At 50.6% G+C, this 121898-nt stretch overlaps 11 protein-coding genes across 51 annotated transcripts; 7 read left to right on the forward strand and 4 right to left on the reverse strand.

Annotated features, from left to right (window-relative positions):
* The first annotated feature begins 7350 nt into the window (after nt 1-7350).
* On the forward strand, nt 7351-10891 carry LOC122384010 (methylmalonic aciduria type A homolog, mitochondrial-like). The gene is made up of 5 exons (XM_043370944.1): nt 7351-8017; nt 8415-8537; nt 8911-9081; nt 9435-9520; nt 9654-10891. Exons 1-5 carry the CDS (start codon nt 7729-7731, stop codon nt 10158-10160), a joined length of 1176 nt encoding a protein of 391 aa, XP_043226879.1. The 5' UTR covers nt 7351-7728; the 3' UTR covers nt 10161-10891.
* A 2556-nt stretch (nt 10892-13447) lies between these two features.
* Nucleotides 13448-24958, reverse strand: LOC122384007 (protein mothers against dpp-like). Of its 3 annotated transcripts, XM_043370940.1 has the most exons (8): nt 24944-24958; nt 24121-24126; nt 20687-20948; nt 20150-20321; nt 19430-19848; nt 15274-15472; nt 14788-15028; nt 13448-14407 (listed from the first exon to the last, which is right to left on the reverse strand). In XM_043370940.1, the coding sequence occupies exons 3-8, from the start codon at nt 20915-20917 to the stop codon at nt 14248-14250; spliced, it is 1422 nt and encodes a 473-aa protein (XP_043226875.1). In that variant the 5' UTR covers nt 20918-20948; nt 24121-24126; nt 24944-24958; the 3' UTR covers nt 13448-14247. The 3 variants fall into 3 exon arrangements, with proteins under 3 accessions (XP_043226875.1, XP_043226874.1, XP_043226873.1); XM_043370939.1 differs by lacking the exon at nt 24121-24126 and having other exon boundaries at nt 24872-24956; XM_043370938.1 differs by lacking the exons at nt 24121-24126; nt 24944-24958 and adding an exon at nt 24590-24854.
* On the forward strand, nt 16219-17840 carry LOC122384009 (tubulin alpha-1D chain-like). Its single transcript, XM_043370943.1, has one exon. The coding sequence runs from the start codon at nt 16475-16477 to the stop codon at nt 17822-17824; it is 1350 nt and encodes a 449-aa protein (XP_043226878.1). The 5' UTR covers nt 16219-16474; the 3' UTR covers nt 17825-17840.
* Nucleotides 24959-25835: 877 nt separating the features above from the next.
* LOC122384006 (mucin-19-like) lies at nt 25836-45832 on the reverse strand. Its single transcript, XM_043370937.1, has 13 exons — nt 45446-45832; nt 41249-41396; nt 39522-39611; nt 39012-39230; nt 38485-38669; nt 38157-38310; nt 37782-37930; nt 37246-37416; nt 36575-36777; nt 29836-35114; nt 29354-29533; nt 28763-28888; nt 25836-27125 (listed from the first exon to the last, which is right to left on the reverse strand). Exons 2-13 carry the CDS (start codon nt 41372-41374, stop codon nt 27048-27050), a joined length of 6960 nt encoding a protein of 2319 aa, XP_043226872.1. The 5' UTR covers nt 41375-41396; nt 45446-45832; the 3' UTR covers nt 25836-27047.
* Nucleotides 43588-48682, forward strand: LOC122384011 (proteasome activator complex subunit 3-like). 8 transcript variants are annotated; one of them, XM_043370953.1, is made up of 3 exons: nt 43588-43594; nt 47336-47698; nt 48117-48682. In XM_043370953.1, exons 2-3 carry the CDS (start codon nt 47339-47341, stop codon nt 48510-48512), a joined length of 756 nt encoding a protein of 251 aa, XP_043226888.1. In that variant the 5' UTR covers nt 43588-43594; nt 47336-47338; the 3' UTR covers nt 48513-48682. The 8 variants fall into 8 exon arrangements, with proteins under 8 accessions (XP_043226888.1, XP_043226886.1, XP_043226887.1 ...); XM_043370951.1 differs by lacking the exon at nt 43588-43594 and adding an exon at nt 44855-44875; XM_043370952.1 differs by lacking the exon at nt 43588-43594 and adding an exon at nt 45936-45965.
* An 804-nt stretch (nt 48683-49486) lies between these two features.
* LOC122384012 (guanine nucleotide exchange factor for Rab-3A-like) lies at nt 49487-58948 on the forward strand. 4 transcript variants are annotated; one of them, XM_043370955.1, is made up of 7 exons: nt 49487-49643; nt 50878-51270; nt 53778-53967; nt 54207-54340; nt 54796-55013; nt 55924-56038; nt 56506-58948. In XM_043370955.1, exons 2-7 carry the CDS (start codon nt 50884-50886, stop codon nt 56644-56646), a joined length of 1185 nt encoding a protein of 394 aa, XP_043226890.1. In that variant the 5' UTR covers nt 49487-49643; nt 50878-50883; the 3' UTR covers nt 56647-58948. The 4 variants fall into 4 exon arrangements, with proteins under 4 accessions (XP_043226890.1, XP_043226892.1, XP_043226889.1 ...); XM_043370957.1 differs by having other exon boundaries at nt 55927-56038; XM_043370954.1 differs by having other exon boundaries at nt 49503-49643; nt 50881-51270.
* Nucleotides 58949-59382: 434 nt separating this feature from the next.
* Nucleotides 59383-96765, forward strand: LOC122384014 (putative phosphatidate phosphatase). Of its 14 annotated transcripts, none has more exons than XM_043370962.1 (9): nt 59383-59393; nt 62296-62319; nt 78594-78707; nt 85394-85545; nt 89738-89894; nt 92281-92425; nt 93203-93260; nt 93909-94085; nt 94813-96765. In XM_043370962.1, exons 3-9 carry the CDS (start codon nt 78644-78646, stop codon nt 94918-94920), a joined length of 861 nt encoding a protein of 286 aa, XP_043226897.1. In that variant the 5' UTR covers nt 59383-59393; nt 62296-62319; nt 78594-78643; the 3' UTR covers nt 94921-96765. The 14 variants fall into 14 exon arrangements, with proteins under 14 accessions (XP_043226897.1, XP_043226904.1, XP_043226898.1 ...); XM_043370963.1 differs by lacking the exon at nt 59383-59393 and adding an exon at nt 61219-61525; XM_043370967.1 differs by lacking the exons at nt 59383-59393; nt 85394-85545 and adding exons at nt 61422-61525; nt 79949-80100.
* Nucleotides 64075-73792, reverse strand: LOC122384015 (transcriptional regulatory protein SIN3-like). 12 transcript variants are annotated; one of them, XM_043370974.1, is made up of 7 exons: nt 73701-73735; nt 73116-73181; nt 66963-67198; nt 66833-66858; nt 66202-66443; nt 65496-65692; nt 64075-65297 (listed from the first exon to the last, which is right to left on the reverse strand). In XM_043370974.1, exons 3-6 carry the CDS (start codon nt 67000-67002, stop codon nt 65674-65676), a joined length of 327 nt encoding a protein of 108 aa, XP_043226909.1. In that variant the 5' UTR covers nt 67003-67198; nt 73116-73181; nt 73701-73735; the 3' UTR covers nt 64075-65297; nt 65496-65673. The 12 variants fall into 12 exon arrangements, 1 of the variants encoding a protein (XP_043226909.1); XR_006256937.1 differs by having other exon boundaries at nt 66202-66374; nt 66833-67198; XR_006256935.1 differs by having other exon boundaries at nt 66202-66439; nt 66833-67198.
* A 763-nt stretch (nt 96766-97528) lies between the features above and the next one.
* On the forward strand, nt 97529-101797 carry LOC122384003 (dynamin-like). Its single transcript, XM_043370933.1, has one exon. The coding sequence runs from the start codon at nt 97928-97930 to the stop codon at nt 100415-100417; it is 2490 nt and encodes an 829-aa protein (XP_043226868.1). The 5' UTR covers nt 97529-97927; the 3' UTR covers nt 100418-101797.
* A 4965-nt stretch (nt 101798-106762) lies between these two features.
* Nucleotides 106763-112933, forward strand: LOC122383984 (probable dolichyl pyrophosphate Glc1Man9GlcNAc2 alpha-1,3-glucosyltransferase). Of its 5 annotated transcripts, none has more exons than XM_043370884.1 (8): nt 106763-106955; nt 108254-108320; nt 109432-109599; nt 110162-110266; nt 110568-110736; nt 111017-111253; nt 111694-111799; nt 112113-112933. In XM_043370884.1, exons 2-8 carry the CDS (start codon nt 108256-108258, stop codon nt 112781-112783), a joined length of 1521 nt encoding a protein of 506 aa, XP_043226819.1. In that variant the 5' UTR covers nt 106763-106955; nt 108254-108255; the 3' UTR covers nt 112784-112933. The 5 variants fall into 5 exon arrangements, with proteins under 5 accessions (XP_043226819.1, XP_043226823.1, XP_043226821.1 ...); XM_043370888.1 differs by lacking the exon at nt 106763-106955 and adding an exon at nt 107558-107819; XM_043370886.1 differs by lacking the exon at nt 106763-106955 and adding an exon at nt 107562-107588.
* LOC122383983 (major facilitator superfamily domain-containing protein 6-like) lies at nt 112917-121256 on the reverse strand. The gene is made up of 9 exons (XM_043370883.1): nt 118793-121256; nt 117787-117871; nt 116733-117473; nt 116082-116233; nt 115410-115582; nt 114991-115112; nt 114635-114826; nt 113759-113877; nt 112917-113478 (listed from the first exon to the last, which is right to left on the reverse strand). The coding sequence occupies exons 2-9, from the start codon at nt 117848-117850 to the stop codon at nt 113260-113262; spliced, it is 1782 nt and encodes a 593-aa protein (XP_043226818.1). The 5' UTR covers nt 117851-117871; nt 118793-121256; the 3' UTR covers nt 112917-113259.
* Between the last annotated feature and the right edge of the window lie 642 nt (nt 121257-121898).

Here is a 121898-nt window from a genome sequence, read left to right on the forward strand (position 1 = left end):
AAAGTCAATGGTAGAAAATTGAAAGGCGCCTCTTTTGGACCAGTGTCATTCCTAACACTGTGACATTCTTATTTACAAGTAAACATGACCGCTGAACCGGAAAATTGCACCCGTAACCCCACTGTATGTCCCTGAGGTCATTTCAGGTCATGAATGGTATGTAACAGCTATTCGCTAATAACTTTTGATAAAGGCATCCCAGAGCGATGAAAATGCCTTAGATGTGTTCAGCTCGACGATACGGATCGACTGATGTGCAACAAAACCTTCGATGCTTCTCGACGGGAGGATCACGATGCTGATACTAAAAGTGAGCTCTTGCAAGTTTTGAATGAAAAGTTATTTAAGAAAAACTATCAGCAAGCAACCTACATTTTGGCAGTTTTTGTCTCCCATGCAGGCTAAACCATCCTCGGTTGAATCTGAGGGCAGGCATCAGAAAAAAAAAACGTTAAGAGAGCTATCGAATGCGTTTTTCCGCAGCGCTGTAGCTCTATCCTTTCCTGAGCTATAGGCCAGTTTGTCGAAAATTGTCAAAGGTTGACCTAGAAATTGGCGAAATTTTACGTTCGATGACCTCTGGTGACCTGACCTTTGATTTGACCTAAAAGGTGACCATAGTTTTTTCTTCATCATTTCTTACACTCTTTCGATCGCCGACTACGGCGTTTCGCTAGTGACCCAGGACCAAGTTAATAGGGGGTGTTCTCTCCCTTGCGTTAGTGACTGTGAAAACGCCAATAGACGAGCGCCGGCTAGTACATGACAGTTACTTTCCACGACTGTACGGAATGGTGAGCAGCTACATGAAAATTGGCATGCGCCAGCTAACCAGTTCATGCTTTGTGCGTTTGACCTCGACTAATCTTTGAATCCTGGGGCACAACAGTTGCGATGTTTGTCCCATCAAGGGAGCCATTAATTCTAAAAAAGATGAGGCTTTCTCAGAGGCCCTCATTACCCCCCGCCGAAGGGCGCCATTACCCCCAAAGGGGGCATGCCCCACCATTTGCCGACCCCTGAACTAAGGGAAGGTGGGGCAATATGGGCACCTTAAAAAAATGAGTCTCCCGTTCCTCAAGGAATGAAGAAAAAAAATTGTGAGTAACCCTCGCCGGCACAGAGGGAGGGGGGGGGGGGGTTGTTGCAACCACCTCTAAGGTTTTTCGCGAATAACTCGCGTAAAAAGCGGCCGATCACAACGAAACTCTCAGTGATCTCGCATTGATCAATTTTACACCTACCCTGAAAATTTCATGACCCTGACCCAAATGACCTTTGACCTGTGAGTCTGTGACCTATTTTCCGAGATCAAGTTTGGCCGGAATCACGATTCGACGCATGTCGGCTCGCATTAGCCGGGCATTTGCAGGCTTTTCGTGGTTTCAACTTTCAAATGTTCAAACATGTTATTTGATGTTGCTCCCATGCATTAGAGTGGATGCCAAAGTCACCTGAAGGTCAGGTCAGGTCATTCACCTTTGATGACCTCGGTTCACTTTTTCGAGTTTTACATGTTTTTGGCCAGTTTTTTTTTTTAGCTGAATTCGAATTTAGCAGCCATATGAACATTTACGAAGTTGGTTTGGTGCCTTCGTAACATGTTACGAAGCTGTCAGAGGCGGTTGACACCTACGGCAGGACCCCTACTGGATGACCTTGCCTGACCTGACCCAACCTGGCCTAAATGCATGAAGACATCATCTGTGATCAAAACGAACATGATATTCGTGATTAGCACTCCGAAAAACCCCCATAATAGCCATACCTTACGACGTTCCAACAGGTCCCGATTTTCCCGCGACTTTTGGGTCATTGACCTGACCTGGAAGGTCAACCAATGACCTAGGACCTTCAAATTGGGTATCATCGGCTTTCTCTTGTCACGGGCAACACGCTCGTTTTTTTCCGCGAAGCTATAGCTCGATTCGGGGTGAAACGGCAGGGGGTCCAATGGACCCCCCTGCCGTTTACGACCCGCCCCCCCCCCGCTTATACGTTCCCGGCTGGAAAAACACCAATTCGGGCGAGCGTTAAGGTTGTTTTCTTTTTTGGGGGGGGGGGCACCCGGTATATTTAGCACATACACGTTACCTGTGATTTGTGAACCAATTATGAGTTACTGAAATGGGAACAAATTTTGTACCTCTTCTTTTTGTATTTTGCACGTGCAGTGGGGGTCACTCACATAGATCAAGAGTATCCGACCTTTGGTAGAAGGGATGCAGCTACCCTATAAAATTACCGCAAGACAATCGCTCAAGCCGCTCCTGAGATATGGGCCTCTCAAAATCATTGCTTTTGCAAAACTGCTTGAACACCCTTGACTTTTCACGTGGCACGTGCCACGACGGTCACTGAGATGTATCAAGAGTAGTCAATTACGGGGTAGAAGGGATGGGGCTACCCAGCAAAAAAGACCGCAGGCCAATCGGTCCAGCGGTTGCTGAGATATAAGCCTCTCAAAAGCGTTACAGGGCCGGGCCGGGCCGCTCATACTGAGATTTTTCCGTTATATTGAAAAGACTTCGCTTCGCTCGCAGTCGCTGCGCTCGCTCGCTCGTAATAAGTATATATCATAGTATGCTTATTACCTGGCTACAGGTCAATGGCGGCAAGGGATCCCTGAGGTAGGCTTGGGAGTTGGTAGTTACCTAGGTATATCCAGCCCATTACGGTCTAGTTCCTTTTCAGCGAAGGCCGAAGCTTTAGTTCAATGAGGAACAAATGAAGAAACGAAAACGCCACCCTCTCAGTCAGCCGGGACGCAAAAGCATAATTGACGCAGGAAGGTCAGGAAACACCTAGTGACAAAGGAGCATAGAGTATATCTATGCAAAGGAGCATCTCGATCGAAAGAAACGAGCCATGCGGTACAGTATATCTTCAGGCGCTTTTGCTGCTGCCATCTAGGGGCAAAATAATAAGCTGTAGTACAAGTATTCGGCATTGACCAATTCATGTTATTTGATTTTGTCGTCAGATAGTTACGCATACCTAATATTAACAGCAAATATATTTAAATGGTTGATTTTTAGACAACTTCTACTTAATGTGAAATATTTTGACTGATGGCTGCATAAACTTCACAAATTATTTCATTTTGGCGTCAAAAATGGCGCGATAGCTACAAAATATGGTAAATTGCAATCTGAGGTCAGGTCAAGTGATCTAAGGCACGGGTTCGGTTTTTGGTAAATAACTTCGCCAAAAATGGCCGTAGAGCCGCGATTTTGTTATCATCGTGTTCAGCTAGCTCAGGCGCATCGAGTGATATACTTTTTGTTCGGGTCAGGTCAACTTAGGGTGTTGACCTCAGGTCAAGGGCAGGTCAGCACCCCCAGGTCACGAAGTTGGTCGAAAGAGGTCATGTCGCATATCATTCGATTCGGCAGGTCTTCCTGAGTCCATTGGTGGCTTTCCCGACTCGCTAGCTCAATTTGATCGGGAGTTATTGAAGAAAAACTGTGACCCTTGTGACGTCACAAATGACGTCACCCAAGGGCAACAATGCAAATATGAAGCATAGAACCTTGCAAGGAGTGCATGAAATCATGATTTTATATGCTTGAGATAGTTTCAGATCATTCTCGACGCCAAAATAGCAATTTTCATATTTCCCCATTGACTTATAAAGGGCTTAACGTATTAGTTTCTTGTATCTGATATTTTTTAGGATTTGATCTTATTCTCCACTCAATTCTGCGTAAGATACCGGGTTCCGTGTCCACATAGCTTGAACGTAACGGATGCAGCGACCGCAAACGTAAATCGAGGTCCCGAATTCCCTATTCCCCAACACAGGCGGCGGCCGCTTCCTGGTCTGCGCAACATGGCGGCACCGTTGGACACCATCTGGCGGCCGATGCGCATTCCACACAGTGTTGCCAGGTCTAGAGGTAAACCTCTAGATCTAGAGGTTTTAGGGGAGCGTTTCGGGGCTCCTGGAGGTTTTTGAAAAATGCCGGATTCTAGAGGGTTTTCTAGAGGTAATCTGAAAATCCCAGAAAAGACAATTAGCATCAAGGTCTCTTGAGAACTATTTAGGTACTTAATTTCATGTTATTATCTTCAAGTATTGCATGCTTAAACACACTTTTTTACAGATTGATGGAAACGATAAGCCTACTTTTGGCTTGTTCACTTCAGTTGGGCAAACTAGACTTTTGGAATCAAAATATGGAGGCATCAATAATTTGATTCTGGTGGGAGGAGCCATGACCAAATATGGGCATAGAATCAATTTTTTGATTCATTTGGGTACACTTTTGACTTCAAATGTATCGTTACGGTTGAAAAAAGGCCCATGACGGTGAGATTTTTGTTTAAAAAGGTAGAAAAATGTGGTAGGTTTGCAAAAAGTGTTACCTCAAAACTGAGAAATTGGGCCTGTTCCAGCGCCTCCAGAAACCTCCAGAAAGCTCCAGAAAGCTCTAGAAACCTCCAGAGAGCGTTCCAGCGCCTCCAGAAAGCTCCAGAACGCTCTCGCCAAAGCTCCAGAAACCTCCAGTAGCCTCCAGAGAGTTGGGAGGTCCAAATTTCTCTGGAGGCTCTGGTCTACAATTATGGCGCACATGTGACAATCACGAATGTAAACAAAGGACTTTTGACTGACTATTTTACAACTTGAATGTAAAGAAAATTACATTGCTATAATTTTGTTAATCTTTTTTAATAAAATTGAAAACAAATTTTGCGTTTCAAGAGAGAACAATCGTCATTCTTTTGGAATATGTGATGCCAATCTCCAGAAATCTCCAGATTGCGTTCCAGCGCCTCCAGTAAAACCTCTGGTAGAGCCTCCAGTCAAGAATTTCTACTGGAGGCGCTGGAACAGGCCCATTGTCCCTTTGGCCTTGTGAATGGGGAAAAGACAGAGGCACTGTCCATCACGTAAAAGCTGTTTTGAGGAAATCACACTGTATGTTATTTTTGTAACATGAATCGCATACTAAACAATCAGTATTTGTGTAAAATGGCAAAATGAAATTTTCAAACCCCTAATTATCATTGTTGTAGTGCTTTTGTATTTATTTAATGGTTTTTACCAATTGCTTCAGTTTTTGTATTCTTGACGTTTAAAAATTGTGAATTGTTATCAAATGTAGTGAAGGTAAAGTACAACAATGCTATAGGTATCTGTTGTGGTGCTGAGGATACCACTTAATGAGAATAATAGCAAGATAAATGCTGTATTCTTGCAAGTCATTGTTGCCTATCTCTTAACATTACCTGTGAATCAAAATAATGATTAGCCAGCTGATGAGGAATCAATATTATGATTATCTGTTTAAAGTGAATCAATTCCTTGATTGCCTTTCACTACCTATAGAATTCAAATTGTTATGATAGGAGCAATATTATTTTGCTTAGGAGATACTTCCAGCATTTCTGTTCAAGCTCAGGCATGCTCCTTCTTGAAACACTCTCTTATTTTTAAGTGTTTGGCAAGTTAGAAATGGTCTGCATTTATGCCCAAATATGGTCATAAGGAATCAATCTTTTGATGCCTCCATATTTTGATTCCAAAGGTCTAGTTTGCCCAACTGACTTGAGGCTCTGGCCGCCGGCTGCAGCTAAAAGTTCTCGATATACCTCGGGCACCAAGGCTATGTAAACCTGGTGCCCACGGTGGGCACCAAGTCCACCAAGTTATGTTATGTGGACAAATGCAAAGGCATGCGAAGGATGAGTGAATTATCTTGATTGGGGATACAACCGGGTGTTTCCAATCCCACTGCCAGCTGCTGCCAGCGCGCTGACGTCACACTTTGAGTCTGTTCCAGTCCCACTTCCTAACATATCTAAACTCCTCCAAGGGCAAGATAGAGGAGGTTGGAGCAGGGCCCTCCTTTGATTTGTAGGGGCTAGAGCAGTAGCGGCGTAACACCTTCGATTAAGGGGGGCACTGCCGACTTTTGGTCCCATTCTTTCCATGCAACGCCCATAGGGCTTATGTTAAAATGCCAAAATCAAAGGGGGGCACGGTGCCCCGGTGCCCTCCCCGTTCCACGCCTATGGGCTAGAGCTGACACTGGAACAGGGAAGCAATCTTGGAAGAGTTTAGAGGTGTTAGGAAGTGCGACTGGAGCAGACCCTTTGGTAGTGTTGGAGCAATGGGCTTGATGATGTCATCACGCGCTAGCAGCGGATGGCAGCGTGCTTTGAAACGGCGCCACGGTTTGTGATACGGAGGTAGGTATGGAGGTAGGTATATATACTTTATAATCAGCGGCAATGGAACAGAGGTTTCTAGAGGTTTTTACAACATTTTCTGGAGGTATTGGCATCACTCGACCTGGCAACACTGATTCCACATTATAGAGTTCAGTGATTGCAATTTGCAGCTGCTGATTGCATACATGATTGCGGTGAGTGGCAAATGTTTTTACAGTCAAACCAATTAACATTTTTAATCATCACAAATGTTACCTAAATGTTAAATGAAAAACAGCATGGTGATTGTGCTGAACTGCTGGTTTTGTAGCATTGAAAATGCTTTTTGTATTGAGGAGAAAACATTCCCCATTAATCCCCCATGTTGATGTCTCTCTAGCTTAGCTGCTCATCAGTTCAACTGGCCGTGGCCGCTATGGCCGCTTACTGCCCGAACCATGTATACAGAAATGAAAGCTTGAACCGATGCATTAACGGAAGCAAGGTAGTCCAATGCAGTTTACAGGTATTAATAACATCTCAAAATAATTTAATTGAAAATATTGAAATTGATTTTATGAAATCGAAATATTTTCACAGCATGTAGACTGCAGGTATTTTGTTCAGATAGGCAGGTGCTCACTTAAAAGCAGGGTATTAGTATATATTAGGTCCGAGTGGACAATTGTGATGCTGTTGATACAAATATGTAACAGCAAAAAATTTAGCTTTTAGGTTAGGTTAGGTTAGGTTAGGTTGTAGGTTTGTAGGTTTTAGGTTGGTAGGTTTGTAGGTTAGGTTAGGTTGTAGGTTGGTAGGTTGTAGGTAAATAGGTAAGGTTAGGTCAGGTTTGATTATGTTTTTTCTTTTATTTCCAGGACATATAAGTATTATTTTTGGATTCAGGACGTCAAATAATGTAAGAATATGAAAACTTTATCCTTTAACAGTCACTCGAGCTCAATGTATACTTTTACCAAAAGCAGATTTCGAATAGACTAATTCAAATTAAAATGAAATGTAAAGTGAAATTGCTTTTACCAGCCTGATTAGTCTATCTCAAGGCTATACAAACCCATTTGACTATTTGTGAGCCACATTTTCCATGTTGATGCTTTAGGTGGATCCATTCCTTATGAATGTGGTGCCTTGTTTGTATATGCATTTACAAATTAAGGCTTGTTTTGGCCTTGATGCTTACCTATTTTTTATGTTGGTACCTTATTTAACACAATATTTTACAAGCTTCAAATAAGCACATTTATAAGTACCTAGTTGTCTTATGGAGCATCATTTATGATGATACCATCTGTCTTACTCCAGCTAACTTGATATATAACAATATCTATGCATTGGTTTGGATTTATCTGTCTTTTTAATTTGAACAACAGCTGATGAACTTGATTCATATTTTTCAATTTTCATTTTTTCTTGATGTATTAAGATTCAAATCTGTCAATTTATTTATAACTCCATGATGCATCCAGTTTTTTGTTTGATTCTTTGTTGTGCTTTGCATGACTACTAGTTTTTGTTTTCCAGGGAACTTCAAAGGTATAATTCTGACAAGTGATGCATTCCATTGTTAAATCATTATGCAACTTTCATAGATTATCCAAACCTACTGGTAGATACATATACAAACAAATACAGAGACCATATTCATCAGAAGCAGTAGTCCAACAGCTCTTTGAAGGATTATGTGCAAAAGACAGAACCAGTTTAGCCAGAGCGATTACTCTGGTAGAGACAAGCAATGCCAAGAAAAGAAAGCTTGCTCAAAATCTGGTCTCAATGGTATCAGCAGACTTGCAAAAGGAGCAAGATAGAAATAAAGGCATACCATCATCATTTAGAATTGGTAAGTAATGCTTGACAGTTTTTGGCTTATTTGTTATCCCTCACCAAGCTTATCTGTGTGCCTTCAATATTGATTATGTTTCTTTGATCAGTGTTAACTGTGTCATGAGTGACCATTAAAACTGAGAACTATGTTATAAAAGAAACACCATTGACTTCCTGCAGGTTCAAGCAGTTTTAGCCATTTGAACATGGCACTTCCCTGATGTGATTTTTCTATCTTTATTTTACTCTTATTTGGAATGATAAGCATAACTGGCATGTTAAATCTTAAGACTTTGATGTGACCACTGACCACATCAACTCTTTCACACAATGTTTCAATGTGTAATGTCCATGTGGTGTGTCGTACAATACAGTAAACGAATTATCCCTGAAGACGTCACTATCCCACCCAGGTTTGTCGGGCCCTCCTGGCGCCGGCAAGTCGACGTTCATCGAGACGCTGGGGAAGCAGCTGACGGGCGCCGGTCACCGGGTGGCCGTCCTGGCCGTGGACCCGTCCTCCAACACCACTGGAGGTAACTGGTGGCCTCTCAGAGTTACAGCAGGCTGTCCTGAATGAGTTGCATTAGTTACGTCCGGTCACTCTTGTCATTGTGATTGGTTGTCATTGGTTACTTTGGGAATCATGAGGTTCGGTGAAAGAGTGCAATTGTGTTTACGGGAACGTCGGCCATTAACCTTTGCACACAGGTCAGGGGTGTTCGGAGCATGACAGAGGTCTATGGTTGGCCCAATATTCGCCTTAGAACAAAATTTTACTGAGCATGATCGCATTATTTTGAAAACGTCCACTCTTCCTTACATGTCGCGTGTGCCAGAACCCTTTTCGGTCGAGTAGCGTAGCTCGTCTGTCTGCGCCGTGCTGTAACGCTCTCCGTTCCCCTGCAGGCTCGCTGCTGGGCGACAAGACGCGGATGCCGCGACTGACGGTGGACCCGGCCGCGTACATCCGCCCGTCGCCCACCGGCGGACACCTCGGCGGCGTCACCCGCGTCACAAACGACACCATCCTGCTCTGCGAGAGAGCGGCCTATGACGTCATCATTGTCGAAACGGTCGGTGAGTTCTGCGAGTGGGGAGGGAAGTGCTCTTCCGAAATGTGTCAGCACGCCCAACTTTGCCTTCTAAACTGAATTTTCCGATCGGACGGTGGATGTGGTGTGCGCACCAAGCTTTGCTCAGTATGGGGTCTGGCTCTATCGATCCCTCCATTCAAAATGTCCGAACTAGATTGATAAACAAGAACCATTTGTCAGCATATCTTTTCCAAAAACAGGAGCAAACGCTGATTTCTGCTCTAAGCTCTACGTCTGCCCGTTCGTTCTGAGCGTTTATCTGCCGTGCGCTGACGGCTGTTGTCTAACCATTGGCCTATGATGCTATGACTGCTGACCATATATCTCTTATGACAGGTGTGGGCCAATCGGAGATCAGCGTCTCTGAAATGGTGGACGTGTTCCTGCTGTTGATGCCGCCGGCCGGAGGGGACGAACTTCAGGTAACGCCCCTCTCTCCCCCTCTCTTCCCCCACAAAACACATTCTCTTCCATGATCCGATTCGCTCGTTTAGTTACTGGGCGATGTGTCTGTCGTATGTCCTGCTCAAACACCGTCTCCCTCCTCTGCTGCAGGGCTTGAAGCGCGGTATCGTCGAGCTGGCTGACGTGATCGCCATCAATAAGAGTGACGGCGACCTGGTGCCGGCGGCGCGGCGGATCCAGGCTGAGTACCTGTCGGCGCTCAAGTTCGTGCGTCCGCGGCTGGCCGGCTGGCGGGTGCCGGTGCTCCGCTGTTCGGCGCGCACCGGCGACGGCATGACCGAGCTGTGGCAGACTCTGACCGCCTTCCGGGAACGGATGACGGCCGACGGCCAGCTGGCGGCCCGGCGGCGCCGGCAGCGCGCCGTCTGGCTGTGGTCGCAGATCGAGCGCGCCGTGGTGGACGCGTTCCGACGCCACCCGGCCGTGCGCAGTCGGCTGCCCAGACTGGAGCGGGAGGTGGCCACCGGTCGACTGCCGCCCGGGGTAGCCGCCGACCGGCTAGTGCAGCTGTTCCTCGAGGGCAGTGGGAGGGGTGGGGAGAGGAGGGCAGAGGAGCGGAGTCGGACGGGACACAGCGGGGAGGGCGTTCCTAGGTGACGAGTCTGCCGGTGTGGATAGGTCAGTTCCGTTGGCTGTATGTAGTGACCTGGCAATCACGATCTTTATGAATGGGCAGTTGGGATTGGGCCGGTGCGCTAAGTGGTCTTCCTCAGGGATCAACCTGCGAGTATCCGGGAACGCTGCCGACTCGCCTGATCGCTGTAAAATAGCCGGTCCCCGCAGTCAGTCTTCACCAGTCGACAACGCACTATGTAGGACTGCAGCAGTGTACGACCTCCAACCAGCCATCTAGAATGATGTACTCTAGAGACCTCGTACGAAGTATTGTGTCCAGAGTCTAGCGAGGTCCGATTCTTTGCCTATTTATAGCCGATATATCGAATCTTCCTGTCCGTATTCTACAAGTATAATGGCTGGACAAAGACCGTGTGATGTTCAAAATATGGCCTACAGTGGTTTGCGACATTGTCAAGTGTCAACGTTACATAGACAATGCTCGCTCTCTGCCTTGTATAAGTTTTGGTATAGGCCATTGGTTGTGACTTGCGTGCATATTGTCAGGTCCGTGTGGCGACGTCACGTTCGTTGTTGTGCAATGCCTGCATTGGTTATTATTAACCAGAGCTGAGTGCTGAGTCGCTAATGAATGGTGCTTGAGATGGGTTCAGTGCAATATGACATCAGTCGAATGTTAGGTCCAAATGTGCGTGGTATATTTCATACCATTTTCTCGCAACCGTGAGAAGAGAATATATCTATATTAAATAGAATTATTGTATCGATTTGCTTCAATTGTCGAGCCGCACTCAACTGCACCGTATTATTTTGATTTCCCACGCGCCCCGGAGGATGCGCGAACAACCCTACTGTTAACGCCAGACCCCTTGAGACCCTAATTTTTCGCGATTACTTTTAAATGCGTGAAGGAATTTCAACCAAGCTCAGGACATGGCCGTTTCAAGACAGGCCGAAACTTTTACAATTTAGATATTTTATCGCCATTTCAATATTTCAGGCACTTGTCATTGACTCGTAATGTTAACTGTTTTTCCATCCTGGATAGAGGCTTTCTACGTCATATGACATTAGGCTCCGCCCACGACTGCGGCATTGACCCGTGCCCATCAGCGACCTCTGTACAAACGACACCCCTGCCATCTGTGAAGGACTATGAATTTCGCTGACGCTTCACGTGCTATGAGTCAATTGCAGCAGACGGTCAAGTAAATGTTAGGCTCTTGTTCAACTCTTGTTGACTCTTGTATATAGGACCAAGAGGACCATCACTCCTCAACCTACTACTCAGTCGTGCTTCGAACAAACGTTAACGATTCCTAACAAATACGATTTTCGATGTAGGGTATCTGTTTGAAATACGAGCGAGCCGTATGATGTGAAGCTCAGGCAATTAACTTATTATTGCGTTGTTCGATGGTTGCATAGCGATGTACAAATCGGCAGCTACTTGGTGACATCCGACATCCCATTATCGCATTATCTGCAACGCCATAGGCTTTAAATACAGGTGAATATTTCCTAACCTTATGTCAGTTATATGCCATCTGCCCGTCATTTGCAGCTTATAAAAAAAATATATATATCAGCGAACATATCAGCATTGTAGAAGCAATGCGCATTGAGCATTTATGGCTCCTTAGTCATCATGTCGCTCTCTGGGCACTGTCAGCCAAGACGCTACGCACAACTCCGCCGGCTTTCGGCACCCCTCGACCGTCGCCCGTCCCCGCTCCCCGCCACAGCGAGAGTGACCGCGCGCCGGCCCGAAACCGCCGCAGGCCAAGACCACAGAGGCGGGGCTTAGCTGTGACGTCATAACGTATCACAGACTGACTGGTGATAGCCTCTACACACCGGATGAAAATCTTGCTCGAAATTTAACATTACGAGTCAATGACAATTGACAAGTGCCTGAAATATTGAAATGGCGATAAAATATCTAAATTGTAAAAGTTTCGGCCTGTCTTGAAACGGCCATGTCCTGAGCTTGGTTGAAATTCCTTCACGCATTTAAAAGTAATCGCGAAAAATTAGGGTCTCAAGGGGTCTGGCGTTAACAGTAGTTCAGCTAATGCGACTCAGACGCCGTATAACATGTAGCGCCAAGTAACATTCAAACGTGTTGTGGTAATGTTGTGTTCGACCTGCTGGGGACTGACAGTGGGACGATACACCCCACAGTTCTGTCTGGGTGCACCGGTGCACCGCCCAGGGCGGTAGGTGACCCGGGACGGGGTCGGCCGCCGGACGGCTCCGGTCATTGCTCGGGGTTACATGAGCAGAGTTAATACGCATTACAAACGGACTACAATGGTGAGCGAATAGGAAAATCCGTTCCTGATACGCATTTACTTGCTCATGTAACCCCGGTAATAGACCTGTGACCTGCGCGGGGTTAGGACGGGAGGCTGTGCTGGATCTGTTACGGATCAGTGAGTGCGGTGCTCGCGGACGTGGTGGGTTGACTTTGGACGCGGCCTGATCGACTTCTGGGATCAACCGCATCGATCTGCTGCCGTTCACCACATCTGCAGGCAGTGTCCCAAAATATTTCTATTTGGGTGGGAAACGACATCCAAATCAAATATCATTTTCCACTCTCATCTCTAATATCTAAGAGCAATTTTCCACTCCCAGCCTTACCAATTACGAGAATAAGCATTTGCATTGGTCATTTTACATATTAGGTACATTTTACTTCATTATATAGAAATGTATGCCGTTGATCTGTTTTCCACGCATTTTGGGCCTTATCTGACTGGGGAATTTTCCACTCTTATCCCCCTTTTTGGAGAGGAATTTTCCCTCTGACACCCAAGCCAAAACACAATTTTGGGACACTGTCTGCAGGTAAGTCCAGGTACCCACCTCTGCTGAAAGACTCAATGCTGTTGGGGAAGTGCTTGCGGGGTCTTACTTTAGATATTAGAGGTATCTTTATCGATCAGGCATGTGGTAAGGATATTACCGTTCTTCCGCTACTAACGGACAGGGGGTCAATCAGTAACAAAGATTGAGCTCGCGCATTCCAGACCATCAACTTCGCATTCCACATGAGTTCACTGGCGTGGACTGAGAATATGAACTCATATCGAGTGGTTCATGCCTTTCTACTTAATTATTTCAACGGGGAAACAGTGCAAGGTCCAACGCAAAGATGTTTGATAATTGACAATTTTAGTCCTCAAATCTCAGGATTCAAACACCCCTTCCCACCAGATTGGGGCATGAACCAGATATCCAACCGGCAGCCTGTGTCACGAACCAGCGGGTTGAGTTGACGAGTTTCGGACAATCAGGCAGTCATTATTTGTCAAAGCGCCGACAGGTGTATTGATGAAATATGATAACACGCAAGGACAGCCGCGAAAATATCTCAAAACGCCGTCTTAGATGGATCAAACCCCTCAGGCACGAGCATCAGATGCAAAACATTGTACAGCGTGATCGGACGATCGGTTGAAAGCACCCCTGCTAATAGCGTCTCATGCAGAAAAGTAAAAACTTAACCACGCTAGCGCTTGGCCGCAGAAACCTGCCAGCCTTCAATGAATCGCTACGAGCAACTACGTTTGGACCTATCATGATTGTCTCTGTTGGCCTCTCTCGAACCGGCCGGCCTGCCGGGATATTATGCTGAGGCGGTGCAGACAGCCCGCCGGCAGGGACCAACACCGCCAGCCGCACTGGCGCCTGAGCGACCGTACCTCTGCCCTTCACTCCGGCCAGGCGAAACCATCGTGTCACATCAGGCACAGGGAAGAGATTTACACAAAGGCTCCGGCTCTGACGGATTCCCGGTCACGACACGGTGGTACAAAGCGAAAACAGTGTCCTCTGGCACTTGACCCGCTCAGTTGGCTGGGCCGGCGCGTCACCCTCAGACCCGGGTACGACCTCCGCACACCCGGTCCGCCCGGCTCCTTACGTCTAATATGGCATCAGCTTTGTCACTTGTTCCCCGACCTCTCCGGCGTCGCCGCTGAATCTGCATGGGCGGCTGTTTTCTCTCCGCCCTCTCATGCAGTCAGATTGTCCTCTTGCCGTACCGCAGCGGGCCGTCACTCGGCAGGTAGTCCGCCGATTACGAAAGGTCGGCCGGCACTCACGACACGCTCGAGATGGCGTTGTGCGGCGATCCCATCTGTGTAAGCACCTTGTCCAGCCACTGCAGCGGGCCGTGCAGGTGGATCTCGATCCAGCAGGGTGTCGAGGTGACGTCCTGACGGTGGTACTCGGCGCCCCAGCCCTTCACGAACGACATCCTGTCGGAACAACGGCGGAGAAGGTGTGATAGAGTACGCAGAATGTACGCAAAACGGAAACGCGCCTTAAAGAGGTTTTGAAAAGCCTCCGTTCGAAATATCTACCGCGGTGCAAAAGAGAAGCAAAATCGATACGTAAAATAATAAAGACCCGAACGTCGTCATCGACCAGAAACCTGGCATACAAGGCACAAGCAAACTGCGTTCTTCATCCAACTTGAGAACAAGTTACCAACTTCATCCAACTTGAGAACAACCAAAACACATCATTATCTCAAATATCCAAAACACATATTTGACACGGCATGCCCCTACCATGCATCATTCAAGCTGACAGAAAGTCAACCCCATATTACAACCATTACAGCTGCATGACCCACCTGATGGTGCACATTTTGGTGAGCTCAAAGATGGCCTCGTAGCCGTGGTTGACGCTCTGTGAGAGCAGCTGCGCGAACTCCTGGTTGTTGAAGATCTTGAGGCTGCAGCCGGCCGGTATTTTACAGACTGTGGAGGGGTGGAAGCCGTGGTGGTGGTTGCAGTTGCGCGACTGCACGAACACGGCCGAGTCCGAGAGACACTCGGCGTACACCTCGCCGCCCACGTAGTACAGGTGCACACCTGACGGCCCGCAGAGAAAAGGTGTCAGCGCACGTGCATTCCCGATGAAAAGGTGTGGGACGGGTACACGTCGTGCAGCCGGAGGAAGGTACTGGACTCCACCAACTGACACTAAAGATATTCTCCGATGTTGCACTTAGTTCAATTTCTGCCACCATTCATCCGCATCTAGTACAAGCTATAGAAGTATCTCATCATCGAAGCTCATCTTTCCCGATGCAATTACCAGTGCTCTCGAATCTCACCTTTTCCGATGTGTTTGCGGGTGCTCTCGATGGTCGAGTTGCGGTTAACGTTGGACAGCTGACCCAGGCAGAAGCGGTCCGACTTGTTGTTGGGGTCGGTGAAGCCGTCGACGATGACTGAAGTCACGGAGGAGTGGAATACCTCGCCCACGCGGTTGTTGAGCTCGTAGTAGGCGATGCTGGACCAAAACTTGGGCTCCTGAGGACCAAGAACAATGTCGAATAACAATAAGGACACGGTGTTGAGGGCGCGAGTACACTACCAGTGGAATGACAGCTGATGGTATATAATGTTTGTTGAGGTACCTATTTAAAGCTAGTTTCTTAGTGAAATGTGCAGAAATTGAGCCGCACGCTTTATCTTTTATCGTTTCTTGTGATTAGATTCGCAAAAGTGTTTGCTGGATCCAATGCGCTGTGGCCTGATTCGGAACCGTACCGTCAATGAACAATGGACTGAATGCAATACCGCCAACGCAGAACGATCGTCTCTTCACTTTCCGCGGCTCATGACGGTCCTAGAGAGAATGTAACATTCAAAGGACAAATATTTACAGGCCTTCCTCAAACTTGCCATCAATAAATTCTGGCGCGTTTCATGGAACAATAAGCCGGCATGCCTTCCACAAAATGGATCATGTTTATTAGATAACGCTAATGACTTCTCCTGGCATTGGTCAGCATTGAGCTGCCCTAGTGGCCCCATTTTGTTGCCCTGGGTCTGTTTTTCGCATCACCAAGGCGTCCGCCGGGCGTGGGAAGGTATTCCGACGGCTTCCCAATGCTGCCGACCACCTTCCAATGGCAATGCGGCCCACCCCACATTCAGAGCGCTGACTGATGCATCATGAATGGCTGACGCATGATCGGCCGCTCGGATAATTGACCTCCGGCGGTTCGGAAGCAATCAATGGCAGGTGAGGTCCTGACGACGGCCACCCACAACAGTGGCAAACACTACCCATCCAGCCTCTGGCATTTACCGTACAGGGAGTTCTGAACAACAAGTACATCTAGGACACCCAAGAAACCGTGTCAGAGACTGTATCGAGGTTCCTCAGGGAAGAACCATTGTGGGCACCTCAGAAGCAGACAGGGGCTCGGCTGGGTCACATTATCGGCCCTACGCGAGCTGTCCCTCCACACACATCCCTGCACACCTTGAAGAACTCCACTTCAACGTGTGCCCAAGACAGCTATAATGCGTGAAGTTATCTCCGTGCATGTCGGCCAGGCCGGTGTCCAGATGGGCAACGCCTGCTGGGAGCTCTACTGCCTCGAGCACGGCATCCAGCCCGACGGTCAGATGCCCTCAGACACCAGCGTTGGCGTCGCCGACGACAGTTTCAACACGTTCTTCTCGGAGACGGGCACGGGCAAGCACGTGCCGCGCGCCATGTTCGTGGACCTGGAGCCGACGGTGGTGGACGAGGTGCGCACGGGCACCTACCGGCAGCTGTTCCACCCGGCGCAGCTGCAGACCGGCAAGGAGGACGCCGCCAACAACTACGCGCGCGGCCACTACACCATCGGCAAGGAGATGATTGACGCCACCCTCGAGCAGATCCGCAGGATGACCGAACAGTGCACCGGCCTGCAGGGGTTCCTGGTGTTTCACTCGTTCGTTGGCGGCACCGGCTCCGGCTTCACGGCTCAGCTTATGGAGCGACTCAGCATCGACTACGGTAAGAAGTCCAAGCTGAGTTTCTCCATCTACCCGGCTCCAGAGGTGTCCACGGCCGTTGTCGAGCCGTACAACGCCGTGCTCTTCACCCACACGACGCTGGAGCACACTGACGTTGAGTTCATGGTCGACAACCAGGCCATCTACGACTTGTGCAAGAAGAACCTGGACATCGAGCGCCCGACGTACACCAACCTGAACCGGCTGATTGGCCAGATCGTCTCCTCCATCACGGCCTCGCTGCGCTTCGAAGGCGCCCTCAACGTCGACCTTAACGAGTTTGAGACCAACCTGGTACCGTACCCTCGGATTCACTTCCCACTGGTCACCTACGCTCCGGTCATCTCGGCCGAGAAGGCGATGCACGAAACCCTGTCAGTTGCCGAGATCACCAATGCCTGCTTCGAGCCAACCAACCAGATGGTCAAGTGCGACCCGCGCGAGGGCAAGTACATGGCCTGCTGCCTGCTCTACCGTGGCGACGTCGTCCCGAAAGACGTCAACGCCGCCATCGCCAGCCTGAAGGCCAAGCGAAGCATCGAATTCGTCGACTGGTGTCCGACTGGCTTCAAGGTAGGAGTCAACTACCAGCCGCCGACCGTGGTGCCCGGCGGCGACCTGGCCAAGGTGGAACGCGCCATTTGCATGCTGGCTAACACGACGGCCATCAGCTCCGCCTGGGGGCGACTCAACCACAAGTTCGACCTGATGTTCGCCAAGCGCGCCTTCGTGCACTGGTACGTCGGCGAAGGCATGGAGGAGGGTGAGTTCGCCGAGTCGCGCGAGGACCTGGCCGCCCTGGAGAAGGACTATGAGGAGGTGGAGGCCAGCGGAGAGGACGATGCCGAGGAAGAGGACGAGTATTAGACACTCCCGGTCTTTTGAACTCGAGCCACACATCATGAAGGGGAGACCGACTTCATCTTACCTCAATGTCTCGTTTCTTCACGCTACAGAGCACAAAACGCAAATTTACAAGTGCTTGGAAGAATTTATAGGCACATTGTCATGGTAGTCTTGGAGCGGGTGTACGGCACAACATAATCCAAGTATTGGTGCAAGAGGATTGTGGTACAAGAGGCCTCCGGTTGACGTTGGGACAGCTGACCAAGGAGAGAGTGGTTCGAATTGTTGGGGTCGGTGAAACCGTCGACGATAACTGAAGTCACAGGGGAGCGGAATACCTCGCCCACGCAGGTTTTCAGCTCGTAATAGGCGTTGCTGGACCAAAACTTGGGCTCCTGAGAAATAACGGAAAAACTCGATATTTGACATGCAATTACACTACCCGTTCCAGGCAGCTATTGAAACATAGCGTTTGCAGTTTTGTGAGACGATGTTTGAGCGTCGCACAGGAAGAGAAGCACCCCTTTGTATCTATCTCTTCTTGTTCTGGGCAGGACTGTGTTGGCTGGGCCCAATGTATCATGATCAGATTCGCCACCATCAATGAGCAATGTACTGAATACAATACCAACAGTGTAGAACAATTTTGTCCCTTCGTTTTCCGCGATTCTATGATGCTTCTAGAAAAAGGTGACATTTACAGGTCAATTGAACTGAATCCCTTTCCCCAAGGGTCATCAATAAATGCTGACCCGTTACATGGAACAATTAGCCGGCAAGTCTCCCACAAAATGGATCATGTTTATCATATAAAGCTAATGACTTCTCCTGGCATTGATCAGCATTGACTATGCCAGTCGCCTTGAGACCCTGGGCTCGTTTTCCGCATCACCATGGTGTCCATCCCGCGTGGAAAAGTAGTCCGGCGGTTTCCGAATGCTGCCGGGCACCGGCCCCCCTCCAATACCGCTGCCTATCCCCCCCCCACGCATAGCGCTGGTGGGCTCTGATGCATCATGCATCGCTGACGCATGATCAGCCGCTCGGATAATTGACGTCCGAAGGTTCGGAAGCAATCAATGACGGATGAGGTCCTGACAACGGCCGCCCACAACAGTGGTGAAGTCTCCATCCAGCCTCTGGCATTTACCGTGCAGGGAGTACTGGGCGACGAATACATCTAGAAGGCTCGAAACACCATGCCAGAGACTGTATCGGAGGTTCCATAGGGAGGAGCCACTTTGAGTACCTCAGAAGCTGATAGGGGCTCGGCTGGGTCACATTATCGGCCCTACGCGAGCTGTCCCTTCCCGTCTCAGCAGACCTTGAAGAAGTCTTCTTCAACATGTGCCCATACCACTTTTGATGATAATCATATAAACATTTTTCCGATTCATTTACCGCCTGCTTTACCGCGGAGACGTTGTACCGAACGCCAACAGTGCTATTCCGAGTGTTACAATAGTAGCACCCTTAATGAGACGAATACATACTACTCACGCATAACAGCATACAAATGAATTGTCACCAGCTCCAATATATCTATCATCAAATTAGATTGTACTCTACTCCATCACTGGATCCTCATAAGCCTACGGTCACCGGCCGTCCCTAGTGTCCACTGACCTGGAATGTGATGGCCTGCATGTCAGACGTATCCGCCATCGGCGGCGGCGGCGCCGAGGATGTGTCCATGCGACTGGAGGCGCCGTCCGCGCCGGCCCCGTTCTCGTCCAGCTGTGTGTAGGCCGGCGGCGGCGTGCCGGCGGGCGCCGTGTACGGCGGCGACTGCGGCCCGCCCGAGCTCACAGAGCCCGGCGAGGCCACAGAGGAGATGGACGACAGCGGCGAGGGCGCGCCGTGCGGCGGAGACGCCGAGCCCGGCCCGGGCCCGAAGCCGACGCCGCCGCCGGTCGGCCCGCCGGCGCCGAAGCTGACGTTGTGCGGCATGGAGGGCTCCTGCAGCTGCGACGGCGGCTGGAAGTGCAGCAGAGAGTGGCCCGGCGCGAACTCGTTGTGGCGCGGCACCAGCACCGGCGGCAGCACTGCGGCGACACGGGGGTTATCAGAAAAGGGGTCAGATGGTACGAGTGAGAGGAGACGACATGCAGGCTGTAGAAATTTTAGAAAGAAAACCTCAATTGCGCAGAATACAAATGTAATCAAACTACAGTTACTACAAACTACAGTGTAGTTAGAAATGTTGGAGTTAGGAAGAATTATAACATAAAGTCGCATTCCATTGGCATTAACTGCGGAACATGCCTCCTATAAGGAGTTTCAATCAGCTAGCACACCAAAACCACCTGTACCTCCAAAAAATCGCGAAGCACGAAATTGTCTCACCTGGACTTTCCACTCGCTTGTAGTGGTACGGATTGATGCAGACATCTTTCTGCTTGGCAGAGAAGGGGTAGTCGCAGTCCTCGACGGGTTTGAGCTCGTGGTGCGACTGGAGATCTGGCCAGCGCCACACGCGGCAGTAGATGACGTGCGGCAGGCCCTTGCGGTGCGAGACCTGGAGTGACACGCATGGAAAACCGTGAAACATGAGACACGCGGTGCTGGGCCATCATCAGTCATTGAATCTACTCTTTGCTAAATGTGCAGTGCAGGGAGTGCACCGTCATACATTCATGTCACAATAAAAATGTAAAAGTAAAATCTTGCAATCCCCACCTCTTGAGCCAGTGAATAGCCTAAAAAAACATTCCGATAATTGCATCTTCCTTCTATCATGCATTTGATGGGGGCAAATGAAGCTCACAGGTTCACATGAAAACATCCATAACTTTTAGACTTAACACATTTTAGACAGCTAACAGCATTTAGCAAGGTGGCAGATCACAGCAATATAAGAATCCATCGGAGGTGCGTCCCCACCTGAAGGCGGCCGTCCAGGCTGCGTGGAATGGTGACACACTTTGTACGTTGGCCTGGACAGCTGAGTGCATTCTCCAGATCTTCCAAGGCACCCTTGGTCTTCTTCAGCTTCTTGACAAGTGCATCCACTGCTTTTTCTGCCCACTTTTCCTCCTCATCACCCTGTTTCCAGCCCAGCAGCTTCTTCACTGCTGGGCTTGTAAATGTGAACAGGCTGTTGAGGCCGGACATGCTACGTCGGTGTTGCCCAGCTAGAATTCACCTGAAATAAAGTGGTTGCATAAGTGTTGAGACTAAGCATAAACATTGAGTTTCCTACTGTGCTGTGCCCAGCAGCAGCACACTTAGGTAACTTATAACTATGACTTCCGCCTCCCGCACAGTTGCATGTAAAATTCGCACAACATTAGGTACAGTAAAACGGGGTGTTAAGGGACAGTGGGGTGATAAGGGACAGTTGCGTGGGAAAAACTTTGAGTCATATCAAGTTCCTAATTTGAGAAAGTTAAATAAAAATTAAGTGTGGTAGTTGACACTATTTTGCTATTAACTATAGGACAAAATGACATGGTTTTTCATGCAAGTAATTTGGTTCAAAAATGGTTTTGAAAATCATGCTACATTTTCACAAAATTGAAACATCTCCAAAACTCTGTGTGTACCACATAAACTATAGGTGTACAGGGAAAATGAATGCATATGTGTATTGTCACATGTATTGAACATGTTTCCTGAAAAACTTATCCAAATCCATCCATTCATTCATCATCCTCTTCCTCTTTTCCGGACACACACATGCATATTTTGAGGTGGATGTGGGGTGCTAAGGGCAAGCGAAGAAAAAATAAAAAATAATATATAAATATAATTTCATAAAGTTTTCTTTCAGTGGGCATGGAAAACACCAAATTCCACATAAAATGCTGGCAAGTTCATGCTGTTATCTCTAACACATCTTAAGTTCAGACTGGTGTGTTTGATTCATCTGTGATTGAATCAATTGGATTGAATCAAACAAAATTTGTTGAATCAAAAAGGTTTGATTCACCGTCAGGATTGTTTGATTCACAAGCCATGATTGAATCAAACGCATTGGGAATCAGGGTTGATTGAATCCAAAAAAGTTAATATTGATTCATGAACTTGAAAAAAAATTGAAGTGAACGAACATAGTTCATTATCAACAAATATTAACACTACTGCCATTACATGACAACAAAAAGAACACAACAAATACAATACTATCCCTGATATTTTGTATATTTTATTTTTAAATTGAATAAAAAAAGAATCATTCAATAAAAAATGGCTGAATCAAACGTGAATCATTCCTTTCATTGTTTTTTGATTCTCTGAATCAAAAGTAATCGATTCATCAATTTTTTTAAGGAATCAAACGGTGATTGAATCAAACAAAAATCAAATGAATCAATGATTGAATCGATCCCAAAAAAGGTGAATCAAAAACTAGTCTGCTTAAGTTATAACAAAACACCTCAAAACTCCCTAACCACTCTCTTTTACAATGATGGGTCAATGAAGACTGATGTAGGACTGGTGATGTCATCATAAAAAGACCAAAACAAAGAGGGCAACATAATAGCAAGTGACTAGCTTCAAAATGGGTTTTGTTGATGACAGGAGGGTACTTTTTGGTTCTGTGTACCTTATAACTAGCATATTTTCTAGAAGCGTAAACTGCATTGCATGTAATTGGCTAAAAGGGCCATTAGTGTTGAATGAACCCGACTTGTTTTCTGACAGAATATGAAAAACATTTCAATAAATAAATTGTGTGCCCTTTCACACCCCAATTGTGGGCATTTGACACTGGCGGATCCAGGGGGGGGGGCATTTAGGGCCATGGCCCCCCCCCCCAAAGGCCTAAAGTGGCCTGTTTGCCCCCCCCCCAAAAAAAAAACGTCAGAAAAATTGCTAAGAAAATATAAAAAGCTGCGCGAGTGGAGTCGACCTTCAAAAAAAGACTGTTGTTGGCACGTGTTTATGGCGCGGCAGCTGGCAGTTGGCGGTGTTTCGCGTGGTGTGGCATCACTGGCGGATCCAGGGGGGGGGGCACGGGAGCCTGAGGTGCCGCTGACAGGCCCGTGGTGCCCTTGCTAGGTCTGTGGTGCCCCTGGACCCTGGCAGGCCTGTGGTGCCTCTGGCGGGCCTAGGGTGCCCCTGCTAGGCTGCTGATGCCCCTGGGACCTGACAGGACTGTGGTGCCCCTGACAAGCCTAAAGTGCCCTCAACAGGCCCGTGATGCCCCCGACAGGCCCTAGGTGCCCCTGCGTGATGCCGTGATGCCTCCGAGGCCGGTGGTGCCCCTGCGAGGCCGGTGGGGCCCCTGACGGGCCCATGGTGCCCCTGCTAGGCCGCTGGTGCCCCTGGGCCCTGACAGGACTGTGGTGCCCCTGACAGGCCCAAGGTGCCCCTGCAAGGCCGGTGGTGCCCCTGTAAGGCCTGTGGTACCCCTGCTAGGCCTCTGGTGCCCCTGACAGTTCCATGGTGCCCCTGCGAGGCCGGTGGTGCCCCTGGCAGGTCTCTAGTGTCCCTGACAGACCTGGGGTGCCCCTGACAAGCCTGTGGGCCCCTCACAGGCCCGTGGTGCCCTTGCTAGGCCTGTAGTGCCCCTGGCGGGCTGGTGGTGCCCCTGCTAGGCCGGTGGTGCCCCTGACAGGCCTGTGGTGCCCCCGGGCACCAAGGGGGGTCATGACCCATGTGGCCCCCCTTGGATCTGCCACTGATACATAATATATTGATTTGTAAAGGCGTTATGGCTTATGCAATATGTAATTGCAGGCACTTGGTATCCCTCACTTATCCCTCATTGGGGGCTCTGGCGGGCTCCTGAGGGCCCATGTCTATCTCCGGGAGCCCTAGACATAGTCACCGTGCCCTAGACGGGCTCCTTTTGGTCCTTTCAGTCCACTATAGCATAAGAGGTCTCCACGCGAGTCCTATACATCTGAGGGCGTACCCTGACGTCTGAGGTACCCAACTGCAGCTCCAATGGTCTCTTACACTGGCGGATCCAGGGAGGGGGCATTTAGGGCCATGCCCCCTTCCCAGAGGCCTAAAGTGGCCCATTTGCCCCCTCCCCCAAACGATAATGAATCATAGTTCAATCAGTGCGTGGCCCAGGAGCCGAGTTAGACAGGGGGTGTTTTACCACCTCCCGGCCTGCAAAGGGACCCAAGCACTGACTCGAAGCGGGTTAACTGGTCGACAAAAGCAATGGTAAGTGTTTACAAAGTAATATAAAGGCATGGGTCGGGTGGGCTACCATTTATATCTTTTTCTTTTTAGTTAAAAAAAAAATATTCATAGTGTCAGGGCTGTGAAGAAAAATAAGTGGCCTAAATCCAATGAGAAAACAGGATTTGGGGGTACCCTAGGTTTGGCTCCTGCATGAGTTGGCCCCCCCCCAAAACGCAAGCCTGGATCCGCCAGTGGCATTTGATGACCATTTCTTGGAATAATATAGGTGTCCCTTAACACCCCACATTGGGGTGCTAAGGGACAGTAATGAAAGATAATAAAAAGTAATATGCAGGTATATATTTTTAAAACTTTAATGTATCAGGCATGTAAAGCACCAAATTACACATAAAATGAGGACAATTTGATGCTTCTACCTCCAACTCTTCTTGAGTTATATAACAAAACACCTCAAAGGCTCAAAACTGTCCCTTAACACCCCATTTTACGGTACCTACTCATCCATTGATTGCATCCAATCCAAGATGAGATTGCCATGCAAGTCACCGAAAATGTGCCTTTTCTGACCGAGACAGATCCTGAGTGACGTCACCCCTGATGCTCGCCAGGGGTACTCCATTCCTTTACAACGTAAAAATGACGAACTTCATTTGAAGATTATTGATGGCACTCTACACATACCTCTCCATCAATGTCCAATGATGTCAATGGAAAGCCCCACTCATTTTCTAGCAACAAAAAAGAGAAGCAACATGCTAAGAAATGGCCGGTTTTGGATACTATACTAACATCTACTTAGAATTTGCTTGGAATTGGAATGGGACGATTGTATGTAACCCCAAATCTTTTCATTTTCATGATCGATTCTTGCAATAGATGTTTTAACATGCTTGTGCTTTAAACAGTATTCGTTACAACGAAACCGAAAGTTGAACTAAATCGTATGAAATCAAGCGCACCTACCTATATTTTTTAATCCATAACAATAAACGCTTTGCCCATAGTATAAACGCTAAGCGCACGCAAAGCAAACACACAGGAACAAATAACTTAGGCGTAAATTGCGCAGCTGAGCCTATCTTGGCTGAGCCAAGGTTCATAGAGATGCTTTCACTAAATAAAAAAACTAGCGCTGCATATAACTACGAGCAGACTACGAGTGCCTTCACTCATAATTCATACCAACAATTCGAATTGGAATGTACTGATATCGGCAAAACCTTTCTGACCTTAACCAAGACCATCTCCTGACATTTGAATTTTGAAATTCATGTCTTAAGTTTCAGTTTTCTGTGCCATTATGGCCAGTCTCCGTTCTCGGTGGTACTGAGTTTACGGCCGGAGAGCTACCCAAATGCTGAAAATTTTCCGTATACTCCGGCGCTAAACACGGGAGACCACGCTGTCATCTGCCAGCGGCACGTCAAACTGTCGATTGGATGATGTCAAAATCATCACCTAGCTACCGGTGAACCGGGAGCAGGCAAAGTCGGGTAGTGAGACCGTGGCGTCAATCCAAGTGTCAACCATTGGCCCATTTGTAATAGGCGTTGCGTAGCGACGTAACCCGGAGCCACGGTATAGAGAACTCCCGGAGCCACGGCCACCAATTTCACCCATCAAACAAAATTTCTTTTTAAAAAATCTTGCGTGAACTGAACTAACCAGTAACCGGATCCGACTGCAATGACTGGTGCCCAGGTACCGGGATTTGTAATTCTTGTTTATGCTCAAGACCCAAGGACCCTGCATTCGAAATATGGAAGGACTTGCAAGATTCATACTTTCAAGTTTCAAGTCATGAAACCGGATTCAATTGCCCACCCAGATACATTGCACGATAACGTTTCTTGGATTCTCTTATCTCAGATTCTTTTATTCTCGAATCCTTTTTAATCACCGTAGAGCCAGTTTTCACGTAAGTCACTCTACTCACACCACGTATATTCAACGCCTCCGAATGGGCCCAGCTCTCACAGGAAACCATAAATAAAAGCATACACAACGAATGAGTGGCTGGTGAGAAAAATGTCCAAGTGCGATAGCGTGTTAGAGACACCTCACATGTGACCAAAAGTCACAAGCCCAAGAGCGTTTGTACAAAGAAAATCGTAAGGAGCGTCACGTACGAAAGATGATATCTCCTAAGCCGAAGTAGGATTTGATCGGGGTGGGTAGACACGCGGAGTATGCTGCGGCTGGCAAGAGGCAGCTGGCAAGACCAAACATCCTTCAGCAGTCGTCAGCCACCAACACAACACACAGGCACTAATTACCAAAGCTCGGGCTTGCACTCAACGCCGAAATTATGTCAGGAATTATAGATGGCAACCACACTTTCTTGAAGCTCAGGTTAACGCCGAAATTGTCAGGAATAGAATGCAGCCGCACTTTGTTGGAAATATGCTCTAAGCACTTACGCTGTGCTCTACAGAAAGACAACGGAACGATAAATTCGTGAAAAATTAAATACGCAATAGGAAAGCCGATGATAGACACACGTTCTAGCAATATGGCGCAACATAATATCTTCAGGTAGTCTACTGTCTTTGGAACACTGAGATTGGCCTGATAGCCTACGATTATATAACTACAACATGGAATTTGTACTGACCGCCATCTTTCTCTCAAAAGCAGCATTATGCAACAATTTAGAACTAGTCTTGCTAGGTAAACTACCAATGAACCAAAAATAAAACACAGATCCCCGCTGCAAATCACTAACCAAATTATCAAAAATGCAGTGCAGTTTACCGCAAACGTAGACACCTAACTTCGCGCAGAGCCCCCATAAACACGTATTTGTAAAGTCTGCCTGTTCGCGCGTGTGCCGACAGTCGGCCGGTAGTTCACTGGCAGTCCGGGCAGGTCAGTTCGCGATGGTGCGTCGGACCGCGGTGCACTATCGAGACCTGGGACGGCGCGGCACTGACCACACACACCGCCCGGCAGCCTGGCCCGGGCGGCCATCACTTGTCTCTACAGTGCGCTCTAGAGACGTCTCGTCCCCCAGTGCTAGGTCCGAACTCCCGCACACTCTCCAATATTGTACTTCTGCTGCGGCGGCGCTGGGCCGCTCCGGGGTAGACCCGCCGCCCGTCCGGCGTCCCCCGCGGAACCGGGTGACGAGCCCTGACGGCTAGTTGAGCAGGGTGCGCTGGCGAATCACCTTGCCGCTGGGCACCAAGACGCTAGGGTTGCCGTCACGGAACGACACCTGTCGAACGGACGGGCAGTCAATGGTACAGCTCCCTGGCGCAGAGTGGATGGTGCAGTTACGAGGGTGCGAGTAGATTGGTTATGTGAATCGGAAAAGTACATGACGTGAGCAGTTCAATTCAGATTTCAGTTTCAAAGCTGAGTAGGGGAGAGTGGGGTAATTTGGCCGGTGGTGTAAATTGGCCGCCCCCACCTGTACGAAAGCTGATAAAAGTGAATGAAATAACTTTAGTCTCTATTCATTTGTCATCGGCAGAACTAACTCGAGAACAAATGTCAAAACTTTCCCCCTCCTAGTTTTATTCAAAATTAATAAAACGTGAATTTCGTTAGAAAATGGTAACTTTTACTTCCGTTTAAAAATTTGTATAACAAGTAGTATCTGGGCTGTATACGAATTCCAACATTATAGCGCCATTTTTGAGGGTGTTCAGCGATTCCAAGAGCAATTTCATCTAGTTCTGTACAGCCATGACGACTTTATAGACAACAATTTTCAGAATGGCAATGTGGGGTTATTTGGCCGGGACTAGCGGGGCAACTTGGCCGGTGCGCTCAGAGTCACTATGCTGGGACGGCCGAGTTGTCGTGGTCAATTATACCATAAAGGACATAATTCATGACCAACTTTGACTACCTTGATGCCATATTTCCTATTGGACAGCTGTAAGGGCATGTGACGTCATCAAAGGTTACCTAACGCTTTTTTGCTAAAAAAAATACTTACAGAAAAAGATACAGCCGCGCAAATGGTCTCATTGTGTTCAGCTCGTCAAGGCGCATCGAATGATATACATGATGACCTTGAACTCACGTAACCTTGAGGTCAAGCGACCTGAGGTAACGTGACCTGAAGCCAACCTTTGACCTTGACCTCTTGAGGTCAACACATACATGTTTCGATGCGGAATGATGAGAGAATTACGATGGTACTTTTAGTTTTGGCCTAGCTTGATTACTTCAAAAGCTATTCGTAAAAAACTGTCATCGCATCTAGAGCCGCTATTTTGACTATTTTCGACCCCTGTGACGGCTGAGTCAACCTCAAAAATGCTTCAAAGGCGTCGTAGGACACGCGTCATTGCTGAATGTGAAGCTGACTCGCCTATAACAAAAATCATGGCCTCAAACTAACACCGGCCAAATTGCCCCACACCCCCGGCCAAATAACCCTGCTAGTGGGGCAATTTGGTCGCTTTGCAGACCTTTGTAATACGCCACAATTTCAATATAAGTAGTTTCTCTATCATTTCAAGTTTACTGTCAAAGAAAGTAAAATGTATGCCACACTTGTCAGCGTTGAGAAAATGCAGAAATGTGTTGTCGATTTTTAGTTACATCGTTTTCTAAAAAAGCGGCCAAATTACCCCACTCTCCCCTACTCATTGTGAGTTCTGAGAGACGTACTATGCCACTAGATCGACATGTTCTTGATAATGCCAAACACTTTTTTTTCGATAAATCACAGGACGAAGAAAAAAACAAATTGTAAACGCCCTCGCCCCTCCACCGCAACAGTAATAATCGTAGCACGATCAGCCCATCCCTTGGACATCTTTTCATTACCGAACGCTGCTGTTTCTCATCCCGAACATAAGCAGCCACCCGCCCACCAGCTCGCCCCTTTCTACCTACCTGGTACTCGACGAAGCAGCGCCGTGTCACGTAAGTCACCGGCACGGGCTCGCTGTCTGCGGGGGCACGGAGCAGCAACGGCGCGCCCACCTCCGGTAACTGACACAAGATATTCCCCGACATCTCCTGAGGAGACACACACAGATCACGGTCGGCGTTAGCTGTTAGCAAGTCGGACGGGAAAGCCAGTGACATGCCGGCTTGTCGATTGTTTATTGGTCGCACATGTAACCAGGGCAGATATGGGGTACCCGACCAACGGAGGTCTCAAAGAAAAAAAAAATACAAAAGAGAACGCGACCAAAAACAAAAGTAGACTTCACCACTGATAGCTCATGAGCCAATTTGCCCTCTTAACAAAAGGGCAAGTTGGTTCAGGAGCTTGCAAAACTACCAAGTTTTAGTGAACGTAGAGTTTTTATGATATTAGTAGCTTACCCTGAATTCCATAACAAAGGAAGTCGAGTCGTTTCTACACTGGAATATCTCAAAGTCAGCCATTCGCCATTAATTGAAACAGCACACAAGCTATGGCACTCTCTCTCTCTCTTCTCTCCGCCACACATTAATATCCGTTGACCCGAGCCTTACCGTGAGCTGTTTGGGCGATATATCACTGCGCTGTGATCCGTCCGGCAGGGAGACTGTGAACGTGGACCGTTCTATGCGCCGCTCCACGATCCCTCGCCGGTACGTGCCGTCCGGGTGGAGCGCAGTCACCGACTCGCCCTTCTTGGGCACACGAGAGTCCCCGGGTCGAATGGGGCCGGGCTGCAGGGAAGTGATACGATTGCGTTAGATGGAAAATAGTATGGGGCATAGTGTAGTCATGATTTAAATAATTGATGGAGAAGGCAACAGAATGGAAGGCGTACACGACTAAGCATGGAGCATTATTTGAAGCGGTATGCCTTTGTACCTCAAGATATACATAGCATGTGAAGCTAATACGCCATCACCATCAGGTACAGCGAGAGTTCACGATAAGACTAATAGATATCATGAGATCAATGCAACAACGCAGTACGCCGCAATTAAAAATACAGATGTTTTGGCTAGTTCTGCCCACTTACCGGTCTGCTTCGGCGGTGCGGCGCCTGGGGCGTGGTCGAGGTGGCCGCGGAGGCCGGCTGCTGAGCGGTTACACCAGACTGCTGAGCGGGTACACCAGACTGCTGAGCGGGTACTCCAGGCTGCTGAGCGGGCACACTCGTCTGCTGACTGGGCACTTCAGTTTGCTGAGCGGGCATCTCAGGCTCCTCATCGAGCACAACCACCTGGTGCTGCTGGGTCGGCACGGCGTCCTTCTGAAGCGGCGCGGTCCTCTGCTGTGGCCTGCCGTAGTGTGCCCTGGCCGCCGGCCGGGCTGCCGGTGCCGCCTGTCCCTGTAGCGCCGCCTGTAGAACGCTGTTGGCCGCCTTATGCTGCGCCCAGCCCTCGTGCTGCGGCCGGGACGGGGCGCGCGATCGGTATCCGATCGGTTCGTCGGTGTAGTAGTGACCGACCGGCGTGGGGGTCTGGTAGTTGGCCGACGTGGTTCTCTGATAGTTGGCTGGTTCAGCAGGCCGGTAGTATACTGGCGCGGAGTTCTGGTAGTTCGAGGCCGCCGACGACGCTGTCCCCACTTGCAGAACAGTTACTGAAGACAGCTGAGCCAGCTGGGTGGCGGTGAGCTTCTGGACTATTCCGTCCTTCAGTGTCTGTATGGACGGGAGCTGCGGCCGCTGAGCGGTGGGCGGACGTGGGACAGGGCGGGGAGCAGTGGGGACCTGCTGCGGCCTGGTAGCCGCCGCCGACGGCTGGTTCTCCTGGTACCGATAGGTGACGCAGCGTGAACCACGGATCATCTGCTGCGGCCGCGGCGGGATCGGCTGCGGTGGCGTCTGCTGAGTTAGCGTCGGCCGCGGCTGCTGGCCAACAGCGGAGTACGTCTTAGACGATTTATTGGGAGCTGTACCGTACCCCACAGCCGTAGCAGCGCAGAGTTGTCGGATGGCAGCCACGTTATCATCCGGCAGCGCACCGAGGGGCAGAACGTCGGAGGATGAGCCGCCTGCTGCAGTTTGTGGGACGGTCTCACTCATCGGTAGCGAACTACCCGTGGACTGAGAGACGGTGACGGTAACTGAGCGCGCAGCCGACTGAGGGGAGCTCGTGGAGGAAGTGGTGACCACTTGGTAGATAGTCTGCTGAGCAGGGACGGAGCTGGGTTGTGTGACGCCTGAGATAGTAGGCGACTTCTGAGCTGTCGCGGTGATGGATGGAGAACTCTGCGCTGGTAGAGGGGAGGCCAGTGGATCCGCCTGATACTGAGAGTCTCCAGACGCACTCCTGCTCGGCTGTGGCGAGGAGAAAGTAGCCGTCCGGGAAGAAGGCTCAGACGCAACTGGTAATGTACTCTGCAGGCCTGGGGTGGATACCGGCACAGCGGTCTCCCCCGAAGGGACGGCAGCACTGTTCGATCCGGTCTCGGGAGGCGTTAAAACCGTCGCGGTCGGTGAGGAAAAGATGGCGTCCAGCAGCGCTTTCATGGCGGAAGCATCATCACTGTTTAACGTAGGTGATTCAGTAGCAGAGGTTGCTACAGTCGAAGGAGACGTGACCACCGAAGAGACAGGGGTAGGGGAAGCGGTCATCGTCTGAGGAGACGAGCGAGGCGATGCTACCGTTTGTGGTAGACCGCCCGTCTTCAGGTTTTTCTGAGACTGAGCAGTCGAGTGGACGCTCTGACACGGCGAGTTGGGCGTGACGGCGATCTTCAGAAGACTAGTTCTTGATGACAGTAGAGACACGTTCTGACTTGTTCCGTTAGCTGGCGTCGTCGGAACGGTAAGCTGCGAGGCTGCGCCCCGATAATCCCCGCCGGCTCCTGCCGTCACTAGGGGGTACTGAATGGTGACGCCCTTCACCCTCACGAACCCTGGCCGGGTGGCGGCGGCCCGCGGTTGGGGGCGTGCTCCGCCGGGAGTCGCTGTTCCGTATGCACCGGGTTGGGCGCGGCCCGTCCCCACCGGCCTGGTCGAAAACCGAGGTGTGCCTCTGCCGGGGCGCACAGTACCTACGCCGGCAGCGTTCCAAGGCTGGATGGTAGTACGGACGGCTAATGACTGTCGAGCAGAGTTAGCGCCACAAGGCTGCGTCGCTTCTGCTTTGATGATCGGAGACGGAGTCAGGGTCGCTTCTGCTTTGATGATCGGAGACGGAGCCAGGGCCCGGTACCGCTTCATTGAATCTGCCACAGAGGCTCGAATATTGAATACGCCAGGGCTCTTCTGCGGTGACGATTTCTGCGGCTGGTTGCTGGCGGCAGGTGCCGAGGAGACGGCATGGGCGGCTGAGGCGGGGCTGGAGGCGGTAGCGGCCGCGGCGGCGAGGCTGGAGGCGGTGGAGGCAGCGGCGGCGGGGCTGGAGGCGGTAGAGGCAGCGGCGGCGGGGCTGGAGGCGGTGGAGGCAGCGGCGGCGGGGGTGGAGGCGGTGGAGGCAGCGGCGGCGGGGCTGGAGGCGGTGGAGGCAGCGGCGGCGGGGCTGGAGGCGGTGGAGGCAGTGGAGGTAACAGTGGCGGCGGCGGAGACAGAGGAGGCAGAAGAGGCGGGGGCAGTGGCGGCGCAGGCGGCCGCGGCCTGCGGTGTCTTACGCAGAATGGAGGGTCGTCGAGCCGGCTGCCGCTGCTTACTGGGGACCCTGGTCGGCCCTCCTGTGTTCGACTTCAGCTGCTTCAAATGGCACAGCAGTCTTGCCTGGGATGGGGTGATTACCGTCAATCTCGTCGCCTCTGACGGCATGTTCTTCGCCACCAGCTTCAGCTTTCCAGTGGTCTGTGTCACCCCTGCTGGTTTGGGCGCCAACAAGGGCTGGGTGGCTGACCCCGCACCACTCACAGCCGCTGATTTTTGCGGCGCCGGAGTCGGTCGGCCCTGTTCGCCAGCCATCCTCGCCTTGACCAGCTGCAAGTAACGGCGCGCCTCCTGCACGGAGAGCGCCCGCGGCGGCTGCGGGGTGGCGTTGGCCTTCCTCCCAGCCGGCGCCTGGCCGCGCTGTGGCGAGGCCGCCACACCGTCCGTCCGGCCTACGATCACGATTGTCTTGCCGTTGAGGGACGTCTGTTGGCCCTTGGCACCTCCAGGTACCGCCGCGGCGCGCTTATTGAGAAGTTTAGTCGCCAGGGCCTTCTTGGCGTTTCCGAGTGAGGCACTAACGCCACTCACTGCTCCGTTACCAGTCTTACCAGCTCCCAGGGAGGCAGCTGGCTGAGGGGTATCATTAGCGCTGTCCGGAGCAACACTGCTCCCATTGTTATCGGCGCCTGCACTGTCCTGCAACGACGCCTCAGATGCAGCTTTGGCGGCCTCCAATCTGGCGGCTTCTGCTCTGGCGGCTTCGGCCATGAGTTCCTCAATCCTGGCGGCCTCCGCCTTACGTGCCTCCTCCATCCTGGCCGCCTCTTCGGCCTGCTTCTTAGCCCGCCGCTCAGCGCGAAGTTCTGATATCCCGGGCGCGTTGCAGCGCAGACACTCCTTCTGAAGCAGTTTGATAAGGCGTATGTTGAAGGCCGACAGCTTCACCTCTTTCATCAGCTTCTCCAAGAAACGGAAGCGGCCCAATGGGTCCCTGCGGTGGCCGACCGTAGTTCGAAGATCCCGCATCGCGTAATATACGAGGGTAAGACGATCCGCATTTTTCAGCTTTTGAGTAACTGCTACGGAGGGCTTCTTATCTGCGGTGATGACTTCAGGAGGCGTCTGATTCGGGGTAACTGGCGAGGGCTCCAGGACTGGGGTGGACGGGGGAGCGCTCGGCTCCTTCTCAGTCTGAGGCTGGGAAAGAGGCTGGTTTTCGCACACGGTTGGCTGGGGAGGACTAGTGGATGGATCACCCGTGAGAGCCGGCGGCGACGCCTGTTCCGATGGCGCTGCAGCTCCCGGCGAGGGAGGCTTGTCCTGTGCTGATTGTCCTTCATCTGCCAGTGTGTCGGCCACCTCGGGGCCTTCCGATACCGCCGGCTGCGGCGACAGGGCGGGCGGGGGTGTGACCGACACCGCACCCGACGGCGACGTGCCCTCCTCTGGCGCCAGCGAGACCTCTGGGGGCTGTGTCTGCTCCGGGTTGCTCTCTAACACAGACGGTCCGTCGGGCACACCGGCCGGGGGCGCAGCAAGCTGTGGCGATAGCTTGGGCGGCGGTGGCGTTAGTAGCCCTGGGTCCGCGTTTGAGTTGGGAACGGTCAGCGTGGTTATGACTTCCAAAGCGGACATTTGTTCGAGCGGCGCTGGTTTTTGAGATTTGGTCTCTTCAGTCGCAGGTACGTCCGGCACCTTCACGTCTTCAGACACGTTCGACTTTGTCGCTGCAGGCTCTGTGGGCTGTTTTGCGGAGGAATCCGGCAGGATCGCTTTGGAGGGATCAGGAGACCCGGAGGGATCAGGAGACCCTCCAGCATTGATATCCGAGACCGACGGCGTTTTTGAATCATCAGCGGGCGTCTCCGGATGTTCAGAACCAGATCCAGACTTCTGTGGCAGTTGTTCTTCAACCGTCTTCGAGGCCTCTGGATCAGTTGGCTTCGCGACGTTCGCCGTCTGCGTCTGGGACGTCGCGGCATCCTTTTCAGGAGTTTCATTGGTGGCAGAGGGCAGCTGGTGAGCCTTCCAGCGCTCCAGACTGTCGTTCTCCCGCAGCCAGCCGACCACCGACACAAACAGATTCTCCAAGAACTTACGCTGCCACTCCTCAAATACATGGTCTGGGATGAGTGTGTCATCTGTGTGCTGAGCTTTGGGAGCAGGCTGGTGGCGCAAGTTTATCGTCCGCTTCCCACCTCCTACGCCTGTCTTCACAGCACAGGACGGACGGTACTCCTCGCCACTGTCACCTTCTGATGCAGACTCGGACTTGACGTCTGCCTCACTGTCTTCCTCCACTTTCAGTTTCGCCTCCTTCTTAATTCCTTGCTTAACTTTCTGTCTTGCTCTCTTAGACGTGTTTATTCCAGATGGTCCAGGCTCGCTTTTAATAGCCGCCGAGTCAATCTCTATTGATGGATCCCCTTCAGCGTTCACCTCCGTTTTGACTATGCTCTTCCGCCTGCGTTTTCCGACTTGCGGTACCATAGGCTCCGATTTGACAGCGTCCGCCAGCATCTCCTCCTCTGATGACGTGTACTCCGCGCCCACGGGCTTATTGGCCTTGCGCCTCTTGCACTGCCTCTCTCTGAGCAGGCGTTTCTCCTCCGCCTTCCTGCGTTTGCGGTGTTTACGCTCCACGCAGGCCATGTAGTCGTCGTCAGAGTCGGACACTGGCCGTCTCCGACCGCGTCCGGGACCCAGAGGCGGCAGATCCAGCTCGTCCTCGTCATCTGCGAACGGACAGCGCCGTCAATGTCACTTAATATGTTTACATGTGACACTAGACATTTAATGTAAAGAGCTAAGAGAAACTTCACTTCAATCTCCGGGCTACAAGGTCGAAAAGCGACAGCCGATGGAAGGAAATAATATAAAACACACCGTTGATCTTAACCCTGATATTATTTGACCTTGTGCATGATCATTGAGCAATGAAGCGAGTGAACATGTTGTTGCAGTCAGACACTTGACCTTCACGTCGTCTTACATATCCTGGACTATATTACACAAAATAAATTATCATCTCTGATCAAATCTAACACGATATTCGTGACCAGCACCCCGGAAAACCCCATAGCAGCCCTTGTGCCGTCGAAGGACGCAAAATGGCCTGTGCCGGCGAGGGTTAAGTACCTACCAACAATCTGGTACGAATTTCTTCTCATTAACCCTCGCCCATGTAGGGGGGGGGGTTGGTGCAACCCCCCCCCCCTGAGGTTTTTCGGAAATAGTGCAAAAACGGCGGCGCGCAGCGCCGCCAAATTTTGGGTACCTTATGGGGCAAACCTTGCGCATCTTTTGATAAAAAAATTGACCGGGTCATGTCAGGTCACGGAGTTATGACGTCACAAAGGGAACAGCCTCCGGCCGGATTTTCACAAACTGAGTGCCAACGCCCGAGGTTTCCTGCCGGTGGTACGGACATCGGTTGATGGATCGTGATGAAACTTCCCATGCATGTTGGGGCAAGTATTGGCTATCATATGGTATAAGAAACTTGACCGGGTCAGGTCAGGTCACGGAGCTATGACGTCACAAGAGGAACAGCGTCCGGTACTATTTTTGAAAAGCGCCCGAACCACTATTTTGCTAATTCTTGTCACCTCAATGGGAATATGCAGCAATATTAGCTTCTATAGGGAGCAAATGGACCTCCCAAATCCAAAAATACAATCAGATTTCAAAAATTTAAATTTTGATTTTTCGAATTTTTGCCGCCGACTGTGACCTTGCCGACTTCAGGCGCTCCCAACGCGCCATTTTTAGAGCTAGGGAAACGAAATACATACCAAACGATAGAGAATTGATCAAGGAACACGATAGTGAAGGTTTCAAGTCGATATCTCCCACCGTTTTGCCGCAATCGCCGCGGAAAGTTGAACAAGTCTATTTTCCGAAAATTTGACCTTTGACCGGTCAAAAGTAGGTCAAATGTTGATCTAGGACCAAAAAATATACCACCAATCGCGAGATCTCGGCGAGAGCAATCCGTTGGTCTTTTCCGCTAAGCTCTACGACGCTCCGTTTTCAAACGCCAAGGGGGGGGGTCGCACCAACCCCCCCCCCTGCATGGGCGAAGGTGGCAGATCGCCGTTTACGGGCGAGGGTTAAAACTTCCAACTAGATTCCCTCATCCGTCCATCTCCCTCCCCATCCCGGCTTCATCTCACTGGTCCCATTCAGCGCTCACCGGTCACCCCGGCCTTCAGGTAGACATCCTGCAGCGCTAGTAGTTGGTCGTAGTCCATGGGCACATCGGCCACGTCGGCCGGCGGCGGAGAGCACGTCGATCCGGCGTCGTCGTTCAGGTCGCCGCCCGTCCGCTCGTGGATCGGGTGACGCTTGTGCAGGCCGGCAGAGGCGTCCAGCGGCGCCTCGGCACCCTCCTCCACCCTGAAGCCACGCACAAAGGGTCGTCAAGAGCCGAGGAATGCAAGGTGAGGTACGGGGTGGGTCGATTCCGCGCCGGTGGGGTCGGGCGTGTTTAGGAGGGTTCTGCGCACAGCGAGCACGGTATGTTCACTCGTGTGCAATTACACAATCGGTGTCAAACTAACTCCCGTTACGAATTACGAGCACAGGCATTCGTTCGAACAAGAGAAGTCGAGTCATGCGCTCCTAAATGACAAATCTTGATGAAACGTGGATGAAGGCAATAAAATGGCGAGCAGGAAACCCTGGACGTAATTTTGTAATCATTCATCCCGCCATCTCGATCCTCTCAGTTTGTACCAGCAGAAGCAATAACATCAGACACTTGATCACTGATAAACCCCGACTCAAATCAATCCCCAGACATATTATGCACACCCGAAACTGCCGGCATGAGAGCTACAAGCAGATCCCCGTTCATCCTCTCACCCTGGCTCGAGGATCGCCGGCGGCCGGTCGGCGATGCCCGGGTGGGACGGCACCATGATGTCGGGCCTCTCCGGGTGGGGTCCAATGTCCTCACCCTTCAGCCATTGTTCGTACCGCTCCGGCTGCAGACGCTTCACGAACGTGTCCATGTTGATACGCACCATGTCGTCCCTGACACGGACGGGAAGGAAGAAGAGAGGTCAATGACTACCTCAGACCTCCTTTTGTCTTCCGTCCCGTAAAATGACCGGGATAAAATATGACCGACTGCCAAGCTAACTGTAATAAGTTAGGCAGCTCGCACGAATTTTAATAATTTTTGTTCCATGTTTCCATAACAATTTCTTGACCACCTAGATGTTACATCAAAGTTCATTTATATGTCATAAAACAATGACCAAGAAATGTCCCTCGTTGCAAAATGTCGATACATTACTCCCGTTGAACAGTGAAAAACATCGGTAACCATTTAACAGCAGCGGCCACTCATGACACTGATCGAACTGCCAGTCTGTCTCGTCCCACTCCCAACTCACTTGCAGTAGCAGAGAGTGGCCCGCTTGCCGTACTCGACCCAGCGCGGCGAGGCGAAGTTGGTCGACTCGGCGCAGTTGAAGCCGTGGTTGTACCCCGAGTGGTAGCCGTAGGGGAACGTGATCATAATGTCACCAGCCTCCTGAGTGATCTGCGAACGGCACATGGAACATAGCGAAGCGGTAAAATTTGGCATTATCGATGTTACATACACATTATAATAAAGAAACGAATTTAAGTCGTATGACTTACGTTAGTCACCTATTTAAAACTGAGGCAGCATGAGTAACTCACTTCTAAAGACAAAGACACGGCTAGCGTGGCGCCAACTGCAAGCATCATCAACTTCCAACACCACAGTCAGCGCCGCCACTCACCCGGTTGAAGGGCACGCCGTGCTTCTTGAGAAGCTGCGGACTGAGCAGGATAGACTTGTGTCTCAGGAAGGCGGGACACTGGCGCGACTCTGTGGGGAACATGGCGGCGGCCAGCTGCTCCAGTCGCCAGCCGTGCGCCGGCGGCACGGCGTACCTGGGAAACGGAGATGGCAGAGTGAGAACACACCACTCAGTGATCACACATACAGAAAGACGAGAATGGCATACTGTACCACCTGACGAGGTGAAATGAGACCAAAAAGGTAGCTTTTTTGTAGCACTGCTATCCTAGCACTCTACAATTGTACTAAACATGCGATCAACTCACCAGGATTTGGGCGCTCCGTAGTGAAGGTAGTTGATGCTGTACAGATCCATGTCCTCCGTGTGCCAGGCGAACGTGGTCTTCCACATGCCGAAGTACAGGTAGGCTGTGTTGACGCCGGCAATACTCAGGCCGTAGTCCTCATCGACGTAATCGAGAATGGTGCCCAGACGATTTATGTTCCAGACCTGAGGAAGCGAAACAACGAAGAATCTCATGCAACGAGCTAAATCAATATTGATCAGTGCAATCCGATCACAAATATCAGGAATAAAGGCTTGGGAAAGTCAATACTACATAATGAGACGGCAAAATTGATCCATCAATTGCCTATCTTGTGGAATAAATAGCAGCAGCTGACTACGCACCGAGAGTGAACAGGGATATTCACACAAATTAGGGATATTACCGCAAAATGAAGTCGACTCTCGAAAAATGTACAGTCGCTAAAATAGCGCACCAAAGAGCCTCTACCAGCAAAATCTCTTCCTACACCACCCCCGCCGCCGCGGTGCCCCGCCGCCACTCACGTCACAGTCAGGGTCGGTGAGCGAGCCGCACACGTCAGCGCCGTAGATGGGCGACACATAGGTGACGTTCTTCCAGTAGCGGCGCTCCAGGTCGGCAAAGTCGTCGTGCGGCGGAGCGCGGTAGTGGCGGCCGTCGGCCAGCGCGCGGAACTCTGTAACGCTGAGCCGCGAGCGGAGCACATTCACCTGGCTGTAGGCTCCCAGTCGGCCCGTCACAACCTGTGAGAGACCGGGACAGGGTGTGAACAGTCAGATGGCACTGTTTTGAAGATGGGGTGTATAAGAAATGATGGAGAGGTGTACCGAGCCAACCCAGGCTTATAACACATCGCAATGCTACGAGCAGTCAAGAATGATGACTTATGGCGGTTTGTAAGTAGGATCTCAACATGATGGTGTCGTACTCGTTTTCTTTTTACACGAACGTTACAACCTTATTGTGTAGAAAGAATGAACCTAGCAAAAGCAACAATGAAGAGATAATAATTGATACTGATGTCTAGTGGTTACCTGTGCAATGGGATGTTTGATGGCCATTTCGCCAACATCTTCCATTTTGAAGCCTGCTTTGCGGGGAACCCATTCTTTCGGTGGAATAATCTGCAAAGAACAATAACACAACACACGTTAGCATACCAAGTAACGGAACATTTTCAGAGCCTGGTTCTACGGTATTTCCTGTACAAGAGCATTACTTATTAATTGTATGTCTTTAGGCACATATCTTGCATAAAAACCAGAAATTCACATAACAGCTTGAAATGCCCTTTAACCCTCGCCCATGTAGGGGGGGGGGGGCTGGTGCAACCCCCCCCCTGAGGTTTTTCGGAAATAGTGCAAAAACGGCGGCGCGCAGCGCCGCCAAATTTTGGGTACCTTATGGGGCAAACCTTGCGCATCTTTTGATAAAAAAAATTTGACCGGGTCATGTCAGGTCACGGAGTTATGACGTCACAAAGGGAACAGCCTCCGGCCGGATTTTCACAAACTGAGTGCCAACGCCCGAGGTTTCCTGCCGGTGGTACGGACATCGGTTGATGGATCGTGATGAAACTTCCCATGCATGTTGGGGCAAGTATTGGCTATCATATGGTATAAGAAACTTGACCGGGTCAGGTCAGGTCACGGAGCTATGACGTCACAAGAGGAACAGCGTCCGGTACTATTTTTGAAAAGCGCCCGAACCACTATTTTGCTAATTCTTGTCACCTCAATGGGAATATGCAGCAATATTAGCTTCTATAGGGAGCAAATGGACCTTCCAAATCCAAAAATACAATCAGATTTCAAAAATTTAAATTTTGATTTTTCGAATTTCTGCCGCCGACTGTGACCTTGCCGACTTCCGGCGCTCCCAACGCGCCATTTTTAGAGCTAGGGAAACGAAATACATACCAAACGATAGAGAATTGATCAAGGAACACGATAGTGAAGGTTTCAAGTCGATATCTCCCACCGTTTTGCCGCAATCGCCGCGGAAAGTTGAAAAAAAGTCTATTTTTCCGAAAATTTGACCTTTGACCGGTCAAAAGTAGGTCAAATGTTGACCTAGGACCAAAAAATATACCACCAATCGCGAGATCTCGGCGAGAGCAATCCGTTGGTCTTTTCCGCTAAGCTCTACGACGCTCCGTTTTCAAACGCCAAGGGGGGGGGGTCGCACCAACCCCCCCCCCCCCTGCATGGGCGAAGGTGGCAGATCGCCGTTTACGGGCGAGGGTTAAAGGGACCCTCCCACCTTCAAAAAAGTTAATGAATTGGCATGAAAGTGATGTCGCTCGGTTCAGAAAGAGCAAAAACGCATATCTACCAAATTTCATCGAAAAATATTCACCGGTTTTCAAGATATTAGACTTATACTTTTGTTTACTTTTTGGGATCTCCGCTGTTCCTAGCGACTTTATTTGAAAGTGCGGCATTTGTTGCGCGCAAAGCAGCATATACCACCGCGTGCTACAAAACGTTTTAGTCAAACATTTAACGGACGTTCGAAAGCCTGATGACGTCATCAGATTCCCGTAATGGTTAAGAGATAGGGACCACGCTGGTCCCACCCTGCAAGTAAAGGGAAGAAATTTCTTGAACACCATAAAGCTGCGGGGGTTGCGACCAGGATAAATGGTGGTTTCTGAGCCTGGCCGCAAACTTGGCTATCTCAACTCAAAACTAATGTTAAGGTGGGAGGGTCCCTTTAAGTCTTCTTATCAGTACATATTGAATATCATCAAAGTGCATACCTTCGCCACACCAGCCTTGTGCGCTCCTTGAGACTCGATGTACTCAATATACTTAGAAAAGTCCTTGAACTCTTCATAGGTGGGTCTAAACACCATTATCTCTGGAATAGCTTCGCTAAAAGCCATGGTGTTTGCCGTGATCCTCACCCTGAAAAAACGATTCCATGATAAAGGTCAATCCAATGAATCATAACAGGACAGTTTTCAGTCTAAAATAAAACATGACAAACAAGTGTAACCTAACCTAGGCTTACATTCACGCAAGAATCGATTGGTGTTTCTGTGCCAGTGTTGCAACTTGCAAGCAGAACAGCATCATAGCCAAATGAACCCAGCAAGAAGTTATGCTGCGCCAACAGTAGGAGCTTAGGTAGGTTCTTCTCCAGTCTGGAGCACCAGCACGTAAGCCAGACAAGAAAAAAAAAAATACATACACTACGCCGAACGCCTCGGGGACTCTCGTGCGCCGAAATTGGGCGCAATCGAAACTTTGCGCTGAATATTTAGCACAAGTTGCGCCGAAAGTTGATGCTTATTTGTGCCAAATTGTGTCCTTTTGACCTTAAGCCCATCTAAATGCCTACCTATGCCATAAACATTAAACCATTCGATAACAAATATCAAGAAGACTGGATGAAAAACCGGCAAGAATATTTTTCCGTCATGAGTTCATAGTTTTTCCAAATTTAAATGAGGGAGGACACGAGGTTGGCGTATAAATATGGTACCTACGAAAATGTCACCTCTTCCCTTTTACCACTACTACCAACTGACAGGCCCACGGCAGGCTTCCTTGTGCGTGCGCGTGACGCTGCGCACATCAGCTGCGGGGGGGGGGGGGGGTAAGCGCGTTCCCCTTCACCGCGGCCTTGTGCAGCGGTCGTTTTTAATGAACAGTGCGATATGTCAGTTCCAGTAATTCCACTTTCAGGACATACCAATATCGGAACATGTCGTTCGACATACCACCAGCACAGGATAATAATAGACAATCATCCGGAGTACAGAACGTTGATCATCATATTGCACTGTACGCAAAACGTCTGTGTTTCTCTTAAGACGACTCAGCGAGCAAAATATCTCCCAAACATAATCACGCGCTACATTACATACAGGGCAGGGCATGGGTAGGTTCCTTCCCAGTTCCCGGCCAAGCAATCCGATCACAGACCAGTCTTCTTGAGCCCCGGGAAACCTCACTTAACCCTTGCCCTGCTGGGGGATGGGGAAGGGGGGTGTTTGAACACTCTCCAGTTTCTCCTGCCCCCTCTCCCCAGCACTGTGGTTTTTGGCACACCTTATCATACATCTTTTTTACACATCGACTTCTTTATCAGTCGATCGACGTTAGTGATCGACTGATATGCAGCACGACCATCTGCCGTCAACTTTTCAAGTTGGCCTTTCCTTGTCAAGGTATAATTCATTTAATGTGTTTCGATGAGAGGAACACGATGCTGGTAGAAGTAAGCTCATGCAAGATTCGAGTGAAAAGTTATTGCAGAAAGACCGTTACCACAAAATATCCATTTGGGCAGTTTTTGCCCCCTTGCAGGCTAACCTGTTCGCCTTAGGCCAAACCTGAGGACATTTTAACGAAAGACCGTTATAAGAACTATCGAATGCGTTTTTTCGTTGTTGATGTTGATGTTGATGGTAACATGGATTTTTTACGGTCTGGCAGCCGGCAAGTAGGCAAGGGACTGTTTTGACAATTTTTTAGGGTCAATTTATTGTTCCCGTACATATGGATTGGTATTTTGTCCAATTATCAGTCTGGTGTGCTTGGGGCGATTTTCACTGTTATGGGTTTTTGAACTCTGCAAGGAAAAATCAGGAGATAGTAAGTTGAAATCTCACTGATTGCGATGTAGACAGCCAGACTGGAAAACAACCATACACTACGCCGGACGCCCGTGAGACCCTTTTGCGCCGAAATTCGGTGCAAAAGATTTTGCACTGAAATTTATGCATGATTTGCACCGAAGCTTGGGTGCCTATTTGTGCCCAAATTAAGCCACTTTTATATATAGCACATGTGCGCATCTACCGATCAAGGCTACATCAACCAGACAGAGCGTTCCAGGGCCTTGGACAATGGACGCTTTCCCATGCTTCAGCGTCCGAATAAGTTTTTTTTGGAAATTCAATACCTCAAATCTCAATACGCTTAGTGCACTGTAGCGTCGCACCGTGAAACAAGGCCGGAGCCGGAAGTTCCGGAGCCACAAAAATCGGCGGAGCGGTGTGATCGAGGCTGCCGGGGCCCGGGAGCCGGCGAGGGCCGGGCAGCGGAACAGCCCGTGCTCCAGCACATTAGCCTCTTCTCGGCACGGGGCGCCGCTTGTCTGGGCACTGCTGGTGCTGGTGGCACGCCGCGGAGTGGAAACAGCCGATTCAGTACACGTACTGGGGCGAGCGGCTCCAGTGGCCCGCCCTCATCTGTGATCTGGTGCACCGAAATGGGGTCCTCGCGGTCCTCTCCGGGGATAGGGAGCGGCGGCGTGCCCCCGAGGAGTGACTTGAATAGTGACTCGGACGAGCTGTCCCGCCATTAATGCGAGGCCGGACAACGAACCGCCCTGGTCAGCAAGCGGGCGTTTGAAGGCAGGGCGGCAGCTTGCTTCGCCAGGTCGTCCGCGCTCTCATTCCCCTCAATATTGCAGTGGGCAAGAACCCGCTGCTGACTGCAGAGGGGTGTTCACAAGCACCGCAAACTGCTGAGTGCAGTGTGTACGATGTGGGCAGCAGCCGTGGGGGTAGAGGATGGGTAGGCAGTTCTGATGTCATGGCTGTGTGAGCCGTTAGGTGGATGGTCCAGTCTCAGCCGGTCCCAACTGACCACAGCAGTCACTGCGTGCGGTGATGGCAGGATGACATAGGCATGAAGTGGGCAGAGCTTACAGCCTGTATATGGTCCGACCTCACACAGGGCCCGTGAACAGCCCTCAGGATTACTTAATGACCCTTGGCGATGTTCAACAAGGTCTTCCATACCTATCTCCTGAGAGGGTTGAGGCCTCACCTGGGCTGCCGCTCCTCAGCTTGGTAGAATCAGGGCGGCTCGGCTCGCCAATTCAAGCACATGATGACCAGGACATAATGTCTCATCCTGAGACCTTTCCAGAGCCGCCCGCAGGGCAAATCTGCTGCTAGATTGACCAGCGTGTCGACTAAATTCAGTGACTGTCATCGGCAAAAAATTATGAGTCCGCCCTGCCCAAAAAATAAGCTGCCGCCATGCACTGAGTTTAGCCGCATGTTAAGTTACGCCACAAATGCGCTGAAATTTACAGCGGATCTAGCCACTATGCCGAACATATTTGGCATGCTGTGTACTGTGTAGGTATTTTTACAGTCTGGGCACAGAGGAGGGATGACAGTGAAGAATAGGTAGGTACCAGTACCAAGTTTGAACCCAATGGCGGTGTAGTTGGTTTGACTGTGATAAATGCTGGGTTCATTGCCACAAGCTTCAGGATAAGTAACTTGAACTTCTCTTTAGAGTTAAGCTCAGGCTACTTTATCAGTGTTTTTCGGTTTCTGCGGGATTTCGGTTTCCGCGTTTTTACGGTTTCAGCGTTTTTTCGTTCCGGGCGGCCGCCGCGTGAACGTGGATAGTGATGGGTATGTGATCAAATTAATAAGTTATTCATGTTAAACATAGTCGTATTTTTACACAATTATAATTAAAAAATTGTTTTTAAGATTTTACAACTAACAAGAATATATTTTCAATCATATTTTTTGTCAGCTTAATTACAATTATCATATTTGAAGTAGAATGATGAGTTTTGAAACACATCTTGTCTTCTTTAATCATGAATTACACCATTTTCATTATTTTCATTTGAAACTGCTCCATCGTCACAATATCATTAGCAAAAATCACTTCTAATCATTCATCACTAAAACGAAATCCCGCAGAAACCGAAAAAAGTTCACAGCTCTGAACTTTTTTTCGGTTCCGACTCGTCTATTTTTGCGGGTTTTCGTTCCACGGGACGCCAGACTGGCAGTGTAGCTTGCACAATGCATTCGCTATGAGGCAAACTTGACGACGCGAACCGAAATCCCGCAGAGACCGAAAAAACGTCGGAATTCATGCTAGTGTAGCTTAGGCTTTAGAGTTTAGAGTTCTCATTAGAGTAAACCATGATATGAAGAGCACAAACAATAAAATGAAAAGGCACTTACCCAGCTAAAAGTTGCAGACAATCCTATTTTCCATTTTGAAGATCAAATGAAAGAACAACCAACAGGTTGTCACAAAAATGATATTCTGTGGTACTTTCTTGAAACACCAAAAATACGGACCCCTCTCAACACAATAACACAGAAGAAAACACACAAATTCACTTTGCGTCAAGGTTACGATTTTGGAAAACCCAAGGAAAACCATTAGAAGTTCAAAGACGGCAGGAATCTTGAAAATGACGTCAAAATTATCGCTGCATATTGCATGTTGTAGGAATCTTATTCTTGACAAGATTAATTTACATGAAAAAAATACAGCAGTTATGATATGCACGACTGGCATGACGGGCACGAACAAAGAAAAAAAGACTACATTTTTATGTGAACGACGCTGTAGAAATGTCCCTCCATATCATTGGTAGAAATTAATGACGTAACAAGATCGATCTAGGCAAAAATAACGTAGTGGTACTAGAACACGCATGTTGTAGGCTTGAAAGTCTCCCATTCATTCAATATAGTCCAATTCGTCCAATTCAAATTGCAACCCGCAACAAGCCAAGGCAACAACCCACAACAATCTGCTTGTGTGAAAAACAGAATCAGAATATTTCAATTTTCTGTCAGACTTTTCAAATATTGGGATCTAGGATTTGTGGAAAAGGATAGTAAAAGAGGTGCTGGTACTGTAAGGTGAAGGGAGGCTATTATTTGAGACAGCAGGTTTTCAATATAAAATGAAAACCATTTGATATTTTTTGTCATTTTTACTCAGGTGATTAACCGCTCTATTACGCATCAACCCTAGCAAAAGTGACAAAAAATATTGAACTGTAATCATTTTATAATGATTTTTAGATGTTCTTAAATAGCCCGACCTTGCAGTATCGGTTTGATTGACCTAAGGTTCTGTGTTGCATTGAACATGATGGTAATGAAAATTTGAATTTCTGAGGCCACATTGACATGGCCACCCATGTGGTCTACATTGCATTCATGTGGTCTGTTTGGTTGACCAATGAGATGCCAAGAAATGTTAGCAATGATTTATTTGGGAAAACAGCAGCATGCTGATAAAAACATTGACTGAGCAATGTCCTGGTTAAGGGATGCAGCATCAATAACATCCTGTGGAAACTGGAAGACAGTTCCAGCTACAGCCAATGATATCTGGTGCACTTGACCACTGTCATTCTTCTCAGTTCAGCCTCAACTTGGTTGTGGATCTCAGGAGTATCAAATGCTGGTTCTTGGCTATAACAGTAACTGGAGGTGTTTACCAACACAGCTCTATGCAAAATCTGCATTTCAACTTGTGAATTGTGATCTGTGGACTGTGCCACACCACAAGAAATCTCCACTGATTGATGCCAGCACAGATTGATGTCTCAACTTGCCATGTTCTGCAGTCTGCAGCCTTGCTGCTGCCATGAGCACAGACATGATGAAACTTCAAGTTACAAATGAGCTGAGCCAGCAGTGTTTGATGTGGCTGAAATTCAAATAACTCACTTAGGTATATGACTGCCTAGTACTCTGGTAAAAGCAAACTTTTATTTGACAAATCCTGCCTTTTGATTTAACACTTGCACTGGCAAAATGAGTCTTTGTAGCCACACTGCAGAAAGAAGGCAACATTTCTTAGCCCCAAGGAGGAAGCAGACTTCTCATCACATTTCACCTTGTCACAACCAAACAATATTGCCAATCCCCTGCTCAAGCATGATGTGAGCTTGCAGAACCTGATTGGTTTGTAGCCTTTGATTAATACAGATTTGCTGGTGTTGACCAAAGTGTGTTATGTCTTTGGCACTCTTTGTCACCATTTTATGGCGATATACCTACCGCTAACCGCACCACTGTAATTTATCCAATGTACTATGCCACCAGGAGATGCCCAACAGCAAGGTTTCGGCGGAGGAAGCACGGGAAAAGGTATCTAAGTACAAGGATGACATCAAGGTGGAGGGCGAGCGTGTCGTCAATGACGTGCTGCCGCAGCGGATCCTTGAGATGAACGAGCTGCTGGAGCAGGCGCCGTTCACCACCACCGACCTGCGCCAGTTCCACAGCGCTCTGCAGGTGGGCGTGCCGCCGCCGCTGCACGCCGATGGACAGCCGCCGCCCGGCAAACGGCGCAAGCGCAGCGAGGACGCCGGCGACGGCGAGTCTCCCCCGGCCTCCTGCCTCCTCCCGCACGGCTCTGTGCCGTGCAACAAACCCATCACCGACATCATAGAGATACTCAAACCGGTGAGAGGGGACGACTATGATGGATTAATGGTAATGTCACTGCTGGTGGCTGAATTCGACTCGTTTTCATATTTTGTTACGCTTCTTCTTTTTTACCGGCTAACGATCCCTGCGGCCGTTGAAATATTTTCATTAATTTTTGTTGGTGTGTACAATTGGCAACGGAGAAAAACAGTCCAATGGCTTACCATGAGTAAATCCATGTACGACCGATAATTTCACACTTACCGTCTGCATGGACTGGCCATCCACATATGTAAGCGAATGGCACCGGCGCATCAAACGATGAAAAGAATGAAAACGTAACTAACTGGTCAGGCTGTAGATGGCGTTGGCAAACAAGACATGCGCAGGTGGCGGTGCCTTTGCGGATTTCTCTCACTTTGTCGACTGCTGACGTTTTCCCCTTATGTCGCAGATTATCCGGCGAATCATGGAGGAGACGAATTTGCTGAAGATGTGGGTGACCTACATGATTCCGAAGATCGAGGACGGCAACAACTTTGGCGTCTCGATCCAGGAGGACGCGCTCGGTGAGGTAGCTTCGGCTGAAACCGAGTCGGCCACTCACTTCTACGAAATCTCGCGCTACTTCAGCTTCCGAGCCAAGCTGGTCTCCAAGGTGGTCAAGTACCCGCACATAGACGACTACCGACGCGCCGTGGAGGAGCTCGACGAAAAGCAGTTTGTCTCGCTGCGGCTGACGCTGGTCGAAATCCGCAACCGGTACGCCACCCTGCACGACGTCATCAGCAAGAACCTGGTCAAGATCAAGAAGCCTCGGTCGGTGGACTCAGCCGAGTCGATGTACTGAGCGTTACCGTGCGCGTGCGCAGTGACGCGGAGACTCTGCCGGGCGGGCGCCCTCGGGTCGGCCCCGCCCACGTTCCAGTGCTGGGGCGGCTCGGGTCGCACAGCCAACAGTCATACTTTCATGGATCATAATCGTGCCTCACTAGAATAAATACACCTCGGAAGGTGCAAGGTGTGAGCTATTCGCTCCGGTCATGGTTGGATGGAGAGTAGACTACTCTGGACGCGTGGTCGATGTTGTGGAGTTGCATTCGCTCGAGTTTTGGTACGGCGGCAGATGAACCCGGCCGAATACGCCCATCTAGTTGACATTCTTTCTTCTGAGAACTGTTGATCTAAAACGGACCTAAACGGGCCTAAACATCATTCATTTATTTAAGTGTGGACTGTGGTACCTAAGTAGCATTTTTGCTGGGAAAGTTACGTTTACGCTAAAGGTCGCTGTCTGAAAAATCGCTGTCTGAAACATTGTCATATTTCAAGCATTTAACTGACGGTTCCATGACATTTTACGGAAGGACGAGTGGATAGGAACAATTGTGGGATGGGTGGGATGGAACCTGGCCAAGGAACTGTTAGTGAAATGACTCCTCCCCGTCCCCGACGCTCTCGATCGTATATGCGCGACTTCAGTTTCTTTTCTTATAGGTATCTTGTGATGTCCAAACACATCATTTTTTACTGTAGCCATCATTTATTACTTTTATGATCATTTGTTACTGGAAACATTTATTACATTTAATACTGGTAAGTACTAGGGCCCTGCCACGGTCATAGAATACTAGGCCGGTTTACATAGCCCAAGGCCCTATACATAGCCTTGACTAGGCCCTGCCTGAAACTGACAGGTCCTGAGATTTACGGGAAGAAATGTAGACTTTTGCAATACTTCTCAACGCTGCGCTGCCAGATGCAGTGTCTGGCATCATTTTTTGGGGCGAAAGTGGCGCAGTAATTACAGCGCGCTGTGAACAGCCGACCAAAACAAATGCGTTGTGGTCAGCCCTCCGACTTGAGATCCCACGGTTCGATGCGCTCGCTTGGGTTGACGACGGTTCTAGTTCAAGTTTGATTTTCCGTGGCTTGGGGTGGACGGCGTGTTATAATATTCACTTAAGTTACCCACCTTAAGGTAAGCTTTTTGTTTCAATTTGTTGTTTCTGCGTCTGTCAAAGGTTCTTTGTTCATGCCAGCAATCATGTTGCCAATCTAAGACCAACTTTCCAATCTGAATTGGCACTTTCTCCCCTGACCTGACTCCTTGTCCTAAGTTTGTGGGAACCTTCTGTCATAGCAATATGGGCCTGCTATCTTGACCTACTACTTGCCTTTTGAGCTCCAGACTAACTAAGTGCGCACGTAAATTTCCAGGTTTCCCAATTATCCATGGGGTCTCAATTGCCAGCATTTTTATCAATGCTCCTAAATCTTGACCTTTCTCATCCTCAAGCCCATCAAAGTGCTATAAGAATAAACAGCTGTGCATCCTGATCCAGATGTACAGATTTCTATTGCAACAAGCAATAAGCTTTGATAATTGATTTCATGTCAATGTGGGATGAAAACAATTAGAATTTTTCAATTTGATATATTTCACTTCAAATTTAAGTACCTAGAAGAAATTTACTGCTTGAAATGCAAGCTATTTCATACATTAACTTGAACTGGTATGGCAAATTGCTTTAATCAAAGCTTGTACCTAGTTTTCTTATATGGGGTGTAGGCAGCGCCACAGCTGGTGTATAGTCCTTTCCTTACTACACAGAACAGAGGAGGGATTATCCCCTCCAGTTTTGTGCATTGCAACTGATGATTTAAAACAGGTAGGTTTAAATAAACCTGCTACCCTAATTATTTAAGTTTCCTGTAGTGATTCAGATATTTTTATGTAAAATGGTAATGAAGATGGTATTCATTTTTAAAATTGTGAAACTTGTGTGTTTTCTTTTGCACCAGTAAGTGAGCAAATTGCCATTATTAATTGCATACACTTAGAGTTTATGAACATGTCATTATCATCATTGCATGCATTGTCAATTTGGCTGATGCACAATTTAGTTAGTTTTTTTTTTGTGCTGGAATTTGGTTTGAAAGTTACAGTAATATTCTCTCAGTTTGTATATTCATTCATGCAAATTTGAGCAGATTAGCAAGTAGCCAAGCAGAGAGTGATTGAAGATAATTAGGTTCTTAGGTCTGGGCTCATGTCTTCATTCAAGTTTCTCAATGAATGGATCTGGATGTTACATAATGCCTATGTATTACATGTTTTCCTTCACCAAACACTGGTCTCCTCACAGAGCATTCTTTCATTACATCAATCATGGTATTAATCCCAGTGCTTGTGACACTTCTCCACCTTGCAGCAGAACATGTTGGGCTCTGAGGAGGCGTCAGCGCCGTCGGAGCCGGAGCCGCCGCCAGAGGCCGTCAAACCCGCCGCCGCCGCTGCTGACGCGCCGGAGGACGCCCCGGACGGCCGGCACAGCCGCGTGGCGCCGCTGGCTCCGTCTCCGGCCGTCAGCCACGTCTCGCTGGTGGAGCTGAGCCTGGAGGAGGACGGACCGGCCGCCGGCGGCGACTGGACGGCCGGCGCCGCGCCGCGCGTCCGCGGCCTCGACAAACTGCAGGAGCTGGAGCGCGAGCTCGGAGCCGCCCAGCAGGAGCTCAAACTCAAGGACGAGGAGGTGGCCAAGCTGAATCGGATCCGCAACGAGATCGAGGCAGAAATGGAGGAGCTGACCGCCAGTCTGTTCCAGGTAAGTGGCGGAGTGCGGGGTGAAGGGATCTTGCGTTGTTATAGCATAATATTCAGCATTGCTAATACCTCAAAATATTATCTGGGTATCCCATAACTCAGATGGTGTTTGGCTCAAAGTGTTGATGCGGTCGAGGCGCTCAACTAATCCACAGCACTCAGGAAGAGAAATTTGTGTCGGACTCTGACTCCAGCGCTCGATACAGGAAACTACTGACGTGAGTGATCCACTGTTGTTAGGAGAGTAGCTGCAGCCAGTGAGTGGGACAGACTGGTCTGTTAGCCCTCGATGAACTCCGGCGTGATATTCGATATCGGCATTTTATGCCTCGTCAAAGTAAATACAACGATTGCTTCCTACACGAGATAGGACCGTGCATGTTTGGCTAAGCTTATGACAAGAACGGATTATGTTATGATCAGTGTAGTTCGATAAGTTTCCGGCTGTTTGCTACTCAACACACCGTTTCTCTCAATCAAACCCTTTCGCCCTCATGTGTCCACGTTTCTAAATGGGCGGTAGTGGAATGCTGTGTATCGTGGTTCCGATGAATGGGATTACGTTTTTATCCCGATTATATCTGGCGTTATGCCTCTCGAGATATTTCCTCTGTGTGGACTGAAGTCCGAAGGTCGCGCGTGGGTCGGAGGAACGGGAGTGTCCGCCGTCGAGCGCGCTCCGCCGGTGGGCGGCATTCTCGTTCCTGCACCGAGACAGGGTCGCTAGCCGAGCGCACTGTTCCTCACGGAAACTGGATGCCGTGAATCATACCTGATAATCTGCATGCCATCGCCCATTTCCGTGAATTCACCATTTATGTACCTACTGCACCGTAAGTTCTGAATATCCAGGTAAAACTTTGGATAAACAAACACGCCACCAGGCTAGCGTAAAAGAAAGGTCTCTGGCTGTTCCAGTTTGCGAAACTGATCAACTGTCGAGTGCTATTATATAGCATCTACAACCGAAGGCTCGTACGATGACAGTGAAAATCTAACTCGTATCGTTTTGCACCTTTAATTGAGTTTCAATGTATATTGGGATAATCAATTAACGATTTAAATACGCTTTTTATAAGGCTGTGCCATGAAGCCCAATAATGCAATTAAATATGAACAAAACATAACGACATTTTAGTCTCGCTAAGCGCGAAAATAGGCAGGCAAAGATGGCAAGCCAGGCGACAAGCTCATCTAAAACACAAACAGGATCGCCATATTCGTTTCTTATATGTTCCAATAGTTCTGATGCGTTTTTTTTTTTATAAACGTTCTCCCTTGGCCAGCAGTTTGTACGTCATCAGACGATTCATACCGTGTTTGCAATGCTGGCCTATGTATACATTTAACACATTCTTTAAATCGCCAACGTCATATTATTTCAACATCAAGGTCTGGTTTATTCTTTCACAGTCGTCATGTAACACCCGGGGCCTGACACCTCCCCGTGAACATTAACGCCGAGGATCCGGATTTTTGCCGGCTGCGTCACGTTGTTTATTTGTTTCGGCGAGCCTCATTCCTGAGCTTCAGCACGCTGTCCTCGTGCCTGGCACCGTCGATGTCGCGTCTGTTTTCCTGTCGGGGGAGGGGAAGGGCAATTTTCGATCGCTGACCCGGTCTCCTTGGAAGCCCTACGCTCTGGCGCTACAAGGTTTTTCTCCCGGACAGCCGGGGTAGCTTCGGCGGCTGCCATGACCTTCGCTGCACGGGCTGTAGGCTTCCTGTCATTGTGCTGACAGATCGGTACGCAGGGGTGGCGCCGGCAGCGTGCCAGTGTGACGCTCGCCGTTATTAACCGTCACGCACGCCAGCAAGATGGGTTTGGCGTCCCGGGACATGGGCGTGGCTGGCCGGACTGGGCACTCATCGGGTGGCCTGTAGGGGCTAGGGGGTTTCGGTTACATTATTATTCCACGCTGCTTTGTCGTGCTCAATATGTTAAATAACTCATAACAACGATGACGACTGACGAGGTGTCTTATGTGCTTAGACAACATATTTTTTTTTAGTTCACATTGTTTAGATGGAATCGCAAGGCTGTCACAATTCTCCATGGTAGCGAGCTTGACTGTAGGACGGGAATCTAGTGAATCCGTGGAAGTGTGTGAAAGCCTTGGCGTGTCATCACTACCATTTGGTAACCAGTCGGAGTGCTGTTTGTGGTAAAATTGATTCACATGCTCACACACGATCGTGACAAGGAACATGAAGCTATTCTTTCATGAGCATAAATAATTTATATACATTCCGTGACCATCAATAATAGATGTTACGTAATTTAGTTGGGTGCTCGCAGTGGGTGCACACAAGTGTTGTTAATGCATTAGTATCAAATACCATTGGTTTACCTCCCGGCCCTTCTCCGTGTGTTCAATGAGGGTCAGAATATATAAAACCAACCGATGGACGACTCAGTTCTAAGTCGCCAACAAAGATTACTGCATGGACCATACCGTGCCGACGTCATCGTGTCTGGTGTCTGACCTGCGAACTACCGTTTCCCAGGAGGCCCACAAGATGGTGCTGGCGGCCAACGAGAAGCAGGCCGCCGCCGAGAAGGCTCTGCAGGAGGCCACGATGAAGATTGACGTGTTGCAGGCGGAGGTGGCTGCGCTTAAGACGCTGGTCATCACGTCCACACCGAGCCGACCGAACGCCCACCTGCACCCCCAGATCGACCTGGGAAAGTCCAACGGTGAGCGGCCGGACGGGTAACCGCCGCTCCGGAAAGGGTGGCGAGTGCAGCCCGAAGCGGCTTACCGAGATCGATGTGTACCTATGGCTACAGATAACATTGAATACGCACGACGAATGAATGAACGGATGAATGAATGGATGTATGTATGCACTTTTGCCAGTCTGTTAATAAGATCATTACGAAGTTTATGCATCCCTGTTTTCTGCCTTAACTACTCTCGCCCTCCCTGTCCTCAGGTATCAAGATCTGGAAGAAGGGTCACCACCGGTCTCCGTCGAACCAGGAGCTGACGCGTCCGGACGCGTCTCCTCCCTCGTCACCGGCCCGCTCGCCGCCGCAGCATCTGGCCGCCCCGGAGCACATAGACGAGGTCAGTGATATGTGTCCACGAGGGCAGGAGGATACGGGACCTTAAAAATAAGGGTTGTCTAAGGTTAGTTGTACGATGTACGAATAAAGGTACCTTTGAGGTCCGTAACGTATTTTAAACCGGTGGACGGAAACTAAGTTCGGAAGTCCGTACTATTGTGTCCAGATTGATAGAAAAGCAGCTATGTAGCCGTCATGAATTCTCATTACACTCTACAATCGATATTTTTGGGTAGCTCATGTTTTCTATCACGGCAGGTGGCCTTTTCTCCTTGTTTACCGCCGCGCCGCACACAATCACTTGTCACCGTGTCAGTAAGACCGAAGGCTCAGTACTGAGCACAGTGTGCTCGCCCGCCACAGGTGGACCCGCGACTGCTGCACAGTACACACTATGACAGACCGTGTAACATTTACCACGTGGTCAATTCGGCACTCAGTTTTCTCCCGCCACAGGTGGACCCGCGGCTGCTGTCGGAGGTGTCCGCCTGGCGCGAGTCGCCCTCCGTGGAGCTGACGGCGCCGTTCGTGCGGGACGTCTACCGCGAGGACATCGAGCCGTGTCTGCGATTCGCCACGCCGCAGCTGACCGAGAAGGTGACGTCGGCGGTGCTGCAGAACTCTGTCTGCATAGAGGAGGTGTCCTCCGGCCTGCGCGGCCCCAACTTCCCCAGGTAGGGGCGCCGGACGGGGCGCTGCGTAATGGGGTGGGTGCGGCAACATGTTGGACTGAGGAGAGAGAAGGCAAGGTGAAGGATACCTGTCTTGACAAAAGGACCATTCAAAGCGTTCACACTCGGATTGTGGGTTTAGGCGACATAACTTTTATAGCAAACTCGGTGCTTTTTAATTAATTGTTGCCTAACTTTATATCGAGTGTTTCCAAAACCTAGCCTTCATTCGGAAGACATCTATGAAAATAATAGTTTTTGCTAATGACTCCGAAACAAATCCTACGAAATAATTTCAGAAATATTTTTATCGGGGAACATGGTGCTGGCTGTCCTAATGATTTCATAGCTAGCGTAGCACTGATGCCGTGCAATGTGCATTTTATTATCTGTGTTTTGATGTTTTTTTGCTATCACTGTCATTTTGTTTTCTTTTTGTGTATCATTGAGAGAATATTTTTGTTTTCAATTGATCAATGAATGCATTATCTTCTTGACATTCGCCTGCAACATGTTTATTGACTTCATTGATGGCAGCTTATCATTGATATCATTTGAATTTGTAGAACTCTATGGCCTTCCATTTGCATTTATCTATAGAAATTGCAACTGTGTTTTTGCTCGTTTGGCTGTAATTGTTCATTTTTGCATCGTGATCCTCACATGAGCTGCTCCAAGCATTGCGCACATTAGTTTCATGAATTATCTGTTTGGTCTGCCCGCGAGGATGTGTAATGTTCAATTGACGCTGATTTATTCACGCTGCCTGTCGCCAATTCGCTGTATATATGTGTGTACGTATGTACCTCTGTGCGTTGTGTACCGTTGGCGACCGCCTGCCCCGTGCCGCCGGGTCCCCGTGCCTCGCCGCCCCCCGCCAGTGACGGCTGTACCGGCCTCTGTGCGCTGTTAGCAGTGACGATTCCAGACGGTGTGCGCTGCTCAACGTCCACCGCACGTGCCGGTACCGGATGAAACTGCCCGGCGAGACGGGATGGATGGACATCTCGCAGATCTGCCGAAACCGGGTGCGTATTACTGACAATCTAGCCGGGGGGGGGGGGGGGGGGTCGTCTTGAAATAACAGAGTCGATTTGGCTGCCGGAGCAAGTCTGGGGTGGAAGTGGGTGGAATGAAGGTGGTAAACGCCGTCTGAAGATGGCGGCTCTCCCTGTTCTGCAGTCGTTTTGTGAGAGACTTGGATGTGGGCTCAATTGTCAAACAGCGTGACCTCGGCTTTTTTAACACCGTTTCTGAGTCAGTTCTAACCAATCCGTACTTTCGGATGTAGGACCATCCATTATCTGTCACATTGAAAGATGATAAGTCGTAATTACGAATCTGGTTTTGACGTTGTTTAGTTGTAACTGAGGTGCATTTCTCTCAAAGATTTTCTATTCGAAAGCATCTTTTGGTACCTACAAACTGCCGAATACCATTGAATTGTCAATTTGCTAACCCTATAGTGACACATTTCCGTCGTTTTTCCGCTCAGATAACAGCCGTTTGCGACTTCCTCAACTACCTGCGCTACATCGAGCGCGGCATGGTCAAAGGCTCCGTGATCGACATCTACCGGGAGATCATGCGACTGAGGCGCAACATGGCCGTGGCGCGGCTCGGCTTCACCACCTGAGTGTCCAGCGGCGTTCTACCGAAGGCTGGCAGTCGTTCTACCGGCTGCTGGATGTTCTACCGACTGGTAGTGGTCGCTCTACCAATGGCAGGTGGACGTTCTACCGACTTTGAGCGGACGCAATGTTGGAGTCTTGACAGACATCACTCGACCAAGCTTAGCCAAGTTCTCGTGACTGCTATTGAAGCTGAGGTATGGTCTGAGCGGGTTCACGGCGGTCGTAGGCTACGTTCGCTGTACGACAAACAGCTGTAGGTCCCCAGGTGAAGTCTTGCCGTGCCTGTGGCATACTTTGGTCAGTGACTAGCAACACTGATCCGGCCGGAAACGAGATGTCATTTGAACAGAACAGGGTTTCATAGACAACACTCGCCACATCGGATTTACAACAGTTTTGGCCTTTTTACTTCAGTTTTATATTCGGACTTGACCCTATTGTGATGCATGAAAAGACTCCTCGCGTTATTGGTGCGTTCAGATACTCCACAGCTGAGGTATGGTGCTTGCTTAGCAAGCTGCGCTGGGTTTGGGTGATGTTCACGGTCCATGACATGAGCCCGGCGGGGGCGACTCAGGCTGAGGGTCTAACCCTGTGATGTCGGTCTCTGGGGCGGTGTGTGTCCTCTCGGGACGGTGGTTGAGAGTCACTGAGAGAGGGCGGTAGGCTGATCGGGAGGGGCGCGCCGCGCGGCTGTGGACGCGCTGGTATCTGGAGAATCTCTTTGGTCAGGGCTGGTGATTCCGTGGGCCGCGCGGGCCCGGGCGGCTGTATATTTATGCACATCGGGAGAGCTCAGTGTTGGCGGGTGCCGCTCTCGCCTCCGGAGAAGGCTGTCGTTGTTGAAGACGGTGTCTGTATCGGTGGTTCGTTGTGTATCTGTGGCGCATCTGTGTTATTTCTGTGGTACGATTCCGACGGAGCCAGGACGTGGAGGCAGTTGGTGTTGTTAGGTGTAGTGACGCTGTTGGTGGGTTCCGAGAGCGCCAGAGAACAGCGACTCGGTTCGGGTGATTCGTTTATGCATGATTTAGGTTGTGATGGATTTAGTGATGGTCACATATTCTCAGCCGAGATTGGCCCGCGGGGTCGCCGTGTGGGACCGGCCCGGGCGCGGTCGGCGCGTTCTGTTCCAGTTCCGCGGCAGCAGCTCACTGATGTCGGATGCTGCCAGTGGTGCGGACCGAACTTCTTGTGGCTTTAATCTGGGCCCAATCGACTCGTTATCTGTGTTGTACTCTGCACACTGAGCACTAAATGTATTTATTGCTTACTCCCCTGCACTGTGCGTGTTATACTACGCGCTATGTATCGTTATGCATCGCCGTCTTCCCTTGACAACTCTGGGAGTTTGATCCTTTGTTTCTTTCCCGGACACAAGCTCAGCTAGTCTCATGACAACATCCAGACAAACGTTTACAATTTTAGGCACGATATTTTCCTGTCGTGTTGATGCTAAACTACACATATGTTGGATTTTTTCGTTCGCCCGATCGTCTACAAACATATTCTTTAACCCGTGTTCGGTCTTAATTTCATTGAGCTAGTCTTTGCTTATATGTAATGCTGTCCGTTCGTTCTCCCTCCCGGATAGCTACTTAATCGTTATAGACAGTCTTTTTTCATTGTGGAGGTCGTTCGAATGTTGTTAGGTTTGGAGACGTCATGCCGTGTCCTTCGAAGTTGTTCCGTAATGAGTTACAAATCTTCATTTTGTTGACATTCGTATGTACCTATATGGCACATTTGTTCGTATGTGTGTGTAGTTCACGATGAACTCCATTTATAAGCCGTGAAATTGCCAGGCTAACTGAAGTTAGTTGTGACATGGACAGCGGTTGCTTGTGACTTGAGGCTCGCGACCGGAGATATGTCGTTCTCAATGTGTGGTTGTCTCCGTTTTATCGATATATTTTGTTACAGCTGATTTTTGTCCGGTTCCTTCGAAATGTGGAGCCTGTGCCAAAGCCAATAGCTACGATTGATGGTGTCTTCCAGAGCAAGTGGTCATGACGCCACGCACTTCTCGCATGGATCGCAATCTCAAAAATAGATATTGACTTACTATTGCAAGTTTATGCACGTATATGTGACAACTGACAACATCCTTTAGAATTACTGCGTTGTTGTGAATTGATGATGTATGCATTACAGATGCAGGTCTGGAGACTGTATCCAGCTCAGTTCTGACTTCGCTCCATTTTCGAGTGCACGTTGTGGACGCCTCGTCTCGTTCGGCGGGCGTGCGTATACTATTTGGTCGCTGTGACCATTATTTTCCGTGAATACATTGTCATCTGGAGATATTTAGTTTGTTGTTTGCAATGTGCCCTCACGAATCGTGGGTTGTCTGCTTGTGCTGGCCCAAGTTGTAAATTTTACATGCTCGGCATACAAGTAATATAATATTTAAAGCTTAAGAAAATGAACTGATAACATCCGGACGGATGGCATCGATGAGTTGACTGTCGCGCGACCAAGCACGTACCTAGGATTTGGCTTGGATTTGGCCAGGGGAGGGGGGGATCCCGGGGCCTCCTCTCTACAAGGGGCCTCCTCTAGTCTCTACAGAGGGCATCCTCTCTAAATGGGCCTCCTTTCTACTGAGGAGTGAGGAGTCAGAGGGGCCCTAGCGGTCAGACACATACATTAGTGGTTCAACACAGGAGGCCCCAGGTGGCAGGTAGTAAGAAGGACCCTAGCTGTCAGGCTGGTCAGAGGGCCGTGACCAAGATTCTTACAGATAGCCGTGACTGTCCTGACGTGATTTTTGGGATTCCCGTGAATTTCGTTCGCCTCCGACGTGATTTTGATCAACGTGGGCTTACGGTCGCGGGGGCCTGAAAACCCCAAGGGGGAGCGCGCCCCGTCCGCCCCCCCCCCCCGCGTCCCTGCGCGCGACGCCGAGTCAGCCAGTTACATCAGAGTCAGAGTCAGTCAGGACAGGATAGTTCAAGGATAGTTCTGGCGTGGTGAATGGGTGCGACGATTCAGCCCTGTATGCAAGTATTCGCATGGGGATAAAAACTCTCTAGATTGTCTGGAGATGAGGAATTGTCCAATAAATCGTATTTTCCAGGAGAGGGTTCGATGCATGTTCGATGTCCTTTGAGTTTGTTCTGAACTTATGACGTCAGCAAAAAGAAGAGAAATAAACTTGAAAAAATAAAACATTTTGGCATGTTTTAAGTTTAGAAAAATTCTTGGGTATACTAACCTAACCCACAACAGCTTTTAGAAAAAATTAAAAAATTAAAGTAATCATTTTGAATCATTTTACGCAATTTCAAACCTACCAGTCAATGACGTCAGATAAATCTCACTTTTCGCTGGCTTTGGCCAGCTTTGGCTGCTTGGCTTGAACAAACCGTTTTCGTTTTCTCCACCGTTCCCGCCTCTCATTCCCGAAGGACGGCGCCGCAGCCGCACAGGGGCGTAGGCAGGGGGGGGGGCCACTGGGCCATGGCCCCCCCCCCTTGGGCGCCGAAGGCGCCCTTTGCGATTGGAGGGCGCCGAAGGCGCCCTCCAATCGCAAATGCAATTGTGATATAATCGAATCGAAAAACAATCGCGACTGGAGGGCGCCCTCCAATCGCGAATGTGTTTACAGGGAAAATACGGATGGAGGGCGCCCTCGGAGGACGCCCATTCCAAATACGCCCTCCAAATACGGTTGGAGGGCTCCCTCGGGCGCCCTCCAACCACATTTGTAGGCTGTAGCTCTAAGCGTAACGGTGGTCGCCTATGTAAGCCGCTGTCCCGTAAATAAGCGCCCTCTCACCCGAAGGCGCCCTCCTGTAGGTCGCCACCCTGCTACATATTGCCGCCCTTCTGCTGATCGGCGTCCTCATAATTATTGGCGCTCTCCTACCTATTGCGCCCTCATGTGAAATTTTCAAGGCCGCCTTTCTCCTTTTTGGCACCCTATTGTTCAGTGCCGCCCTCCTACCTATTGGTTCCCTAGTCCTTCCTGTTGAATGTTAATCGGGGCCCTTCTCTTATTGGCGCCCTCGTGTTGATCGCCGCCCTCCTAACCACTGGCACCCTCCTGTTGATCACCGCCCTCCTATCCACTGGTACCTTCCTGTTGACCAGCGCCCTCCGCACAGACGCCCTCCTGTTCGTGTCATCCTCTTGAGCAAAGGCGCCCTCCTCACCATTGCCACCCCCATTTTAATCGTCACCCTTCCGCTCATTAACGACTTCCAGTTGATGACCGCCCTCCCACCTATTGGCGACCTCTTGTTGATCGCCACCCTCCTATTGGTGCTCTCCTGTTCCTCGCCACCCTCTTACCTGGTGGCGCCCTCCTGTTGATTGTTGATCGGGGCCCTCCTACCTATTGGTGCCCTCCTGTTGATCGCTGCCCTTCTATCCATTGGCGCCCTCCTGCTGCTCGCCAACTTCCTACCTATCGGTGCCCTACTATCGAAACTCGGGATGTTGATCGGGGCTCTCCTACCTATTAGCGCCCTCCTGTGGATCGCAGCCCTTCTACCTATTGGCAACATCCGTTGATCGCTGCCCTCTTATCATTTATTTACTCCTTTGGCATGTTTTTCAACTTAGTCGTTCTATTGCACATAGTTGATGTCTTGCCTGTGAAAACTGCCACAAATGAACGTGCATTCAGCACAATGAATGAAGTACCTATACCTACCAAAACTATCTACGCTCTACGATGCATAAAACACGTCTTTGGTCTTAACGGATTGATCCTACTTTACGTGCATCATGGCGACATGGCATCTATATGGATTACGATTAAGTATTGTCAACAGGTTCGGCCGCAACAGCAGGCATCTGAAGTTTCGGTGATTGAAACTGGTTATGTGGGTACACTGTATGCATCTGTGAGAAGGCTATGAAGGCTGGTCTGAGGTAATTTGGATGATGTTTACGCATCTCGCGCTCCGGTATCAATCCGATACGGTGATCTGGTGCGTAGATATGCCACCGCCAATAAACTTTTATACATCGACACCCATGAGCCAAGCTTTCTATACACTATACAGTTTGTGTGGCAGCGGCCCGACCAAACCTTTGGTATTTTTTACACCTTCAAATTTGGTAAAAGAGCGAGAGGAGCTTTGAACGGTGATCGTATAAAAGGCGTGCCTAAAAAGCGGAGGAAAAGGTTGTTTTCAAAAATTTCGCGCGCCTTCGGCGCAGCATTTCAAGAACACTTGACCTTTTGTGATCTGGAGTATAAAGAATACACACGATGCAAAATCAATGCAGCACGACCTATACGAGGTTACGCAAAAAAAAAACTGGTGGCATGGTAAAAAACGCCTCCCAACCCCCCCCCCCCCCCCCACCCCGCTGAGCGATTTTTTATCTCGCGACCGTATGGCGCCCTCCTTGGGTGAGGTGGCGCCCTCCAAACCCTTGGCCCCCCCCTTCGCGATTTTCTAAATACGCCGCTGCAGCCGCATGTTTGGTGAGAGGGGTGAGAGGGTATGCTGCATTGGTGAGAGGATTGGGGCATAAAAGAGAAGCAATTTGTGTTTGCTGTTAGTTGGTTGTCGGTTAGGTTGAGCCAGAATAATGTCTATCCATTGACATCGTCCAAATATGAGTTAAGTACGTTGTGAATTGGAATCGTCCTGCAATTCATTTTCTCATTCCAATTCTGTTTTTTTTTTCAGGTACTGGAACGTGCAGTTTAAGTGGTAAGTTTCAGTTGTTTGCTGCAATTGGCAGCACTGTACCTATTTAAGCCATTGGATGACCTTAAAGATATGAACCGCTTTAATTTGTCATATTGAGTCACAGGTGGGTGCCGGTTGGCCAGTCTGCAAAACGTGGCAGCCAGCTCGACGAGGTGTTTGGGGCAGCCGGAATCCTGCCCCAAATGGGGCAGTTGACTTCCGGGCAGCCCAATTTCTGCCCCAAATGGGGCATCTACTCGGGGCAGGTTAGATTATGCCCTAAATGAACTATGTATGGCATAAAAACCACACATATAAATACATTACCCGTGCAAATGCGGAAATCGGTCACGGTATGATTATTACTTCTTAGGTCTGGGGCGATTTGATCAAGGCTCGTGAAATTCACACACAAACCTTTCCTTGGTTGCTAATACGAAAACGTTTATATACTTAGCTTCAAATTCAAATTCAGATTCGAAATTCATATTCGATGGAAAAAATGATAAAAACGGACCCCTTAGAATCTCACCAAATTTACACCAGCCACTCAGCATGACCTGGTCATCACAGAGTAAAATTATCTAAGCTCGGCAAGCCCTGGGGGCTGAGATATTAGGGGTCAAAGTTCAAGGTCATTAAGGGCGGACCCCTCAGAATTACCTCAAAATTTGCACACAGATGCAAATTGACATGCTAAGCACGATGGGCATAAAATCTAAGCCCGGCAAGCCCTGACCTGGAAGTTAGGTCAGGTCAAAGGTTGCAGCCACGTGGAGGTCACGTGACCCATTTTAAAGCGGACCCCTCGGATTTTGATGAATTTTTGTGAACTGATACATCTAGACACCCTCATTAATATCCTAAATTATCTAAGTTCGGCAAGCTCTGGGGGCTGAGATATGAGGGGTCAAAGGTCAAGGTCATGTGAGAGCGGACCCCTTCAATTTTTGTTAAAACGTAAATCACCCCTCAACTTTGTCTTCTGAATTTAATGGTAAAAATTTCTAAGCTCGGCAAGCCTTAGAAAAGCCAGAATGAGTATTTAGAAAACGAGCATTTGTATTCCAATATGGCTGACAGGTAGGTATTGTGGCGCATCAATGACATAATTGACGCGTAAAATGTAAACAAACTGCATGCTTCCAAATGAAGCAATTCCTTTACAAATCGATCGATTTTACTATTTCCTTCATAGATAGTGGCCGTTTAATGTCTATTGATGGATTACGAGTCTACGACCTCATACCTATCTTCATAACGGGCCAGTGACCCCTGATATAAGCCCTTGGTGGATGAATGACCTCTAACCTTTTCTAGTACCTAATAGGTGTCACTTCAACTTGAGCTCTCACATCTCCTAACTCAGATCTGACCTGAACTGAGATGAATGACGCGTCACGGGCCTCTGACCTCCGTCATGTGGGTCATTGACCTTTGACGTACCCAGAAAGGAATCACTTACCTGACATGTTAAAAGGACCAGTGACCTCTGATTTGTCTGAACTCTCGCCCGTGTGCGGTGTGCGGGTGAAGGGGCCGGAGGTACGTTGGAACCCCGCCCGCCGCCGTTCGGGCCCCTGATGGGAGTTAGAGCTTCGCGGAAAAACGAGTGTATTGCGAGCGTTACGAGTTGTCTTAGGATAACCAGTTTTAGTCCTGGGTCAGTGACCTCAGTTGACCTCGTATGACCTGCACACCAATATGACCTGCTTTCACATACGTCACAGACATTATTCCATAAAGATGACTCAGTCGTTTTCATCTCATTGTCACTTTGTAGGTCGCACCATTTATTGATGAACCAAGTTAGATAACCCGACGACTTCACGTGAGGATACATAGTAACATGTCACAATCGGCATTAAGCAGCCTCGCCTCGGCAAACACTGACGAATAGAAAACACTCCCCAGTCCCCACGCCTCCGCCAGTGATAATAAAGCCTACAAAACGTTAACTGGTCAACTCCGAGCAGTCGCGCAGCACTAGTCAATCAATGAGTACATTGCGACGCCGTCAACATGGGCGGGTCCCGTGGTGGACAGTGTCAAGTCGTGCTTAGCTACGATACGTAACATAAGATACGGCCGCGCCCGTACAGATCACCCGTGCCGTACGGCCCCAAACACGACCAAACACTGGCGGCGGTACACGGGCTCGCTCGGACCGCTCCAGTCGCTGCTGGGTGACTCACTTCAAGCTGAGCTCAGCACATCACTCAGAGATCCTACCTGAGCGTCCGGCGGCGACGGCGAGGTGCCGTCTCACCGGGCTGGCCAGCAGACTGAGGCAGCTGGCGCACGGCAGCGTGCCGTGCTCATATTGCGCCGGCACCACGCCGATGGCACCTCGCAACACGAGCTGAACAGCTCCGTCCGGTACTCGAGCACCTTGCGGCTGTCGCGGTAGCGTTTGAACACATTAAGTGGGTTCATGTCCTCTGTTGTTGTTGTTGTTGTTGTTGTTGTTTCCCTCCAGCCCTAGGGCGTATCCTGCCGGCTCTGGAGGGGGACGAAGGCGGCACCCAGGGCCGCTACTGCGTCGATGCTGCGCAGGTCCTCGTGGGTCGGGTGTATAGTTCCGAGCACTCGGAACCGGCAGTTGCACCAGGGCGGGACACCGCATCAGCGCGTGGGCCGAGGTGTCTGCTTCCTCACGACAGAGCCCACACCGGCAGTTGGCGATACCAGCCGTCGGGCCAGGCCGCTCTGGTCCTCGCACGCGCCAGCCTTGCCGCTGCTCTCTGGATCGTTCTGGTGTCCAGTGGTGTGTGTCTGAGTTCTGGTCCAGGGCGGAGGTCTCCTCCGCCAGGGTGTCTGCCCTCTCATTTCCAGGAAGGCCGCAATGCGAGGGGACCCACTGGAGGTGAATGGGTCGTCCCGCGGACGACGGCGGCTGGTTGTACGAGTGGTGCGCGGTGACGTGGTGGCCCCCGACGTCGGCCGCCGCCGCACAGCGTGCGACAGGATGTTGTTGCCTGTTGGTGCCATACCTACTCCTGTGGCAAGCAACAGAATCAGAGCGTCAGCAGGGGCGCATGTGATCAACAACGCTGGATATTCGCATATTATTTCAACAGACAAAGAGAAAAACAGCACAGGAGAAGAATGAATAGCAACCATAGCAGCCCTTTCCCTGACGTCCACACGCATGTAGTTGGATTCACCCTATCTGAACGGTCAGGCCGCCAGCTCACCTCGGTGGGCGGCTGGTGACTCGGTTTGGGCGGCGCGCCGGGCGCCGTCGGCAGCGGCGGTGGCGGTGGCTGCTGCTGCTGGGGCTGCGGCGGCGGCGTCGGTACCACTGTGTCCGAGTAGGTCTGGAAGCCGCCAGTGGGCGTGTGCACCGCGCTGTGGTCACCTAGCCCGGCGCCATCATCGAGACGTGTAGGTACTGCCGGCGAGAGCATGCCAATCAGCGTCATGATGGTTGTATGAGCAGTGGCGAAACGAAGCTTAAGTAATGAACAATACGGGGTCAGTTAATCAGGCCATATGAAACTCAGCAGAACTAGAATTTGCATTTCCCTACAAGATACAAAAATAAAACAGCTTTAAAACATAATTTTCATCAAAAGTCACTACAAACAGGTACACAAAACTACCATTAAATCAAACATCTCAACAAAACTCAGTTTATATGACTATATTGCGCTAAAAATGACTATATTAGATTGACTATATGTACAGAGAGAAACGGGAGTCAGACACTCGACAGGGGACAGCGGCGGCTGCAGGACAGGGAACGGCAGCGCTCGCCGCTTGGTCAAATTAAACGTGCTCAAAATTGCGTAAGGTGACGTTCGTTTTTGCAGACGATACAAATAGCAAATAAGTAAAGTTGAGAATATGTAAGAGCAAGAACAGCATAAGTATGACATAAGACAGCCAGCTTTAACTTACTTTTGCGCCTTGAACTCCTTCATTATATCGAGGAAGTCGTTGTGGACCTGTGGGTTGTTCTGGAACTTGGACTTGACCTGGTTCTGGTAGGAGAGCACGTCTTCCACCTTGAGTCGGTGGTAGCTGGGCTGAACAGCGCCGGCATCGGCGTCGGCGGCGGCGGCTTCCCGTCGCTGTCGGCACCCATCACCATGGCGGCTGCCGTCATATTCGGCTGGTGGGCGATCGGCCCGGTCGTCTGCCTGACAGGAGGTACGGTACATACGGGTCGGAAGCGGTTAGAGGAGAAGACAGCGTCAGGTAGGGCGGTTGGGAGGACGAGGGTCGCTCGAACAGTGCAGGATTCATGTTTCGGTTTTATCCGAATAAGCCATCGGTTCCGCAATTTGGCCAAAAAAGCTGCAGACAGAATGCATGAATATCCAGACATTCACCGGATCAACCAGTTACATATCTGAGTCTGCTTCAACACTCAAGCAAAGCCGCATATCCCACAGCATTACGAAATAAGCATGAGTGTGGGATTGGGGCCCAGACCAACTAGGGACCACGTCCGATCCTTCAGTCTTGGGCGGGACTCTTTTCAGCGCGCTGACACTGTGAAGTAGCCGAGTCGGCCGCCGGGACTCACCTGGGGCGCAGAGGAGTGCGGCACCGGCCCAGCGGCGGTAGAGGCCGGTTCTTCGCTGGCGCCGGCAGAGTACTGCAACGAGCCACCGCCGCCTTCACTCTTCACCTAGAGGTTCTCGCCGTAGGCAGCGTGCACCGGATAGGCGCCGAGGCCCGCCGCCAGCGACCCATGCTGGTTCTACATGATGCCGTCTAAGGCGCCGTCAGCCGCGCCAGGCTCGGCTGGGCGGCCAGACTGGGCGACGAGAAGGGGCGGCTCGGCGGGAGAGCGGCGCACCGGCGGCACCACGCAAACCACGGCTGACGAACCGTCACTACTCTCCGGCGACTCCTGGCGCTTCATCACATTCTCGACACGGCACAGAAACTGCGGGCACACGCACACATACCGACCACACGTCAGCCGTCCGGCGCCGCCGCTCTACCGACCACGGACACCTGACAGGAGCTAACTGACAAGGAGCTCAGAGGGCAGGGCAGGGCAGGGCAGGGCAGGGCAGGGCAGGGCAGGGCAGGGCAGGGCAGGGCAGGGCAGGGCAGGGCAGGGCAGGGCAGGGCAGGGCAGGGCAGGGCAGGGCAGGGCAGGGCAGGGCAGGGCAGGGCAGGGCAGGGCAGGGCAGGGCAGGGCAGGGCAGGGCAGGGCAGGGCAGGGCAGGGCAGGGCAGGGCAGGGCAGGGCAGGGCAGGGCAGGGCAGGGCAGGGCAGGGCAGGGCAGGGCAGGGCAGGGCAGGGCAGGGCAGGGCAGGGCAGGGCAGGGCAGGGCAGGGCAGGGCAGGGCAGGGCAGGGCAGGGCAGGGCAGGGCAGGGCAGGGCAGGGCAGGGCAGGGCAGGGCAGGGCAGGGCAGGGCAGGGCAGGGCAGGGCAGGGCAGGGCAGGGCAGGGCAGGGCAGGGCAGGGCAGGGCAGGGCAGGGCAGGGCAGGGCAGGGCAGGGCAGGGCAGGGCAGGGCAGGGCAGGGCAGGGCAGGGCAGGGCAGGGCAGAGCAGAGCAGAGCAGAGCAGAGCAGAGCAGAGCAGAGCAGAGCAGAGCAGAGCAGGGCAGGGCAGGGCAGGGCAGGGCAGGGCAGGGCAGGGCAGGGCAGGGCAGGGCATGCAGTGAGAGGCGGCGAGATGCAGTGAGAGACAGTGAGAGGCAGGGCATGAGGCGGTGAGAGGCAGTGAGCAAAGGAAGGCAGTCAGAGGCAGTGACAGGCGGTGAGAGGCAGTCAGTGAGCAGAGGCAGGCAGTCAGAGGCAGGACAGGAGGCAGTGAGAGGCGGTGAGAGGCAGTGAGAGGCGATGGGAGGCAGTCAGTGAGCAGAGGTAGGCAGTCAGAGGCAGGGAAGGAGGCAGTGAGAAGAGGTGAGAGGCAGTGAGAGGCAGAGAGAGGCGACGAGAGGCGGTGAGAGGCAGTGAGAGGAGGTGAGAGGCAGTCCGTGAGCAGAGGAAGGCAGTGAGAGGCAGTGAGAGCCGAGAGGCGGTGAGAGGCAGTAGAGGCGATGAGAGGCAGTCAGTGAGCAGAGGTAGGCAGTCAGAGGCAGGGCAGGAGGCAGTGAGAGGCAGTGAGAGGTGGTGAGAGGCAGTGACATGCAGTGAGAGGCGGTAAGAGGCGGTGAGAGGCGGTGGGAGGCGATGAGAGGTTGTGACATGCAGTAAGAGGCGGTGAGAGGCAGTAGAGGCGGTGAGAGGCAGTCAGTGAGCAGAGGCAGGCAGTCTGAGGCAGGGCAGGAGGCAGTGAGAGGCGGTGAGAGGCAGTGAGAGGCGGCGAGAGGTGGTGAGAGGTAGTGACATGCAGTGAGAGGCAGTGAGAGGCGGTGAAAAGCAGTGAGAGGCAGGGAGAAGAAGTGAGAGGCAGTGAGAGGCGGTGAGAGGCAGTGAGAGGCAGTAGAAGCGGTGAGAGGCAGTCAGTGAGCAGAGCCAGGCAGTCAGAGGCAGGGCAGGAGGCAGTGAGAGGCGGTGAGAGGCAGTGAGAGGTGGTGAGAGGTAGTAGAGGCGGCGAGAGGCAGTCAGTGAGCAGAGGCAGGCAGTCAGAGGCAGGGCAGGAGGAAGTGAGAGGCGGTCAGAGGCAGTGAGAGGCGGCGAGAGGTGGTGAGAGGTAGTGACATGCAGTGAGAGGCGGTGAGAAGCAGTGAGAGGCAGTGAGAAGAAGTTAGAGGCAGTGAGAGGAAGTTAGAGGCAGTGAGAGGAAGTTAGAGGCAGTGAGAGGCGGCGAGAGGCAGTGAGAGGCAGTAGAAGCGGTGAGACGCAGTCAGTGAGCAGAGCCAGGCAGTCAGAGGCAGGGCAGGAGGCAGTGAGAGGCGGTGAGAGGCAGTGAGAGGCGGTGAGAGGCAGTGAGAGACAATGAGAGGCGGTGAGAGGCGGTGAGATGAAGAAAGAGGCAGTGAGAGGCAGTAGAGGCGATGAGAGTCAGTCAGTGAGCAGAGGTAGGCAGTCAGAGGCAGGGCAGGAGGCAGTGAGAGGCAGTGAGAGGTGGTGAGAGGCAGTGACATGCAGTGAGAGGCGGTGAGAGGCAGTGGGAGGCGATGAGAGGTTGTGACATGCAGTAAGAGGCGGTGAGAGGCAGTAGAGGCGGTGAGAGGCAGTCAGTGAGCAGAGGTAGGCAGTCAGAGGCAGGGCAGGAGGCAGTGAGAGGCAGTGAGAGGTGGTGAGAGGCAGTGACATGCAGTGAGAGGCGGTGAGAGGCAGTGGGAGGCGATGAGAGGTTGTGACATGCAGTAAGAGGCGGTGAGAGGCAGTAGAGGCGGTGAGAGGCAGTCAGTGAGCAGAGGTAGGCAGTCAGAGGCAGGGCAGGAGGCAGTGAGAGGCGTTGAGAGGCAGTGAGAGGCGGTTAGAGGCGGCAAGAGGTGGTGAGAGGCAGTGACATGCAGTGAGAGGCAGTGAGAGGCGGTGAGAGGCAGTGAGATGTAGTCAGCGAGCAAAGGAAGGCAGTCAGAAGCAGTGAGAGGCAGTAGAGGCGGTGAGAGGCAGTCAGTGAGCAGAGGCAGGCAGTCAGAGGCAAGGCAGGAGGTAGTGAGAGGCAGTGAGAGGTGGTGAGAGGCAGTGAGAGGCGGTGAGAGGCAGTGAGAGGTAGTCAGCGAGCAAAGGAAGGCAGTCAGAAGCAGTGAGAGGCAGTAGAGGCGGTGAGAGGCAGTCAGTGAGCAGAGGCAGGCAGTCAGAGGCAAGGCAGGAGGTAGTGAGAGGCAGTGAGAGGTGGTGAGAGGCAGTGAGAGGTGGTGAGAGGCAGTGAGAGGCGGCGAGAGGTGGTGAGAGGCAGTGACATGCAGTGAGAGGCAATGAGAGGCGGTGAGAGGCGGTGGAAGGCTGTGGCATGCAGTGAGAGGCGGCGAGAGGCAGTGAGAGGCGGTGAGAGGAAGTCAGTGCAGAGGCAGGCAGTCAGAGGCAGGGAAGGAGGCAGTGAGAAGAGGTGAGAGGCAGTGAGACGCGGGGAGAGGCAGAGAGAGGCGGCGAGAAGGGGTGAGAGGCAATGACATGCAGTCATGAGAGGCAGTGAGAGGAAGTTAGAGGCAATATAAGGCAGTGAGAGGCAGTGAGAGGCAGTGAGAGGCAGTAAAGGCGGTGAGAGGCAGTCAGTGAGCAGAGGCAGGCAGTCAGAGGCAGGGCAGGAGGCAGTGAGAGGCAGTGAGAGGCGGCGAGAGGTGGTGAGAGGCAGTCAGTGAGCAGAGGCAGGCAGTCAGAGGCAGGGCAGGAGGCAGTGAGAGGCAGTGAGAGGCGGTGAGAGGCAGTGAGAGGCGGTGAGAGGCAGTGAGAGGCGGTGAGAGGCAGTAGAGGCGATGAGAGGCAGTCAGTGAGCAGAGGTAGGCAGTCAGAGGCAGGGCAGGAGGCAGTGAGAGGTGGTGAGAGGCAGTGACATGCAGTGAGAGGCGGTGAGAGGCAGTGAGAGACAATGAGAGGCGGTGAGAGGCGGTGAGAGGCGGTGGAAGGCGCTGAGAGGCTGTGACATGCAGTGAGAGGCGGCGAGAGGCAGTGAGAGGAAGTCATTGAGCAGAGGCAGGCAGTCAGAGGCAGGGAAGGAGGCAGTGAGAAGAGGTGAGAGGCAGTGAGAGGCAGAGAGAGGCGGCGAGAGGCGGTGAGAGCCAGTGACATGCAGTGAGAGGCAGTGAGAGGAAGTTAGAGGCAATGAGAGGCGGTGAGAGGTAGTCAGTGAGCAGAGGCAGGCAGTCAGAGGCAGGGCAGGAGGCAGTGAGAGGCGGTGAGAGGCGGCGAGAGGTGGTGGGAGGTAGTGACATGCAGTGAGAGGCAGTGAGAGGCAGTGAGAAGCAGTGAGAGGCAGTGAGAGGTGGTGAGTGGCGATGAGAGGCGGTGAGGGGCGGTGAGAGGCGGTGAGAGGGGTCAGTGAGCAGAGGCAGGTAGTCAGAGGCAGGGAAGGAGGCAGTGAGAAGAGGTGAGAGGCATTGAGAGGCGGCGAGAGGCGGCGAGAGGCGGTGAGAGGCAGTGACATGCAGTGAGAGGCAGTGAGAGGAAATTAGAGGCAATGAGAGGCAGTGAGAGGCAGTGAGAGGCGGTGAGAGGCAGTGAGAGGCGGTGAGAGGCAGTGAGAGGCGGTGAGAGGCGGCGAGAGGCAGTGAAAGGCGGTGAGAGGAAGTCAGTGCAGAGGCAGGCAGTCAGAGGCAGTGAGAAGAGGTGAGAGGCAGTGAGACGCGGCGAGAGGCAGAGAGAGAGGCGGCGAGAGGCGGTGAGAGCCAGTAGTGACAGGCAGTGAGAGGCAGTGAGAGGAAGTTAGAGGCAATGAGAGGCGGTGAGAGGTAGTGAGAGGCGGTGAGAGGCAGTCAGTGAGCAGAGGCAGGCAGTCAGAGGCAGGGCAGGAGGCAGTGAGAGGCGGTGAGAGGCGGCGAGAGGTGGTGGGAGGTAGTGACATGCAGTGAGAGGCAGTGAGAGGCGGTGAGAAGCAGTGAGAGGCAATGAGAGGTGGTGAGTGGCGATGAGAGGCGGTGAGGGGCGGTGAGAGGCGGTGAGAGGGGTCAGTGAGCAGAGGCAGGTAGTCAGAGGCAGGGAAGGAGGCAGTGAGAGGAAGTTAGAAGGCAATGAGAGGCAGTGAGAGGCAGTAAAGGCGGTGAGAGGCAGTCAGTGAGCAGAGGCAGGCAGTCAGAGGCAGGGCAGGAGGCATTGAGAGGCAGTGAGAGGCAGTGAGAGGCGGCGAGAGGTGGCGAGAGGTAGTGACATGCAGTGAGAGGCGGTGAGAGGCGGTGAGAAGCAGTGAGAGGCGGTGTGAGGCAGTAGAAGCGATGAGAGGCAGTCAGTGAGCAGAGGCAGGCAGTCAGAGGCAGGGCAGGAGGCAGTGAGAGGCAGTGAGAGGCGGTGAGAGGCAGTGAGAGGTTGTGAGAGGCAGTCCGTGAGCAGAGGAAGGCAGTGAGAGGCGGCGAGAGGCGGTGAGAGGCAGTGAGAGGCAGTAGAGGCGATGAGAGGCAGTCAGTGAGCAGAGGTAGGCAGTCAGAGGCAGGGCAGGAGGCAGTGAGAGGCAGTGAGAGGTGGTGAGAGGCAGTGAGAGGCGGCGAGAGGTGGTGAGAGGCAGTGACATGCAGTGAGAGGCAGTGAGAGGAAGTTAGAGGCAATGAGAGGCGGTGAGAGGTAGTGAGAGGCGGTGAGAGGCAGCCAGTGAGCAGAGGCAGTCAGTGAGCAGAGGCAGGCAGTCAGAGGCAGGGCAGGAGGCAGTGAGAGGCGGTGAGAGGCGGCGAGAGGTGGTGGGATGTAGTGACATGCAGTGAGAGGCAGTGAGAGGCGGTGAGAAGCAGTGAGAGGCAGTGAGAGGTGGTGAGTGGCGATGAGAGGCGGTGAGGGGCGGTGAGAGGCGGTGAGAGGAAGTCAGTGAGCAGAGGCAGGTAGTCAGAGGCAGGGAAGGAGGCAGTGAGAAGAGGTGAGAGGCGGCGAGAGGCAGTGAGAGGCGGTGAGAGGCAGTGAGAGGCGGTGAGAGGGAGTAGAGGCAGTCAGTGAGCAGAGGCAGGCAGTCAGAGGCAGGGCAGGAGGAAGTGAGAGGCGGTGAGAGCCGGTGGGAGGCAGTGGGAGGCAGTCAGTGAGCAGAGGAAGGCAGGGGTTACATAACACCTGGAGTTACAGCATCCATATGAAAAAACTCATACAAAAATTATGTGTGAATCAAGATTATTTGACAAAAGCAGCTCATCTTTATCAACTACCTACTTTGCGGGCTGGTACAGTTTGTTATATGTCACATCACCCTAGGCCCTCTTAAAGCTAGTTAGGTCAGGTGCGGTCGCAACATTTTCTGCGAGGCCATTCCAGATGACGATGAGAATACATTGGGTGGAGAAAGATTGTAGACGAACATCTGGTGTAGCATGTGGCACGCATACCTTGTGACAATAGCCTTGAGTACAGTTCCAAAATTGGATAGTCTGCACATAGGAGCCTTCCTGCAACTGAATACAGAGGGCCGAGGGGTGTTCGCGGGCATCGTAAACTGCTGAGTTCACTGTGTGTGGTATGTACAGCAAGCTTAGGGGTAGGGGAAGGGTAACCGGTTCTGATGTCACAGCTGCATGCCATGCGGTGGACGGCCTGTGGCCAGTCCCGACCGACCACAGCGGTTGCTGTGTGCGGTGACGGAAGAATGGCTTAGGGACGCAGTGGGCGGAGCTTAGAGCTTGTGTATGGTCCGACTGCACACAGGGCCCGTGAACAGCCCTCAGATAGGTCATAGGTATGCATAGGTTTCAAAAGTACCTATAATAATCAGCTAGCATAAAAACTCATTATAAGAATTGTGGCTGATAACCCTGATTCTGAAGCCACGCCCATTCCATAGATCACACACATCATATCACCTTCACCTTAACTTACACACCACGGCATGTTATATCAATATGTTATATGTATATACCTACACTCAAGGCTCTATATACCCTTACCCAAGGCCCTTACCCAAGATTTACCCTTACCTACACCATGGAACCCATGGGCCTACACTACAAAATAAAATGAATATGGCGCGGTGCCTATTTACACGCGTCAATTATGTCATTGATGCGCCACAATACCTGCCTGTCAGCCATATTGGAAAACAAATGCTCGTTTTTCTAAATACTCATTCTGGCTTTTCTAAGGCTTGCCGAGCTTAGAAAATTTTACCATTAAATTCAGAAGACAAAGTTGAGGGGTGATTTGAATTTTAACAAAAATTGAAGGGGTCCGCTCTCAAATGACCTTGACCTTTGACCCCTCATATCTCAGCCCCCAGAGCTTGCCGAACTTAGATAATTTAGGATATTAATAAGGGTGTCTAGATGCATCAGCTCACAAAATTTCATTAAAATCTGAGGGGTCCGCTGTAAAAGGGTCACGTGACCTCCACGTGGCTGCAAACTTTGACCTGACCTAACTTCCAGGTCAGGGCTTGCCGGGCTTAGATTTTATGCCCATCGTGCTCAGCAGGTCAACTTGCATCTGTGTGCAAATTTTGAGGTAATTCTGAGGGGTCCGCCCTCAATGACCTTGAACTTTGACCCCTGATATCTCAGCCCCCAGGGCTTGCCGAGCTTAGATAATTTTATTCTGTGATGACCAGGTCATGCTGAGTGGCTGTTGTAAATTTGGTGAGATTCTAAGGGGTCCGTTTTTATCATTTTTTCCATCGAATATGAATTTCGAATCTGAATTTGAATTTGAAGCTAAGTATATAAACGTAATACGAAACACGGCGCGGAAAACATTCATAGCCGTGATGAAGGGAAATTTGAATATGGCAGCAGTTTCAAATGACAATTTCTGCGCGTTAGCGGCGATTGTGGCGCAGCCCACTTTTTCTCGCGCGTTTCAACAATACTCCGCTTCTTTACTATTTTATCCCGGTACCGTGCGCCCCGCCCCGGCCCCGGAATAGCCGAACTCTGCCCCAACTTCTCAAAAGCTGCCCCGATTTCTGCCCCTGCCCCACTGTGTCTGCCCCGACGAGATCTCGTCGAACCCTGCCACGTTTTGTAGCCTTGCCGGTTGGTGCCTGGTGCTGATGGATTCTGAAAATGATTGCCAGGGTGGTCAGACTGCTAAAATGAAATGTTGTCATTTGTTCATTCCAATGCAAATTCTTCTGCTATGTGGTGTGTTCAGTGTTGTGCATTTGGCATTGAGTATTGTGGCTCGTAATCGTGTGTCAATTTCTGTCGAGTGAATTCTGAAGATGCAGGAGCTCTCCCAATTCTGTGTCTGCCTTAATTTTGGACTTTGGGGCTGCACCAGATAGTGTCACTTAAGTTCTCCCTCCTTGGTGCACTAAGATGTTGGTGAATTTTTAATGCTTAAGCACCCTCAACTTGGCAGAAATTGACACCTATTCTCATAACATATTTCTTGTTGAGCTGCTGTTCTGGTGCAGTGTTGTCCAATAAAAATATGTGCCACTACACTCTTGGTAATTAGTATGGGAGGAGCAGTTGTTATTGCCACCCATGCTCAGTGCTGGAGTTTTCATTTCCATTTTCAAACTTGGCACTGTACCTGAGGATAAAATATAGCTGGAGGGGGAAGTACCTGCCAAATCAAGGGTAAAAAATTAAAATTGATGCTGGAGTTCAACTGACTTTTTTATTCCTACTAAATCTGTAAATGATCCTTGTTAATGCAGCAAATTTAATCAGGTAATTCATTGAGATGAGGCTGCATGACCCAGTCTTACTAACCTAACCCATCCTAATCTAACCTAGCCCTACCCATCCCTACACCTACCTACACTTGACACATATGTTCCTCTGACAGGAGACTAGGCTGGGTCAGGTTAGGCTTGGATTTGGTTGAGTTAATAATGGATTGTCATGTTTGCTGATTATTATCATTTTTAGGTTCAAGACATGGAAATGAAAATGTATCATTGCGAACCCATTTGGACCTCAGTTTCAGTAATACTCATCAATATTTCATGTCCATGGGCTGCAACATCAAAGAATGATGTGGGCGTGGAATGTTGACTTGGATGCATCACATTATAGCATGAAAACTTTAAAGACTTGGGAGTGCTGGCAGCTGAATTACCATTTATTTGTTAAAGAGAACAAAATATGTTGACCTGCCTGGCGCCAGGAAAGGTCCTACAACACTGTGGCTGGTGTGGCATGTCAGCTCTGTTCCAGTGCCATACAGTCTGGCCAGAAAGAAGATATAAAGTTTATTCAAGTTTTCATAAACTCCAGTATTCCAAGTCCAAAAAGAAAGTCCAGGTAACAGTAACTTTACAATTTTGCACACTGCAAGCTTAGAATATTGGGCACTGGTCAGTACCATGCCAGTGCCCTAGTTCAGAATATCACACTGAATAATATCTACACTGTTTGCTGCTTAGTGCAAAATCTGTCAGGCAGCATCACTCAAGATTCACACAGCATAGCCCTGCTGGGGAATTCAAATGGTCAATAAAAGGATATAAGATCTTTCCATAAACACCTACTACAAATTAAATATTAACTACAAAATAATTAGGATATGTGCAATCTTCCCTGGCTGCCAGTGGCTAGCTTTAACCCTCGCCCGTATTGGTGTTTTGCCAGCCGCGAACGTAACGGAAAGGGGGGGGGGTGGAGGTCCGTTGGATCCCCTCCTTGCCGTTCGGCCCCTCAACGAGCTAGAGCTTCGCGGAAGAAACGAGCGTGCTGCCCGTGGTGAGAGGAAGCCGTTGATATCCAATTTTAACCCTCGCCCGTCTGGGGGGGGGGGGTCGAACGGACCCCCCCCCCCTCGGTTTTTCGCGAATAACTCACGTAAAAAGCGGCCGATCGCGACGAAACTCTCAGTACTTTCACGTCAATCAATTTTACACCTACCCTGAAAATTTCATGACCGTGACCCAAATGACCTTTGACCCTGTGACCTTTTTTCGAGACCATGTTTGGCCGGAATCGCGATTCGGCGTATGTCGGCTCGCATTTTAACCGCGCGTTTGCAGTCTTTTCGTAATTCCAAGTGTTCAGACATGTGATAGGATGCTGCTCCCATGTATGAGGGTGGGCGTCAAGGTCACCTGAAGGTCAGGTCAGGTCACTGTTCTTTGATGACCTTGGCTAATTTTTTCGAGTTTTACATGTTTCTAGGCCAGTTTTTTAGCTGAAATTGAATTTAGCAACCATATGAACATTTACGAAGTACCTAGTTTTGGTGCCTTCGTAACATGTTACGAAGCTGTCAGAGGCGGTTGACACCTACTACGAATACCCGGTGGTACCCCTACTGGTTGACCTGACCTGACCTGACCCGACCTGGCCTAAATGCATGAAGACATCATCTGTGATCAAAACTAATATGGTATTCGTGATCAACACCCCGAAATACTCCATAGCAGCCACACTTTACGACGTTCTAACAGGTCCCGATTTTCACGACTTTTGGGTCATTGACCTGCCCTTGAAGGTAAACCAATGACCTAGAACCATAAAGTTGGGTGCCATCGGCTTCCTCTCGTCACGGGCAACACGCTCGTTTTTTCCGCGAAGCTCTAGCTCGATCAGGGGCGAAACGGCAAGGGGAGGGGGTCAAAGGACCCCCCCCCCCTTATACGTTCGCGGCTGGAAAAACACCAATACGGGCGAGAGTTAAGATCCTAGGTTACTGGTTGACCTTCCAGGTCAGGGCAATGACCCAAAAGTCGGGAAAATCGGGACCTGCCAGAACTTCGTGAAGTGAGGTTGGAATGAGTTTTTGTGCTGATCATGAATTTCAAGTTACAGTTAGGTCTGATCACAGATTATGTCTTTATGCAATGAGGCCAGATCGGGTCAGGTCAGGTCAGGTCAACCAGTAGGGGTCCTTCCGGGTACTCGTAGTAGGTGTCAGCCACCACCGGCAGCTTCGTAGGATGTTACGAAGGCACCAAAACTACTTCGTCATGGGTTCTAAATTCGAAATCAGCTCCAAAAACTAGCCTAGAAGCTAGAAACCTGTAAAACTGGAAAAATTGAACCAAGGTCATCAAAGGTCAATGACCTGACCTGACCTGCACGTGACCTTGGCACCCAGCAAAATGTATGGGACCAACATCATTTGACATGTTTGAGCGTTTAAAACCACAAAAAGACTTCAAGCGCGCGGATAATGTGAGCCGACACACGGCGAATTGCGATTCCGGCCAAACATGCTCTCGAGAAGTAGGTAGGTCACATATCAAAGGTCATTTGAGTCAGGTTCAATAAATTTTTCGTGTATGTGTAAAATTGAACAACTCGAGGGCACCACAAGTTTCGTCGCGATCGGCCGTTTTTACGCGAGGTTTTCGCGAAAAATCGGCCGAGGGGAGGGTCAGTTCGAGCAGTAGAGTAATCTTGGGTCAGTTCGACCCCCTATAATTGCGAGGGTTAATACCCTTTTTCATGCTGAGCTAACTTCAGTGACTGAAAATTTGATTGATATGAACATTTTACAATTGGGTGGCTAATTCTTAGATACTCTTAATTTGTACTTTGGTTAATTCTAGTCCTCTTAGCCACTGGTGTTTTTGGTGCGCAGGAAGTCGTACATGCTTGCTTCAATTACTTTGTCTTTAGTTACTCTGGAGTCTTGACTACCTTTAAATTATATCCATTCCCTCCCTTATCCTATATCTGTTTCATATGTTTCATGATTTCTTCTTCACATGCATGATGCATTAACCAAATATTGCAATATTGTCCATTGTGCTGCTTCAGCCTTAGATAAACTGTGACAAGTCCTTTATCTGGGAGGACAACCCTCAGATCATTGATCAAGCACCATTGGTGTACCTACTTGAATTGAAGTACAATTTTTGTGGTTGAATCCTTCTTTATTCACTCTTCTTTCACTTTTCACTCTCACTCTTCTGCTCTTGTTCCCAGGTACCACGCAGAAGCTGTTCTTAACACCAGGCTGAAAAATTTCAAGAGCCATGCCTAAGAGCAACAAACAATGGGCGTGGCGCATATCATTTGATGTTGCTTGTCTTCTCATAGGTAAGTGGACCGTGCTCGTTCGTTACCGTGCTGTGGCGTTCTGCTATGCCTGTAACGTGTGTCATCTGTTATGATGGTATATCTTACGAGTATGTCTGAGTCATTTATCAGCATACATTTTTGGCGTTTCAATTACCTACCTTACTGTATGATAGGAATTTATATATTTCCTGCTCAAGTTGTGTGTGTTTTATTTTGGTGTAGATGGAGTACATCTTTTGAGCATCATTTTATGCATCGCATAATTTTTGTAACTGAAATGCATGACATGCTGACCACTATATTTGGCAGTCATTCAAATTTCAATGTAAACAAGAACATTGGTTCTAGACATGCTTTCAAAGCAAAATATTGACGCAATGAGGGATGCTATCTTCGGGCCGCCTTAGCCAGCATATTGTATTACAAGACCGAAGCTGTTTGGAAATATTGGCCGCATTTGTTAAAAATAGACTGCTATGGTTCCAAATAGAATGAAATCAAGCAAAATAGATTCTCATGAATAGACATGGAATAGAGTAACAATGGAATATTGACGCTGCTTGATGTGGAATGGCAACACATATTTTTACAATTACTAACACATATTTTTTTACAATTACTGAGTCAAAGGGAGGGTGAGGTGAATGTAGTCCCTGAGTTATTTAATTATGTGATAGAGGTTAAGGCAAAAGCCGTATGAGGTAAAGCGTTCAGTAGTCTGGCTAATTTTATCCGCATCTTTGAAAAGAGAGTAATCGAAGGCCAGCTAACCAAAGAGCAATCGCCGTCGGTTAGGTATTCTGTTTGGAGTATAACTGGCCTCGGGTAAGGCCGGTAAGGCCAGTTGCGGAGCTACGAAATCATCGGAGGTGCAACCTGCAAACGATCTTTCGACCTTCACTAACTCTAATATATCGACACAATGCTTGCTTGTCATCGTTGATATTATACTAATAAGAAGCAGTTGTATGTCTATTTGTCAATGTTAATGAACAAATGAACGGTCATTGATCCGAACTCAGCTAAGATTAAAGATAATAATGAGTATGTCATTCAATGAGCATGTCTAATGTCTTACGGGATTTAGGGGCTTTGACGGATGTGTGTATCGCCATCCATCGTTTACTTGTCGTTTCGTTTGCTACAAACATATTAATCGAGTCCCCAAAAGCACAGTCTGTCTCGACTGTTCTCGACGATAGCGATCAGCGAGGGCGTCGCCGTTTCATGAATAGAAAATCGCCTTGTCCTTTTCGCAGTGTTCGGCAGCATAGGCGGTTACAACCGGGTGCCGCCGCCTCAGACCGGGCTGTTTTGCGATGACCTCTCGATCCGATATCCGTATATTGCCAAAGACACAGTAACAGACGCCGCTCTCTATGTAGTGGGTGCCATCCTTCCCATCACTCTGGTAAGTTGACGTCGCCTCCTTGCCATGCGAGCCCACATGTGTAAATAACGCCTTCACTGGCTAACATGAGCGACACATTGGCCTGGCATGTGTCGGCATTTTGCCAAACTGAAATGCTGACGAACTAACAAAATCTTTCGCGATTTCTCTTCTACGAGCCGTTCACATTTACAGCCTCTGTCCACCATGCAGTGGTGATGGTTAAAGTAAATTAACTTTGTTTTTGGGCTCTGTAAAACTTTCAACGTGAATCGAGTGGGCGTGCCCACTGCACACCTCTGCATACGATTCCACCGGGGGCTGAATCTTATTCCATAAAGCGTATGGATTCTATCACATTCTCATTCTTCTGTGAGGGGCTGTCCTTTTGGGTGGCTTTTGCGCCGAGGAAACTTCCCGTTGCGATTTGAGTGCATGGAAGCGGTCAGGACAGGGTTGTGTAGCCTGCTGCCGTGCTCATCTCTTTGGCACTCTCCTGTTCATCGAGTGTTGCAGACCGATGTCTGTTTGTTTGGAGCGGAGGACAGCGGCTGCACTGAGTGCACGCTTACTCTGTGATCTGTCACTACGGGGGATGTTGGCTAGCGCTGACAGAGTGCACTGGATTATGTGTGTTTTGGGTGTTGCTGATAGCGAGTCTTCCTATTAACTATCCCTCTGGTGTTTTAGCAGTAGGTAGTAGCCGTACATAGGCAGTAAAAAACTAGGTAGTTTTTAAACCAGTTTTCATGCACGTCATCAGTCTGTCAATGCTCACAATTAGCGTAGGTTTGAAGAATTGATCATTTGAAAGTTTATGCTCATTTGCTGACAACCTGAACATTTTAAGATGGCAGCATTCTAGGTGAGGTTGCATATTAAAACCGAGTAGGAATAATATGTATGCATATACTCCACCGATACACGCTGGAAAAGAACGAGTGCGTTTAGAGGCGCTGAGGCTTAATGATCTGTTTTTATACCAGAATCTCTCTTGGCGCGTTTGTATGCTTGGCCTGCTTTGACGGCCCATCTAGCGAGTCGCCATGCCCGAGTCGGTGCCTCCGCTGTGCTGTCTCGGACGACTCACTCTTGTCCCAGTCCGTCGGCGGGCGCCGCCCTGTCTCCGACTGCCTCTCCTGCCTCGGCCGTTGCCTCCGGGCGCCGGACAGAGGAGCACGCAGCTATGACCCGGCTCCGTCCCGTCTGTCTATTTCAGTGGGCTTCTCTGTGCTAGCGTTTTACCTGGCCGGCCGGCCGTTCGAGCGCGGCTTCTACTGTGACAATGAGTCGATCCGGTACCCGTACCACCACGGTACCATCTCGTCCACCGTACTCTACTCGGTCGGGTTCGCACTCAATATGGTGGCGGTGAGTGTGGCCAGACAATCCACACCGGCGGCGGTGAGGCATCTTCGTCTGCCCCTCTTAACTAGCCTCGGCGACACGTGTAGATATCGGGCAGGTGTAGTGATAGTGACCATCCAGAGACTATCCCCCCCCCCCCCCCCAATGTGATCCTCTGGTCTTATTTCCACTGTCATGTTTCACGGCACGCTGATACCCGCCTCTACCAGGTATTGGTGCTTGGGTTTCCATGGAAATGTCGTTGAACTTGCCAAATCTGTTAACATTTTCAGGAGAACCGAAGCGCCATTCCCTGGTAGTGGCGGGTAGCGACGGCCCGTGAAACGGCCCTGTTCGTCCGTGCTCCCCCCCCCCCCCCATCCCGGGCAGTCAGCGGATTGTATTATGGCAGGATGATTGCCAACATTTGCTCGCCGGCCAGTGTGGAGAGAAGGCTGTCCGGTGTCCGTTTTCAGCTATTCCATCTCGTACTCCGCTTCCCCTATTCGATTTCCTTATTGTCACATTCCCCTGGTGGCCGCTGTCCCTGATTTCCGCTGTCCTTGAATTCCGCCGTCCTTGATTTCCGCTGTCCTTGGTGTCCGCTGTCTGCCGGTCCGCTTCCCCTGCGGTCCGCTGTCCCTGTCCAGTGTTCACTCTCCGACAATCACGGGGGTAGTCAGGATAGCCGAACGGCCCAGCCAGGTGCGGAACGTCATACGTCGTGTCGCTTGACGTTCGATGTAAATGGCTTACACACGATTTAACGGTCTGTTTTGGTCTAATAACACGTGGTGAACAGGTTTGCAGCACCATAGATAGATCGAACTCACCCTAACCCAGCACCCGAAAAGTTAAAATTGACGAGGCAATTTCTGTTTCTCGGTTTCCGCTTATGACTTCAACTGCTCGCATGTTTGTTGCATCTTATTTCGTTCCTTCCTTTACGTTTGCTGGATGACTAAGATCTGCCCGTCGTATTAGCTTTTTTCGTAGTTAGTAACGGTATGGCTTGATGATGTTGTCGAGCTCTTCCACGCAAATCTGTCGTTTCAAGCGTCGTCGCACGCGGCTTCTGATCCCAATCTTCGCCTCTTTTTCATCGCTTCACTCGACTAGGAAGAACTGTCGCTATTCTTCAAGGCCATAGGTGCTTTTACAGGATTTATCGAGTACGATTTATGATTTTTTCTTCGATTTATGATTTTCTCCTTCGATCCGGGCTGTCTCAAGTCAACAACTCTATCCACCATCGCTTGTTATCTGGCTGATATAAGGTGCAGCGTACCGAAATGAATGTCGGGTTAGTGTCGGTTCAGTCATCACTCCACCTCGCCACACCGCATTCCGCAAACGGCTCGCGTTGTGTGAGCGACCTCCGGCGTTCGCTGTGGTTGCCAAGGCCATGAACACTCGCCTGGTGGTGACTGTGCAGTTGGCTTGCACACACGGCTGTGTGCGTATGGTTGGGACTTGAGAGAGGGCCACGCTACATAGGGCCTTGGAGCCACGTTGGCTGTACCGCTCGCCGTTCTGACTTTACAACTCCACACGAAATGTTGGTCGTCTGGCGCCCGACGTTGGGGAGTTATGTTCGCTGAACGCCGTGCTATTTCGATCGAACGTGCTGACACGCTGTCATTCGATCGGTGGAAAACCGGGTTGGCCCCACCCATCCGCCTCGTCACTGTCACAGTGTGTGTGTGGGGGGGGGAGGGGTGCGTGATCCTGAGACTGTCATTCGGAGCGCAGCTTTACATACGGGTGCGTTCGGCTTCGCTCCACATTACGACCTCCGTTTTTTTTTCTGCTCTGTTTCCCAGTTCTAGTATACAGTGTATCCTGCTGACACTGGGGCCCTCTGAGCGTTGTTGGCCACCGGAGTGAATTTTCGCACAGATATAGTTCCTGCGTTAACCGGTCTATAACAGTCGCCTTTGAGGCTAAATAAATAATTGGCTGTTCCGGTACGGTAGAATTAGAAATATACTTATGTTGCATATTAAGAGAAAATGCACGAATTTGCCTCGGCCCTGATGTAATATTGGAACGTATTGCATGGGGCATGGACGCAATTCATGAAATATTGCCTCTTGGGGCAGTGCATATGTAATTTTACTATGGTGCAATCAAAAGCGTTTGACGGCTCCCGATGGGTAGGTTTAAAAATTAAGTGGAATGGTGGGGAGCGTGCCTCGCTATTCGGACTTGTGTGAATAGCGTCCATGTTAGCCCCCGAGCCTCTGACCAGTACGCTGGCTCTGGTGCCATGCAGGAAATTGCCGCCACTGATACCATGCAACGTTAAGTCACTCTTGCGTTATTGCGTATAATTCCAGAGCGAAACATGGGTCGCGTTTTGCTTTCAACATTCCTTTCCTATTACGTTTACCGGCAATCTTGAGTTTGTATACGTATCATTTAGTGGTAATTTGGACAAGCCATTCCGATGGCATTTATTATTTATACTTAAAGGTAGTGTGCCAGCTTTCTTGGACCGTATGGAGTTAATGGCCCAGATAAGGAGAACCGGATTTTTAGAACTTATCCATACCTTCAAAACTCATGGAAACGTCTTAAATTCTTCAAATTTTGAGTACCCCAGTGCGAAATTCGCCCCGACGGGTTGTCGGTCGTACCCCAACCACATTTCACACCACTATGAACAATAAATGCACACACTGAAATCGCTATTACCGATATGCTCATCCAATCAAGTTTCGATAAACCCGTTCATCATCAGCTCCTGCGGTTTCGAACACGCCTGTTAGGTGGTGCGGTGGACCACGCCCAAAGTCAGGGCCCCGGTAACGTGAGGTAGCCGAGTCAGGGCAGCGTGCGCTGACCCAAGCCGGAGCCGCGCGTCCTCCCGGTGTCATGTGATAGCCCGGGGCCGCCGACTCGGCTACCTCACGTTACCGGGGCCCTGGCTTTGGGCGCGGCTTCTGCTCATACTTTGTGGTGCGGTGGTGGTGCGTCGGGCTGCGCGCTCTGACTTCGGCCAAGAAAAATGCGTCAGCTGATCATTGTCATTTCTGCCACTTGCGTGTGGTGAAATGGGGTCATAACTTATAAGACGGCTTTATCATATCAATTATTTTACATAAAATCATATTTCAAACCATAAATAATGTTCGACAGCCAAATAAAAGAAACAATACCAAAACGGGCTTACAGTTTAAGGCTCGACATTGTGTTGTCTACGATTAGACAGCTGATAAATCATTCCCGTACGTCGTATGGTCGTAACACTATAATGACCTTTGCTTATTGTCACAAGTGCGCCGCATTCGCGATTGTTGCCCGACGCCTGTTTGCAGGTGAGCCCACTACAGTTGTTATACATATCTAAAAACCGATAAACTTTTAGGCGAAAAAGGCACTATTCCAGGCCCATTTTTTGATTTTGTTTGCGATATTAGGTAAAAACAGAAGCTTCTTATCCTAGGAAAAATAAAATGGGAAATCTTTCAAAGGTGGCACACTACCTTTAATACTAGTAGGTATGCTGGTAGATGCTTGTGGATTGGGAAACGGAAACATACATTTATACGTGCTTACGGAGGCCCACGATGCACATGTGTTGGCGAACATGATGATATATTAATTTTACGGTTATGATCAGTTTATCCAAGTTATTCCGCACAACAGTTTTGGAAGTGCGGTGCTCTTAGGGAAAGTGTCAGTCGTATTGAAGGGCTTGTGCTACTGTGCAGTGTGCAAGCCTAATGTAAAGTTGCCTTTACCACCTCATAGCACATGCCATCACCGCGTCGCGCTGTATTCTTGCTACTTGCGCACTTTGCGTGGCCTCGACCATTTCTAGGAGCCAGGAGGTGCCTGTCCGCCTCCGGAGCGTCCAGGGACCAGTCGCGCACCATGCAGACCTCCACAGCCGCCGTGCGAGCTGTGCCCACCCTCCGGCGTGGTCCGCCCGCGCCCACAGCCTCCCTGTCCTCCATTGCAGTGGCCGTGCCGCTGCTGGTCTTCTTCACCGTTGGCCAGCCGTTCGAGCGGGGCTTTTTCTGTGACGACGAGTCCATTAGGTTTCCGCTGAAACCGGACACGATCACGAACCTGGCCTGTTACGCCGTGGCTGTGACGCTCACTGTGATCATGGTAAGTGGCGGCGGCGGCCGCAGGCCCAGGGTCCCGTACCGTCCGTCCGCCCGCCCGCCCAGTCGCAGTAGCTTTTGTCGCCGGCCGCTGTCGGTCTCTGACTGCGGCCCGACGCGGTTCGTCATTCTTCACGTGGCATCTTTTGGCCATCTGTCTAACCCGTCCAGTACCCAGCAAAAGATTCCGATGAACATTCTCCGCTTCAATACTGATTCCTGACTGTCTTGCGACATTTTTTATAATTGTCTTCAATCTTGTTCTACTAATTATATTCTTCTATCTTTATGTCCTATTTTTACACCTGCTTGGTGATATTTTTCTTAATTTTCTGCTCATAAATCTACCAATAGTTTTGCATCTACCTAACATGTTTCTCACTCTATTAGTCGTTAGTTCTGTCAGTCCTGCTTCGGCCGAGAAGAGTGGAGGGTCCGCATCTGCTTAGCCCCTCAGCTTGGCCACATCCGGCCTGTCTGCTTCACAACACCGCAGTCCTTGGAGTGCGACACCCGCTTCTGTGCATAGTCTGCGGTGACGGATTCCACCCAAGATTCCACCAGCCACCGGCTTTTCACCGCACAAATGCACAGGCGTGATGATGTGACGAACTGCGTCCGCCCAGCGACTGACAGATGTCCTGACCTGCGTTACGCTGGACCTGCTTGGGTCATGGGTCTTGGAATTCGCTCACGGCGGATTTGTTAGCTCACACAGTCTCCTGGTAACATAGTTGACATGTATACAACCCGCCGGAATTGCCACGACGTCCGGTTTGTTTATGTGCATTGCATGCTTGGATCAGTTGTAGTTTGCACAGGGGATAGTAAATGAAGTCGGCGAGAAAAGATTGATGTGCTTATATGTGGTTCAAACTCAAAGAAACACTGAAATCATCAAAATTAGATCATTAAAAAGAATCATCAAAATCATCAAAATTATTCATTTATCTTCTTACTCAGTCGATTTGTTTTATGTTGTCGTTCTTCGCTATTGTTTGATGTGAACTTTCTTTTAATTGATCTAAACTGCTCATATTGGGTTACTGTACAGTTCATAGCCGTGTTGCTATGTGATGCAGTGTGCGCTGAGCACTGTGCCTCGCTGTCTCAGTTAAGGTATACAGACATGATCCCCCATAGCTTCACTGAGGTTCGACATCTTGAAACCAAATGAACACTGTTCCGTATTGAAATTGTGTTCAAATTTTGGAGCAATTATAATGCATAACACAGATCAAAAAATGATTGTTCCGTATTATTATACTTGTGTCAGCTGAAATACAAATTCGGAGCAATATCGGTTGGTTGCTGTCTTGCTGTTTGTGCCACTTTAACCTACGCCGTGCGTGGGTCGACGTTCTTTGTACTTGGTGTGCGTATTTATTGGAAGCATGATTTCACCGAACATACTTGGCATGGGGACCATTTTAGAGCACGGTGATACCGACTTTAATTATATTGAACGTGTGCATTTAGCACTTAAACTTGGCATGTAATGTGAACACGACTCACTCAAGGTGAACGAGAAGAATGAGTGTTATTAATTCGAAAGGAGATCCATGTAAGAGGTTTGTGTCCGGGGCTTTACGGGACAGTCCCGCGACCCCGTCCGTCCCCTACCACCCTCTCCTCTCCGAGCTCCTGTCGAGCTGCACGAGAGGGTCGTCTATCTCCTCGGCGCCTCGGGCTACCCACATCCCTCTAAGTCAGGTCCCGCGTGTGACACACAGTCTCGTGCGCCGGTGGACCCGGGGTAACTACCGAACTGGTGACCGGGCCAGAAACATGTTACGCTCGTCCGCCTACCATCGTGCCGCTAATGGAATCCGGCCGGTGACTGTTTTTATGACGTCATGGCCGCATTCACTGACGTCACGTAGCGATCAAGTGTCAGCGGTGCATACCAAGTACGGACGGTGAATCATTCTCCGGTCGCGATATAATGGTTTACGACCTAATAGGCCGTGTTGTAGAGTTGCAATGTTTCCCCCAAAGGCTGCTACCGGCACCGCCCCGCCCCACAAAAATTTTCTGGGATACCGGCATGCTACCACGCCCCAAGCAAAAACACCACCAAATTACCGGCATGCTAAAAAACCTGCATTGTTGATTCTAGCTTACCCCTACAAGAGATGCCACATTTTGGCAATTTCAGTAGGTACCCATCCCACCCAGCAGCCACTCTATCACAAAATGTATTTTGCAATGGCTAAGATTGTTGTTCTTACAATTTGATAACCTCTTAGTGTCCAAAGTTTGAATATATGCTAATAATTTTTTGTGCAAAACCAAAAATACCGGCATGCTACCGGCAAGACATGCCAGATACCACGAAAAAACCTGCGGTAGTGAAAAATTACCGGCATGCCGGTAGTGCGGTAGGGAAACTTTGCAACTCTACCGTGTTGGTCCGTGTGACGTTTGTATATTCGTGATTCATCTTCGTGACGTCACAGCTACTCTCGAAAAGATGTAGGACATCGCGGTCCGCACAGCTGGTTCTATTGTTAGGTTGCTCGTTGCACATGCTGTGCTATCTAATCTTGCGAGAAACCGCTCACATGTGGTTGCCTTCAGAACCGCGGATTGAGTACTTTCCGGGTGCCGGTATCAATCGCTCTGCAGCGGTATTGCAATTGTCGCGAGATATCGAGCAGTGCCCAGGAGTGACGCACAGCCGCATTGCATGTCACATTCTACTGAGCAGCGAGTATACACTGATATCATTCCTGTAATCCAATTACTACCGCTACGGAAATCTGAGATGGGGCCATGGTGCGGCTGGGGTGTTAGAATCAGTCTCCTCTTACCATTTTCACATTCACCCACGGCTCCGCTTTGTGGTCTACGTGGGCTGGGTCGAGGCTCTCTCGCCTCTGCAGACGGCTTGTGGCCCTGATCTTTGGCGTGACATCAGCTCAATGAAGATAACCGTCTCCGAGCGTACGCTGCCCAACGACAGACGATTGCAGAAGTCATGCGTGACTTGCAGCGGCGGTGGTGTTTGCGACTACTGCGCTCCCTCGAACCTTCAGAGAAGCTCGTTGTACCTCCCCACAAACTTTTTCCTATAGCAAACATTCGTACGCGATGGAATCTGCAGGGCTTTGTAAGGGTCTGTTAGCAGTCCACATGAGGATTGAAACCCATACAAGCTGGAGCGACTGCTCAGGCCTCGGGAGCACAGACACCGTTGCAATCGAGCCTTGCAGTTGTTCCGGCGGATTGATTGGCTAAGGCCCATTATCTGGCCTTCTGGTGGTTAGCAAGACTTCACTCGCCTATCAAAGGTTCAACTTGCAGCGTTGTAAATGCCGGGGTTTCCTAGTAGTATAAGTAAACCTTCCGCTCCCTGCAGTCAACTTATGGGTATTGTGTAAGCTTAGTTGTCCGTCGCAGTGCGGATGATGGACTTTGGATGGACGAATTTCATACACACAGGCTCCCATAGTAGATGACACCTAACATGAGTGTATTTAAGGGTAATCCATTCCATAAGCAAACGCTCGCAGTCTGCAGAGGTGCCTTTGGCTGGACGTTCTGCCGGCTATGTCTGAGCGTGCTCTCTCGGATATTGACGCGAGGTCGTTGCTGTTTCGGAACCGGGTCAGACCGGGCTCTATTGATCGAGCCTGGCAGACCAGGCTGAGGGCATATTGTACCGATACAGATAGAATGAAACAAATGCCACTTAGTTGAATGGGTGATGGTGAAGAGATCATCTTCGCATGCGCTCTGTCCTGATTACTAACATCTACTGATAGACACATCTTGCATGAACTTTTAGCTTCCATGTTTGTCGTGTGGTTGGCGCATGAACTTCTTCATTGTGGCAGAAGGTGCTCTTTATTTCACTGTGTCTTATCTTTATTTCACTGTCTCCAGTTGCTTACCTTGTTAGCTGGTGCTTGAATTTGGCGAATTACTGTTGCGCTCTCTTGTTTTTAGAGTGGTATGCGAGTATTTATTCGCCGTAGCTGTGTCAGAGCGAGTAAACGCTTTTTAAATTTTGCATTATATTGTGTTTATTTATTTCCATGTGTACAAACATTGCATATCACGCTGTTTTTTATTTACGTAGAGACAGTAAGGCAACTTGTCATTTATTCACGGTAAAAATGCATCATACGACTGTCTCCATGGTCGCAGTACCGTGGCACAAAACTAACAAGTGTGCCATGACTGTTGTGCAGATGTCGATAGTGGAGTACTTCCACTGCAAGCACTGCCACCGCCAGAAGACGATGGAGGTGTGCCGACTGAAGGTGCACCCGTGGTTCTGGGCCATCTACCAAATGGTGGGCGTGTTCGCGTTCGGCGCCGCCTGCTCCCAGCTCGCCACCGACATAGGTGAGACCAAACGAACAGCGGTTAGCCCCGAAACAACAGCCGTGTAGTCGAATAACAGCCGTGGGAATGTGGTGAGCTGCTCTTCGAATGACTAAATTTGCGGTCTTATCTCTTTTCTCTGGATGTTGCGGAGTCTGAGGCTCGATTGGCTATGTGATTTGTGACTTGAACTATTTTTATATAAATGGCTTTGAACCATGCCCTAGTTTTGTTTCGTTAGTATAATGTATGGTATTATATTTGCGCCTTGGAAACCGACTGCCGATAATCTGTAATCACAGATGGCTGGCTCGGTGCACTGCGGGCACCGATGGTCTCTGGGCCGCGACTATTCTATTCTGTCTCGGCTGGCCACATTACCCAGCCCCGGTGCCAAACGACGCTTCCTGGCTCCGGGCCGCCCGCCTCTCTCGCCCGTGACGTCAAACCACCCACCCATGGCCTGCTAGTTGTGTTGGTCATGGTGTGACGTCACTCGATATATGTGACGTCACCCGGTCAGCCGGAGTCCCGGGTGAGGGTCAGCCACCTTCGGCTCCCCGGGCGCCCCCCCCCCTTTGTTAGCTGAGATAGGTTCGGAGTCAGTGACGGTGAATGAAACCGAATGATTACCTATGTGGGTCTTTGGACTCATGAACTCTGGATAATCGAAGGACACAGAACAGGCACCTATTGTTGTACCAAGTACCTCTATGATCAGATCAAAGTAACAGGAACTTGCCTACCGTTTCGAAAACGGAGACTTGTGAATTCGTTTGGGCTCCAGCTACTGCTTGATGTATCAGCTAATCAAATGCCCCTGCATTGTATATGTCATTAAGATTTATATGGTGCAACACTGCTTTGAGCGTTATTATTATCGGGATCTCATCAACTGAACAACAGCATCTCATAAATATGTGCGTTATTTTTTGCAAGTTTTACAGATTACTGGCTCAGTTGTCATTCCATGCATCACGATAAATGTAAACAAGTGCTGCAAACGAGCAACCGATACATCGGTTTGTCGTTTGTTCGTTTGTTCATGTCGCGTAACATCCTTACAGCGCTGTCTTGTTTATATAATGTTTATTACACTGTTCATATTACATAGTCATATTACAATGCTCCTTGACAGTCTGTAGGTTTACCTGCGTGTTAGTATGTATTCACTCTATTAACCCGCGCCCCGTAGGGCTACCGGCGGACCCCACCACCCGTAGGGGGGGGGGGGGGGGGCCGTTTCGGCCCCCCCCTAAGATCTCGGACATTTACCGGCCGATTTTCAAAATTAAAACGGCGATCGATAGCCCCACCAGGGAACTACCTTGTGACCAAATTTCATTGACCTAGGTCAAACCGATGACGTCACAGGTCAGGTCAAAGGTCAGATTTTCACCGTTCACAGGCATTTCAAGAAATGTGTTGTGAAATCGAGTAAATTGGGAAGTTATTGAAAACCATCGATGGCACATTGTTCGTCAAACATATACTCTGCTATCTGAGGTCACTGATACCAGGTCAGGTCACAGCGAGGTCAGGTCACCGGGGGTCACAATATGAAAGTGTCGTGTGATACATGTTTTATGGTCCATTTTACATGACAAATGCGATTATGTGGGTCAGACAGCCTTTGGAGCCAGCTAAGGTCACATTTTGGTCAAGGTCAAGTCAAGGTCAGGTCAACTTAGGTCAAATTTCAAATTTGATGTTTTTGCATAAAATGGGTATCCATTCGATGCAGCTCGTCACGGGGAGTCCAATGGTGGTCTTTGTTTTGCTCTACTTGGTCTAGAATTGCCAAAAATTGAGTTTGAAAATTTGACGTCATCATTTTTGCACAGTGTTTTCGCTATAACTTGGCCAAAAATCGAGATATCGATCTGAAATTTGGATGTAGATAGATGACGGTAGGTTCTATCACATATATTCCGTTTTTTTCGAAACTCAAAAAAACTATCTGGATTTTTTGGCTAATATATCCAAAAAATTGCATTTTTGATTTTTGGGGGTTAAAACTCGAAAATTTCAAAAATCCGAGATAGCAGTTTTGTAGCCTTGTCAATTCTACACCTTTTATGTCTAGATCATTTGTCTGTATCTTCGAAGCTGTAGGCCTGACAGCTCTTCTCGCGAAGGTCTTTTTCGGTCGAAAATGGCAGAACATGACGTCATTCTGACGTCATTTGTGGCCAACTTATCATAGCCTCTGGAAAAATGTTTGGTCACAATGTGTAAAATTGATGCCCGGAGGGGTCCTGAAAGTTTGGTGGCGATATCTCCAGCCGTTTAGGAGATATCGAGGGACAGGGGGGCCGTTTCGCCCCCCCCCCCCTACGGGGCGCGGGTTTAAGCGTGCTGCAGTGTTCAGACCACTTGTTCAGACCGCGGTGGTCCCGCTCCGCAGGTAAATACTCGATCGGCCGTCTGCGTCCCCACTTTATCGCCGTGTGCAGGCCGGACGTGCTGGAGAACGGCAGCTGCACCGATCACACTTACATCACGAACTTCAAATGTCTGGGCCCAGACGAAAAGGCCATCAGGGAGGCGAGGTACGGACGGGGTATGGAGGGGGAGGGTGAGGGATGGAGGACGGAGGTCATCAAGGAGGGAGTAGATCGGAGAAGGATGGAGCTAGGCAAGAGCTATAGTGCATTGTTAATGGTGTCAAGTGCTTTTGCGAGGAACATAGCGACTAGCGAGTATAGATATGTGAAGAATCGTTGACCTTTTACTCGAAGAAATTAAATAAAGGCCAAAAATTATATTTCATACGGTGAGCTTTTGGCTACAAGATTTTATCAAACCAACAAAATGTCGCGCCACAAAATTTATGCTGACATGATGCACGATACAAAATTCATGTTGACTTGAATTTTATATCGTGCCATTTTGTTGGTTTGACAAAAGCTTGTAAGTTGTAGCCGAAAGTTCACCGTCTCTAATATAACTTTTGACCTTGATCTTATTCGTTCGAGGAAAACGTCAATGATTCTTCATATAGCAGATGTGAAATGTTAATGAATTTGGGGGAGATGAACTGCTTCTTCTCGTGAAAAGTAAAAAATAACAATATTTGATTTCTGTTCCCCGCCTTTTACGCTAACTTGCATGGTTTGCGGGCACGTCTTGATGTATGACGTATGACGTACCTATGAGGCATGACACATACATGGTTGACGTGCGCCAGGCTGTATTATGACACTGTGACGGTCTATTGTATATGACGATAAATATCCTAGTTTAATTGTCTATTTTGCTGTTTTGTTGTTCCCCATAGCATCCTTATATTCATTTCTGACCTTGGTTGCGCTGTCTTTGTGTTTCAGGCTATCGTTCCCGTCCGGCCACGCCTCGTTCTCCTTCTACACGATGGTGTACCTGGCGGTAAGTGGTCACAACATCTCCACGACACACGACCAAACGCCAACCATTCACACGAGCTGACACCGACTGGCGCCTGTTCTACACATGTCCTGACACATTAAGTTCTGTTGAAGGTTTCTGCTATCCCGCTCACCATTCGTTACACCGTGACCGTCATGCCGTACCATTACCATCTGTAACACCATGACCGTCACGGTCATAGTCAGTGTCAGGAGCCATGATCTGGTGCAGAATATGCAAGCGATCTGTTACCGTTACCTTGCACAACCGTCTGACTTTGATCTCTTCCCTCTCAGAAAAAAACATGCACTTCCGTCCCGTCCCTTCCGCTTACCAGTTTTTACTTGCAAAAGCAATGATCCCTCGCTCCCCCTTCCGCTTCTAGTTGCACCTGTAGGGTCATCTGACTCCGCGCTCCACTTCCCTTTCTAGATGTACCTGCAGCGTGCGTGGTCGTCTGACTAACCGCTCCCCTCCCCTCTTAGCTATGCGAATAGGATCATCTGACCCACCCCCACCACTCTCAGCTGTACCTTCAAGATCACCTGAGCCCCTCCCCCTCAGCTGTACCTAGAACACCATCTGACCACTCCATCTCTCAGCTGTGCCTGTATAGTAATCTGACCGCGTCTCTCCTTCCCTCTCCAGCTATACCTGCAGGCGCGGCTGACGTGGCGCGCCACCAAGCTGTTGCGGCCGTTCCTGCAGTTCGTCTGCCTGATGCTGTGCTGGTACACGGCTCTCAGCCGCGTCTCCGACTACAAGCACCACCCGACTGACGTGCTGGCCGGAGCCGTGCTCGGCGCCATCGTGGCAGTGCTCGTGGTACGTCCCCGCGGCCGTGCTCGGACTAGCCGCAGAGCCGTGTTTGGTAGTGGCGAGAGGGAGCGAGCAAGGGCTGGTGCGGGAGAGGAAAATATTGTTTCTTATACCTATTAGGACCTGAACTGGCGACAGTTCTCCGGCCAAAATGCTTTGTCATTGTCACAGGCTTAATGTTGTTGGGCTTGCTTTATTGGTTTTGTAGCTTCTTACGATGCTGATGCCCTTTTAGTCACTTTGTTCCAGACGTTTAATCATAACGGGTCTTTGGATAAGCGTAATTCTCTCTTTTCTTACAGGACGGGTGGGTCCAGAGCCCTCACTTGTGGGCATGTGGCGCCCCTCGGTGACTCTCTTTGGAACCAGCACTTTGTTAGTCGGGCAGCTTGGCAAACAATCTTCCCCGGACCTTGCTGACTCGTTTTCATTTGAATTTGGGGCGTCCGTACATAATGGTCTTTGCGCTACATAGTTTTAGAGTGGAAATTCTGAGCGATTTGGTTCCAGCTATTGATTTTACATTAATTGACGTTTATAGCCATGTGGCATGATGATTATATATGATAAAACTGCAAAGGGACCCGGTAAACTAGGTTGCGGTCCTGCTGCCTGTATGTATTCTTCCACTTCCTGGCATCACGACCAGTTGTCACCACATCCCCGTCCGTCCGTCTGACTTGTCCCCGTGAGTCGTCCAGTGGCCGTCTGACCGGCCCGCTGCCGTCCACAGGCTGTATTCGTCTCTGGCATGTTCAAGAGGCGGTGCGCCGCTGCCGACATCGCGCCCGTCTCCAGACAAAACACCGTCAACAACTCTGAGCCGCTGCAGCCGGTCTAGGGGGCGCCAGACGGGCCCTGCCGTGTCCGCAGGCTGTCCCCGCCTGTCTTTGGTAGTGTTCGCTGGTTGACGGCGATTTCATTGTCTGGCTAGCGGACGCCAGGTCCTTGCCGATGGGCCGCGGTTGTTGAACAGTGTTTTGTCGAACAGTGTTTTTGGCAGGAGTTCGGTCTCCAAGAAGCGGTGTGCGAGGAGGCGAAAGGTCGTGGAGCCTGGCACCACATTGTGTATTACAGTGATGTGCAGAGAGAGGTACAGCAATATTCGGCTCAACTTGCTAACGACAACATTACTCCATTCTCCGACGAAGAAGCTAAATTCCTGCCTCAACGGAGCTTCAACGGTTGAAATTGAATCATATGTTAAAGATGCGAAATTAAAGGCTTTCTGCAGTTATCGTCACTACTAAGAACGTGTCAGCTGCGAAATTGCAAGCATTTCTTGGCTTACTTGTCGTTCGGTGTGTGGAGGTGCGGCAAACTGTTCAATTATAGCTATTGAATGCAAAAATGTACACTTTCGCATGAAGTTGTTACGGATTCGTCCGCATGGGTCGTCTAAAAGGCTTATGTGTTTGGCCTTTGCACGTCAAGTGTATGACCATTTGCACGTAGTTAGTGGAAGAAACACCGGTCGATACCAGAGGTGCAGGCCTGGGCTTGGTAGGATGGATTCAACGAACAGCTTACACTGTACTAAGCTTCCGTTCGGTGCTTGGTTTCAACCATTTGTAACTTGTAAGTGTACGTGTAACTTGTAATGTCACTTGACAGACTACCTGATCAGTGATAGTGTTCTGATATGGTTTGTTAGCGTCGTTGTTTACTAATCATCTCACAGTAGTTTGTCCTTTGTGACTGTGCGTGTTATAAACATAACAAGGATCAGGTCCCATAGCAGTAGAACAGCTGTATGGAGATGTAGCATGTTGACAGCGAGCTTATATTCGCTATATCGTGTTCGTCTGCCACTCAGGACTTTGCGTTGATTTCGTTCAGCAGTGTCAGCTCCTTTCGTGACTGCCACTTCCATTCTCCGAGTAGCTTTTCTATTCCCTATCGATGATCATGTACTGGATGATTCATAAGTATTTCCAATTTTGACACAATGTATTGGTGTTAATTCATATGGTTAGTGCAGCTAAGTTTTCACGGAAGCGACCGTATTTTTCGTTTTATTTCGGCGATTTGATTCGCAGTCTGTGAGCTTGGTTGTGGGAGCGTCAGAGAAAGCGACGTTTGCTATGTGAACCTAAACATGTTTGATCGTAATAAGCGTAGTGCCTTTTATGCCGTAAGATTGTTATCGTTAGTAAACTGATGAATGCGAGCAAGTTTTTGGGGTTCGAGTATTTATGGAGACCAAGCTGGCTCTTTTCAGAAAAAAAAGAAGAGTTGTGTCATTTGATATCGGAGGCAAATAACAGAAGATGAGATGAGCATGTTAAAATATGAATTTTGCCTCATGATGTGGTGGCCTGACTATGATGTGATAATTTCGGCCTTTTGGAGAAGGGATGTTGAAGGTGTTTTGTGATGGCTCTGATAAGAGCTTGGTCAATTGTCATGGTGCCCGCTTGTGAGCCGGAGTTGGCTGATTTACGTTTCTGGCAAATATCGTTTTTTGAATAAGGTTCCGTGGTGCCGAGGAGCCATGCTTTGAAACTGATTAGGGTGAAGGATAGCTTACCTTGGTCGCGCTGGATGAATGAAGCAGCATTTTTTATTTTGCCTATGTAGAGGGTGACCTTGAGCGGTGTCATTGGTTTTGTGTTTGCAAGTAAACATTTATTGTTTGCGGCTTTTGACGTTACCAAATACAAAATGCATATGTTTTCTCAACAACCAATTTGTGTTTCACTTTTCAAATATTTGGTTTCTGCCTGTTTGGCGTTTCGAGAGTTGCCCTTTGTTGTTTTTGACTGCTCCGCAGCGTGCATGCGTGGTTTTGAAACCGAAGGTGCGACTCGCGAGCATCATTCGAGCAGAGGGACAGCCTAATTCAGTGGCCATCGCATTCGGACGAGCACGGAGCATTCACCACCTCTGGGTAGCCATAATTCCTCTTTAGGGGAGTGACAAATACGCAAACCTCAGTGACTCCTCAAATGTTGATACAGATTCTAGTTCAACCTTCGCTATCGGTCTACGGCATCGAGTTTTAGAACGTGGGGTCAGAACGATCAGCTTGAACTGGCTTCGTATGGAGGCGTGGAGGCATACAAGGCCCATTCAGGTCGTGATCATGTGGTGATCATCATCATACTTATCCATACTGAGGCGAGCACTGAAGTAGGGAGGTACTGCTGGTGCTGCAGCGTCGATCCCCCTCCCGGCTCCCGCTACTTTGTCGTAATCCGAGCTCGCTAAAAAGATGTGTTGATTGATCACTACCATTCGTACGCCCAGCCTTCACGCTAATTACGATCATCCGTGGCGTGCGTCTGTGTTGTAATATGAAAATGGTAGCCGGTAGGCGAAGTGCTTCTTCCGCTGAGGTTTCGCTGGCGATTTTGAGTCATCCGTGATTCCCCGCCCGTCCAGATGACGTCACCAATTCTGTGGAACCATTGTATTGTTAGATGCCGATAATTTCCTAATCCTTGATAGTGTGTTGAGCGACGTCGAGCGGCGCGGAGGCGAGTGGGTGTGTTGGTCATTCAATTAAAATGAAGAAAAACGAGTGATTATTAGAGCGCTCACGTGTGTCAAGGCTGTTTTTAAGAACTGAAGGCCTGACATATTAATAATCAACGAACACTTGGCGTTTTTCTAGTGGAATAAGTTGTTGGCTGACTTCTTGGGGTGAAGCCCGACTTCAAGTAAGTTACAGCAGGTGACTGTATTAAATGATATTTTTGCATCGCTGGGACGGTGGAGGAAGAACTCTTTGTTCGAATTTGATATATATTTTCGAAGATCTCAGATATTCTCACTGACAGATAAGTTCTTACTTGTAAGTTGTCTTTGTCAGTCTAAGATCAGCTGCACAAGAAGAGAACATCAACATGGCTGGAAATAGTGGAATGGAAAGCCTGATTGGCATTGTAAATCAGCTACAAGATGCATTCTCTCAAATGGGTGTTAGTATGCAGCTGGATTTGCCACAAATAGCAGTAGTTGGTGGCCAAAGTGCAGGAAAGTCATCTGTGCTGGAGAACTTTGTTGGTCAAGATTTTCTCCCTCGTGGCTCAGGCATTGTGACAAGGCGACCCCTGGTGCTCCAGCTCATCAACCACCCTGTTGAGTACGGAGAGTTCTTGCATCTCAAAGGCCAGCAGTTCCCAAATTTTGATGATATCAGAAGGGAGATAGAGGCCGAGACAGACCGAGTCACTGGCAGCAACAAGGGAATCAGTAGTGTCCCTATCAATCTGAGAGTGTTCTCGCCTCATGTCCTAAACTTGACATTGATAGATCTGCCAGGCATGACCAGAGTGCCCGTGGGTGACCAGCCAAAAGACATTGAGGAGCAAATCAGGAACATGATCATGCAGTTCATCACAAAGCCCAACTGCCTTGTGCTTGCTGTCACTCCAGCCAACCAGGATCTTGCAATCAGTGATGCCCTGAAGCTGGCACGTGAGGTGGACCCAGATGGAATGCGAACCATTGGTGTCATAACCAAACTTGACCTGATGGATGATGGAACTGATGCCAAGGATATTCTGGAGAACCGGACTCTCCCACTGAGGCGAGGGTATGTTGGTGTGGTAAACCGCAGCCAGAGAGACATTGAAGGTCGTAAGGACATCAAGGCAGCCATTGCAGCAGAGAGAAAGTTCTTCTTGAGCCACCCAGCCTACAGATCAATGGCAGATCGTATGGGCACTCCCTATTTGCAGAGAGTGCTGAACCAGCAGCTGTCAAACCACATCAGAGAGACGCTGCCATCCCTCAGGGACAAGCTGCAGAAGCAGCTCCTGAGCATGGAGAAGGAAGTGGAGGAGTACAAGCACTTCCGACCGGACGATCCCAGCATCAAGACGAAGGCGATGCTGCAGATGATCCAGCAGCTGCAGGCGGACTTTGACCGCTCCATCGAAGGCTCCGGAAAAGGCGACGGTCGCATCAACACGGCTGAGCTGTCGGGCGGCGCCAAGATCAACCGGCTCTTCCACGAGCGTTTCCCGTTCGAGATCGTGAAGATGGAGTTCGACGAGAAAGAGCTGCGCAAGGAGATCGCTTTCGCGATCCAGAACATCCACGGCATCCGCGTCGGTCTCTTCACGCCCGACATGGCCTTCGACGCCATCGTCAAGAAGCAGATCGAGCGGCTGAAGGAGCCCAGCCTCAAGTGCGTCGATCTGGTGGTGCAGGAGCTCACGAACGTGGTGCGCTCGTGCACAGACAAGATGGCGCGCTACCCGCGCCTGCGCGATGAGGCCGAGCGCATCATCTGCACCTTTATTCGCGAGCGAGAGTCTGAGCTGAAGCGGCAGCTCATCCTGCTCATAGACTGTGAGCTTGCCTACATGAACACCAACCACGAGGACTTCATCGGTTTCGCCAACGCCCAGTCTCAGACGGAGAATGCCAACAAGACCGGCCGCAAGCTGGGCAACCAGGTGATCCGCAAAGGCTGGCTGTGCATCAGTAACCTGGGCATCATGCGCGGCGGCTCGCGCGACTACTGGTTCGTGCTGACGTCTGAGAGCCTCAGCTGGTTCAAGGACGAGGAGGAGCGTGACAAAAAGTACATGTTGCCGCTGGACAACCTGAAGCTGCGTGATGTCGAGGGTGGGTTCATGTCGCGCCGCTCAGCGTTCGCTCTCTTCTCGCCCGACGGCCGCAACGTCTACAAGGACCACAAGCAGCTGGAGCTGAGCACGGAGACCTCCGAGGAGCTGGACTCGTGGAAGGCGTCGTTCCTGCGCGCCGGCGTCTACCCAGAGAAGGCGTCGGCAGCCAACGGCGAGTCCAGCGGCAGCGATGACCAGGCCACCTCGCTCGACCCGGCACTTGAGCGACAAGTGGAGACGATCCGTAACCTGGTCGATAGTTACATGCGTATCGTCACCAAGACGACCCGCGACCTGGTGCCCAAGACCATCATGCACATGATGATCAACCAGTGCAAGACGTTCATCATGGGCGAGCTGCTGGCGCACCTGTACGCCAGCGGCGACCAGGCCAGCATGATGGAGGAGTCGGCGGAGGAGGCCGCCAAGCGGGAGGAGATGCTGCGCATGTACCACGCCTGCAAGGAGGCGCTGCGCATCATCAGCAACGCGCAGCTGGCGTGCTCTGCGGCGCCCGCCTCCGCCGCCGTCAACATCGACTGGGCCAATTCGACCAGCAGCAGCGGCAGCGGTGGAGGTGGTGTCGGGTCGGCCACGCGGCGCGCGCCACCACCCACGGCCGCGCGGCCGGCCCCGGTGACCGGGCGGCCGGCGCCGGCCATCCCGTCTCGACCCGGCGGCCGCCAGGGCCTGCCGCCGCCGCTGCAGCCCACCCGCGTCGGAGGACCGCCGCCCATCCCGGGCCGGCCACGCTAGACGGCGCGCCCGCCCGCCCGGCTCGCCCGAGACCAGCAGGTAAGGCCGCCGCCCGCGGCCAGTCGTAGATAGCTCACAGCGCTTACCCGGTATCTAGACGTTCCCGTGGATGTCGTGGTGTAGCGCCCGTATCAGTTGGCTTATTGGTCGTTAATGTTGGCCCTCAGTCGTGCATTACAGTCCGCCAATGTGTACGTGAATTGTTATAGGTACATATTTGCGTTCCGCGCGCAAACTTAATGGGCACAGTACCTGTCCCTGCACATTCTCCGCCTGACTAGCGAGTTAATGTTAACTGCTGGCTTCTCAGTAATATGATATATACAGGGAGTGATAGTATGCACCGCACCGTTTCCGTCACCGCAGGGCATTTAACCCGCCGCGCGCCGCCCCTCTCCTGCGGTGGGGGCGCTCGATGTCTATGTGGGCCGCACGCGTCGCCGATACCCGGGGTCGCCAATTCCAGTCGATTGCTGTGTCTGCGGCGCCCGAGCGCGACCTTGAAAGTCAGCAGCGTGAATCCGAGTAAAGACCTGCTGTCGCTCAGTCTGAGCGAGGCAATAGAGCCGGTCTGTGGCCTGCATGCCTGTCGGACACTGCGCGCCAGCCACCGCTTCACGAGGCTTTGTTTCAGCGTACTTTGTGTATGTGTGCGTGTTACAGCGGCTGGGAGGTTGTTGTGGGACACAAGGGCGTAGTGCGCGGCCACACCGGTAGCGCGGTGGGCGTCTCGGTGTGCCGCGTGCAGCGCTAGCCCAACTGCGCAGCGCTCTGTCTGACGGCACGGAGCGGACGTCCCTTCGACAGCGGCCGGGCGTGGGCGATCGACGAATCGATACAGTACTTGTGCGGTCGGCTCCCACGGCACCTGATGCGGCAATACTGTTCTGAGTGGTGTCCAAATTTATCAATGTAATCCCGTGTTTGTATGATTGTTGAGACGTGTCGGAACTTCTGAAGCTTTGATGGCTCTCTTTGGTTCGCACAGCAGCCTGTATTGAGCGTCTATTTGTCGTGCGCTTATGATGTTTTTTGAAGAGCATGGTGCAGTCTGATCTGTAGTGATATGAGAAGCGCAGATGGATGTGTTTCGTGCTGGCTTAGTATAACTTATCTCTCCTTGTATTGAACTTTATTGAACTTCCGTAAACTAGGAATTCAGGCCAGCTTTGTGTATATGTGCGTGGGTTTCATTATTTTGCATAGCACTGCAATGTTGTTCAAACTTCGGCGGCAGCAAACTGATTTTGTATAAAGGGCTCAATTTAGCGCCAACAGGTATGTTTATCCGTTACCAAATTTTGAAGTAATAGTTTTATCAATGTGTTACGTGCTGTTGCTTGTCCGAATCTTGTGCATGTAATAAACTTGCAACGTGAAGCCCGCCGTTCTTTCGTGACAGTAATGTGGCGTACGGATGGAATTGAAAGCACCCTGGTGTGTCACGAGCTCGTTGACTTCCGTGTTGGGAACTGCTCCCACGGCAGCGGCATTTCACTATTTCACCGGCGCCTGTATGTTCATGTGACCACGTTACGTCCTGCACATAAGTTATGACAGACCGCAAGTCGCAACACAGGAAACATCTGACATCACACTATCACCAACAGAAGGGCACGGGCGGTTGGTCTCTCCAAACGTGCTCGTTTATGACGATGTACCCATACTGAATAAGTCCGTTAGAACTTCATGTGACCTATTGTCAACGACGGAATGCGAATGAATGTGTGTGGCCTGAAATGATCAACCTAACCTGAATTGACCGATAATTGCGTTGTGCCGCAAATCATCGTTGGTTGTGCCTTCTGTGACGTTATTGATTGTTGTAACATTTTGTCCATTGATTGAGTCATCACAATGCTCACTGCTTAGTGTCCGTCCGGCAGTTGTTGGTGAAAATTTGCCAGCATTTATCTCCCCGTCGCCCCCTTGTTTTGTCGTCCGGTGCGTCCCATCTCGGGTCGGCCTGTTTCGTCACGTGGACACAGCTGCGCCCGCCGCCGACGCTCCGAGTCCTGTCTGACACACCGCGGCTGTGACGGTGGTATACGCGCCGCGGCCGGACGCGGTCGGGCCGGGCCATCTGGCCGCGGGGTGCCGATAATGCACCCCCGGCACCCTCCCCGCCGCTGCGCCGGCCGCGTGACACCGACCGGCGGTGTATCTTATCGTGTACGCGCAGAAGGCGCTAGCTGCCGCAGTCCACCGCGGCGCCAACTTTGCTTTGGTGCTGACATGCGGTCTTTCACGACAGGAGCGCTTACCAAGGCGGAGTACTGCTGCTCAGGTGCCTCTATACATATACAGACGAGCTCCTCAATGATGATGAAAATGGTATAGGGCACACCTGGGGTTTCTCGTGCGTGGTCGTATGTGCAGATGTGGATTCTCAGGGGCGTAATTACATGTTGATGAGATGCGCATGATAACGTCGTACTGTTATGGTTGCGTGGGCGGGCTAAATGCGTGTGCTGCAGCAGAATGATAAACACTGCACCGTGCCCCCAGTCTGATACAGATTTGCTTCCATTTTGGTACCCGTCGATATCGATGTCGGTTTTGCGGTGTAGTTCTGCCTGTAAATATTTGCTTTTGTCCGATTGCAACCTATATGCATCATGAGTGTATCCGTTGATTACTTTGCATCGGTACCTACACAGCGTGTATTTCCTTATCCGTTTTCCTTGGCCTACGACCGGACGAATTAAGGCAGATTGGGTGTCGAAAATAACCCTTACCTATATCCTGCGATGGTCTCGGTTGGTGACACATGATGCATGCTACACTGCCTCTGATACCGTTTGTGATTCACAAACCACATCCGTCCGTTGCGGTTTCCGTACAACACCGTTTTACTGTCGCCGTGTGCCGTACACTGTAGTCTGTACTGATCCGGTGTCGTACACCGTACTGTCGCCGTGAGCCGTATACCGTTCAGTGCCGACTGCCGTACTGACACTGTATGCCGTACACCGTACAACACCGTACCGTCTCCGTGCAGTGCCGTGCCGCGTGCGATACCGTACCGTGGCCGTGTAGCCGATCGTATACCTACTGCTCTTCAGTCTGTACCGGACGCACTGGGGTGTCACCCAGTAGCGGCGGAACACCTTCAATTAAAAAGGGGGGGGGGCACTGCCGACTTTTGGTCCCATTCTTTCCATGCAACGCCCATAGGGCTAATGTTAAAATGCTAAAATCAAAGGGGGTACGGTGCCCCGTTGCCCTCCCCGTTCCGCCGCCTTTGGTGTCACCTGTGTTATCTGACCCGCATCCCGCATCCCAATCCTGCCGGACCATTCGGTAATGACCTCCGGTGTCTCAGAGGGCCGCGATGAGCTCTCCTATCGGCGGATAGCTCTCGGTGCCTCTCTCTGACAGATATGTTACACACTCTCGCAAAGGCGCTCCTATACTTCGTTATCTGGTAATCTGTTACGCCCAGTGCGGTGCCCTTTTCAGCGACCGTGGCAGTGAACCTCAACTACGACCCCGCAGCTGACGAAGCGGGGCCTGGGGTGGGGCTGTGATCGCCGCCACCATCGCCGCCGCTGCCGGCTGAATGACGTCACACCATTCAGCGCTCCGCTCCGACCGCCGCGCCGGCTCCGGGATCCGGCGAGTCGTGTGCGCGGCGCGTGCGTGCCTCAATGGAGCCTGGGGCAGCGGTGGGCAATGAGTAGTCGGCAGGCGGACGGTCCGTGACCCAGGCCATGGAGCGACGCGTGTCGTGGCAACCGACCGGCGGTCGATACAAATACGCAGCGGAGAGCCCGCAGGCCAGGATCGTCTGGTGCGAAAAGCGTACCTACCTACTTTTAGCCACGACTATAAATACGTACAAGGTGTTCGGGCTCAGAAGTGTTCGGGCTTTGCGCTGTCGCTGTCTGTGGAACGAGTAATGCGGCTACGCACCATCTCTTCCTCCGCCGGTTGATGAGTTGAGTTCCGAGTGGTTGTGTCCGCACGCGTGAGCCCAATTCGGCCCGGCGCGGCTCCGTTGGGGCTCGTGGGCGCTATGTTTCAGTTGGACGGACGTCGGACGGGACGCGCTCCGGCAGTCCCAGAGTCGTCCGGCTGTGACCCAGAGCCGAGCACAGCCGGCTCCGCGTGCAAAAACCCCGGTATAACGGAGGTCAGAGCCCGCAAAACAGAGGCCGTGCCTGTGTGGAGGACCTGGCTGCGAGTGAGAACTGAGGCCTTCCTGTGCTCCTTACAAAGAGATGTGTGGTTAGTGATTCACTATTGAAACGTTCGGCCGTAGTTCTTGCATTTGCTCGCTGTATTTGAGCTAGGTATTACGTCGGGACCGCTTGCGTGTTCCGACTTTATTCTTTGTAGAAATCTCAAACATACGTGACCGGTCTGGACACTTATTTCATTCATTTACCAAATAATGCGTGCTGTGCCGTTTATAGATCTAAACATGCCTGCCATTTGTTAGGCTAGGTCTATGGCCTATGTGATCCGATGTGACCTCTTCTATCAGTACGTACTATCACACAGAGTCGTAAACCGACGACAGCTCAATTCACGGACAATACGCGCTGTGTTTATCGCTGCCCGCATCACAGCCGAGCCGCTAATCTGCGGACCTCGTCGGGGCCGGCCGCCGGGGGGGGGGGGGGGGTGTCTGCGCTCAACTCTGTCTGCTGAGTCCAGGCTTTGACACTTTGTGCCCACTTTGACACTACCCGGCGCGCGGGTCTCGGGTCGCAGAGCTAAAACAGACGAAACAGATCAGTCCCGGGTCGAGCTGAACTGCTTAGTGCGATTATAATTTACAATCATTTGGCGGCTATACCTAAATGACCCGTGATCGTAGCTGTTGGTCGAAGTGTGAGCGGGGAAACGTAATGGTCACGAGCAACGCCTGCCTGTGGCGCACTCGGCATTGTGTCCCTAGCTGACACGTGCTGCACGGATTGGTCGAGCACGTGACGACGCGGGGGCCAACCGCACGTGCGTGGGGAGACTCAGTGGGAGACTTTGTTGGTGTCGTCTGGTGACGTCAGCACCGATGACGTCAGCATCGTTTCCAGGTCACCATGGTTCCGATCAACGTTGCATGGAGTACAAGGCGGCCTCCTATGCCTCCTATCTTCCTATTTAACCCTTTGTTCCGACCGACAGCCCAGCTGCTACGAGTGCTGCTGAATGCTCGTCCGAGGCGATTGAAACGTCATCAATCCGATTCGATCATGCCACAGCTTTGACCTTTGAGAGCAGTCGGCTGCTGCTGCCGACTGCTGGCTGCCGACTGCTGGTGCCTGACTGGCGGGGTGCACACTGCAGAGAGACGGCGGCGACGTCTCCGGGAACAGAGACCGTCTCCCTCGCCTCCTGCGCCCCCCCCCCCCCCTGCGGAATCGATAGCTGGGAGCGGGCTTCGATCGCGCCGACACGCCCACTCTCGGCCGACAGTCACGATGTGACGTCACAAGGCGCGTGCTGACGCGTCACACGTGACGCTGAGTCGAGACGGGTGTCTGGGGTCACTGTGATAGTGCTTGCAGTTCGCACGTATGGCTTGTTTCGTCTTTGGTTGGGAGTGTGACAGTGCACTGAAGTCGGGGTTTCAAGAGCGAAGAGTGAAGACGGTGAAGGTCACTGCTCGATTTCACAGTTGAACTCTATGCCTAATAAAATAAGACCATATTGGACCGACAAAATGCACAAAAATACTAGCCAGAAATTTAGTAACGGAGAATTATCTGACGCTATTTTTGCGATACGATCAATGAGAACCCCGCGAGGCCAAAAACTTAGTTATATTTCAACCAAGGCAACCAAGGTCTAACTATATTGCAGAGCGTGCCTTCTCAGATTTCAAGATAATTTATGAGTGGAGACCCACGGCAACGTTTACGCTTTTATGGTCCGAAAAAAAACGTGCCTACTACCTATGATAGGTAGGTATGTAAGTAACTAGATCCTAGACCAAGAAGCGTAAAATAGTTTAATTTAAACCAGGGAGGTCATATCATTGACCTAAATGAAGACAAGTATAGGTCGATAGACGATAGCCTCGTTCGCCATTTGGTCACATTGCTTCAATTTAGACGATTATGATGGGCAAATAATGGGTTGACTCGTGTTTTGTACAGTGTTTTAATGGAAGTCATGATTGCAAATAGGGCGCAAGAGTTTCGTGACGTGGCGCAAGACAGGTGACGAATTTTGTTCGATCTCTTTGGCTGATTAGCATACTTTCTGCTTTCAAGCCTTTTCATTGGCGAATTTAACGTGAAGCCAGCTTTGCACCAATGAAAGGCCGAGAAACGCTAGCAAGCATGTACCATATATGGCAAAATTGACAGCATCCCCATAATCCGAACAGCGCTTCAGTCGTTCGCTGTAGGCCTTGGCTGTATTCGCTGAAACCCCCAAGGCTGAAGCGGAATGCGGATCGATATTGGGATTTTATTCGAGTTTATTCGGGTTTATTCGAGGAATCGGAGGGATCAGAATTAAGTTGCATTTAGTATTTACGAGTGGAGCTGCATATTCCCATCCGTCAATGAGTTTTAAGATTCAGGTGAGTTTGTTTTTGAAGCTTCCTGTTTTTGCAAGTATATGACCAGTCAGTTATCTCTCATGCTCATTTCCCCATGCTGTGCTGAAATTCCTCGTGCTCTGCTGCATGCATTGGTTTTAGAACAATATGGAAATCTGTTTGTAGCCATGTGGGCCATGTGTTTCGTTGAGCAGCAATGAAATTCAATTTTTGATGTTAGGTACCTATCCTCATTTTGCAGTTTGCAGTGTAGACTCAAAATTGAGTCAAACCATGCCATATTGTCACAAACCAGAGTGCTGTTCACGGGCACCTGCGGTAGCTGTGGTAGCTGCGGCTCGGCGGTCAGCCGGGTAATGACGTCATTGAAAGTGGGGATGGGGTGGGTGGTGTGACGTCATACGGCTGCGGTCGGCTGCGGTCGCCTGCATCTCCTGCGGTCGAAACGATCCGACCGCAGCGGCAGCAGGAACCATTTGTCATACAAAGTGGTGCGGCAGTTGCGCATTCATGTTACTTGGGCGCAAAATTTTCACAGCCGCCGCAGACGAACGCATGATGACGCATACACAAGTGGGCGTGACTTACAGCCTGAGATCTACCACAGTTATCCCAGTCACCGCAGGTGCCCGTGAACAGCGCTCATGCCATATTGTAAATGTGTTTGCATCACAGTCAAAGTGCATTATTGAGCACTGACGTCCAAAGTATGGGACTGTTGTGATGTGGTGTGTGTTCCGTGTGTGCTCACGTGTTTCATGGATGGAACGAAATTGAAATAGAGTGTATTTTTATTATCATTATTATTATTATTATTATAAACCATGTATTAACAGAAAATTGTTGATGCAATAATTTCATGCTAATAAATCAGAAGTACCATAGGTAAGTATTGTTGTGTGGTCTCACTTTTCAGCCATAGAAGGATGTGTTCTTTCAATTCATGTTTTGTTTGGTGAGTTTCTTCAGCTCTTAAGGGGTGCAAATGGAGGAAATCACTATTTTTTTTCTCTGGCCGATCCTGTCAGCTTGTAAGTCTCCTGTGTATCATTTTTCAGACAATGCTGCACCAGCACAGCAGTTCAGCACAGTATCACCAAGGGCTCACAGCTATCCACACAAATTTCACACCACAAGCTGTTAATCTGCAGTCTGCACTGCAACTTATGCCAGCGGAATGCTGTGGTCCTGTACAGACACAATCTTGACAGACATTATTGTCATAGGTACTTTGTTGTCTTTGGATAAGTAATGATCAATAGAATCAAAAGAAAAAATCAATACAATGTTTTCCATTAACAAACGTTCTCTTATTTCAGGAATGGACTCTATTTATGAAGTATTTATTCTAACCAGCTGTTTGAAATTGCTCCTGATCCCGGCATAGTAAGTAAAGATCATTGTGCTAATTCTTGCTGGCATTTGCTACCTCCCAAATTGAGTTTGGGTTTTGCAGAAAAAGTAGTTACTCAGTGCTCTTCATGAGAATGTGCTAATTGTTCCTGATCTGAATCCATACTGGTGACCTCGCAAAGTCACAGGTCAGGTCAGAGACACAGAATATATTGTGATATATTGAGATATTGTGAATATCGAATAAACAGCTTTTTACCTGCATCAGTCATGTTCTTACCTGTTTTAAAAATTGGTCTAAACAACTGGATGGAGGAAATCCTGTTCATGCATCTGAAAGAGCTTTAAAAATTTTGGTAACTCCGACCCCGACTGGTTGCAACTGGCAACTTCGGCGGATTCCGATTTCGCAGCCATTTCCAGAAAATTACCCCCCCCATTTTTCCCGACCCCAAAATCTCATCGGATGTGCATCGATCTTAGGGGTACGGGTGGTTCCTGGTCGGAGCTTGGGGGGAGTTGCCCTGCTTTCCCTCTTCCGTCGCGACACTAATGGCAGGTATCGATATCCAGATCACAAAAAGATCGCCGCTTACTGCCGAAAATTGCGTAGTTTGACGTTATAGCTCAATGACCCCTGAAAGTGAGCTAAAAGCTGTGTCAGAAAAAGTGAACTGTGTCTCAAAGGTGAAGAGAAGGGTGCGCCGAGTCTAGGCCGGATCAGCTCACTCAATCCGGAGATAACTATTTGCAGAAAACCATACAGGGTATACCTACTGAACCGCTCTGTCATCGATGGTTGATGTTGATGTGCTACATGTAAATGTCATGAAAAGAGTTCATGTGCTACTTTGAAGGGATCCCTAGACTCTATATGAAAATGAGGACTCTATTAGTATTTTACACATTAAGCCTTGGTCTGTGGATGTCACTCATTAGACTTTTTACAAGGCATGAGTGAATGGCATTTTACAGTGAATGTGGCTCTTCATTTCTTATGCATTAAATATTTAAATATCAACATAGCTTTGTTAAGTGTGGTTTCCTTCAACGTGACATGTCATGCAAACTGCCATTTGATATCAAACACAAAGTTAAGTGTAATTTAGAGCTATGGCTGACGCTGTCATTAATCTCATTTCAGCCGCAGCACGGACTTTGAGGTTCACCGTAACTGGCTGGCCATCACACACTCCCTGCCGCTGGAGCAATGGTACACGGAGAGCACGTCAGAGTGGACGCTGGACTACCCGCCGCTGTTCGCCTGGTTCGAGTACTGCCTCTCGCAGCTGGCCGCCTTCTTCGACCCCAGGCCAGTGCTAAAACTCCGCCCTGCATATTGTTTTTGAATTTCTGAATCTGATTATACAACACTGATTCAATATACTGGTGAATTGAGGCAATTTGTTCCAGTTCTGACATCTGTTTTGTCGAATGCAATCATTGTGGTGCAGATAAATATGTTTCGGTTTTAATTAGTGAATTTCTGTGCCAAAATAGGATGTTTGGTGTTAAAATTTGGTCTTGTGGTACCGTTGGCACTGAGTTTGTGTATTCTACAACGTCATATGATTGAGTGCAGATCTGAATTCTAAAACTCTTTCTGCTCAGAATTAGGAAGGACGCTTGTTACGCTTAATTACGCAGGACGCTTTCTGAGTCAGAAAGCGTCATTCCGCTAAGCGGACAAACTAAGCTGGTGACCGACATTGAGGAAATGAAGAAATGTTTGATCACTATAACTGCAAATATCCCCTACCATAGACATCGGTATTCGGTATACAGAGGTCTATGCCCCTACCTATACGTCAATAATTACTGGTATCAATGATTGCTTTGCTTTTCCCGCTGACCGAGCCGACGTCACGTTGCAGAATGCTGGAGGTGCAGAATCTCAATTACGCCTCGCCAGCCACGATCCTGTTTCAACGCCTGACTGTCATCGCTAGCGACTTTGTGCTTCTAGTCGGCGTCAAAAAGTAAGCAGGGAATGGCCCCCCCTCCCCCCCCCCATAGGAGCAGCAGCTTCCATCTTCAACTAATAGAAAAATCAACAGCCGTATAGCAGGGCTACTGGTACTTGACCTCTTTCTGGTAGGCTTTTGAGTATATGGTCACTTTCTATGTGCACAGACCTCGTGTCCAGTGAGGGGGCCTACGTGACTCCTTTTGACCCGTCTGTGACTATTGTCTGTCCCTCTCTAGGTGCGCGGACACTGTACCCGGCCAGGGGACCTACCTAACACGCTCTGATCAGTGTGTGATGTATTCACCCTCCAGGTGCGCGGACACTGTCCCCGGCCAGGGCACCTACCTGACCTCTCCCCGGGTGCGACTGGCGGCGCTGACTCTGGGCAGCGCCGGTCTCATTATGGTGGATCACATCCACTTCCAGTACAACGGCCTGCTGATCGGACTGCTGCTCATCAGCTACGCGCACATGACGCAGGTGGGACCGGACGGGAGTCAGACAGACTGAATGTTGTCGTTATGTGGAGCTGAGTTATAGTTAGTATGATAATGGCTTTAAATCTAGGTTGTACTTGTGATTAATGCTAGAAATTCAGACGAATATCAATGTAAAGTTTGCGTCGAAAGATATGTTCGCGTTATTATTTCACCCTCGCGCATGAACGGAACTTGTGCTAACGTCAAGTGACTTCTGACAAAGTCGTAAACCATGCTGAGTTTAGCCTGCGATTCTCATACATTCGCACCTCTCTCCGCAGGGCCGCTTCCTCAAGTCGGCGTTCTTCTTCACGGTGCTGCTGAACATGAAGCACATCTTCCTGTACCTGGCGCCGGCCTACTTTGTGTTCCTGTTGCGGAACTACTGTGTGACGATCCCTGCCGGTGGCTGGCTGCCGCGCCCGCAGCTCGCCAACACTGCCAAACTGGGTCTGGTGGTGCTGGGTGTGTTCGGCCTGTCCCTGGCGCCGTTCGCCGCGCTCGGTCAGCTGCCCCAGGTGAGTTTGGGAGATTTTCTCTAATTAGTCGCAGAGCGGAGAGTGGGTGCTTGGGTGAAGAGGGATGCATCTTTTTGAGCTTCCGACTGAGGTTAGTGGTGTGAAAATTGAAAAATGCCGTATTTTCTTGATTGACGCTCGACACATTGCGAGCACAATATGAGCCATGTATGCTATTTAGTCTGTTGAAAGTACCGATACTCGGGGGAAGGAAGTACCGGTGAACCGACGGCCAAAATCGGTGCAACCCTCTACCTCACCCTTCCTCCCTGACATCCTCATCCATCCTCCTGTCAATTGGTTCGGTGACTCTCGAACCTAGCAGCCCTCCCTCGGTCGGGCTTGATGGCACCGCCACGGCACCGTCTATTAGTTATATGTGTCCAATTCCTCGTCATGTCTCATCTGGGGTCTATAACGTGTTCATCTCTGTCCGGCAGTTGGTGTCCCGTCTGTTCCCGTTCAAACGCGGACTGTGCCACGCCTACTGGGCTCCCAACCTCTGGGTTTTCTACAACCTGGCTGACAAACTCGCTGTGTTCGGCGGTGAGTATCGGTGTGATAGGATAGACAGCATTGCTGAATGGTATATGGCACGAAAACTTTGGACTTCACTCAATTAGGGTTGCTTATATGTTAGGCGGTTTGGATGTCTTGTATAAAAGGATTGACAAATTTAAGCTAGGGACGCATTAAACATATTTTGAGTGTGTAGATCCTGACCCCTTTTTCAAAATCCTTTCATCCTTGATTACCTACTTTATCTGTCCCACTGCAGCTTCATTTTCTATCGTAGACTGTCTCCCTGTCGGGTACTCAATGTCTCTATGTCTGACAACTGTGTGTCTCTGTCTGCCAGCGCGGCGTCTCGGTGTGTCGGTGCCCGGCTCGGCGGCGGCCTCCATGACCGGCGGTCTGGTACAGGACGTGGAGCACGCCCTGCTCCCGGCCGTCCGTCCGGCGGCTACGTTCGCGCTCAGCGCGGCCGCCATGCTGCCCGCCCTGGTCACCCTGTGGCGCCGGCCGGCCGACGCGGCCGCCTTCCTGCGCGCGCTGGTCCAGTGCGCGCTGTGCTCGTTCCTGCTGGGCTGGCACGTGCACGAGAAGGCCGTGCTGCTGGCGGTGGTGCCGCTGGCGGTGCTGGCGCTGCGCAGCGGGCCGGAGGCGCGGCTCTACCTGCTGCTCTCGGCGGCCGCTCACGTCTCGCTGGGCCCGCTGCTGTTCGGCGGCCGAGAGGCGCCAGCGCGCCTGCTCCTGGCCGGCCTGCACGCTGGGTACGCGGCGCAGGCGCTGCCGGCCGCCGCCGGTCCGCCCAGCCGCGCCTACACCGGCTACCTGGCCGGTCTGGCGGCCGTGGCCGTGTATGACGTCATTGGACACCGGGCGCTCGGCCTGGATGGCCGGTGGCCGTTCCTGCCGCTGCTGGTGACGTCACTCTACTGTGCAGTGGGCGTGGTCTGCTGCTGGCTGGCGCTCTACTGGCATATGCTGTTCAGGGTAGAGGGAGGACAGAAAATCAAGGTGCGCTAGTCGCACCGCCATGTGATACAAATTATGGGTTTATCGTGTGCCTTGGGTGTTATTTGGCCATGTCAATTGCCAGTACCTGTTTTGGGGATTGCCTTATGTGTTTCACTAGGGGATGGGTCCACACAATACATAATCCTTTTCTACAAAAGATGTATTTGATCACTTCGGTAAAGTAAAGCTCAGCGTCCCTAAGATGGGCGACTCCAATTCCGTTCCAATCTTGGAGACCATTGTCATGTGAGAAAAAACAGCGTCGTGTTGAAGGTTGGAACGGAATGAGAAAATATCACTGATGTTGACTAACAAACGCCACAAGCCGGCACTGTTTCACGCATTGGTGAATATGAGCGTCTCTGAGTTGTTGACTTTGAACTAAAACGTTGTCACCATGATAAATGGTGTCTGAAAACAATGAACACCTACACCACGACATTCAGTCACAATCACCCTCACCCTTTCACCCTCACTCACACGGTCTAGGCGTCCCCGTTGGGTGTTTCTGGCACCAGAGGCGCCTCGGATCCCTCCGGCGCCGCCCGGCCGTCCATGGGCTTCATCTCACGCAGCATGCTGTCCGGCGTGGCCGTCCGGTCGGCGTCGGAGCCGGAGTTTGCCGGCTCGGGACACCAGCGGCTGGTGATACAGTGGAGCACCACGTACAGAACGGACGCCGCCACCGAGATCAGGCCGAATATCTGACAGAGGAGACGGGGGCTGTCAGGTTTTGATTGAAAAATATGGGACTGGGAGAGGCGGGATCAGCAGAAATTAGTTTCAGAGCCCTCATAAAGCGTGTCAATAAAGACCCAATTCCCAAATCCCCAAGTCAGACTGTAATAACTGCCCATCCAAGATCAGGCATGGACCTGGTCTGGAGCCACGGAACAATGCTGAAAATCACAAAAAGAGCGGGTGTTGTATTCTTTCCTCTTCTTTGTGATCACGAGTAGAGAGCCGACTTCGCTCCATACTTACCCGGAACATCATGGCGCCGCCGACTGAGCCGTACAGGATGCCGCCGAAGCCGCTGCCGATCGCCACGCCGACACACTCGAACGACGCTCCGACCAGGCCCTGCAGCGTGGCCGTCATGCCTGGGGGTAGAAAGAGTATGTCGGTGAACAGCTCTGACCAGGTCCTGCAGTGTGGCTGTCATACCTGAGAATAGGATGGATACGTCAATTAACAGCTCCGACCAGGCCCTGCAGCGTGGCCGTCATGCCTGGGGGTAGAAAGGGTGTGTCAGTGAACAGCTCCGATCGGGTCCTGCAGTGTGGCGGTTATGCCAGGGAGTATGGAGTGGTACGTCAGTGGACAGCTCTGACCAGGTCCTGCAGTGTGGCTGTCATGCCTGAGAATAGGATGGATACGTCAATTAACAGCCCCGACCTGGCCCTGTCGCGTGGCGGTTATGCCTGGGGGTATGGGGGTATGTCAGTGGACAGCTCCGATTTAGCACGGCAGCATTTAGACGCCGTAATTGACGGCAGCAGTGGTACGCTAGTAAATAGTTCCGACCAATCTCTGCAAAATAAATGTCAAAGATCACCGGCCCTGGTTTGGAAACACCGCAAACACTCAGGCCAGACCCTCTCCAACGTTCAGCGGCGACTCCCCAAAAGCTGCACAGATTATGCTAACAACCGGTAAATCCAGTTTCTTCAGCGGATCTGGCAGGGCCAAATAAAGTTCGACAACAATGAACATCCTAAAACAACGTGGACATGTCGACCCCTCAATGCCCCCCCCCCCCCGTCCTGGACAAAACCGACAGCGCGAAAGCCTTTCCAAATATCCAGACAGATATATCCTCTCCCTCCGGCACCCCGTCGCTCCCTGTCTGTGTCTTACCGGGCGGAGCGACGGCGCAGGCGTAGCCGACCATGTTGGCGTAGAACAGACCGAAGGTCAGCCCATTCAGCAGTTCGATCGGCAGCACGACCCACGGGTTCTTCAGCAGCGAGTAGAGCAGGAAGCGGACGCCGAAGGCCAGCAAGACCACGGTCTGGGTGTACACGTGACCCAGCTTACGGATCACCCAGCCTGCAAGGGGAAAGAGAACGCGTGAGGTTGGGGAGGTCGGAACATAGTTGTATTATTGCTGACGACCTATTCCTGTTGACGATAAATTGCAATGCATTCTCGAGGGATACTACATTTCAATTCAAACCATAATTACGGGAACTGCGGTGATTTCGATCTCTTACCGGAGATGAAGAAGAAAGGCACCTCTCCGAGGAAGCACTGCACGAGCAGCGTGAGGCCCGAGACCAGACTAATCCACTCGAAGGCAGAGCAGTCCCAGGCCAACGCCACGTCCTGCAGGTGGCTGTATAGTAGGGAGGGCGCTAGGTTAGTGAGTAGAAAATGCATTACGCAAAAACGTATGATGGAAAAAGTGGCAGCTGGTGAATGAATCGCTAAAAGGAAAATGAGGGTTGAACTGGAAGAGTCGTTACAAACAATATTCATGATTACATTGTTGACTACAGAAACTCCACTACTGGCGCGCTCTACATAAAGACGAATCACCGTCATTTTCCATATTCTAACATCAGCAACTTCTAGCCTCCAAATATCACAGTACGGTAGCAGCACGTCTCACACTCCCCGACTAGTAACTCACAGGAAGAAGAACGTCCACAGGAGTCCGGTCATGGTTCCCACCACGCAGCAGCTGAGCACAAACAGAACCACGGCCGGACGAACCAGCAGCGCGCCCAGGCCGGCCAGGAACCGCGGCCGGGCCTCCTTCAGTGCCGAGACGTGCAGCTTGGTGCAGGCCATCATATTCAACACCTACAGAGGGCAGGCCAGGGAGGGTTAACTCAGAGTTGGCTGGGACAGATACAGTTGTACAGGTCTCGCGGGTTTTAGCGGCAGGTTTTGCACCTATGAAATTTTGTGTACTTCAGGCTATATCTTCGTCGTCATAAGCTTGTAAGTGTTGAAGATGCGATCGATTTCTTCGTTCACAAGCCTGCCATGATCGTATAAAATGGCTTCATCGTAGATCGATTAGTTTCTGAGATATAACCGGAAATGTAAAAGGGCAAAACCTACCGCTTAATCTAACGAGAGCCGTACCAGCACGGACCTACTTACCGGCTGAGCGCGTAAAGGGGACAGTGAGATGGAACATTCACCAGTGAGTGGGTCACAGGTCCCGTCAGTCAGTGAGTGTTAATATAATGATATCGGCGTCTACGTCTAAAAAATTCATACTGAATGCAAATCACCTCAACTGAAGTACGCTGTGCAGATAGTACCAGCTGTCCCACAGGTCACTAAGTCTCACCATCATGCCGATGAGGAGGTAGAAGGCCGGCGAGTAATCCTTAGTGTCGCTGTTCCGGCTGGCCACATCCACCAGGTACCCGGCCAGGAAGCTGAAGATGCCCCAGCCGAAGGAGCCCCACACGCGCTGGTAGCCGTACTTGGACGGGTCATCTGTGCACAGAGGGGGGGGGGGGGGTCGCCAGGGGGGGGGGGGTCAGACGTCGGGTTCGACGTCGTTGTAGCCTTGCTTGATGAGCCTGACTTATGAATGTGAAAAGAAATCAGCCAGTAGCCACCTCGAGACGAATAGATCCATCTTTAATGGATACCGGTGACTGGTGATCCATTATTCATCACGTTGTGACAGGGGTGTTATGATAAACCGTGTCTACATGTCACCTATACTCGTAACATGGAACAAGATGGACAGACGAGGACAATAACAAACGACATTCGAGTGTCCCTTTGTCATCACCGCTTGTTTAGCATATGTTATGACAGTTCCCGTCCCATGTCTCATGTCAAGACAGACATGACTTACAACGTGTTTACAACTGCAGGTCATGTAGGAACAGCTCACTACGTTTGTCATTCCAGGGTGGGCAAGAGAGGAGGAAAGGTTCACGCCGTCCGCCACCGTTGGGAGGGAGGGGAGGCCGGCGCAACTCACCGAGCAGTTTGAAGGCAATAGTATCAGCCAGCGGTATGGTGATGGAGGTGCCGTCCCAGGCGAGTATCAGGAACACCAAGAACACCCAGAACTGGCTCGTCTGGTAGTAGGCGCTGGCGTCCACCGGCCGGCCGTTCAGCAGCTTCATCAGTGGCCGGTCGGCGCAGCTCAGACTGCAGTTGGTCGTCTCGGGGTCCACACAGGCCGGGTAGTGCGTTACCGTGCCGTTCACCGGTACGTCCTTCAGCGGCAGGTACAGACAGAGACCCTCCACGTCCAGGGCGGACAGGTTGAGCTGCAGCGGCAGCTGGCCGCCGGCCGGCCGGCACCAGTCGCTCTGCGTGCCGCAGTCGGGCCAGCGGTCACAGTGCAGCTCGCACCGGACCGTGTCGTTCCGGGCTCCGGCGGCGGCCGTTAGCCGGGCGGCGTGGCAGTGCGCCTCGCGGTCAGCACACTGCTTCACAAACGCCGCCGGGCCGCACTTGAGCTGCACGGCGGCGGCCAGCGGCGCCGGCGGCGCGGCCGGCAGGAAATTCAGCGTGATGTAGCCGACCGTGGTGACCACCAGCAGGCAGAAGAACACCAGCTTGTGCCGGTGGGTGGCGTCGGCGATAGCGCCCACCACTGGTCGCATCAGCGCCGCCACGACAGGCAGGACGACATACACCGCGCCCACACCGACCTCCGAGATACCCAGCTGGCGGGCGTACACCGGCAGGAACGGCAGGATCGGCGCCACACCTGCCGCCGGCGACAGCACAGACGTAGCGCAAACACAGACACACAAAAACACCAACAAACACAGGTGTGTAGGGGTCACGGCTGACTCATATTCAAGGTAACCAGCGAGGGCATACAAGGCAAGATACGCAACAGTTTACAGTGATGACACTGCAATGGCAGCCAATGCGCGAGATGCAACCTGTCAGAGGAAAAGTGGAGGTGATAACGCTGTAATGAATTTAAATCCCTTCCCATTACAACCTATATATTATTTCTTGAGGTAATTACAGCAAATTAACTAATGTTCGATAAACAGTTTAAAAGGACTTACCACCAAAGAAGAAAAAGTAAAATGCCTTTATAGGCAAAAGCTTGGCATTAACTTTCAACTTCATGGTGAAATATCGTTAGGTTCCCTGGAAAAAGAAATACATATTTATCAAAACTACTTGTCCATCAGCGGACGGCAATAGACTCCGTTGAGAAAGCTCAGACGTTTAATGCCACAAAATACCGTCCTGACCAATAAACTGATCAGCTCAGCGCAAATGCCAAAGTCTCACTGTGGGCTGACACGTCCGCAGTCACGAGACAAACACGGTAGCGCGGTGACCTTTCGCCTGACAGCGGCGCGTTCCCCTCAGTGGCCTCCACAGAGCCGCGCTCAGACAACCACCCGTACTTTGAAGTTTGGACTCATGAAGTCGTCACAGAATGTAGGCTGTGGCGACAGCCTGGCAGAGTGCAGCTAACGGTCTGTGTTAGCTGCATTCTGCAATCTGCGGCACAGACATGTGTCTGGAAAGGCCTATTACGTACGGTAGGAGCGTCATGAGCCAGGACACTGCGGCGGTATATCAGCGACATCAATACATCATCCTAAGGATGTGGGAGCTCAGAAGCCAGCATTGCAGTAATATCAATATCTACATCATCCTATAACGGACGTGGGACCTCAAAATTGGTCAGGCTTACCCCAAAGGGCCGATGCAATAATGTTTCTTCTTCCGAATGCTTCGTGCCACGTCTCAGAAGGAAGACGTCATTGATCAAAATAGGCAGATATATGTGGCAATGCGAATCTTCGAAAGCTTTCAACCATTGGTCCTACTAACGGGTAAGTTTGAGCAAAAACCATGAATTATCATTTCACAGTAAACCCATATCGCTGTTTGCTGTTTTGTAGACCGAGTTTGGGGATATCAGGCAGTCAACTGGCACACATGCGACAACGAGGACCAGATGGACCAGATACCAATAACATCTCATCACAGAGGTTAACCACCACTTGGCCACACAGCCAGCTCCAACGAGCGTCCAATTGAGTAACATCTCACCTTTCACGCTGCGGTGGTACGAGCCCGGTCCCGTCTCCTGCACAACTGCGGGCCCGCCGCCAGGCCTCGGGTCCCACTCGACCTCGTCCCTCCTCCCTCCTCACTCCGCCTGCTGACAGGACCGCCGCTCACCTCACACGCTGAGTCAGCATGAACGAGGGGGGGGGGGGGAGTATACATCCCTCACGCCAGTTGTGAGCACAGAGAACTGCAGAGCCCGGTAGGGGGCGGGACTGCATTGCCATTGCAGGGTGACGACCGAGCACATATGACCAGCGACTCAACGAACAGACCAGAAGCCCCGCGAGCTCGAAACGGATGGAAAGCGGATAGATATTGCACGTCAAAGTGTGGCAATGGCACCGGATAGGCTACCGCAGAGTGGGTTGCAATGGATATCTAGCTCAAACAAAGAGGCACAAGCTCACTTCGTGTATCGGACAGCTGAATGCAATCTCAATTTCAGCACCGGATCCACTATTGACTGAATGGGGTGTTAATTGTCAAACACCCCCTTCTCATCTCCCCCCCCCCCCCAGTTGACTGTTCTCGATTGTTCAGAGAACCAGCAATGCGCGGATCGCCTTGACATTTTCTGTAGCTTCTTCTACATCAATTTTACATACATTATTAGTAAATTTTATTTCGTTTCGTCGATTGTTGGTAATGGCCGATTTTTAGCGGCCTTCAGTGGTCTTGTATTGTCTGCTGTGGCCTCTGTTTCTGCTGGTGTTCTGTCTGATGCTAGCGTCAGTGTTCGTGTTGATGGCTATAGTGCGACTGTGCTGCTGGTTACTGGTAGCTCCGAGAGCTTTATAGGCCAGTCTCTTGTCCATGAACATAGCCTGCATGTGCGTCATCGGCCAAACACTATCGTTGGCCGCCACTGTTCTTTCGGTTCAAACACTCCGCTATTGCCTGGTCGACCTTACCCCCTATGGTTAGGCGTGTACCTACCTACTCAGCTGTAAAACTGTCGGTCCTGCCAACCCCGTGTTGTGACCTCATCTTGGGACAGGATTTCATGTGACAGCACAGGCAGTGTAACGGTTCAGTTTATGAGGCAGAAACCGCCACTAAGTGTCTATGGACTAGCGACCCTCTCTGTTCCCCCACTTTCGTTGTTGGCCAGCCTTTCTCCTGACTGCAAACCGGTTGCAGCCAAACCCCCCTCAACTTCGAAGTTCGAGGGGCAGAAAACCTCCCGGCCGATGACTTCTCAAGAGCGTACTGTGCGACGTTTAGCTCCGATACCCTGGTGGAGCCCACAACTCTCTCTGCTACCCCGCCGTTACCTAGATGGTACACCTCATCCGTTCTTGCAGCCTGCCATTTTCCTTTGATAACGTCCAAAGTCAGTTCTTCATGCCAAACTTGCGCTGGGTGAGAACAAAGGTTTCACAGACTGCTTCAAGCTCACTCAATCAAGACTGCCTAGCCCGTTGAGAGTCTCAACATAGGCTTCAGGGGCCTTCTTCCGACGTCGTGCCATAATCAATCGCTATCTATTCTTTGTCGCTGACGAGTTTTCACACTTTCCCTTTGCGTTCCCATGCGCGGATATGACCGACCGCCACGGTCATCTCGTGCCTTTATAAGATGTTCGCGATCTTCGGCATGCCGGCTCTACATTCATTCAAACAGGGGAGCGGCCCTCATATTGGCTGAGCTGCGTCGGTTCCTCAGCAGTAGCGGTGTCGCTTGCAGCTACACTACACCGTATTATCCCCGCGGTAACGGCCAGTGTGAGACATAACGGCGTCATATGGAAGGCCGTTACCCTCGCTTTAAGATCCCATGGTCTCCGGTACAGCAGTGGTAGATGGTCCAGGTCCTGCAAGGCGCCTTGCCCCCTATTCAATCACCGCTAAGCACGTCTACTAACATCACCCCTCGCGAGCGCTTGCTTGTGTACAGTCGTCACTCTACGAGTGGGTGCTTTGTCCCCTCTTGGCTGATGTCGACAGGATCTGTGCTGCTGAAATGACATGTCTGTCTCTCGGAGTATGATCCTTTGGTAGAAGGGTTGGAGTTGCTCGAGACACTCAGTTTGTTCACGTTCGTTTCTGGGATGGAAATGGAAGAGTCCACTAGTTCTGTGCATGATCTGGACCCTTGTGGCCTGTGGTGATGCTCCACTGTCTGATCAAAATGCTGATAAAGGCAGAGCTGTCTGCTGATGCTGCAGACCTTAGTGCCTCTGGCCCTCTAGCCTCATTGCTATGGTTCTGAAGTACCACTGACACTTGACAGTGAATCAGGAGCCAAAGGACAGTCTCACTCAAGGGTCTTGTGATTGGGCAATGGGCATCCTGTCCCTGACCTGACTCTGAGCCATCACAGATTCAGTTGTGTTCTGCAGCAGATGAACCCCATGACCCATCCCACTGGGAAGAGTAAAATGTTACCCATCACTGATCACTATCATATGTTGCGCTAATCTTGTACTAATTGTACATTGTGTGTGGATCTGTGTCTTTTTTGGCTCACCTGTCTATTCTGTAAAGGAGAGAATGTGGTGATTGTTGAATGGGTATGCATGAGTTTCACATGCTGCTTGATAAGGTAAATGCCTAAAACACCTGCTTTTTGTTGCAGGTAGGGTGAATTGCCTTTTTTGCTGAATAAAGCCAAAGCTATGAAATTATGAAATTTGCAAGCTATGAAATTTGAAATTTGCCAAAGCTATACACTTTCCCCAGTACAAGTGATCCCAGCTTTGCCCTGTGAGGGTAGGGGGAGTATATAAATTGGTGGATAGTGAAAACAGGGTACCCATGGCATTGTTATCAAGGTGCTTGAAATTCACTTACGCAAACCAAGACCATGTGGATTTCGACATGACTCATGAAAGACATACAGAGAGAGGGGAGGGAGAGGGAGAGGGAGAGGGAGAGGGAGAGGAGGGAGAGGGAGAGGGAGAGGGAGAGGGAGAGGGAGAGGGAGAGGGAGAGGGAGAGGGAGAGGGAGAGGGAGAGGGAGAGGGAGAGGGAGAGGGAGAGGGAGAGGGAAGGGAGAGGGAGAGGGAGAGGGAGAGGGAGAGGGAGAGGGAGAGAGGGATAGGGGAAGGGAGAGGGAGAGGGAGAGGAGGAGGGGAGAGGGGAGG

Source organism: Amphibalanus amphitrite, unplaced genomic scaffold, assembly GCF_019059575.1.
Source record: "Amphibalanus amphitrite isolate SeventyFive unplaced genomic scaffold, NRLGWU_Aamphi_draft 000179F_arrow, whole genome shotgun sequence".
Classification (NCBI taxonomy): Eukaryota; Metazoa; Arthropoda; class Thecostraca; order Balanomorpha; family Balanidae; genus Amphibalanus; species Amphibalanus amphitrite.

Excerpts from the sequence above, each read along its gene's own strand:
- LOC122384010 (XM_043370944.1), top strand. The coding sequence starts at position 7,729 with ATGCATTCCATTGTTAAATCATTATGCAACTTTCATAGATTATCCAAA. Across the intron at positions 8,538-8,910 it reads GTCCTCCAACACCACTGGAG|GCTCGCTGCTGGGCGACAAG; the intron begins GTAACTGGTGGC and ends GTTCCCCTGCAG. Across the intron at positions 9,521-9,653 it reads CCGGAGGGGACGAACTTCAG|GGCTTGAAGCGCGGTATCGT; the intron begins GTAACGCCCCTC and ends CCTCTGCTGCAG.
- LOC122384009 (XM_043370943.1), top strand. The coding sequence starts at position 16,475 with ATGCGTGAAGTTATCTCCGTGCATGTCGGCCAGGCCGGTGTCCAGATG.
- LOC122384007 (XM_043370940.1), bottom strand. The coding sequence starts at position 20,917 with ATGTCCGGCCTCAACAGCCTGTTCACATTTACAAGCCCAGCAGTGAAG. Across the intron at positions 19,849-20,149 it reads CAAGCGAGTGGAAAGTCCAG|TGCTGCCGCCGGTGCTGGTG; the intron begins GTGAGACAATTT and ends GTGTCGCCGCAG. Across the intron at positions 15,029-15,273 it reads CCGCAAACACATCGGAAAAG|GTGTGCACCTGTACTACGTG; the intron begins GTGAGATTCGAG and ends GCGGGCCGTCAG.
- LOC122384006 (XM_043370937.1), bottom strand. The coding sequence starts at position 41,374 with ATGGCTTTTAGCGAAGCTATTCCAGAGATAATGGTGTTTAGACCCACC. Across the intron at positions 38,670-39,011 it reads TCACCGACCCTGACTGTGAC|GTCTGGAACATAAATCGTCT; the intron begins GTGAGTGGCGGC and ends TCGCTTCCTCAG. Across the intron at positions 27,126-28,762 it reads GCTGCTTCGTCGAGTACCAG|GTGTCGTTCCGTGACGGCAA; the intron begins GTAGGTAGAAAG and ends TCCGTTCGACAG.
- LOC122384011 (XM_043370945.1), top strand. Across the intron at positions 47,699-48,116 it reads TCATAGAGATACTCAAACCG|ATTATCCGGCGAATCATGGA; the intron begins GTGAGAGGGGAC and ends CTTATGTCGCAG.
- LOC122384012 (XM_043370955.1), top strand. The coding sequence starts at position 50,884 with ATGTTGGGCTCTGAGGAGGCGTCAGCGCCGTCGGAGCCGGAGCCGCCG. Across the intron at positions 51,271-53,777 it reads TGACCGCCAGTCTGTTCCAG|GAGGCCCACAAGATGGTGCT; the intron begins GTAAGTGGCGGA and ends ACCGTTTCCCAG. Across the intron at positions 53,968-54,206 it reads CGACCTGGGAAAGTCCAACG|GTATCAAGATCTGGAAGAAG; the intron begins GTGAGCGGCCGG and ends CCCTGTCCTCAG.
- LOC122384015 (XM_043370974.1), bottom strand. The coding sequence starts at position 67,002 with ATGGGTCGCTGGCGGCGGGCCTCGGCGCCTATCCGGTGCA. Across the intron at positions 66,859-66,962 it reads CTCGGCGCCTATCCGGTGCA|CGGTGCCGCACTCCTCTGCG; the intron begins CGCTGCCTACGG and ends CCGCCGCTGGGC. Across the intron at positions 66,444-66,832 it reads CGCACTCCTCTGCGCCCCAG|GCAGACGACCGGGCCGATCG; the intron begins GTGAGTCCCGGC and ends ACCTCCTGTCAG.
- LOC122384014 (XM_043370962.1), top strand. The coding sequence starts at position 78,644 with ATGCCTAAGAGCAACAAACAATGGGCGTGGCGCATATCATTTGATGTT. Across the intron at positions 89,895-92,280 it reads CCAGCTCGCCACCGACATAG|GTAAATACTCGATCGGCCGT; the intron begins GTGAGACCAAAC and ends CCCGCTCCGCAG. Across the intron at positions 94,086-94,812 it reads CCATCGTGGCAGTGCTCGTG|GCTGTATTCGTCTCTGGCAT; the intron begins GTACGTCCCCGC and ends TGCCGTCCACAG.
- LOC122384003 (XM_043370933.1), top strand. The coding sequence starts at position 97,928 with ATGGCTGGAAATAGTGGAATGGAAAGCCTGATTGGCATTGTAAATCAG.
- LOC122383984 (XM_043370884.1), top strand. The coding sequence starts at position 108,256 with ATGGACTCTATTTATGAAGTATTTATTCTAACCAGCTGTTTGAAATTG. Across the intron at positions 108,321-109,431 it reads TTGCTCCTGATCCCGGCATA|CCGCAGCACGGACTTTGAGG; the intron begins GTAAGTAAAGAT and ends ATCTCATTTCAG. Across the intron at positions 110,267-110,567 it reads CTTCTAGTCGGCGTCAAAAA|GTGCGCGGACACTGTCCCCG; the intron begins GTAAGCAGGGAA and ends TTCACCCTCCAG.
- LOC122383983 (XM_043370883.1), bottom strand. The coding sequence starts at position 117,850 with ATGAAGTTGAAAGTTAATGCCAAGCTTTTGCCTATAAAGGCATTTTAC. Across the intron at positions 116,234-116,732 it reads TATTGCCTTCAAACTGCTCG|ATGACCCGTCCAAGTACGGC; the intron begins GTGAGTTGCGCC and ends CTCTGTGCACAG. Across the intron at positions 113,479-113,758 it reads GCGGCGCCATGATGTTCCGG|ATATTCGGCCTGATCTCGGT; the intron begins GTAAGTATGGAG and ends CTCCTCTGTCAG.